Source organism: Phytophthora infestans, genomic scaffold (genome assembly GCF_000142945.1).
Source record: "Phytophthora infestans T30-4 supercont1.6 genomic scaffold, whole genome shotgun sequence".
Classification (NCBI taxonomy): Eukaryota; Oomycota; class Peronosporomycetes; order Peronosporales; family Peronosporaceae; genus Phytophthora; species Phytophthora infestans.
Genome location: NW_003303753.1, coordinates 3,181,853 through 3,295,020, shown reverse-complemented (window position 1 = coordinate 3,295,020; position 113,168 = coordinate 3,181,853). Strand labels below are relative to the sequence as shown.

Here is a 113,168-nt window from a genome sequence, read left to right as displayed (position 1 = left end):
GATTATGCCTGCCGTCAATACTCAAGAGGCAGCTTGTAGGGTATTGACTGGTAGCGCTAAGAGATTAGGTCGGTCCGGATAGGATAAAGTCTCGCTACGCGCGAAATAAAGCCCTGCAAACTCAGCGGGCCGGTACGTCGGATTGCCCGGGTGCCGTAATACTTCTAGCTGAGCACCGCTGCGCTTGGTGACCTGTAAAAGCGCTCGCGCACCGTCGTTCATCTTTTGGTGGAGGGCACAGGGTTGTGAACGAGCTCAGCCGAACCAAACTCGGTGGAGCCTCGGAAGTGCTCTGACTTGGTTAGTCGGAACGGAGAGGAAGAGAGCCACTCGTCTGTCCCGACTGGGCCGAACCGCGAGGGGGCCACTCCCTGCGCAAGATATACAAGCGCCGACCTAGCTCGGCGATTTGCTGTGGTTTGTGTAAGGAATCCACATCCGACGGTATTTGTGTGTTCTACTACACCAAAACTGGTGCCGCGACCCGGGAATAGGAAGGTGTGCTTGTTTTTGTAGGTGCCAGCTAAACAAGTTAAGAGGAAGAAAAGAGAAAAAGAAGAGTGAAGCCGGTCAAGGGATCAGCAATTCCGAGCGACGGAAGTCCAGCGACGGCTGGAGGATCGCGTCTCGCGGGGTCGGACCCGGCGGAACAACGACTCATCGCCATGACGATGGGGGTGGGACGAACCGTCCAGTTCGACGAGGATGGCCAAGACCAGGAGAGCGAGGACGGAGATGCAAGTGAAGGAGAGTGTGAAGAGAAGGCCGAGACCGCTGAGCTCGGAGAAACGAAGACTACCGCCGAGCTACTTGGTGAGGTGGAAGGGTTGACACTGCAGATAGGACGCATGCGAGCCCCACATCATGTCGAGAACAGCTTATCCGCCGAGCTCGGCGAAGGTGCGGACGATTAAAAAGATGATGAAGAACATGGTGTTTCTCAAGGGGACCGTCCGCTCCTTACTCCGAAAGCGACGAGGAACGCCAATACGCCGAGCGCCAATAAAGTATTGGTTCGACTTGGCGAAGAGATGAGAACGAGATCGGAATGGATGATGAAGTTCGCACCCGTGGAGATGGCGCAGGCGAAGTGGCCGATGTTGGGTCCCGAACTAACTCAACCGGTGCGTGCAGCCAGCATCAATCAGTTGGTGGAAGAAACTGTGTTGCTGCTATTGGCGATAGGCTATCGGTGCAACAGCCGACCAAACAACCTCATTCTGTCCGACTAGAGTCTAGCCCGCACTGGAGCTGAGCTCTGGCAACGGAAGAAGAAGTTGAGAGTGGCGTTTGGATTGGAGAAGGTCCCTGGTGGAACAGCGCCGGTCTACAGCCGAGTAGCCGAGTTCAATGCACTCGGCGAAGACCCAAGCATAATTCCTTTGCCGAAGTACCCGGAGACGAAGAGACGTGAAATGTTCCGTGCTACGCAAGGCACTCCATACTGCGAAGACTCCCACATGCTGACTCCGGTGAAGCTCAACCCGACTCAGCGAGCGCCGAGTCGTGGACAGCGGAATGCAGGTCGCTACCGTGAACAGTTCGACGCTGCAGACGAAGCTGAAGCTCACGAGGAGGATGAATAGGATGATAACCCGTTTGAACTGAAGGGGAACCGCAAAGAGACCGTGAAGGATTACATCCGACACATGAGCTTCGATGCGGCAGAAGAAGACTCGACTCAGTACCTAGAAGCTCGGACCTACGTTTCACTCGACGAAATCGCCGAGTTCGAAGGCAAACGCTACCGTTCTGACGCATCGCTCCAGTGGCTCAAGCGTTTTATCTACGAGATGAAGAGCGCAAGGATGCCCCAAAGCGCCTGGTACGAACCATTCTCGCTATGCTTGGGCGCGCGGCGAAAAGTTGGTATAGGCAACTGCCGAAGAAGACTCAGCGATGCTGGAAACTATTCAGCGAGGCGCTCCTGGATTATTATTGCTCACAGTTTGACCAATCCGCCCACACTCGCTACTACTCGGCGAGACGTAATGTGAACGAGCAAATCTGTGACTTCTTGATTCGACTCAATGGGTCGTGCCTATTTTCAGACTTTCTCGCTCATCAGGGATTTCAGCTGCTCATTTTGTAAAACCTACCGGTCTAATTTTTAAACCGAACATACTGGAACAGAGAGGTCGGCGAGACCTACTCTGTAACGAAGTACGTAGCCCTAAGTGTACCCTGGTTACATGAAGTGTGACACGTCATACTTCGGGATATTTGGTACAAAGTACCAAGGTCGTTCAAAGCCAACCATTGGTTGACGACATTGCATTTCTAAAGGTGAATTATAGTTTGTATTAAACCCAAGTTTTATCTATCTATATATATACTCAGATTACATTCTACCTTAATTAGGTCACTTCGCTCTCTTTTGAATAAAGAGGGGACCTGTGAACTGCCGTTCACTGAGGGTTTGTATACTCTCGGAAGCTAACTTCCTCTAGCGCAAAATGCTGTGTGACCCCGTCACGTTTGGTAGCACTCGTAGTCAATCCACGCCACCGCGGGTAGACTACCTGAACCTCTCCGAGCTTCGTTGCCATGGATAGGAGCGACGTCTCCCATCTGAACGACTCTCAGTTCGAGTCGGTTCGGAAGATGGCAGGCATCTTCGGGATGGAGGCCCTGCGGATCCTGGTGGTGTCAGCACCAACCGAGCAGCTCGAACGCGTCAATGCGTTTGACGCGTACGAGCAGGGCCTCATCGCGCATGTGCGAGATAACCTGCAGGCTTCGGCGGCGGAAGCTAATCCGCCTCACCCGAAGCCAATACGGCTGAAGGTAAAGCCGTATGAAGGGAAGGAAGGCGAGAACCTTCACTTCTGGGTCCCGAGAAGTAGAGCTCGCGATGGACGCGGCTCTGATCTTGACCGAGCAACTTCGTGTTGCTTTTGCACTCTCCAACCTTAGCGGCCGTGCTAAGACTTGGGTGTACACACGGGGAGCAACACCCCTGGATGTTTCACATCCTGGGCTCAGCGGTGTGAACAGCTCCGAGCCGCGTTCCTCCCGGCGAACTACGAGTACCGCCAGCGATTGCGCTTCCTCTCGTGTAAACAAGGGAGGCGCGAACTGCACGAGTATGTGCAAGAGATACGGGAGCTCACGGCGTCCCTAGTGGGAAACCCACTCAACGAACACATCAAGATGACTGTGTTCATGGACGGCCTTCGAGTGAGCCCCGCACGCACTCAGCTGCTCCGGGTGCAGTCAAACACCCTTGAAGGGGCGATTCAAGTGGCTCTTCAAGAAGCGTACAGCCATCGCCAGGCGCGTACGCCGGCCTCAGCGTGGCCTGGGAGTTCCATGTCGACTCCCGGTCGAACGAGCCCCAACGGACCAGTTCCCATGGAACTCGGGTCCGCCGAACAGCGTGACATCCGCTGCTTCGGCTGCGGGAAGATGGGCCACTTCAAGCGCGATTGTCCCGCGGAAAGACTCCGCAGACGGTCTTTACCCAAGCCCGTCCTCGAAGGTCACTGGCAGAAGCCAGGATCCCGCGGACAGGGGAACGCCGGAAACCAGTAGGGGCGGGGCGCCTTACTGGGGAAGAACTAAGTCTTCGTGATGGGTGCGCGGGTGGCGCGTACCACGGGGACTTAGCCCCTGAGAGTCTTCGCACTCTCGAATCGGCGAAGAGCAGCGGCGGGTCGCTCGTAGTACACGGTAGTATTGTACGGGGATACAAATAATCCCTTTAGAATCTTGATCGATTCTGAGGCGTCGAAGAATTTCGCACGCAGCCAGACAGCTGCTCGTAATAGCAACAAGTTGTCCGATGCTTTGAGAGAAAGCAAGGGCAACGGGACGGTGTCAGTGCGACTGGCCGACGGGAAGATCGTCACTGTCCCCAATGTCCAAGTGGATCTGGCCGGCAAGTTTGAAGGGTTTGACAGCCTCGAACAGCTCACTGTTCTCGACATGGATCCATATGATATGATCCTGGGAATGCCCTGGCTTGAGAAGCACGAGCCCTGGATCGATTGGCGAGGCAAGGCAATCGGTGCCAGCCGCCCTGCGCAGTCCGACAGAGCATTGGTGAGTCATGTTCCCACCTCTGTCAGGACCCAGGGCGCCCGCAAGGGCTGCCAGGGTACCAAAGCATCCGGCAGATGCTTGGGAGTCGCCGACATTTATGACGACTCCGAGGATGTTTGGATGGTGGCAGCGCCCAGAAGAGGCGCTGGCCAAGTAGGTAAATTAGGTCCACAGGCGGGTAACTTAGTTCCGCATACGGCTGCAGCTGTCACGAACACATGAGAACAGCGTGTTCAGAGTGGGTAACAGAGTTCCATACACGGTCGCCCAGACCTTAACAGAAGAGGAAGGCGTCGAACCCGCTTCCTGTGTGGGTACCACAGTACCACACGAGGCCCCGAGTGCCTCGGACGTCGGCATCCCCAGACGTGGGTAGCAAAAATCCACGTCACGGTCGCCGTCGACAACGACGCCGCCGCCGCCTCAAGTCGGATCCGAACTTCGTTCAGATCGACGTCGCTTCAAGCGACTCGGAGTCCAGGGCCCGGTCTCCTCCGACGAGGCCGGTGGAAGAGTGTTATCACATCTTCGATGGCGAGACCGGTTTACCCGTCAAGGTATCTAGTGTCCACTTGGAACCGTTGCCTGAGGTGGCAGAGATACTGAGCCTCGAGGAAATGACGGTCGAGTCTTTCCTGGCCAACCTCAAGGCTGGAGAGATTGCTGAGATGGTGCTCATGAGACCTGAGACCACTCGGGAGGAGCTGAACTCCTCCTCTGTCTTGGATAAGAACATCCTGGAAGACCTTAACAAGCAGCGTCAGACGCGCTTGGGCTCTGAGGTCCTTAAGAACCCCAATGATCCGGTGTATCTATTGGTGACGGAGCATGACGACGTGGTGAACAAACACCCACCGACCCAACTCCCACCGGATCGAGGCGTACGGCATGAGATTGATCTCGTGCCTGGCACAATGTATTGTGTCACGAGGCAATGGCCTCTCCCGCGCAAACAGTGCGAGGTCATTGACGCCTTCTTCGCCGCGAAAGTGAAAGCGGCATGGTGCGGGAGTCGAAATCCCCGCACTCGACGCCGACCTTATGCGTTCGGAAGCCGGACGGAATATGGCGTCTAGCTCACGCTTATAACAAGCTGAACAGCGCAACGGTGCCGGCCCAAACACCGATCCCACGAAAGGATGTGTTGTTAAACAACATGGCCGGGAGCGTACTGTACAGTGCGCTGGATTTGGTAGACGGATACTACCAGATCCTGATGCGAGAAAGTGACATCCCGCTCACCGCGGTGAGCACTCCAAGCGGCATGCTTTGGGAGTGGCTCGTCATGCCACAGTGCCTGTCTAACGCCCCGGCGACGTTTAATCGCCTGGTGACGCAATTGTTCCGCCCTTTGCGTACCTTCGTACAGATGTACTTCGACGACATATTCGTCCATAGCCGTGCCGAGGGAGGCAAGACGGCCATGGAGGTGCATCTGGGGCACCTCCGTCGAGTGTTGGACGTAATGCGAGCGAACAAGCTCTCCGCCAACATCGACAGGTGCGTTTTTGCGTCACCAGAGATTAAAGTTCTCGGTTGCTTCGTAAGTAACGTGGGCGTTCGGGCTGACCCAGACAAGGTCAAGGCCATAGCAGCATGGCCGACGCCCCGATCCCAAAAGGATCTTCGAAAGTGGTTGGGCTTGACCAACTACCTTCACAAGTACAGCCCAGAGTACGCGGGTTTCGCTAAGCCCTTGTTGGGCCTCCTTCAGAAGGACGTCGACTGGCGCTGGGAGCAAGAGCACCAGGATGCTTTTGACAGCATCAAGCCCAGTCTCCAAGAGGTCCCTGTCCTGGCCCTGCCGGACGAGACAAAGTTGTTTAGCGACGTCTGCGATGCCTCCGATTACGCCATCGGGTGTGCATTGCTGCAGGCCGACACGGCTGGACATGAACGAGTCATCTCGTTTCAGTCCAGGCAGCCTAAACCCGCCGAGCGGAACTTCCCTGTCTACGACAAGGAGCTCCTGGCAATGAAATATGCCCTTGTGAAGTTTCGTGCTCACCTTCTGGGCTCCAGGCCCTTCGTGATCTACACAGACCACGCTCTCTTGAGGACGGCGACTAACTCGCCTCCCCTCTCCCAAAGGATGGCGAGGTGGCTGTCCTTTTTCGCGGAGTACAGCTTCCGCGTCGAATACAAGCCGGGCAAGCTCAACGTGCTTGCGGGCGCCTCTCTCGGCGTCCTGACTATAAGTTGGCCCACATCACACGGGTGACAACGGATCTATATGATCGGATACGCATGGCGTATCGGAACGATGAGGCTGTCGCGCCTATCGTCAAGTTCCTTAAGGCAGGAGCGAGCGCGAAGTCCGACTGGCTCTCGTCGCGACAGCGCTCACGGCTCTACCGATATGAGTTGAAGAATGGCCTCCTCTATTACCGGGTGGAGCCCAATGAACCTCCACGGGTAATCGTACCCAACGACGAGGATCTGAAGCTCGATATCCTCGCGGAGGCGCACGACGCGCCCTCCAGCGGCCACTTGGGCCGCGAGAAGACCTTTCTGTCGGTCTCTCAGGCCTTCTGGTGGACCCACATGTACAAGTGGGTCGCCCGATACATTAAGACATGTGAAACATGTCACCGGGTCAAACCCGCAGGGCACTCTTCGGCTCCACTACAGAGCCTGCCCGTACCAGCTGACTGTTGGAAGTCGATGAGTCTTGACTTCATCTTTGGGCTTCCCGCCGACGGACACGGCAACACCGGAACTTTGGTGTTCGTGTGTCGACTGAGCAAGATGGTACATCTTGCTCCGGTCGCCGTCACTGTTACGGGCGACAAACCGCAAGGTTTCTCGTCGATAGGGTGTTCCGCTGTCACGGTCTCCCGGAGACGATTGTCTCGCACCGAGACCCGTGGTTCGCGGCTGCGTTTTGGAAAACGCTGTTATATTTACTGGGATTTCGTCTGCAGATGTCCACTGCGGACCATCCACAGACAGATGGCCAGACAGAGCGCGTCAACCGAGTGCTTGAAGACATGTGTGCGCGGCAGCGCCACGTACGTGGTCGACGCAGTTTCCAGTTGTTGAGTTTGCGCTCAGCAACGCGGTGCACGCGTCCACGGGGCTCACGCCGTTCTACTTGAACGGTTTCCGTCACCCCAGCGTGCCTCTCACGCTTCGAGGAGACACTGACTCCTCAATTCTAAGTGGGAGAGAGGCTCGAAAAGCCCTTTCCTCCCAGGTCTCGGATGTGAGACCGGTTTCTCTGCGGAAACAAATGGAATCATTTATGGATACCAAGCTGAGCATTGTCAGCAGGGTCCGCGATGCCATGACAGCGGCCCAGGATAGACCAAAGGAAAACTTCGACAAACATGGAAGAGGAAACTTAAGTGTATTTAAAGTGGGGGGCTTAGTGTTACTAGACACGAGGAACCTACCTCTTGACACTGTCAGCTCTGTCGGCAGCAACAAGCTGAAGCACCGCTTCATCGGACCATTTGCAGTCCTGGCCAGACATGGTGCGTCGTACACCATCGACCTGCCAAAGTCAATGACGACGCACCCGACGTTCTATGTTGGACGTCTTCAGCGGTACTTTGAGCCGCAGGGGGTTGCTGACTCGCAGACCCACCTTGACCCAGCTCCTTGAAACGAGGGCAGGTCACAGACGTCGACGAGGGCGTCGGAGCAGGCACCCAAGCCTCGGTCGGAACGGCAAGGCTGCGGTCAAGACCGTACGCCGGAGGGGCCCCGTACGAATGGACCCCGGAGCCATACGCCGAGTACGCTGAGTACGCCGGGTACGCACCATACGCGTACGTCTAGGAGTGTGCCGAAGGCGGCTCCGGACGTGGCAACAGAGCCTCGATCCGTCGGATCATGCGCAAGGCCTCGTCCAGATCGGTCGAAGAGGCCCGTCGATCCACCCGCAAGATGCAGGATCGCGACCTCACGCTCCAACAGGTCCAGGCGGCCCGCAAGACGAGCGAGCTCGCCCTGATTCCCGGCCTGGGCGGCAGCATCACCGCCAGTCCCAAGGCCAAGTGCAATCTCAAGCACGAGAACACGCTGACGGAGGCGGTCAACCTCAGGGCCCTTTGTCGGACCCGCCGCCGGAGCACTCGGACGAGAGTGGCTTGCGGGAGGCGCCGAGTACTCGTACTCGTACGAGGGAACCACCGCCCCTGCTCGACCGGAATGGAGAAGTCCATTTCCACGTGGAGCGGATCCTCCAGGAGCAACGGCGTCGCGGTAAGCGACAGCTCCTCGTGAAGTGGAGGGGTAATGCCCACTTCGAGAGCTCGTGGGAGCAGATTGAACGGCTCCTGATGGACTGCCCGAAGGCTGTCGCAATCTGGGAGCAGAAGCGGCGGCAGCTTCATAAGTAGTCCGGGGCTTCTTGCCCGAACGGGGTACGGACGATGAATACACTCCGTTCCCTGTGCTCATCGTGAGCGCTGGAAGCCGCACGCTTCAGGGTGTCCCTTGGCAGCATGCGCTTGCTGACCCAGTGGGCAAACCGAACACGAAGATCACGCTGGTCTACGATGCGGGACAGCAGCAGATCTTCATGGAGTTAACTTAACTCCGTGGGTGAGTACTTAAGAGACTCCACCCATGCCCAGAACATGTCCTCACAAGAACTCCAGGTGGGACAGTTCTCGGGTATAACCCATGGGTATCATCAAAGAGGATCGAGACCACCTCGGGTCTCGGGCTTCTTACGACACGTCGTGAAGTCCTTAAGGGGGATGCGGTGTGGCGCGAGAAGCACACACCGAGCAGCCTCCAAGTTTTCAGCGAACAACTGTTCTTTCTGAACAAGGTCACGTTCGTAAATGCCCCTAGAAGTGTGACCGCCCACAAGGCCACGAGGAGCGACGAGAAGCTCTAAGAAGAGGTCATCCCCAGAGCTCTCCTCGGGAGGCCAATACTCTCTTGAGTTGATGGCAGCTCCCTGGCTGACGGGTGCCACCACCGAACCCCCACGCACACGCTGGGCAGCTTGGCAATCCTCCTGCTGCTGGTCGAGGTCATTCGTGACCTCCCGGGGTTCAGAGATAGCACCCTCCTCCCCTTCTTCTTCCTCCTCCTCCTCCTCTTCATCCGAGGAGTCGAAGATGCCCCGATGGGTGTGCCGAGTCTCCTTCTCCTCGCGGAGTGGAGACTTAGAGGCTGTATGCTTATTTGAGGGCTTGGCGCCTTCGGCTTTAGAGGCCTTAGCACGCGCAAGACCCGGCAAGCGGAAACGTTTGCGAGGATTCTCTTCCTCATCGCCACCAGCTTTGGGAGTGCCCTTAGCCTTGACGGTCGGACTCTAAGAGCGCACAGACGTCCTGGGACTGTGATCACCTTGATCACTTGCGAGCGACTGCACGCTGTCGTCCTTGTGCTAACTGGGCACTGGGCTGTGCTCTTCCACAGAGCCCGCAGGAGCATCGTGCGTGCTCTCGGACTCGGCTTCGTCCTCACTGCCAGAGTCGAGCTCACGTTCTACGAACCGAGGGTTCGGACGATTGTCTGGAGAGGCCAAGGGCGACGGACTGCGGCGCTTGCTGGTTCGCTTGCCCACAACCTTATCGCCCGATGAGCCGATCGCCTCGGAGGCCACCTGAGTAGCCTTCTTAAGTGCTGAGCCTTTGCCGTGAGGTTTAATGCTCTTGGCTTGCGCCTTCCCGGCAGCAGCCTTGGAGCGTGTCTTCGCACCGCTCTTTGCAGTGCCACGAGGCATGGTAAACGAACGAAGTGGAGACCTAGAAGAAGAGCGCACAAACTGCTGCTCGAGGCTCTAACGGTGAAGTGAGCCTCCGCCACGCTCCCGCGGCCAAGTCGATGGTTTTCGACTTTGATAATGAAGGTTTGTGACGAACACCTCTTCATTCTGATTGGTCGGTAAACCGAACCTAAGTGGGGGAGGATGTAACGGGGTACGTCGCCCTAAATGTACCCTGGTTACATGAAGTGTGACACGTCATACTTCGGTACAAAGAACCAAGGGTTGACGACATATAGGTGACTAAAAGTTTGTATTAAACCCAAGCTTTATCTATCTATAAATATACTCCGTTTACATTCTATCTCTTTTGAGCAAAGAGGGGACCTGTGAACTGCCGTTCACTTACTCAAAACCGGTCTTTTTATATAGATTTGATCAAATATCTCGAATTTGTGATGTCACTTAAGTGCAAATCTACGATTAATTGCTAGCTACGACTAATTAAGCGTGAACGGTGTAATGTGTTTGACATTAACGGATAGCGCTCGGCTCCAAGAAGAAAGGCAAGCGGTAGTGTAGGACGCAATTTGCTCATGATATTGTGGTCGTGTTTGACATTAACGGATAGCGCTCGGCTCCAAGAAGAAAGGCAAGCGGTAGTGTAGAACGCAATTTGCTCATGATATTGTGGTCGTGTCTGGGTTCGTTATTGCTAAACGAGGTGTGAAATTTACCTACGAACCCATGTAAACTGAGAATTGTCTTACAAGATGCGGTTTCCGAGCGCCGACGAGATGAGCATGAGCGCCATGTCGACCGTAATCTGAGCTCCATCGCCAGGTGCCAGCGTCGGGTTCACTTCGACCATGTCCAGACCCACCATCAAGTTGGTTTCCGCCACAGCTTCAGCGACGTAATGAGCCTCACGCCACGTAAGGCCACCACGTACACGTGTGCCTGTCGAGGGAGCCACCAGTGGGTCCACTGCGTCGATATCGTAGCTCATGTGCAAAGGCCGCTGCTTCTTGCCACAAAGATGGTCCAGCGCCATCTCCATCGTCTTGCCAATACCGTAGCGGTCCACTTCTTGCATAGAGAACGCCTTAATTCCCTTCTCATGGATGACGCGACGTTCGAACGAGTCGACGTCGCGCAGACCGACGTACACGAGCTGCTCCGGCTTCATCTTGGGGCCATTACTGAGCCACTCGAAGCCTGGAATCTTGGAGCTGTCCACCATACCGTCCATGAGGAAGGCGATTGGCATACCGTGCATGTTGCCAGACTCCGAGTCCGCCGGCGTGTTGATGTCCGCGTGGGCATCTACCCAGATAACGCCCGCGTCAGGGTGCACAGACAGCAATCCTGCAAGGGATCCAGCTCCAATAGTGTGGTCACCACCCAACACCAAACAGAACTTGCCCTCCCCTGCTTTTTGCTTGAAAGTCTCGTACAACTGCTTCGTGCCGTTGCCAACTATGACAATTAAAATGTCAGGACGTTTATCAACCCAAAATGTATCCATGCTACTCACCAGGAAAGCACTGCTTGGCTTTGCCGTAGCGTGAGTCGAGCGTCGGATCGTTAGAGGATGGCGCCACGAAGTTGAGGTTACCGTTCTCCTCTACAGACCAGCCCAAGTCTACCAAAGTCTTGTGTAATCCAGCCTCGCGCAATAGATCTGGACCGCCGTCCGTGCCCAGCAGTGGCTGGCCGTCTGTAAAATACCGATAGCAATTTGCTAATTAGTATTGCTTTTAGAGTGGTGCGTAGAAGCTGTAAACGTACACGTCATGGGGGCGCCGATAATTGACACAGTCTGCGGCAGGTTTAGCTTCGGGTTGCCGTGCGCCCCGGCGTGGAAATGCGGGCGCACTTGGTCCCATTGGCGGCTGGACGAGCTCGAGATGCCGCGCTGCTGCATGCAGCGCAGGAGCGACGTGGGAACGCGGCGCTGCATTGAATGGAAAGGAGTAGTCTTTTGACAGATCCGGAAGTGGATCAATAGTCGCACGTTTCGCCCTGCGAAACTCGATTGATGTGCTGAATGAGCGTTTGCGCACTTCAACCGCCACGCTTGACTTGAGTTCAGTATGCTGACCAGCGCTAAGCAAATGCCTCGCAAGTGGCAAACATGCAGGATTTCATGTATCTGTCACACATACACGAGTGCGTACGACGTACAGTACTGCACCCCGTTTTCGCGCCCTTGGACCTTTGATAAACTTCCAGATGTGATGATCCTGAATCCAAATGAACACTTGTTTGTCATCTAAAATCTAGTTTATTTGCAAATTCAATATGATCCACCCCCGCGAAAACGCGGTGCAGTACTGTATTAATATAACTGAGGATATGTGCTCGTCTACAGATCAGAGAGATAGGTGGCTGACTCACTCACTGCTCCGTCTCGGGTTTTAAACCGTTGGTTGGCTGCCAACTAGGCAAGGAAAGTTGACGTATCACGTTTGAAGTCCTCGACCTCCTTGCGGTCCACGCTCTTGTGCCTTTAGTATCTCAAGCCTCGAGCCAAGGGGATAAACTTTGCTGTAAGAAACATGTACATACTAAAACATGAGCCTGATGGACTCTATGCTGTATTGCACGTGTACCGAGCAACACGGTTCGAGGTCAGCTACGCATAGTACTGGACAGGTGTGTCCGCGTTCTAAGGTACATGTAATGAGGAAGGTCGATGCTGTTCTATCGCCCGAAGATTATTCGGTTGACTGCAGTACTGTAGAGCTGAAGGCGACGTACATATCCGATTGCACAAGTCGCAGATCTGTGTGGTCGCCGTACACAAACACAGAAGACCACCAGAAGAAAAGATGCCGTGGAACGCGAACAACAACCCGGCGGGCGAGATCCGCGCGCCCGCCATGGCAGCGGCGCTCCGTCTCAAGCAACAGCAACAAGGTGCCAAGGATGCGGCCGCGGCTTGGACGCGCTCACTATGTGTCGAGGAGCTGGACGAGCTGGACATTGCCCACGAGCAATTGACATCATTGCGTCATTGCGCTCTGGTGCATCCAGAAGACTTCCCCGCCGAGGCCACAGGGACCGACGGTGCAGCTCTACTTCATCCTAGACTACACGCCCAATTCGTAGTATCTGTACGGCCGCATGAGGCTATTCCTCGTGGCTCTATTGCCCTGTCACAACCGCAAATGATCAACCTGGAGTTGTGCAGGTTCCAAACGGAAAATTGGACGCTCTTTACGGAACGAATACCCATTGTCAATGCTGTGGCAATTGAAATTCGCCCAATGTTAGAGGCAAGTGACGACGAGGATAGTGATGAGGACGAAAAAATGGTTCTTGCACCTGTTCCGATTGTGACTGATGCCAAGGATTTTGCAGCAGCATTCGCCAAGTTTACATGGCAACGAGTACTAACCGAGCACGAACGCTTGGTGATGCCTTACAAAGATGGCCAGCTCTACTTTGTCCGCGTACTGGAAATCGATGCCGAAGACGAGGAAGAGACGGAGCTCACCATGCCGGACTCGTACCGCGGTCGTGTGGACGAAGACGCTCAAGTGTTCGTGTCGTCCGAAGGAGGTCAATCTCCAGCTTTCGAGCTGTTAAATGCCACGCCAATAAATGCTGCTGGTCTGGCGTCGATGCGCTCAGATGTCGTCACGGTACTCACGAACGACGAGGAGGAATTCCCCGTCAAGAAGAAACTGCTGTTCCCTTGCATCAAACTGTCGTCGGCTGTGCTATCAGGCAAGGGAGTGCATAAAGACGCATCCTCTACAATCGAAGTGGACGTGGACTGCTGCACCTTTGACCGTGTGCTGTTGTATCTTGAGCACGAAGCACGCAATGACGGCACTGAATTCAACTTCGATCCTTCAGTCACAGACAATCTGCTAGCTGCTGCTATCACGGTGGGATGTATCGGGTTACAGGAGGTCTGTCAACGGCGCTTTGGCGAGTTCGCGACACGTGTGCGTAACGAAGCGATTCGCTGGGCTGAAGTCGTTCGGCGTAATGAAGCGGGCGAGGTGTGGCTTGTCATGCAAGGCATGGTATTGGACATTACGCGGTGGATCCCAGAGCACCCTGGTGGCTCCGAGTTAATCGCTCAGGAGGCTATGAATGTGGACTCGACCGTCATGTTCGAGATCTACCACGCCAGTCGCCAGTCGTTCCGCTACCTCAAGCAGTTCTACATGGGAGAACTCTCCGAGTTTGACATTGCTGTGATGCCCAAGTCGAAAGAACAACCGTCTGAAGCTTTTATCCAGGAACTACAACAGTACACAACGTGGCGCATTAAACCGCAGGAACACACGTTCAAAAGTTTTTAGAAATGAAAAGAGTGTCCGGATTAGTTGTGAGCGTTGACTCCTACTGTTCTTGTTGGACACTGTGGAAGATGAAAAGCGTTTCGAGGTGTACACAACGCCTCCGACGTGTGTGTAGTGACTTGCTGTCCCACCGCGTAGTAACCATCCTGAACAGGTTGAGCTGAAGACGACCCAAGCGGACAGTACGCGTTGTCAGCACCGCATGCGTGTTGCTGAGGATCTGGGGACCCAGCGTCGCACCAGTAACCGGGAGAGCAAGGTGCACAGAACTTGCCATTTCGAGAGTATGACCCCGCCGGACACGGCGATTGCTGTGCTGCTATTGAGCCTCGTGGACAGACATATCCGTCCTGACATTCCCCGGAGCACGTTTTGGATGCAAGACCGAAAGTGGCTCCAAATGTGCCTTCAGGACAAAGATACTGGACCCCGCCGACGCAAAAGCTTCCCGGTGGACAAATGGTTTCGTCGCTTCGAAGTCCTGTTTGTGTTGCTACAGTGAAGTACCCGGAGTCGACAGCGGTTGGTACAGAAGAACCTTGGCGACAAAAGGAAGATCGTAGTGTGCATGGGTGCTGGCTAAAGTCTGCTGTGCCTGACGGACTGCAAGCATAGTCAGCTGACGATCATAGAAATCTGGTAACATTGATTTTTCCTTACCAGTAGAAGCCAGCAGGACATAGAGCAGTGCATGTAGCCGTCGACAAGCCATCAGTTGCGCCATAGGTTCCTGCTGGGCAAAGTCTTTTGACACCGCCACTGCAATACGAACCTTTTTCGCAGATATGTTGGTTTGATCTTGTTGTTTGGTTTCGAATGGCAAGCGAGTTCCCTTCAACGTACTGCAGTGCTAGCTGTTCGCCGGTGACGGATGTCCCAGTGTACGCTTTCCAAGTGGTATAGTAGCCAGGTGCAGCAGTAGTAGGCGCTGACGAACCTGTAGGGCAAAACTTCTCAACTGACCCACACTCTTGTGGCACTGTAGTCGCGAGCGCGCAGTAGTATCCTGCTGGACAGGGTGATGGAAGACACGATAGCACTTTATTGACTGTAGAGCATGTACTTGAGCACGCTGAGCTGATGAGACCTGGTGTCGCCCCATAAGTCCCTGAAGGACACGGCTCTGGAGTGATCGTCCCAATTGTACTGCAGTCAGCGAAAAAAATTAGCTTGTACTGATCAAAAGCGAGCCTTTGAACGTACCAGTAGTGACCAATTGGACAGAGGCCACTGCACTGAGCACTCGTTAGACCAATTTCGCCACCGTAGGTTCCAGGAGGACACGGGATTGGCACGACTGTAGCTTCCGGGCAGTAAGAGCCTTTGGGACATGAAGCTGAACATTCTGGCGTAGTGACTCTTGTTGACTCTCCAAACACACCGGCAGGGCAAGCTCTCCGGGTCCCGAGCACACAATAGTATCCTTTGTCGCAGCGTATTTGCTCTCCAGCACTCGAAGGCAAGTCAGACTGATCGGTAGGAAAAGTGACTGTGTAGTATCCTTCATCCACGGGATGCCGTTCTGCACTACCCGAGGGACAGTAAAAGGTAGAAGCACCGCAAAGCTTTTCTCGAGATGAAGTCGACCCTTTTGGGCAGAAAAACCCAGCGGTGCACAACCCAGAGCACGACGAGGAGGCGAGGCCCGGTACGGCACCAAACGTGCCTCCTGGACACGGTAAACACTTGGCTCCATCAAAATACGCTCCAGCATTGCAAGCGAGCGCTTCGGTTGTGGGAATCAAGGCAATGATGCAGCAGGATACTCGTAGTACCAAGTTTCCCATTGGGGCGAGTACGGTCAGATCCTAAACGGCCGTGCACTTGAAGAGACGCATTTTTCTATCACGATGGAGCAGGATGCTGCTTCACGAGCGCAGTCCTTGCAACTACTGAAAAGCAAGCTGCGAAGAAGACGGTCAAAGGTGAACCACTGCATATCCGCAACTTGCGAGGGCTTAACTTCAAACCAACAAGAGGAAGGAAACTACCCCACAGAACCAGAAATGGATGCAAGACAGATTGAGCAAAGTCACCATGCATTGCAAGTGAAGCGTTCATCCAGGGACTTGTTCAGTGGAAAGGTTCAAGACACGAAGATATCATGTCTTGATGATACTTCAACTACCCAGGCGAGTTGCAAGCAGGACGAGATTTCAGTGGTGGAACTGAGGCAGGAGTTTGCCGAGCTAAAGGGAAAAGCCGTGTTACCAATTGCGCACCAGCCTAACGAGCTTATGACATTGGCCGGCACCGCACCGGCACCGTTTCCGATGAAGTTGAAGAGCTACACCAAGATGGTCATTCAGTGGTCTTGTGACACATGCAAGCGCGAATGTATCCCCGTTCGCGAGGAAAGCCGATGTCTTTGGTATATATTAGAACTGCTTGATCTTTACTGGCAACTTCCTTATTTTGTTTATAACATACCCAGCGGACACCGATACAAGGAGCACCCGAGTAGTGTCAGCGACCCTCGAGTGAAATCCCCAAAAGGGTTCCGTGCTTTCGCCTGTACATCAGCCAGGTGTTCGTGCAGAGCTTTCTTCTATGTTGTGGCGGAAGGCGCCTGGATCCTACGATGCCGCTGCAAACATAGACACACGAATCACGACCCGGGAAGCAAACCATTTGTCTGCAAAAGGCCCAAGTGCGGCTGTCAAGGATTTGACAGGTGCGTACGTCGATGCAATTTTTTGCAAGCCGATTTTACAATTCGGGTTGTTGTTTATCTAAAAATCCGGTTGGGCCTATAGTCCGTGGGTTTGCAATTGCGACCATCCGTGGGGCGCGCACCGCCAGCATCTTGTCGAGAAGAAGTTTGACCCGCTGCAAATGTTGCAGGCTCAGCTCACGGCTCCGGAGCTCAACACGGTGCATCGGACAGACTTGCTGGCCTCTCCACTAAACTTGCGGCTGTGATCTACCTCAACTCCGCTGGCAACGCTTATCTACCCAGCTGACCCTACATTTGACATCTTAGCAAAGCTCTTTGAGTTGAACGCTGCGAAAATCCATCGGCTGTCAAGAGTTTGCGATGTTACACCTAAGCCGTAGTTTTATCCGCGAAAGCCTTTGCAAATTGGTACCGAGCCAAAACTTTCCGCTAAGATGTACGTACCTTCCAGGGTTACGGTCTGCGTGTGGGTTGCAGGTTTCATCACCGAAAGTCTTATCAGCGACCGTCGCGATCTTGCGGCTGCAAATTTATCTAGAACCATCGAAGGTGCTCGAACGAAAAGTCAGAAGTGTAGTCTTCTCCATTGCGCACGTCGTTCCATGGTCGAGTGAAACTGCACGGCCAGGCGCGCTCAGTGGCGTCGCGATGGCCTGTCACCATGACCTCAGGTTTGTGCCCCGCAGTAACATCGGAGACCGCTTCACTGCTCAATGCCAGCCAAGTTTATCGTTTCGCTAGAGCCGGTACTGTACGACTTTACAGCGTATTTTTTTGCGTTCAGTTGTGAAGGTAGGACCGTGTGACGATTGGCTAAAAAGAGGATTTGACGCCTAACGATTGGTAGATCATCAGATAAAGACTTCAAGGGGTGTGACACGAAATGTTCGGTCCACATTACGACGATGGATCCGCTGTGCTTGCCCATGCGAACGGAGACTCACAGCCGACGCCAATCCCCATTTTTCCAAACGGAGAAAGGATCCACGCAGTCGCACTGCTTGCAGTCGACTCGTACTAAAAAAAACCCAACAAGCAGAATCCTCCTTGGTGGTTAAATTTACCGTCAGCGGGGGTATCTATTACGAGAAACTTCGATCCATTTCTGATTATCGAAAAACTTGTCTCCGTCACCCACGTCGGAAGCCACCAAAAAAGCTCCAGCCCACTCGCCAACTCGACACTTTCTCGTGAAAGGAACTTGACCATGAGCTGGATCGACAAGTACGATGTAGCTGTGCCCTCCTACCAAGTCACCGATGGCAAGGTGCTCTTTGCTATCAAGCTTACCCAGAACAATGACCCTCAAGCGCCAGTCTCAACTTCGCATTCATCCAACGTCACATGCACAACGCTGCGCTCATACTCGCAGTTCCGTCGCATGTGGAAGACACTCCGTAAGCACGTGAACGAACACACGAGACGTCACCGCCACCTGACGCCCGGCTCGGCGCACAAATGCCGTTGCGCTGAAACGCGCTGCGAATTTGACGGACTGTACCCGGTACTGCAGTCGTTCCCGTTCCCGTCGCGCCGCTCGCTTCGCTCAAAGTTCACAGGACTGGACCATTCTGCAGTCAACGAACGCCGTAACGGTCTGGCAGCCGTTGTGGCGATTTTACACGAATTCTTCAGCAATTTTGCCAGTTCGGTACTACATGAAAAGCTACAGGACGACAAGTGCTTGGTGCTCAAGACGTATGTGAACTTCCTAGGTGTTACCGAACATTTCCAAGCCGACGCATCGGTCGCGTTACATCGTCCTCTGGTCTTGAACGCCTGGAGGCAACAATGTGCTGATCAGATGCTTCGTCAAGACGAGGAGGAAAACGACAGCGCTCTCGACGACAGCGATCATCTCGTCGCCCCTCGCGCAGCCGAACCTCGAATTGAAGAGGATCCCACGCTTTCTCTAAGCGACGCACTGGTGACACTTCCATTTTTGCAGGTGAAACCTGTGCGCGTTCACACCATGCATTCGTTCATGGAAGAGTTCTGTGAACATGTTCTGAGTCAGTTCGCAAGCGACATCGATGAACTGAACTCGCCCGACCTCTCCCCAACGCGTCGCTGGGAGATCTGTCTGTACGTGGCGTGCCGAATCGGCCACGCGTACGCCGTGCAGCTCATTCTGTTCAACTACGCGGATGCCAACACCGCCATGGCGGATGGCTCCTCTTGTCTGCATATTGCAGCTCGAATTGGTCGAACAGACGTTGTTGCACTCTTGCTGGACGAAGGTGCCGACGTCAGTAAAGCCAACGACGCCGGTGTCACTCCGCTGATCGCTGCGTGTCGCAATGGATGCGTCGACGTCGTGAAGCTTCTCCTTGACTCTGGCGCCAGGGTTTCGGTCTGTAGCAACCGTGGCACCTATCCTCTACACGCCGCTATAGTCTCTGAAAATATCGAGATCGTAGCGATGCTCGTCGAGCATGGCGCGAACGTGAATGTCATGACCGCTAGTGGCATCACCCCACTGCACTTTGCAGCAAAATTGGGCTCATTAGCCATCTCCGAGTACTTGCTACGGCACGATGCTGACCCGGAGAAACGCACCAAAAACGACAGTGATGCCATGATGATCGCTGAGGCTAATGGCCACGCAACTATCTGCGAGTTGTTCCAGCGGTTCTCGGGCATTGTCGCCAATGAGCATGTGGGATCGGACTACAAGCTCAATATCAGTGAGACCGGCAAGTCTCCAGACATGGTGCGCATGCTCTCACAGCATCGACTGTCACGTGCAGCCTAGAGGAAGACGCAAGTCCTCTTCTTAGGCGAAAAGGAACCTATCTATAAAAGCAGAGCCAGCCACGTTCGATCGAAGGGCGAGAGGCTTCCTATAGCTACGCGGAAAAATAGCCTCGCTCTACATAACTTATTATTCCTCCAGAAGTAGAGCCACGAGCAATTTCATTTTACTTGATTTTATCGTCTGAGTTTGGCAACATTTGGAAGTTGAAGTGGCAAATTGCGTCTGAAAATGCACAAGAGATCAGAGCAAAGACATTTCTCTCGGCTCCTCGAACTGTAAAGCAGTTTGTGGATCCAGAGAATAATGATCGTCCAAGCACAGAAGCCCCGTTCGTTAGACTTATAAACAAAAATTAATAGCCCGGAGGATTTCCACGTGCTTTTCGAGGTCGATGCCTATCAAAATGTCAAAGCAACCAGCCAATAATGCGATGACCCGGCCCGTTTATGGTATTTTTGGCGAATTCAACGTTCCCAGAGTCCAAGAAGCCTCGAGTCAATCACATCGACTGCTGACCATGGCGGACAGCGACAGCGACGATGAGCTCATGAGCCGCCTGACCAGCATGGGCATGGGCTTCGCGGTCAGCTCGGGCGAGGACTGCGCTTACTGCGCGACGTCCAATGCCTCGCTGTCCTGCAGCATCTGCAACAAAGCCTATTACTGCAACGAGGCAAGTGAAAAACAAAAACGAGAATAAGACTAAGACTTACATGAATGGTCACTAACTATGTATGGATGAGAGCAGACGTGCAAGAGGAGACACGCTCGTGCTCACCGCAACCTCTGCATAAAGATGAGGATGGAGAAAGAAGCGGCCGAGGAGGAGGAAGAGGACGAATCGGAAGAAGAAGACGACGAGAGCGACTCGGAGAGTGAAGATGTGGCCCACGCCCCGCTGTCAGTAGGTCGCAAAGCCAGTGGAGGCATCGCCGTCCCTGGACTTACACCCAATCAGATCAAAAAGCTGCTAGATTTGGCAACAAAGAGCGATTCCGCCAGCACGAGCTCGTCTATTGACAAACTGCAAAAGCAAATCTCGCAACTTATGGCAGACAAAAAGATTACCGTGACAAGAGAAAGAGGCTCTTCTGGCGCTAGTTTGAAGGAGATTAAGGCGCTGCAACAGAAACTCACGGAGCTGGAGACGAAGACACAGAGCGTGGCTTATGCGTCTCAGTCGGGAGGTATGATGACGGTGGCTAGTGTGTACACGCCGCTACTGGTGAAGGACGACCCGGATTTTAAAAAATATTTCAAACTGAAGGGCTTGGACATACCGATTGAGCAGATCAAGGCGAAGATGAAGACCGACGGCTTTAGTCCTGATCTACTGGACACGCCCGATGCCATATCGCCCAACGACTCGGGTGTACGCTGAACTATTATGTCTCGCAGTGTAAATTTTTGTGTAACATGGTGTTTATTGACTGCTATCAGCCGGAGAAGGGAGCCTACACCCCGATGACTGTGGCGGAAGACCCGGCGTTCACAAAATACTTCAAGTTGAAGAGTATGAACATGTCAAAGGACCACATCATGCTGAAAATGGAGGCTGACGGCGTGGATCCGACACTCCTGGACACTCCGAACAAAGTGTCACCGAACGACCCTGGTGTAAGTTGTTAGAGTGCTAGTAGAACGACCGCGTGAAGGTTCTCTGACAGCTTTCGTGTGTCTTGCTAGCCTCCGATGCAATTCTCGTCCGGGTATTCGTCCAATGGGATGGCACCGCTGTCTCCACTGCAAGGAAACGGGGGCTTTAGCTGGCCTTCAATGCCCGCTGCGGCCCCCGTTGTCCCGTACGACCCCCTTAAAGTTCGAGACGACCCGAAGTTTCAGAAATATTTCAAACTGCGACAAATGGGCATGGCTGACGAGCTGATCAAGCTCAAGATGAAGGGGGAAGAGGTGGATCCGGATCTTCTCGATCGTCCAGACGAGGTGTCGCCCAATGATCCAGGTGTAAGTTGTTCGGTGCTAGTAGCTGCAACAATACTATACTGACCGAGATTTTGTAGCCACCGGTTCAAGCCCCAGCCTCTCCTACTGGCCCAGTCTCAATGGAACAGCTCTTCAGCATTCTGATGCAGCATCAGCAGATCATCCAACAAGGTAAGCTGCCGTTCGTTTGGAGAGTATTATATGATCGTGTTCGTAATCTTGTGTGCTTCATGCAGTATCAAACGGAGGAACCATAAGCGGTGGCGCACGTGGTCGTGGCAGCAGCGGTGGAGTGGATGGGATGCCACTGCGCTCAGTCGAAGACCAAATGGCCCAAGAACTCGCCGCTGCAGAGAGTGCAATCGACGACATCTTCGGAGATGAATCCCAGCAACCAAAAGGACCTGGCGGTATGAGTATGATCGAACAGTTGGAGAAGAAGGCACGGAAGGAAAGCAACAAGAAGCTCGTGGAGAACCGAGAGGAAGTTAATCGCTTAATCTCCAAGCTCCTGACAACGACGCTGTCTACCGATGAAGACGCGATCTCTTTTTACAAGGCAATTGGTCCGAAACTCGAGGACTACGGTCTTTCTCTCGGAACGGACTCGGTTCAGACCTGGTCATCACGTCTTCTCATCAAGAACAAGGACACACGCGACTGGTATTTCTCCGAACAAGAGCGTCTGGATGCTGGAAAGGCGTATGGACGTCTTTGGGGGCTTTCCTTCTTGGAACGTGACGCCGGCCAGTTGATTGCCAAGCGTGTGCAGATCCTTAACGCCCCTGCTACCATGCGCGCGATTGCCAAAGGGAAACCGGAACTGATCGACAAGTTCACGCAGTTATTGAAAGACGCGGTGAAGCTCAAGCACAAAGTATTTAAGAGCGGCTCGTACGCAGCAGAAGTGCGTCAACTGCACACGCTCAACATCCCCGAGCGCTTTGAAGAGCGTGGCACGCAACTTATCGACTCTGCTGCGGTGTTAGCTGATGCTTCGATGGACTTGGCGGAGGAAGAGTTCAAGTCACTGGAGAATGCCACACGAGCCAAGAGGATCCGAGCGAGAGCTGTCGTGCATGTGGCCGAGAAGGCCGTGACATTAGTCGGGATCGTCAAGAAGATTGGCGCCAATGGAGTGAATGACGTGCGACTGCGAGAGGTGGAAGCAAACTTGGCGAAGATTAAGGAACTGTATCTATCAGGAGAGAAGGAAGAGGAAGAAGAAGACGACGTGCTGTAAGAGATGAAGCTGGCGCGTTATTATCTTCCAGAGTGGAAGAAAGACTTAAGCAAGCACAGAAAATGAATCTATTCTATCGGTCTCTTGCGCGTCTTTACTGTCGGACTTGACCGAAAAGCGAGCGGAAGAGCTCGGTGACGTCCATTTCGGCCCTGGGATAAGGCTCTGGGAACATGAAGTTTTCGAGTTTCGGGTGCACTGTGTAGCGCAGTTGGCGGCCCTTGCTGGCCTTGCGGTTGACGAGTTTCTTCTTCTTGCGATGAGTGCGTCTCACCAAGGCGTCCTGGCCAGCGCCACCTCCGCCGCTTTCGATGAATTCCTTGAGAAGTTGCTGGTAGAAGTCCGAGTCGTCGTACATGAGTTCGTCTAGCTGGTCTTCTGCTGCTTCGGACTCTGGTGCGTCTAACGGAGCGTGTGCCTTGCGCTTGACTCGTTGGGGATCCACGAGAACGGACTCGACTTGAGCCAGGATGTCTTGGTTCACAGCCTTAAACTTCTTGGCCTGGTTGGTCTTGCCTCCTGCTGCCAAGTCTGTCTTGCGGGTGTATGTGTTGAGGACGTCATTGTACTGAGGAAGCATCGCGCGGTTGCTGGTCGTGATCTCCTGCCACAAGTCGTCGCATGTGCGTTTACGCTTCTTCGTTGTGTCGGCAGCGTTTAGCTCAGGAACGTTGCATAGTTTCTCCTGCAAGGCAGATACAGCGTCGATGCTGTTGTAGAGCTCAGCTACCACCTGTTCCTTTGTCTTGGTCACCATCTCTTCATCTGTCGTCTCTCCGTCCGTCTCGTGAGCTGCTGCTTCCTTGGCTGTCGTTAGCAGTCTCTTAGTGTAGATTTGCACCTCCAGACAACGCTCCCAGATGAGTTTCTGGTTGCGCACGTGCTTGGCCTTCTCCACGACCTTCTCACTGTCCTGTGCACCCATTAGACGAGCCGAATCTTCCTTCTGGAAGCCGCGGATAAGCATCTCAGCGCTCTTATCCTCGTCATCACTTTCCTCTTCACTTTCTACTTCCTCTATCTCTTCTTCTTCCTCCGCCTCGTCATTGTCCGACGCACCGAACGACTCGGCGTCCGACCACTCGGCCATCGCGTCCTCGTCAGGCGATTCCATGCCTTCGCTCAGATCCTTGCGCTTTACCACTTTCCCTGCATATTCCTCGCTCTCCATCAAACCCGCATCCCAGTTCTTGACGCGCAACGCTGACGCCTGTTCGCGCTGCTTGCTACCTTTGCGCTCCGCCTGCAGTCGCTGCTTACGGGACGAGCGCAGACGCGTCGAGTCCTGCGTCTCGTTATCTGATTCAAATGCCGCATCTGAGTGAATTATGGCGCGCGTGCCATCGTCAAAGTCTTCGGCCTCATCGATGTTGAACACCATCAAGCCTCTCGAGCTTCCTCCGCCAGGCGATGGACAAAGTGACTTGTTATAGAGCAATAATTACTGTGATTGGAGGAAATTTGCTAATGATTTTAACGAATCATCAGGTGATATTTTCTTAACCAATGAAAAGCATAATATACCGTGTGATACACCTGATTATCATGGTAATGTGTCCGGCGAATCTGTCAAGATGGCACCATCGACGCCGAGGATGCCGTTGTCGTTGCTGGCTCTGTACTTCATACACGCCTTCTACATGACGTTCCCCATGACTGCGTACGGAGAATGGCTCTTCGATGTGCTCCATATGCCTCCAGCCACGACGACGCTCTATTACTCGGTCACTTTCTTCCCCTGGAACATCAAGCCGCTCTACGGTCTCTTGTCCGACAGTCTCCCGCTCTTCGGGTATCGCCGCAAGTCGTACATCATCATCTGCGAGGTCTGTGCAGCCACGTCGCTGGTACTTACTGCTGCCTACGTGCACTCTATCGCCGGCGCCTTCATCGTCAAACTGGTAGACGCCATCGCCGAGGCCTTTGCCCAGCTCATGCTCGGCATCTTATTGGTAGATCTCACAACGGGAGATGCCACAAGTAGGAGCAGCGCTCACGTGCAGTCACTGGCCAATGGAACGAAGAACGCTGCGTCGATTGCGGCCTTAGTACTGGGCGTCCCTGTGTACATGAACAAGAATATAAAGCCACAACAAGTCATCGGCTGGACCAGTTTACTGCCACTTACAGCAGGGGCAGTTTGTCTTCTTGGACTGAAAGAAACACCAGTTTATGAGTTTCTAACTAGTGAAGAAGAGCGCTCTATTGAAGTCGATAGGCTGATCCCAGCGTCTTCGTGGGCCAACACATTAACGTCCTGGTGGCTCCCGTTCAAGCATGATCTGCACCTCAAGATGGAGCTTATACGGCCTGTACTCCCTCCCATGCTCTTCTTCTTCCTGTGCAACGCACTGCCAAGCGATGGGACGATCTGGTACCAGTACACGTTCTCACTCCTTAAAGACGAGCACGAGTGCGTGCAGTACATGTCTATGGCAGGTATGATCGGTCGCTTCCTCTCGTGTCTATCGTACGCCAAGTGGTGCACCAACAAGAACGTTCGAAGCGTCTTCCTCCTCTCCACGTTGTGCTCCGTTGCCGCTGGCCTTCCGCGGTTGTTGCTAGCGCCTCCTGTTGTCGATCTCCCAGTCTCAGTGTGCACATTCAGCACGGTGGAGACGTTCCTCACGTCCTTCACCTCCGAGTTCGCATTACTGCAGCTGCTAGTCGTGGCCACGTATTACTGTCCAGCCAGCCCGGACGTCCAAGGACTCACGTACGCTTTGTTTCTTTCGTTCATGGACTTTGGTGGAGTTGTATCAGGAATACTTTCCTCCTTCTTAGTGTCGGCACTAGGCATTGTGCCTGATTCGACCACGAAGATTGTAGATTGGAGAAATCTCTGGCTGGTTGTGGCGATCGCTTCTGTCGGTCAACTTCTTGTCCTGGTCTTCCTTGGTGTGTTACCGGAGAAGGTCGACACTTCAGAAAGCACTAGCGCTGCAGGAGATCGGAGCAAACGTAAATCAATTTTGATGCTGCCGGACGAACCCGAGAAGCAGCCGCTGCTCTTGGAGCCAGAAGCCTATGCAGACGTGCGAGTTTGAGGATAGAGTTAGAAATGTCAACACCGTGAAAGCCGAAATTTAAACAGAGCATTTTGATGCTTTTCCTTGGCGCAATGACTGTAAGTAGTCTACTAAACACACAATATTTCCAAGGTGCAATTCCGATCTCGGAATGCGGGACGAGGTGCGATGAGAAGCTACCGACAGATAAAAGCTCAGGCTGAATTCGACAGGGTAACTAGCAGAGCAAGGCAAGCTTGGATTAGTAAGATACCTCACTCGTTGGCGTGGGTAGACTCACATTGGGGATTGACAGCATCATGGGTAGAAGCATCCAGCTTCCGGGAGGTGCACATGTACCAGCAGTTCCAGGCCGATATCACGTCGTCCCCCCGCCAGATCTGAATGAAGTGACGGATAAGAGGTTCTTTCTCGAGTACGACTTCCCGTTTGTTATTGTACGTGAGATAGCTTTGGAGAGTGGGTCGGGGGAGGAGGCATCGGATGTAGTTATCCAAACAAGCAACTGGAAAACCAAACACCCAAACGTTGGAGGTTTCTTCGTACTTGACCGCACCGGTTTTCAGTTTAATAACCCGAGTGCTAGTCATGAAGATGGCTGTCATTTTCAGCTCATTCCCAGCATTTCGTACGTTGATCGCAGAACTTGGTCAAGTCTATCCGATCAAGACAAGGACAAGGCATACCTGCCATGCATCCCAACGGTGGTTGTTGGACTGGTGACTCTAACAGAAGAGCTTAAGGATCTACAGACTAAGCTGTCCAAGTTTGTTACCTGCGGCACTCGTGAAGGACTTGTGGTCGACACCAGAGACAATCGAGTGTGGATCTTCAATCAAGGGGAAGAACCAACCTTCGAGGCCTTGGACACCGTTGTATTCGATATGTGGCCTGGTTTTGAGCTTGACTGCATCGCTATTCGTGATGCTCGAGTTCGTGCCGGTTTGCAATAGTTTGGCTCGGCTCCAGACTGGAGCCTCCAGTACCTCAGCGACTCGCTGAGCGAGTTTTTGAGCGACTATAATAATGTACCGGCATCTATGGTTCCGGACCAAGAAAGCACAACATTTTTTCGCAACTCTGGTTAAAGCTCAGGGGTTAAGGAAGAATGCTTTCTTCAAAACCTGATAAAGGTCATTCTCCTTACGTGCAGCAAAGTACAAAGTGATAATTTAACATGCAATGAGCACAACAGGACTGTACTTGAAGCTCTAACACCTTCTGTCATGCATGCAGTAAGCTTTCACCACGATGACACGATTATTGTTTTGATGCGCGATATATTGTGTTCCAATTTTCCGCAATTGACCTTAGGGAGTGCCGAACCTCTTAACACGAGTCGGTCAAGAGGGCAGACGAGCAGATGTCGACGCAAACGACACTTACTTCTTCTCCTTCTTGTCAGCCAGACGCTTGGCCTGCTTGCCAAGGATACGCTTGTCGGCGCGAGCCACACGCAGCTGAGTGAAGACGCTCTTCTCCTTCATCTCGGGCGTAATGACGGCCGTGGTCGACTTGATGCTCGAGCGGGTGATCGGGAGGATCGGGCCGGTGTGCTGCACAGCGTTCTTCACGTCCTCAGCGGGGGCATCGCCGTTCTTGGGCTTGTTGCTCTTGCGCGGGAACACCACAAGCTTAGCCTTGTAGGCCTTGAGGCGGTGCACGTTGGCCTGAAGCGACTCAACCGACTTGTTGGTGCGGCGGAAGTCGACGGCAATGCCGATGCTGATGGCCTGCTTGCGGTTAATGCCAGCCTCCTTCAGCTCCTCCAGGGTGAAACCCCTGCCAGCACGGACCTTCGAGCCGTACTTAATCGTGGGGCAGTGCACAGCGGGGCGCAGTAGACCAGCGGCCGGACGCGGGGCGATGGCAGCAGCCTTAGCCTTACGTCTGAGACGACGGGTCTTCTTCTTGGAAGCCTATGGACGTCAAATAAAATCGTGGCGATCAGTACACTTGCTATCTTTCCTGTATCCACCAGCCAGCCAGCAATTGAGCCAGCACACGGTCCTGCACGTCTCTCCATTGTAGATGCCCTTCTTGATGCCTAATGATCTAACTGCGTGTCGTTTCGTGTGGCTGAATGACCTGTATGTCTCCTCGAGCAGAATTGTTCACTTATGGAGAGACTGTAGACGGTGTGTCGCTTAACGCTGCTAGCTGGCTGTGGGTATTGCTCGCGGCTGTCTTACCTGGTCGAACCAAGTCTTGATTCGGGACTCCCAGTACTTGTGGAAGTGGCCGTTGGGGATGACGTTGTTGTGCTTCACCATCTTTTCAACTACAGGCACAACGAGGGGGAAGACAGGTGAGTGTTGTTCCTGCTTGGAGGCCCGTCATGAGCGCGCATTTACCTTCGCGCGAAGTTACTCAGAAAGTTGCGGGCAATTTGGAACTTGGAGCCCACCAACAGCTAGCGGGGTCACTGGCTGAAAGAATTGGTGGTTGCCGCTCTCCAGTCCTTAAATTGACTTGGACTCACTAAGTCCCTCGGCCACAACCAATCAGGTTGCGCAGGAAGGCACGTTTAGAAATGCATAGCTTAAAGATCTGATTAAGTACGATAGTAAAAAAAAATGTTTAGAAACAAATTCTATCCCAGGGGTACAGTTACAGTAGTCTCAAAGCTCCTAAGGTGGCGGCCGACCTGACGTAGGCTCGTGTACAGCAACTCCATAGTCGACGCTGCAATGTTCAGCTCCGGCAGTGCGTTTCATTCCCTATATTCTCCTCGTTCCTCCCTCTTGTGCCGCTATTGGCCACGTGGTTGCCAAGCTCTGAGCTGACACATCTTTTGCCATCATCCGTAGATCGAAGTGGCGGCTTCGGAAGCTTCGGGACGCAAGGTAGCAATCCATTTGGCCAAAATCAAGGTACGACTGGCTACGTATCTACTTCTGTTCTCTTTGGCGTGTGGGAGGACGTGCTCGTGCTGTGAATAACAGTGCAGGTGGACGAGCGGCTCTCGTGGAGGGCTTCACGTTCTCTCGTCTCTATAGCAGCCAGTGTTTGAGTCTTCCAGGTATTGATCGATGCCTTCGCATGTCCAGGACCGACGCCAGTGAATCCCTTCCAGCCCAATAGTAATGCTTCAGCCGTGAAGACGACGTTCGGACAGAGCTCCGGCTTCGGCAATCAACCTCCCCTCCCTCCGGGCGGCATGGCGGGCGCTTTAGGTGGCGGATTTGCAAACCAGCCACCTCTTCCGCCTGGAGGCTTAGCAGGGGCATCTTCAGTGTCATCAGGAGGATTTGGTGGAGCTTCAACTAGCGGGAATCCGTTCGGCCAGCAGAGCAGCAAGAAGACTCAGAACAGTTCCAGGACGACGTTCAGCTCGACGTCATTTGGACGTACCGGCGTGGCGTCTTCCAATGTATCAGCCGGTGCACACACGACGTTTGGAACAGCGTCGAATCCTGGCAAGAATCGAGGTTCAGGGCTCGGAGGAAGTGCTCCGAAGGCTGCATTCGGTGGAGGAAGCACAGCGTTCGGTGGGAGTGACAATGGCTTCAACAGTGGACCGATAGCTTTCGGTACATCTACGCAGGGGTTCTCACAAGAGGCTGACGGGTTTGGGTCTGGAAGTACTGGAGTACCGACACCATTATCATCGCCAGGTACTTCGTTTGGGAGTCAGGCGTCAGGAGTTCAAGTGCGCAAGAAACAGATCACCCCAAAGGCAGCTTCCTCTGCTCGTGCAGACAACCCATTCGCATCTACAGCCAGAAGTGGTGGGGCTTTGAGTGGGCCTACTGTCCAGACTACTTTTGGTGGATCGGGTGGGAATGGCTTTAAGACTTCCCCGTCATTTGGAAAGCCTTCTCCTCCTGGTAGCGCGGCTACGGCATTCGGTGGTGCTACCGATAAACGACGACAGACCGGTCCGAAATTTGGCTCGGATATTTCAGCTGGAGGCTTCGCGAACTCGGCCATGGAGGCGCGAATGAATGGAGCTAAGAAATCATTCGGGAAGGGCAAACGCGTTCCGGAACAGGATACGAATCCCTTCAATGGTCAGCAGTTGAAACCTAGGATCAGTCCTAAGTTCCCTCCTGATGGAGATGCGTTCGGGGAGGCTAAGGCGCCTAAGACAAGTCCAACACATGAAAGACAAGGGAAACATCGACAAGGGCGACAGAAGAAAAAAGTGCCGAGCACAAGTGATGACGAGACTTCGTTTGCAATCATGTCGTCTGCTACTGCTTCATCCCGAGACGAGAGCAGTAAAGCTGAACTGTCAGCTGCTAAAAACCTGGATGGACGTTGTGCTGACATGTGTAGTCCAGCAGAACGGGAGCTACATATCCGAGTCGATGAGTTGAGCGTCTTCGAGAAGTGCTTCCCTGATCGCCCAGGAACCGAGCGCGACATGATCATCAAGCGGTTCCAGCGTAGTTCAGCAGACCACAAGCTGGATATCGCCGAGGAGATCCGTCCTCCCGGTGTTCTGCGACGTACACAGCTGTATATCGAGCAGGCTATCATGGACCTGGATCAGTGTGGCTTGGATCCTCGTTTCCAGACGCCTCGAATCCCGGAGCCTATCGAGCTGTACAACTTCTGTTGGGACCGATTTCGAATGATCCGCAAAGATTTCGTGCTCCAGAATTATCGTGGCGCTGGCGGTCGAGTGCACCCCATTGCGCTTGACATTCACGAGCGTATCGCGCGCTATCACGTGCTCAGCGAACACGAACTCATCGAAGTCCAAAGCTTCGTGGCGCAACAGAACATGGAGCAGCTTGGCCAAACGCTCAAGTCGCTGAACGAACTGTACGACGAGAGCCACAAGGTCGGGGATCCAGCGTACTTGAGCCCGTTTGAAGCGGAGTGTCGCGCGTATTTCATCCTGTGTACGCTGGACAATGGTCGTGGTATGGATGTGTTGAAATATGTGAAGAACCTTTCGCGTCATATCCTGGAGAGTCCGCACATGAAGTTCGCGATGCGCGTGTTTGTCGCTCGTCATACAGGCGACTACTTTCAGTTTTTCTCGCTGCTACGTCAAGCGACGTATCTGCAGTCGTGTCTGCTCTTCCGGTACATCCCGAACGTGCGATCTTCCACTCTGCTCCGTATGAATCGAGCCTATCGCAGCCAGACATATCCTCTAGAAGACTTAGTAGAGTTGCTATGCTTCGACGACATTGAGCACGCCTACGCAGTGTGTGAAGAACATCAGCTGAAGATATCGGGCAGACCAGGTGCTGGTGATGACAGTTCCATTATGGTGAAGTTTGGCGGCGACTTTGAAACCGGTATGGATGTCTCGCTATGGCTGGTGGTTCGTCACATGGAGCTGACACTTGTATATTGGCTTTTGGTGCAGATGCCCAGCTACGACGGAGCAATACGCCGTTGAAGGTTCGCAGCTCCAAGATTTACGTTGGCATGAAGCAAGGGTATGCACTACTGATTTTTTTGCAGGTCGAGTTGTTGCTTACTTCTATCCCCTTGTGTGTGTATAGCAACTATCTACGGCGAGACATCTGTCGCGGCGTGACGGAATATGCTCGAGATGAGTATCCAGCTCTTAGCAAGTTGATTCAAGACGCTGAACGGGAGGAGCAGGCCAGATTGTACCCAGAGAGACCAGCGTATGAGGACGACTACTCTTACTTCGTTGATTATAACGACGGAGCGTCCATGACAGCTCCAGTGAGTACTCAAGCTCAACACCAAGCGGGAGTAAGCGATCAGAAAAGGCATGAGCTTAGTGCCATTGCTCAGAGAAAGATGGAGCTTGAGCAGAAGAAACAAGCGATGCTGGAGCGAATGCGAGAGCTGGAACGAGCGAAAGAGGAGAAGACTCGACGTGAGCATGCGGAGAAGGCTGTTGCTAGTCAGGCTGCTCAACTTGAAGACCAGAAGAAACAGGAAGCGATTGCCCGAGTTAAAGCGGAAAAAGAAGCGGCCGAAGCGAAGCAGCAGCAAGAAGCTCTGGAAGCGCAGTTACGAGAACAAAAGAAGCAGCGGGAGCTGGAAGAACAGCGCAGAGAGGCTGAAGCAGCAGCTCGTGAAGCAGAGCGACAACGACTTGCTGCTCTGCAACAAGCGGAGGCTCTGAGGATAAAGGCAGCGGAGGACGAACGACGTGGACAGGAGGCAAAGCGACAAGAAGAAATTCGTCGCAAAGCAGCAGAAGAGCGAGAACGACGTCGTCAGCAGGAGCTGGCAGAGGAGCAAGCACGTCAAGCGCGTGAAGCTGCACTGGAGGCGCAACGACAAGTTCAATTGGCAAAGGAACGAGCTGAACGGAAGAGAGTGCGTCGCATTGAGAAGCAGCGACTTGCTGTGCTGAAGCTGAGACTGCATCTGTGGAAGATATACGTGCAAGTGTCACGTGACGGTCCTGGGCCAGTGTCACTAGCGTCGAAGCTTCGACTTGATCAGCCTCATCAAAAGGCGAGAGACAGTATGCAGTGGCTTTTCCGAGGTGCTAATGGAGCATCAGCAATCGGCACGAAGCGAGTGAAGCAATTACCGATAGCTGATGAGCCCGTGACGCCGTCGAACGAAGAACTCTTGGCGCTGTGGCAGTCTGAAGACATGCTGGCACTGGCTGGAACTCCTCTTCGTAGACAGAACCTTGGAGTGCCGTCTATCGCGTGGAAATTGGTAATCGCAGATCTGCTGGATGGAGCGTCATCGTCATTTGGATTGTGGTGCGCAGTTCGAGCTGGAGCGCAGGATGTTTCTACACCTGAGCACGACTGTCAACGCAGCTACCAGTCAAGTACCGGTGTCGCTGTGTGCAGTCGGTATCTGGATTCAACGTTCGGTCAGCGGAATTCGCGGGAGATGCAGCAACACAAGCTCGCTGCTACGTCAGCCATCTTACTACCGGTCGATCTGAGTGTACTACAGCAAGCTGGGAAGAGCAGTGTCTGGGAGCAGCAACTTGGAGAGCTGCTGTCGTTACTGAACAGAGGGTGTCGCGTGTCTGTGCTGGCTGTGGGGTTCGCTTCAGCAGACATCATGACCACACGAGCAGAACTCTTCAATACGCTTGAGAGCTGTGTCGAACGAGTGCAGCGTCGATTCTCAACGCAGTTGGCTCACGTCGGTGTTGAGCTCGTCGATGCAGGGGCTCAACTTCCTGTACAGTTCGGCCGAATGCTGAAGAAGATCGCCGAGTTGTCGCCCCCTGTACGTCACCTCAAGAGCGTCGGCTTGAAGGAACTGCTAGAAGGGAGTGTCAAGGCGATGATGTACCGCTTTGAGTCGTCCATTGGCATCCAGAGTAACATCTGCGCTGTCTTCCCACGTGTGCGGCAAGATGTTTTATCGTCCGGTGTCATGGACCTCGTGTACCCGCCGCCAGAGCTTCAGTTCGCTGTTGTGGACCCCCCACGTGGTTGGAACTCGCAGGAGCGGCAACTTGAGATCCGGTCTGTGCTAACAGCGCTTGAAGCTACTCGCATCGTGGTCGAGACGTCCCCTGTGCATCGTGATCAAATCTGTGACGTGTACTTTAAGAAGGTGGAGGAGTTTATCGACCGACTGTTTGTAGCGTATCCGGCGGCCTCTGCGGTGTCGACGTACGAGCTGAAGAAGAGGATTTACTGTTTGTTACTTCCGATCCATGAAGGATTGAGTCAAGATAGCAAGACGGAACAGGTGACGCCACAAGAGGCAGACGTCTTATTGCCCTGGAGGAAGATCTTCGAGGAAATTTACGACACGTTCTTCGAGACGCTGAGCGACATGACAATCTACTATCCAGCGGACTGGCGAGGCTTCGGATCGAGTGTCTCGAGTCTTGTGGATGCTGTGCACACGTCAACTCCGAAGCAGCTGTTGGATTCTACTAAGCGCCACTGCACTGTTGTGAAGAAACCAGTGCAAGTATCGATGCAAAGTGTACGAAAGAGCTTTGGAGCACTGAGAGCGGGGGGCGAGTCGACGCAGAAGTACAAGGCGGTGGGCGAGATGAAGCGTCTTCGAGTCGAGATCCAGAAGGAGCGTGCTGCCACCTCACAGTTCCAACGCATGCTCCGCCAGGCGCTGAAGCGCTGGGAAGACTAGACATGGCATTGTACAGGCGAATACAATCGACTTGAGCCTTGTAAGACGATCAGGAGTTTATCTCATTGTAATGAAAGATGGAATGTAGTCAATACAGTAGGTTTATAAAATTTAAAGAGTAAAACGTTTCACAAAGGCATCAAAATTGTATTTGATCTAGTAGGTTACTATTTCCCACAGATTCCGTAAATAGACACCACTGTAGTTGGATGTGCAAGTTCAACTTTGTTGCTTAGAAGCTACACGCATGGGACTGACCGAGTTGCCGAGTGATCTACTGGCGGCGACGCTGCAGTTTGCAGACCATACGACGCTACTGCATCTCGAGACTGTGAGCCGCCACTTGCGAGACAGCATCGTCCAGCGTGGTGCGTCGTTCCGCCTCTTCAAAGTTATGCCCATTAAGCTGACCTAGTTTTCCTACTGAACACAGATTCCTGGCGAGTTCTAGCGCAGCGTGTGGCTCTGTATGCGATTGACTGCAGCGAACGAAGTTCTGCGGACTGGAAACGCTTGACGCTGCTGACGTATCACCCCGTGAGCGAGGAACTGTCGATGCTGCGACGAGTAAGAGGTACGAGAAACCTAAAAAATAATAATTCCATAGTGTATTTAATTCTTAACACGTGCATCTTTTGCAGAGTGTTCGTCCGTGGATCACTCGAATGAGTCAGCAGAAAACACGTTGACGAGGTCGAACTGTGGCGTTGGGGTGTCTGTGCTGTCCAATACGGTAGTGGTCGACGATCCTTTGGCCTTTGAGGCTATCGCCAAGAGACTCCAGCTGGACTGTGGCTGTGCTAGAGGACAACCGTGTTACTGGAGCAGGTCCGAGTGCAGACATAAGGATAAAGTGTCGGTGTGGAGAGGCTGACTGGTGTGTGGTATTGAATGTACAGTGCCTCGACGTGGGGGTACAAGACGACAGATTATCTGGACTACACGTTGTGGGAAAACTGCCTGGTGAACAGTGTGCAGCTGGTACCGTACCGGGTTTTCTGGTATCCTGGCAGCCCCACGTACTCGCCGAGACGAATATCCTTCGCTTTGTATGAGCTGGGAGAGGACGGAGAGATCGATACGTTGGTCTACGAGTCCATGACTTTCAGTGCTGTCAAAGATATGAAGGTACGCATCGCTGATGGTAACTTGCGGCGGATGAGATACTGACGGTAGGCTTTGGGTTTCATTTAGATGCAAAGCTTCGAGCTTCCGTTGCGGGTTTTTCTCTCACGAGGCGTCTTGCGATTGAATTTGTTCGACCGACAGGAAGATATCGGTCTCGATGTGGCTCAGTGGATGCAGGAGAATGACTTGCCTCCGTACTACACGTGCTTGAGTTATGTGGGTGTCACGGGACTTCTGGAGATTGGGACACAACAGGAGTAGGCTTGATGTCATTCCGAGACCCATACACTGTAGAAATGGACCCAAGATACTCTCTCGAGCTCCAGTTATTGAAGATAACTGGTTGCCGGTCGGCCAGTTATTCTTTGTTTTGAGTATGCAGAGAATCTTGTTGGAGGTCACAGAAGTCCTACAAAAGTCACTGCAAGGGCCAGAACAAGATTTTTCTTGCTTAACGAATAGTTGTGTGCTGTATTTTAACAATCTGCTGTCAGTTCTTCGTGTACTTGAGTCTTGGTTCGGTCTGCGTAAATGACACAGCAACATATTGGACACTAAGAACTATGCGCAGAAATATTACAAACCAGCACGAGCCCGAGCATCTCGGATAGCGATGCAGTCGAGCTCAAACCCAGTCCAAGTATCGAATACAACGGTGTCCAAGGCCTCGAAGGTTGGTTCTTCCCCTTGATTGAAGATCCACACTCGATTGTCTCTGGTGTCGACCACAAGTCCTTCACGAGTGCCGCAGGTGACAAACTTGGACACCTTGGTCTGTAGATCCTTAAGCGCTTCTGTAAGAGTCACCAGTCCAACAACCACCGTTGGGATGCATGGCAGGTATGCCTTGTCCTTGTCTTGATCGGATAGACTTGACCAAGTTCTGCGATCAACGTACGAAATGCTGGGAATGAGCTGAAAATGACAGCCATCTTCATGACTAGCACTCGGGTGATTAAACTGAAAACCGGTGCGGTCAAGTACGAAGAAACCTCCAACGTTTGGGTGTTTGGTTTTCCAGTTGCTTGTTTGGATAACTACATCCACTGCCTCCTCGTTCGACCCACTCTCCAAGGCTATCTCACGTACAATAACAAACGGGAAGTCGTACTCGAGAAAGAACCTCTTATCCGTCACTTCATTCAGATCTGGCGGGGGGACGACGTGATATCGGCCTGGAACTGCTGGTACATGTGCACCTCCCGGAAGCTGGATGCTTCTACCCATGATGCTGTCAATCCCCAATGTGAGTCTACCCACGCCAACGAGTGAGGTATCTCACTAATCCATGCTTACCTTGCTCTGCTGGTTACCCTGTCGAATTCAGCCTGAGCTTTTGGTTAGCCTCTCATCGCACCTCGTCCCGCATTCCGAAATCGGAATTGCATCTGGTAGACTACTTACAGTCATTGCGCCAAGGAAAAGCATCAAAAGCTGATCCTGATTTCTCAGTGATAGTCACCGTACGGTAGAACACCAGCCAAAACGGACCATTGTGTGTCGTTGATTTCTTTCGATCAATTTGGGGTTGTGCGCTTGAATCACGGACGATGGCCGCATAAGATTTTGGTATCTCCGCTAGTACTTGCAGACATCAATCGGTAGCAGGCGTGGCTAAATATGTTTTCAGGGGTTACTTTGTTATTGCATCAAGAAGTCGTTCGTAAAACGCCGGACGTAATGCAGTATGACCGCGGTAACAATGCACATGGTTACGAAGGTGTTTCTGCCATCGACAGTAAGACCAGCTCAAGGGGATTCGCTGCAATTATAAGTGAACCCCTTCAACGTTTCGACAAGCAGTCCCAGGTTGCCACCGCCATGGAGTTGGAGCACACCATCGGCTTTTCAGCGGTACCGAACGCTATCCACTACCACCCGTCGGGTCGAGACTACGTGTATCCTGCCGGTGGATCAGTATTGTTGACATCCTTCCAAGATGCGCATAGCCAACTCTTCCTTCGTGGCCATGGGGACAATGTATCGTGCATCGCGATGTCTCCTTCAGGAAGAATTCTAGCTTCGGGCGAACGTGGCAGACGAGCCGATATCCTCGTTTGGGATTACTCAGCTCGGAGACTTGCTTTCCGACTATCCGAGCACGACGCAGGTGTCGCTGCCCTGGCATTCTCGGATGACGAGCGACTACTGTGCTCTGTGGGGATACCAGAGGACGGACCACGGCTGTACGTCTGGGACGTCTTGACTGGTAACATCTGCGCCACGCACCAAAAGATTTCAAATATCGTCACTGCAGTGGCATTCGGAGGCATGGCACGCGACGTAAAGCGTCGAGATACAGCCAACTACCAGTTTGCAACTGTCGGACATCGATTACTGCAGCTTTGGGTCCTCAATCCAGTCACAGGAGAGCTCACGCAACACAAAATCGAGCAGACACTCGTTCGTGATTACACGTGTGTGCAGTTCTCTCCTGACCGCGAAGTTCTGGTGGCTGGCAGTTCTAGCGGCGATTTTTGCGTTGTCACAGTGAAAACTCGACAGCTAGTTAAGGTGATTCCAGCATGTTCCTGCGGTGTGAACTCCATTGTGTACTCTGACAGCGGTATCCTCGTGGGCGGTGGTGACGGGAGTGTTCTTCATTATGATCACCACTTCATTGATACTTGCCACGTCGCACTTGACAGTGGCGTCGTCGGGTTGACCCTCAACGCAGCACAGAACGAAGCTGTCGTTGGTACTCAAGCTGGTAGTATTTTCACTGTTCGGCTTGCATTCGGCACGTCACAACGCAGTCTGCAGGCCAGATTACTGTCCGAAAACCACTCGAACGCTGTCGTGCAGGTAGCGTACGCTCCCGATGTGTCCGACCGCTTCGCTACCATCTCTCGAGACTGCACCATTCGTATCTGGGATGCGTCGGACTACAACGTTGCTACCCGCTGCTTCGTCGGCGATGCTGGCGCTCCCTCATCCCTTCATTATTCGCTAGACGTGCTCATTTCAGGCTGGACGGACGGCTGTATTCGGTCTCATAGCAGTGATTCGGGTGAGTTCGCCTGGTCCATCGATAATGCGCACACTGGCGGGGTCACAGCACTTGTGTTAAGTCACAATCAGCGGTTCATCGTGTCTGCAGGAGTCGGAGGTGAGGTGCGCGTGTGGGATATTCGCAAACGTGACTTGGTCTCACACCTCAAGGAGCATTCGATGGCTGTCACGAGTCTGGCCTTGTATCGTGACGACCTGCACGTGATTTCTTGCAGTCGAGATCGTAGTTTGCTCTGCTGGGATCTGCGTAATGAGCGTAGAATTTCAAGCCACATCCAGCGTATGGGCGGGATCAACACCGTAGCGCTGTCGGCGGACCAGCGTCTAGTGTTGAGTGCTGGTCAGGAGAAACGCATATCATACTGGGATCTGCGCATCGACACACCAGTGACAGTGATCCAGAAAGCCCACAACGAAGAAGCCACGTGTATCGCTGTAGCACACAACCTCGAAGTGTTCGCTACTGGCGGCAACGATCGGCTGGTGAAACTCTGGGATTTTAACACCAACCAGTTGATTATGGACGGCGTTGGGCACTCAGGAAATGTTCGTGGTCTGGCCTTTAGTCCGGATGATCGGCAACTTGTCTCGGTCGGTGACGACGGCTGCGTATTCGTCTGGAACCTGTACACAGAGCAGTGACTATTACCTGATTCCATAGCCTCAACATGCTTTTCATATTTGCCATTTCTATTGAGTAACAAACACGACGTAGATAAGTCCTTGAGGGCATGACATGCTACGCTAACACCCTTTTTAACAAGGACAGTACCTCTAGTGCTGTTCGTGCTCCTTCAGGTACGTGTAGAGCAGCTGGACACCGAAACCCGTGGCACCCTTAGGGAAATACGACTTGGGAGAGCTGTAGTTCGACGGTCCAGCAATGTCGAGGTGTGCCCAGTCAATGCCCTCGTAGACGAACTGCTGCAAGAATGCTGCAGCGGTGGAGGCACCGCCATAGCGTCCACGACCAGTGCTACGAGAATCCGACTGCGAACCCTTGAGAGCGGCAGTGTGCTCAGGAAGAATCGGTAGACGCCAGCAGCGTTCGTGGCACTCTGTACCGGTCTCCTGTAGCTTCTTGGCCAGATCATCCGAGTTGGAGAATAGTCCAGCGCAGTGCTCACCCAGCGCAACCATACACGCACCAGTAAGCGTTGCCACATCGATGATCTTCTTGGGTTTGTACTCTTTCTGGACGTACGACATGGCGTCACCAAGCACCAGACGCCCTTCAGCATCCGTATTGTTGTTCTCTACTGTGATGCCCTTGTGCGACTTGACAATCGTCAGCGGCTTCACAGCTTTGGATCCGATCGCGTTCTCAGCCAGAGCTAGGGCGCAGACGATGTTCACCTTGAGACCCTGACGAGAAGCAGCGCGGACAGCTCCAAGTACAGCAGCAGAGCCACACATGTCCGTGTGCATGTCTTCGATAGCGCCGGTCGGCTTCAGGTTCAAGCCGCCAGTGTCGAACGTGATACCTTTGCCAACCAGTGCAACCTTCTCGTCCGAGTCCGGGTTGCCCTTGTACTCTAGTATAACTAGACGAGGAGGACACACACCTGCCTGACCAACACTCAGGAACATATTCATGCCTTCCTTCTCCAGATCTTCCTGTTGCAGCACGCGGACCGTCATATTGGGAAGTTCAGTCGACGCACGCGCCACCTCCTCCATGAACGCAGGGTCCACAATGTGCGAGCGTCCATTGCCTACGTAACAAATCATACCATAGTCAGTATCGAGTAACTACCCACACTCCATCGTCGTATGACCTTACCAAGGTTACGTGCAAAGATGGTTTCTTCGCCGACAGCCACCTGCTCCGCCACGTTCTACAGCGTAGCACCACCCGTAAGTCTTCTGAGATATTATAATACTCGACCGTCACTTATCACCTTTTGGAACTCAGCTGACGTATCCAGGTAGATCTGCTCCAGAGGTAGTCGTAGCTTGTTCTCTCCGTAGACGTCCTTGGAGTCCGTGAGGTACTGATCGAACTGGTAGTTGGACAGCATGGATGCCTGGGACAGCAGCTCCACGACACGCGCAGCGTCCAATGTACAGTCCTTGAGGTTGGGCACTTGCATCACGACGTCCTTGGCGCGCTTGGCCTTGAGTGCGCTCAACGCGCCGTGTGTGGCGTCACGCAGGACGTTGGGCGTCACCTTGTTGGCGTCTCCGAGACCCACAAGCAACACGCGTTGGTCTTTAAATGCGTCATTGTCCTCGCTTGGGTACAGATACAATTTCTCCTGTGGCTTGGCCTTGAAGTCCCGTAGCGCGGCGGCGGACACAGGGAATGGCAGCGAGCTCTGCAGGTCAGCAGTGGCCGAGCGAGACACAAACACCACGCGCGTTAAAGGAGAAGAGGAATCCATGGCTAACAAAGATAGTTGCCCCTGCACGCGTTGCTGCACCATGCGGTGCGCAGTCGAAGAAGAGAAGAAACGACGCAGCATCTTGAAGCACGAAATGTGGGGCAGTGGTTGCAAGTACGCTTGACAAAAACAATTATAAAATTCGGTAGTAAGTGTGAAATGTTTTTTACTAATTATTTTTCAAAAATAGTAGCGTTAAAGTACTATTTAAAGATCCCTAAAATTCTCTGCCCTGTACATGTACATGTACCTCCAAAATGCACCTGTTTATGGGTCAAAACAAACATACCGGTAATTGCCTTCAAATTCAAATTGGCAGTATGCTACTCAGACGAGCGGTTAAGGCTGGTGGTAGCCTTGGCGCCAACCTAGCGCGCAGCGTTAGCGCTGCCGTCCCTGATGTGCCTCGCCGCCGCGTCTGCGTGGTCGGCTCGGGCCCCGGGGGCTTCTACGCCACCAAGTACCTTCTGAAGGAACACGCCGGTGTGCGTGTGGACATGCTGGAGGCCTTGCCCACGCCGTTCGGCCTTGTTCGCTCAGGTGTGGCGCCAGACCATCCAGAGGTGAAGAGTGTGATGAGCGACTTTGAAAAGGTGGCGAATAATGAGCGGTTCCGGTTCCTGGGTAACGTGCGCGTGGGTGAGGACATATCTCTCGCCGAGCTGCAGCGGCATTACCACGCTGTAGTGTTGGCGTACGGTGCTGCAGGCGACCGTAAGCTGGGCGTCCCGGGCGAGTCTCTGCGCGGTGTCATGTCGTCACGTACCTTCGTGAACTGGTACAACGGACATCCTGCCTTCCGCGACTTAGAACTGGACCTGGCGCACGCAGAAACAGCGGTCGTCATCGGGCAGGGAAACGTGGCTGTTGATTGCGCACGCATCCTCTTAAAGAATGTGGACCAGCTAGCGAGCACGGACATTACTGCCCATGCGATGGAGGTGCTGCGCAACACTGGCATCAAGAGGGTTTTCCTTGTGGGGCGACGTGGCAGTGCCCAGGCAGCGTTCACTATGAAGGAGATCCGAGAGTTAACCAAGCTGGAAGGTGTCGCCTGCATTGTGGACCCTGAGGATATGAAGCGGAGTATGACGAACGCATCCGAGCAGGAGATCAAGGAGCAACGTGCCCGCAAGCGTATGAACGAATTGCTCATAAAGGCGGCGGACAACTTCGAAAGCGTTGGCGACGGCAAACGCATTGTGCAGATCAAGTTCTTGCGCTCACCGACGGAGATTCTTGCGGATGAGAAGGATCCAACTCGAGTGGGAGCTCTTCGTGTTGAAAAGACAAGGCTAGAGGGCGAAGCGAACCAGCAGCGTGCTGTTGGCACTGGAGAGTTTGAGGATATTCCGTGCGACCTCGTGCTGCGCAGCGTCGGCTACAAGTCCCTGCCTATTGAGACAGACGCTCCTTTCGACAACCATCGTCACGTGGTATCTAATGACCAGGGACGCGTTGTCACAACGTCTAGCAACGGCGAGAAGCGTCCAGTGGTTGGGTTGTACTGCACTGGGTGGGTGAAGCGCGGCCCCTCAGGTATCATTGGCACCAATATCGTAGACGCACGTGAAACGGTTAGCTGTATTGTTGAGGACCTCGCAGCGGGACATTTCCTTCATAGCGATAATAATGCTGATGAAGACTTGGGTGGACTGGAGGCTGTGACGCAGCTTGTTAAGAAGCGTAACCCGGACAAGCAGCTCGTTAGCTGGGCTGAGTACGAACGTCTCAACGCTGAGGAGAACCGCCGCGGCGAACTCGTCGGGAAGCCTCGCGAGAAGGTCACGTCAATAACTGAAATGCTGGAGATCGCGAAGAGTGTTAACTGATATCTGCAGTTAATTGCAGATTTAAAACTCCAAAGCGCAGAGTAGAAATTCACATTTCTATCAACTTTCTGAAACTGCAACAGAGGTGTTTCAAAGAGGAGTCTCCACTTACATCCCTTGACCCCAAACGAGCTGAATAAGTAACCGTTAAGTGCAGAACGTCGCGTAGTGGAACCTTTTGAGGGGACACCTGCGATGAACACAAGTGAAGCAGCGAGCTCCTGACCACAGAGGAGAGGATCCGAAAGAGCTTCACTACAGTAGAAGAAGGGAACCAATTCTCGCTGTCATCCCCCCACGATGAGTGATCAAATCTGCATCAAGGAGGGATGGCTTCAGAAACGCAGTCGACGAGGAAAACTCGTTGGTAACTGGCGTCGGCGCTACTTCCGCTTGACAAGCACCGAGTTGTCTTACTCCAAATCGCCACAAGACGCAGCTCCACGTCGTCGCTACCAACTGACACTGGACTCGAGTGTACTTGGCACGAATGACCAAGGTTACAGTAATTGTATCGCTTTCCAAGCGGCGCCAGGTCAGGCGAGTTTCTATATGCAGGCTGACACTGAAGGAGAAAAGGACGAATGGATCACAGCCATCTATAACGCTTACCGTCGCACCCCGGACGTAGCTCCACAACCCCCCGCTGCTGAGCTGCCTAAACCCGCAGCAGAGCCATCGCCAATGCCAAAGCCTCCACCACCACCTCCACGTCCTGCTCCGCCCTCCCGAATTTTTCTTAAACTGGTAGTGGAGGAGGCTCGGAAGCTTAAAGCTGCCGACATGAACGGGAAGAGTGATCCGTACTGTATTGTGAAGCTCATTGGTAAAGATGGAAAGCCCATCGACGTTGAGGAAAAACGCACAGACGTCATCTCCTCAACGCTCGAGCCAGTATGGAAAGCTTCCTTTGAGCTTGGTAGAGTTGTTGACATGAACACGGTCAAGCTCGTTCGATTCGTCTTGAAAGACCACGACACCTTCCAGCGACACGACAGCTTGGGGTCAGTCGACGTTCCTTTCTCGAGGTTCCGCATGTCACCAACTAGTCCAGCGCAATCCGAGCTGATCGATGAATGGTTTCGCGTAGAGCCACCGTCCTCCGTAGAGAAACCCGAAGCCTGGGGCGAATTACGTGTGCACATGAGCATTTCGGGGCCCAATCTGGTGGATTTCTTTCACAACGTAGAGCTGGACTTCGTACCGACGAGTCCGGTGGCCACAGCGAGCGACGAACACACTGACGACCGCTTAGAGGTGACGGTTCTAGCAGCTAGAAATCTCATCAGTGACTCGTCCGATCCGTACTATGAACTTACGTTGCTGGATGACCAGGGGAAGCCCATACCGGGTGAGTTTGCCACGACTGCCACTATGCATCGTACGCGGAACCCGGCGTGGACCAATGAACATCACGTGTTTGGCTTGATCTCTCACATTGAGACGGCAGCGAGCCTCAAAGTGCGCGTGCTTGACCATGACAAGACCCACCGGAACGATCCTCTTGGGTTTGTTCTCATCGGTCTTGACCAACTATCTGCTCATAAGTGGACGGAGTGGCACACACTACAGCCTGAGCAAGACATGCCAACAAGCGACAACTTTGGCGAGATCCAACTCAAGATCTGGCTCATCGGTGAGAGGCGTGGTGAACATGCGCGTCGACTGAAAATCGACCAGGAGCTTCACTTGAAAGCGCACAGTCAGTCCGTCGAACAGCTTGAGTATGAGAACGCCCAGATTGACATGTATGACGCGGCTTGTAAGCTGGATGGAGCGCGCATTCCGTGTGCTGTGGCTGACTACCAGGCCCGCGACCCGCGCTTCTATGGTATTAACGGGTGTATCCACTACCTAAACACTCAGATCCCACGAGCGTATCAAGAGAAAACGTCGAGTGAGGAAAGCTTTCAAGCACGTACGGGACTGGAAGGACAGGCATTACTCGAGGTGACGGTACTGCAGACATCTGAACTAAAGTCGAACCATAAGCAGACTGACAGTGCTGCTACTCCGTACGCGGTGATTGAGCTGGATCCATCCGTGTGTGTCGAGGAGTGCAAGCGTACAAGCGCTTTGTTGTCTCCCCAGAAGAGCAAACGAAGCGCAGGTAAAGCACGCAATACGATCTTCTCAAAGCGTACGCAAGCAGAAGTATCAACGCACCGAACTAAGCTGGCGAATAACGAAATCCGCTCGGATAATTCTGTGGAAACGAGCCCTGATAAGCCAGTTTTGAAGGTGGAGATTCTTACGGGGCATGCACTTAGTCCTGCCGATATGAATGGCTACAGCGACCCGTACTGCACGCTATACATCACGGATCGTAGCACTGGAAAGGCTATCAAAGCCGAGAAGAAGCGCACCGCTGTAATGTCGAAGACACTGAATCCTGTCTGGACGAACGAGAGCTTCATATTGGGCAACGTAAGTGAGAGCTCCATGTTGTTTGTGATAGAAACGTAGTTATCTAATGTATCTTTGTGCTGGGCAGACTGTTTCCCTCTCCGAGGCGAACTCGCTGTTAATTCATGTCAAGGACAACAATAAAGTGGGCAGAAGTACCCCGCTCGGACGTGTGGAGATTCCGTTGCTCGATTTGTGTCGCGAATCGGTGGATTCTACCTCATTTTCGTCGAAAGAATTGGTGAGGAGATACGAATTAAAGCCCGAGCCTTGGATGAAGGAGGATGCCAAGGAGTTAGGAGAACTGTGTATCAAAACGGAATTTGTTGCGAATGCAACGGCACTGGCAGGTTTGCTGCAGCGAATGTCAAACACGCCGATGGAGAGGTCGTTGGGCTCCTCAGAAGGTGAAGTCTTGGCGGAGTCGAGTCGAGAACTGGACGAGTTTGACGACGATAAGGTTGAGATTCTTCAACCTGGAGCTCCAATTAGAACCTCTAAGTCTAAGAAACCAGGCACTTGCAGCACAGCAACGTGGCCCAAGGAAAAGTTCTCTCTGTCGCTGTCGTATCCTGGGATCTTCAGTGATGCAAAGTATCCCGGTATTGATACTCAGCACCTTCACTTGCGTATCCACGAGGCGCAGAACCTTTTGATCTCCGCTACAGCTGGTGATCGTAGCAGCACTGCAAGCGAACTTGAAGCTGTTGAAGACTCAACGAAGAGCAGGACTCAGAACTCAACTCAGCGGCTACGGAACGCAGCGAATGTTTACTTCACCGTCGTCCCAGTTCGCCGAGACGGCACATTGGAAGAGGCCGAACGTATTCAAAGCTTAACTGTCTACAACGCCCATGATCCATCGTGGCCGATCCAGGACTTTGTCTTTGGGAAAGTCAAGGACATCGCCAATGTGTCGTACCTTTCTCTCCACATGTACGAGCGAGATGTGGAGAGCGACCAGCAATCGGTTGTAGCAAACCTGCTGACCGAGAAGGAAAAGAGACTGGACGTGTGTTTAAAGCGCTTCCAACTGCACAAGCTGTCGCCATCTAGAGAAGTGGAGGACGACGACTTGAAGCTTCTACAGTACGGACAACAAGTGCTAGCGTTTCGTGGTGGAGAAGAAGGTGGACGCTTTTATCCAGCACGTGTGCAGCGGTACATGCCGTTCCCTGAGGATCACTACGAAGTTCGCTTCGACGAAGAGATTGAGACGATTGACGAGCTTCGAAATCTCATTTCTCTGGATGTTAAGGGGGTTGTACAGGCGGAGCGACGTGACGGTAGACTGGATGTGGTGGTCGATAATGAGGTATCAGCTAGTACGAACGCGGTGAAGCGTAGCTCTCGGTATGTCGTGACGCCTAGTCAACTCGTCCCGGTGAATAGCTTGACGATGAATGTGGGAAAGTTGATGGCCAGACGCTTGGATATGATGAAAGAGGAGAACGACAAGTGGACCAGGATGCAGCACACGGTTTCAGGCATTGTTATTGACGTGTTGTCAGCGTCAGACGTGGTGGTGCCTATAGTCAAGGACAGCAACGTGCAGAAGATGAAACACCTTGGCAGGAATGACAACCTAGCTTGCCGTGTGACTCTGCTGGGCAAGCCGAGGCATAAGGAGCCCAATCTCTGTTACTTTAACGACCGTGGAGAGCTGTTCGCTAGCGAAACAATGTCGGAATCAACTTGGAACTGGGAGAAAGACAAGCAATTGGAGGCTACTATTGGAGTCCAGAATGATCCGAATGACCATGACGCAGCAGCGTCCGGCGTCGTCCTGTTCCAGAATCACCCGTTGGTGATTGGTAAAGTAGAGAAGATGCCGCCTACAGACCCGAAGGAACCAAAAGTAGACTACAAATACCAGTCTGTCGACCCAAATGAAGCCAAGATCGGGTGTCAAATCCTCGAGCACACGTCGAGTATTTTGATTCAAGTAAACGTTAAAGTTACGATGGAGAAACACGGTACTGTGGATAAAATGGGAAGCCAGAACAAGAGTGGTTCTCACTCTAACGATGCCGAGTTGAAGGATATCACGCTTGGGTTTGCGAGGATCGATCTTGCCATGTTGCGGAGTAAACAGCAAACTCTGCGCGTGCCCATCGTGCCTCCCAAGTCCGCAAATATCCCTTTCTACAAGTCTGTGGGTTTTCTATTCGTCCGCCTCACAACCTCGTCCGACGACTACAAACTGACACCAGCTAGCAGTAAGTCCAGCCACCAAGCCAAAGATGTGGAACAGCCTCGTTTGTTCGAGCTAAGCGCGTGGTACGAGAAGCAACTTCAGCTCGAAGCTCAGTCGTCCTCGATGTTTACTCGCGGAGTAACGTGGATCGAGCGTCGACAGCTTCTGCGCACTTCGCTGTCACCGACCGAAAACGCTCAGATCGATGCGTTGCACACCGTTCTCGTGGTCGTTATGAAGCGGATTGTTAGCATCTTGCGCGAACTCCAGCAGTTCGAGACGTTCGAGACTTTGTCTGTTGAAGAGATGAGCAAGTCTCGCTTACTGCACACTGTGAACGCTGATCCAGGCAGCGAGTTCTTGGGTCGAACGATGGATAAACTGTCGCATGAAGTGCGGAAGGAGATCGTGGTCGGACTTGAAAATGAGCTCCTGGACTTGGCTGCCGTACCCGGGCCTCGCACTTACCCTGCCTTAGATACATCTCGAGACGAGTGGATGCGTCTACGGACAGAGCGACAAAAACTTATTCGAGAGAATGGGACTTTCTTCATGCGAGAACAAACAAGTGCGCTGGTCGTCTCGGTTCCAAGGAGCTTTACTGGCGACGGCATCATCGCTTGGTTCCGTCGCCGACCTTCCGTTTTGTGGGACGACAAGTGGACAGTCTATTGCAAGGACGCGGCAGTTATATCCTCGTGTAAATTAGACTGGCGGAACGAGAGCTTAGAGTATGATCCGGATGCGCTCCAAGCGCCAATGGACGACGTGCATGCGTTGCAGTGGTTGAGTGCTCTATGTGCTGCTGGATACGTGGAGAATGTGACTCCAGAGCTTGGCTTTGGCAAACGAACCGTGCTACTGGAATGCCGAGATGATCGCTATTACCGCTTACGTGAAGTAGATATGTGGATGGAGAGCTCGTCACGGACGAACAGCTTGTTCCCTCTGGATCTCGTAAGAGAGATCGATTGCTACCGTGGTCAGTCGCAACCTTCTGAAGCTAACACGGAGACGGAGAAGTCGACTAAGCGTGACGAAACGTACGCGAATAAGCTCACGGAGTACTGTGACGGTTCTCTAGGAATGCACACCATGCTGTCCAGTGTGTTATTTGCTGTCAAGGATTGGAAGAACTCTCTCCTGCCTTCATTAGTTGAGCAAACCAGCGACCATCCTGTTGGAACAACCGCAAAGGACTCAGTTATCAGTCGTGAGGAACAAGGTTCCACTCAAGTTGTTGGGAGTATTCTATGGGATTGGAAGTATTGTCTCTTCGTACCGAGTCGCAAGCATTTGTACATTTACGAGAACGAGACGTCGACGTCTCCTGTGGCCTATATCGATGTGGCGAGTGCAGTCTGTAAAGCTGCGTACAACTTCTCGAATGACGCGAATGGCGGATGGATGGATCTCGTGAACCCCACGGTGTGTGTCAAGAAGCCCAACTCGAGCGACTTTGAGCCCGTAACTCGTGATGTACTCGACAAGATGACCAAAACCCGCCTCAACGGCGACAAAGTCATCGAAGTCAAGACCTCAAGTACGCAGAAGTGGGTTCAGGCGCTGGCTCGCTCAGGTGTCTGCGTGGAAATGCGACCAGGCCAAGAAGTACTCATGAAAAGACTTAATCCAATTATTCTGCAGCAAAAGTGCAACAAACACGCGACGGAGTTTGACCCGAATGACCTCGAGGGAAGCTTTCAGCGATTACTGAATCGGTTATTCGGTCATGACAAAGGGTTAACTCATCAAGACTATGAGAAAGAGCGTCGAGAACTCCGTACTCAAGTGCGAAGTGAGCTGAAGAAAGCAGGAGCGCAAGGAGACACGGTGATGGCATATTACGGCCGAGGTAAGATCCGGAAATCGAAGCCTGTGAACAGTGGGAACTTTAAGAACGACTCACTGTATTCGGGACGAATAATACGGATCCGTACCCCATTTACCGACGAAAAATACCCGTTCAAGACAGCGTACGACATGACCGACATTAACGAGGTACCAGCAGAACTTTCCAAGCTCTTAACGAAGTACAAGGTGACCGACAAGGCGTCGTGGTTGAGTCTATCGAAGGCGCAGCGTGACATGTTTCTGCTCTACGACGTCGAGTACACTCGCGCCAACGAACGGATTGTCGAGGAAGGGTTGATGCGAGGCCATATCCGCACAAGTGAGGGAGATCTGGATCCTCAAAAGGTGAGTGAAAGATGCTTCGATCTCAATATCTTGTTCAAGAATACAGATCTGGAGGATTGTGTCTCGCGCATGGTGAAGCACAGATATCGTCACAAACCACTGGGCGTTCTCAAGATCCATACAAAGATGCTCTCTCCTCACCGCCCAATCGACGCCTGGTATCCTCTAGCACCTGCTAGTGACATGCTTCAGAGGACAAATCTAGGTCAGGTTAGAGTGGAGCTTCAGCTGGTGCAGAAGCGAGAGATGACACGAAGCGCAAAGCTTCCTTCGATCCCAGAAGACGTAGAATCCACGTCGCTACGAGATACAAAGGCGACGCTCTCTCCGAGTAAAGAAGATAGTAAGAGCAAAGCTTTATTTGCTGTAGGTAGAGAACCTTCCGTTGTGAAGGTCTCGATCCTGGAAGGACGTAATCTTCCTGTGGCCGACATGCTCACAAGCGATCCGTTCGTGGAAATTTTCTTGTTGGACCAAGATTCGAAGGAGCGGGATACGAGTCTCAAGACGGACGTCAAGATGAAGTCGCTCAACCCGAAATGGGAGAATCAGGAGTTCTTGTTGGGGAAATCGGAGAGAACCAGGCTTAGTGATAAGAAGGGAATACTGCTGCGTGTGACGGACTACGATGCAGCGTCGGCGAATGATCCGATGGGTTGTGTCACTATTGAGTTCTTACGGACGGAGAACGGATACATCCGAGGTCTCGTACTCAAGCAGGCTGATGCTTACGGAAATGCAGACACACAAGAGCTCACGTTGGATGGTCAACATCGTGTTGAAGTAGACGCGATGCTGCTTCCAGTCTCGGGTAAGCAGAAGATAAAGAAGAAGCCTGCGCCTGATGGAGTGCTGGGGAAATTGCGCTTCATCGTGGAGATTATCCGGAACGACATCTCAGTGAATGTCACCGAGAACCGACACGAAGCAGCAATAGAAGCAGCAGTAACAACCAACTACTCGGCGGAGATTGCGATCAAGAAGGTGACCAAGAATACTGGAGCTCAGGAAGACTGGAGCAAGTACACGTGCAGCTTCCTACCGCATGGAGAAGGTGGATCTAAGATGAAATACGACTCTGCTTCTGAAGACCTAGGAGCTGTTAATTCATACCGACTCAGCGATCTTCTCAGCTCAACTGCGTCACTAGTGAGTTCAGATAAAGCGACGCTAGCGAGCTCCTCTTATTACGCAGAAGCATTCAAGATACTCGGCCGGACGTACGACTTGTCGAAAGTGAACTATTTCGACGTGCGTTTGGCTTCCGAGTCGACTGGTAGAGTTTTCGAGGGTCAACTTGGTAAGTCCGATGGGGCGACGGAATTCTCGTTGACAAACCCGAATCAGTGCGCGAGCTTCCGAGACGAAACCGTGGTCTTGACTGAGCGTGACGCGAAGGACACGGTGGCTCTGAAGTTTGACTTAAACTTGATTGGAATTCAGCGAGCAGATCGCATTCGAAGACTCGTGGCCGACACTTTCCGGTTGGTTGGACTCGCGTTTGACTCCCGAACGTTTAACCATAGCGGTGGACGGTACAACTTGGAGCAACTTAACAAGGACGTCGAGACTTTCCTGTGGGAACACTGCCAAGCGAACTTGATCCTGGGACGTAATGTTGCGGAGGAGTTGCTAGCTCAAGTGCGTGTCATGAGTCAAGCGCTCACACTTCACTGGAAAGCGACACCTCAACTGCTGGGCTACGTGCTCGAACTCGTCTTGTTGAGTGGAGAGAATGACCGTCTGTCGTATGCGAATGCAGTAGCCTTAGACGCTGTGCTTCATCGATGGTCCCGTGTCTTAATGCAAGTGACGGAGGCTAGAGACTATTTGACTGGCAATTGTCACGGCAAGAAGACACCGCAATTGATCGAAAAGCTCTTTACGGAGTGCGACTGGACTGGAGTTAACGTCCTGTCATTAAGTGGAGAGGATAACCAGACTGCAACCAACGCACTGAGGTGGATCAGTCCGTTCTGTGTTGACGATCGAGTGACTGTGAAGTTTCCTTTCTTTAAGCATGCTGGGGTTGTTGTAGACACCCAGTTACGTGGCGGACGCTTTGTGGCCGCCCGGATAGTCAAGGAGTGTGGAGGAGGGCTTTTTAACATCAAGATCTGTACCGTTCTTCCGGATAATGACGGCAAAGGTGACACACAAGAGCGTCTTGGCAAACTGAAAGAGTATGACAACACCAAGCACCCTGACGCGCCGTACTTGGTTGAATATTTGGACAGCTCAGAGCCGCACGAAGAGTGGAGAACGCACTTGTTAATGAGCGCAATTGTCTTGCAAGTCGAGGGAGAGTTGTTGAAGTCCGTGTTGATACCCGACGACTTCGTTTACATTAGTGGAGAGCACGTTATCCCCTCGGAAGCCTCGGACGATATCAAGACTGGCAGTTCCTCAGCAATCCTTACAGGTAAAACACGCTCTGGAAAGATCACACACTGCCATGGTGGTGCGCGATATGACGTCGCATTTACGGATGGACTAGTGCCCGTAGACGCCAAAATGGTGAACAGAAGTCGCTTGACTCCGATGTGCAATGACGTTATGTATGCCGGGAAAGTTACTGGCACTTACGCTTCAGCAGCAGCTTCAACTGACCCCCCCCCAGCAGTTAAGTACACTGTGTGCCTCGAGAATGGTGAAGCGGTCCACAACTTATCACGCACCCAAATACGAACACGCCACGGCGTCCTCGCGGCCGATACGGCATTTCTGGGCGCAGTTTATAGCTCGAAGCTGTCGACGCTGGGTACAAATTGTCATGTTCCCGATTCGGTACGGAGCATGGCCAAAACATTGGAAAATCTCTGGTGGGGTAGTGACAAAATCGTGAAAGTATACGCGCTTCTTCCTGGCGCAGTCAAGTCGCTCCAAGTTCGCAATGCGACGACCAACAAACTTGTGCCAACGACACTAATGGAGCGTAACGAAGACCAACCGCGTTTTGTTGGTCAGTACCACGGGTTCGTGAAAGGAGAGACTTTCGACAAGCAAGAAGCAGAGCAGCTAGAGTTGGTATACAGTGCTGTATGCAGACGTCGTATACACACTGGAGCCTCAAAGATGTTACCGAAATTCAGTAAGGAGAACTGCTTCTACTTGATCGTAGCGCCACCTCCACGCGTGCAAATTGTTGGACAAGTCCGGGTACGTTCCTCGCCGAATTCGGAGGCACTTTTCAAAGGTTTGGTCATGGCTACATTGGGAAATACGTCGGGCTCCGTTGTGACAGTCGTTCAGAGATTGCTGCGTGCGGAAGGCTGTAAATACCTACGATCGGGTTGCAAGGAATGTCGTGTGGTTATTGAACGTGTGAGAGTGGAGTTTGCTAAGAATTCCAGTCACAATGTGGTCCTCGATCCGACGCAGCCAAGTTCAAAGAATGTAGCCATTGATGCGAATTTGGCTGATGTGTCATGGCTAGATGCAAGCATTGACATCAAGTTCCAGCTGTCTGTACCGCACAATGACGAAGGGAACGTCAGTGAAGCTGTGTCTACTGCTTATGAGACAGCAACGGCCATTTCGACGCGACTACAGACTGTTAACACGCTCGCTGTGGACGTGAACATGCTGTCACCTGACTCGGTTGATCTGCGGAAGCTGTCGTGGTTCTTGACGACTTCCGAGGACAATGTCAAGTCCAGTATGGAACTGTCTCTTGATTTTACTAGTCCACCTGGAAGATCTGTGTTAACTCCCCAAGTTTCGCTCGAGTCTCTCGATGATATTCGAGTTAGTGTTCGAGATTTGGACGACAAGGTCCACGAACTGCACTTTAGAATTGACGACATCGTAGCCGAAGCTGGAGTTCGTAGACAACTTGCTCCGTTCCACAAAGCCATGGTCGTTTCTCCACCTTCGGAAACCTCATCGACGCGTTGCCGTTTGAGGTTTCTACCCAGCTCAACCAGTAAATCCAACGCTGCAAACGCTGACACGAACCAGAGAGCAGGTGACGTGGATGTCTACAGCGCAAGTATTCGATTTGACTCGCTCCATGTGAAGGTGTTTGAGGCGAGTAATATGAAATTTAAAGAGAAAATGGGAAGCGACGGACTCCAAGTGGAAGTGGTGCTTGTTTCCAGCGACTTTGACAAGCACATGACTGTCAGTGGCGGTAACAAGAGGCTCACTTCTTTCGGCTTGGAGGTCTCTTCATCGGGCGAGCTATTGCCGGATATCTATCCCAAGAACTCGAGTTTCACACTGGTGTATGATGCCACTCAAGTGGCGAAGCAAACGGTAGATGCGTCAGTGTCTTGGAGGGTAAAGAACGGCTCTTGTGACGTGGAATTTAAGTACCCGACGATGGATTTGGATCGTGTTTCGGAAGTGCGATTAACTGTGCGAGACAAGAAAAGCCGGACGCAGCTCGGAATAGTCACGATTCCGATGGAATCAATTAGTTTGTCTCGGTCCGTAGATGGCACTGAGAAGCTTAAGGACGAGCCGATATATAGCGATGGAGCTGACGGGAAGCGTGTAGTTGTCGGGACGCTATCGTTGAGTGTTGAGCGTATCCAAAAGTATAGTGTGAACGCTGAAGTGTATTGCAAAAATCTTGACCAACCCATGGACTTCTGGACTATCTGTCCAAAAGAACTACTCAAGTTGACGCTGGAAGAGCAGCAAAGTAAGCTCGCTCGAAGCTTTCTTGCAGCCGGAGCTCCTGTATCTGGTGAAGGGAAGGTGTTGCTAAGCACACCTGCTGATATGGAGCTTCAGCTGCAGAAGATTGTGAAGGTCCAGAGGTTTGTGGCAAGGACCAAACTGCAGTCTTCTACCTCTCGCTCTGTGACGCTTCTATCTTCTTCAAACGAGAGTCAGAGTTTTGACGATCTGAAGGCTCGAGCAATGGATACGCTGCAACTTACGCTGCAACAAACGAAGTCTCTTGTGAAGGATACAGCACACGAGCTGGGACTTGGTCACTACGTGACTGAGAGACGACTACCTTGGTCTTCTGAGACTCAAGTGGATGAAAAGGAGAGCAGAAAGCGCGATGATACAGTGGTAGTGGAAGCCAACGTGGCGACGTGCTCGAATCGGGTGCAGCAGACTGTTTTAAAGCTGCACGAAGTGCTGACCAAGCACTTCATCCCGAAGCTGGACGAGCTGTACGCTCTGGACGCAAATGACGACCATGTAGACGTGACGAAAGGCGAGCACTTGTTGTCCTTCTTTGAGAACGAGGTGGAAGAACTGGAACCTGAAGATCAAAAAGTCCGTCTGAAGCTGTATCAACGTCGTCGACTCACCAAGTTGGTCCAAGTACTTGACATGATCCTGAAGGCGTCAGTGCGTGTACAAGTGATGGACGAAGACCGTAACGAGGTGGATGGATATGTAGGCACGGCGTGTATCCCGCTGATGGATCTGCTTGACCAGCAGCCGCATGACGACGTCTACGAGCTTCTGTACTTACCCTCGGTTAGTGCACGTGGGTATAAACATACTGTTGATCCACGTGGAGCGAATGACAGGGGGAAGATACGCTTGCGTCTCCACTTGAAGGTGTCGGAGAGCTCGTTCTTTGAGCAAGCGATCGAGGTCTACAAGGTCTGGAAAATCAAGTATATCGCGCAACACGAAGCAGCACGCAGACGTATACACGACACTGTCGTGCCAGCGCAACGTCGACGCTGGACGACTATGAAAGGATACCTGGATGAGCTGACGTTACAAGCTTATGGCAGGCTACACTGGGAGCGTACACCGGTGCTGCTTAGTCTCGTTTGGGACATCTTTGTCTTGCAGGAGAGTGTTACTCCAAGCAAGAAATCGGATGTTGATGAAGCGGAATATACCCAAAGCGTGGCAAAAATGGCAGATACGTATCGCGGGGCAGTGATGCAAGTGCACACACGTTGGGTGAACCTGCAACCGAAGCTGGACGAGCTGTTGGTGATCCAGACTGCCACCCAGATCCACGCCCAGCGAACGCCAGACATTCTTGACGATATCGAGAAAGAGATTGACGGACTCGACGTAGGACTCAGCACGGCGTGGAAGCAGGTCAAGCAGAAATGGCAGACGTTGCTGGATGTCTTGGAGGAGCTCGTGAGGATGAATCAAGGCAAGCTCAACTTGGCTCGTGCGCCACAGCTACTAAGTACCGTCGAGCAACGTTGCAGTAAAGGACTCAACACGCGCCACGCAGACGCCGTCTCGCAGATTCAGTCTCGTTGGATGGCGATCACGCAGCCTAATGGACCTTTAAGTGAGCTTCGGTTGATGGAGAAGAAGGTTGTGCATTGGCGACGCACACACGAGCTATTGCTGCTACTTGATGAACAATGCGACGGCTTTGCAGACGTCGATGCCAGAGCGCTGGAAACGGTCCAAAAGCGATGGGAACAAGTGCAAGAATGGCTCCATGAGGTGGTGCAGATGCAGTCGCAACACTCGATTGATAGTGAACACACACCCTTTATCCTCGAGAAGATGCAGTTGTGGAGACCTGCGCGTAGAAAGAGACAAGAAGAACCGAACAGACGAGAGAGAGCAGCAGCATCTTCCATGATTTCAGACAGACAACGCGGATTGTCTCGACAGTATTTTGTGTCGTCTGACGTGGGCTTTAGGTCTCAAAGTGATACTGAAGACAGTGGACAATTGCAGGGCATAGCGGAATGGTATGCTATCGAAGAAGCCAGGTACGAACTGGAGCGGATTCCTTATCATCGTATCACGACGGATACCGACAAGAAGAACTGGTTACCGTTCTCACGTGATGGCAAAGACACACGTCTGCTGATAACTCAGGAAGAAATGATCTTCACGTCTGCGAACGTGCGTCTGGCACTGGAAGATCGTGGCGTCATTCCAAAAACGTCAACGGTTGATTTCAACGCTGCGTCGACGTCTAATGCCAATGCAAAGGACGATGCGTGGGTCAAGTCGTCTCTGTTGGATGCCACGTCCGGCTCTCAGTCGGTTGTGCTGCCCAAACATGTGGACGAAGAGATCAAAAGACTCGAAAAAGTTCTCGAAAGTCAGCGCGATAACAATCGACCGCTCACGTTACCGAACCCAGAACGTGTCGCGGAACTCTACCAAGCGATGGAAAGTCTCGGGAAAACGGATTTGCTCTGGAAAGTCAGTCACGCGGTGAGTAGAAACCATGAGCTCGCTGTGCCGGAAAACTACCAAATTTTGCTGCGAGAGATGACAATTCGCCAGATTTCTACGACTGAAGTTGAGAATCTGATGAAGTCGCTAGTATGTACATTGCAGAAGGAGGCGTTATTGGCCAAAGGTATCGCGATTCCGAGCATGGCGAGCCCCATGACAATTGCTCAGTTAATGGACGAACACGATATCAAGGTCACTGTACCACAGGATGTAAATTCTATCCAAACGCTACTTGAGGAGCGAGGAATGGACCGCAAGGGCGAGCCCGTCATGCTTCGTGGAGTTCGTATTGGTACTCAGACGTCCAATACCAAGGCTATCAACACTGGATTAGGTATTATTGACACACAGATCGAGGCTCTGCGTAGAATGCTGCTGTTCGAAGCGCTGCGTAAGCGGAACTCTCTGGTGCGCTCTTTTGCGGGAGAATCTCATGTGCTCGATGAAGAAAGCGAGCGAACAGAAGCCGACATGTTCGCTGCTGCAGTCGAGAACGCCGAAATCGATGTAAGTGGAGACTACCTGACACTTGTCGAGCGCTTCCAGCGACTGTTAGTGCATGAATCCTACACGAGACGACTAGCTGAGTACGCAGCTTTGGATCGTTGTATGCGAGCTCTTCTGGGCAAATCTAGGGACGAAGCTGTGACGAAGGAAGAGATTGCCATGGAACTACACAACGTCAATAAGCGCGTTATTGGCGCCAACTATCGACTGCCTCCCGAGGCTTTCACGAGAGAAGAACTGCTCCAAGCTGTCGCTACTGGAAGAATTCGTACGCCGAGCGATGAAATGTTGTCTCACTGTCCAAAAGGGGAAAATGCTAGCGCGATGGCACACTACGCGGCTATTAGCTATGCTGCTAACGTGTTCCAAGAAGTGACGAGTTTCCGCTCACGAATGGATCTGGCCAAGGGCCGACTGCAAGACACCTTCCCGTATGACGAATGCAGTAGTCTGGATGGTGTTCCTATCCCCAAGCAGCGAACGCGCCATACATTCAGCCAGTCGATCGCCGACTGGCTGCTTGGCTTTGACGCGTCAACTTTAAGTATCAAGCGGAAGCTCAGTGCAGCGCATCGCCAACGACTGGAGTGGGCGTCAGCAGCGTTCACGCTACGTAGCCGCTGGCTCCAACGTGGACTTGGGTGGTGCGATCATGAGTTTGGAGAAGGCGTGGGCGTCAAAGTCCTACTGGATCGTCTACTAGTGTTTGAGGCTGCGAACAAGATGGACATGGTGAAGACGGAAAAACTACTGCGAGAAGTTCGTGACAAGTGTTCGAGATTGAGAGAGCGCGAGCAAGAGGCGCAAACGAAACTGGAAGAACGATACCAGACGAACCTTACGTTGCTCGAGAAGCTCGTGACACATGCGGAACGGTGCATGAACAACCGCAAACTGCACTCAGAAGAGACGCCAGTGTTGCTACATAAGCTCGAGCAGGTGTGTGTGGTGCCCAAGGGACTGAACGACCGTCATCGTGAAGCGTATCACACGGTTGCCACGCATTGGCTGCCACATCAACAACATCTCGCGGAGCTTGTGAAGATGCATAGGGAAGGCACGTTCAGCATCACCCGAACGCCAGAGTTGCTAGGCAAAATGCAGTATCACACGGAAGGTAAGGCTGGCTCGGAGGAGTTGAGTGAAGACCAGGTGGCGGCTTGTGCGCAGCAGGTGGCTCCCGAGTTACAGGCGACGTTTGTGGACCGGAAGCTGAATGAAGTGCGGCTAGGACCGCGGAAAGAGTCGTCTAGTCTACGTTTGGATCTGGATACCGAAGACCATAGCGTCGATCAACCAGCGGACGATACAGCATGGAAAGAGCTATCCCCTTCCAAGCGAACGGTACAGCCTTTGTCACCAAATGAGAAGCAGACGAGCTGGAAGGTTGTGAGGAACGCAGTTGTAGTGAACGCGGCATTTTCAGCAGCATCCCCGAGCAAAGCCAAGCCAAAGGTGGAGATAGCTCCTAAGGTTGCAAGCCAACCGACTTCTCCACGCCGGAAACTCTCGTTAAGTGAGGAGCTGAAGGAGTTATTGCGATCGCCTACGCAATGGTTTACTAGCTCAGGACAGCACGAAAGGAGTATCCCACCCGAACTCTATTTCCCCTCACAACTTGTCTTGGATACAACCATCGATTCCCCAGGCAATCCCACAATATAGGAGATTGTTTTTAATGAATGAAAACTATATTTCTTTAATGAGTGTGGAGTTTTTCGTGTATTGTTTGGATAAAAGTCGGTAAGTGATAGTTTGTTAACGCTTTGTTTTTCACTGCTCTCTCTGAACACGCAGCTCGCGGTTGAGATAGTAACCTGACTTGTGTAGATACGTTGGTGGCAACTCGATAGGGCGATTTTGCTCCAACACCTGAACGATAGGATGTTAGAAATGGGTTATATGGTTGCAAAAAACTTTGAGGACTCGTACCCGGTTGGAGAAGACTTCAAATTCGTCCTCCGTCATAGGTCCGTACAGAAGACTCCATTTACCATCGACAAGCACGAAGTAGTAGCGTTCGTTCTCGCCGTGCTCGTACCAGCCTTCCTCGCCTTGTACGGTACCGGGACACGCGTTCAAAATACCACTCGAGCTCTTGCTACTGTGCTGTTTCTTGCTGCCTCCACCTAAGAATGATCGCATCTTCTCTCCGATTTGTCTGCCAAATCCTGCCTTGCTGTTCTTAAGAGCGCCGGAACTTGTGCGACCTTCATCGTCCTTCCGACTTGAAGACACGGTCGTTGTCCGTCCTTCTGACGAGCCTTCACTACGTTCAGTCTCCTCTTTCTTCCCTCTGTCTCTGTCTCGATCAAGTTCCTCTTTCTTGCTTGACAACGGAGTGACTTTCGCTTCCGTTGGCTTTTCGTCGGATCTCACATCCAGTTGACTCACTCCTTTCTCCACTTCTTGTAGAGCTGCTGTGGACTTCTTCTTCTCAGCTTTACGAGCTGAGCGAGAACCTTCTTCGGGTTCAGACTCGTCGCCACCTTTATCACGACGTTTTTTGCTACGTTTGGAACGTCGTTTGTGATCGCTATCGTCCTCATCTTCGTCCTCACTAGAGCTTCGTCGATGTCTGTGACGTCGACGACGACGTCTCCGTCTGAAGCTAGCATCCGAGGCGTCCGATGATGTTGCATCGGACTCGCTACCACTTGATCCACGTCGATGACGGCGTCGACGACCGTGTCGAGCACTACGTTTCCCGCTGTCACTGTCACTAGAGCCACTACTGCCTCCGTCTCGATGGCGTTTCTTCTTCGAGTGTTTGCTTCTAGTACGAGAGCGCTCCGTGTCCTCACCAGTTCGAGATCTCGCGGTTAAGGGCTCCTCACTAGCTGCACTTCTATGAGTTTCTTCACCTGCTTCGCGATCACGATGCTTTCGTTCCTTCTTCTTCCGCTTGCGTGGCGAGTCGGTGCCCTCATTGTCTCCACTAGTAATTTCTTTACGAGGTGAGCGTGCAGTAGAAGGAACTACTTCGTTCAGTTCATTACCTTCATTGGCTTCCCGTTTCTCCTTCCTACGCTTCTCCTTCTTCTGCTGTCTCTTACGTTGTTTCTCAGCTGCTCGCTGAGCTTCTTCACTTACTCCGTTGCTAGTTCCGTTTTCTACTTCAGTAAAAACGTCAAGAAATTCCAAGTAAGATGACGGTATGTAGCCTACTTCATCTCCTGCTTCACATTTGAGATACCCCGTACGCTTGGTGGAGAGAACCTTGACGACATCTCCGGTTTGTAGCGACAACTCTTCCTCTCCTGACGCGTTTCGGTCTCGTACGACACGAGCCATCACTCTATCCTCGCCACTCGTTGTCTTAGCAACGCTTGCACGTCCTGTATTAATAGTCGCTCGACTTGATGCTAGTGGCGACACGTGCGCTGTCCCGCTCCCTGACTCAGTGTTATCCACGTACGCCGTCGACGCACTACCACCGAGAGGCATATTTGAGTAGGAGTCGATGGAGTCATTCGTCAATCCTTTGACCTGACGCACCGCCTGCCTCGGCTTGGTGGTGAGTGCCGGCAACATGCTCGGGGTGCAGTGCTTGACACCTCTGAGCTGTTATCGAGCGTTTTCAGGTTGTAGCGTTGCTATTGAGAGAGCAAAGGCAAACCATACATTTTCGAGCAGTGAGCAGTTATCACCAACCAGCCGTCCCCACGAAAATAGTTACCCACTACATTTAGGCGTTGTCGACGCTGCCTGAAGAGAAGAGCTCATGATTATTTCCTTCTTACTCAACAAGTTAAAGCTGCAATGTGTGACGTGTGCAAAATGCCTCAATCCCCTCATTTTGGAAACATGTGACGTGTGAGAATTCCCTCAAATTACAAGTGGCCACTATGTCACAAACGATGACCGACATTTCGCTCTACGGCCCTGCGGCTGGCGAGGCTGCGTCATCTCCGTTATACCGAGCCTTGTGCGTGCGTTCTGGCAATGTGGTTGCGCTGGGGATGCAGAAGACCGCGTCCGTAAATTGCGCGGGTATGGCGCTTTTTCGGGTCTTCCAGGGCAACGTGGAAGTGTTGGGCTTTCGCCCACCTCTCGGCGTGTATTTCTCGTTGCATTCACCCAAATGGAATAATCTGCTGGTGATAGAGGGCCGACCTGGTAATGAAGAGACTCAGGCGCCTTTTGGACCTATGAATGTCAGTTTATTGCAAGGCATGGAGCCGAATCTGCATCCTGAGGCTGTGAACGAGGACCAAGAGATAGCGGCGGACAAACTGGCCATGCAACTTGTAGACGCCTTCCCCATCGTGCTGGTGCTTCGCGCCATTCCCTTGACATACGGGAATATCATGAGTTTCTATGAGAATACAAGACCAGAGAAGCCGTCGGCAGTTCTGCCTGGTTTTAAGATGATCGTCTCAAAACATAACCAGAACTTGCTGAGTGAGTTAACTGCAGGGTTCGACTACACAAGTGCTGCACCTCCAACTACTGACCCATCGCATTACGATTGGAAGTCGCCGGAGCGCGTACTGGCCGAGCTTGTCGTCGTGGACTCCTTCAAGACGCTGAATTTCACGGAGCCGTGGCAAGCGACAGTAGACAGACTGCAGGCCAGTCTGGTGGCACAGAACCCTCAGAAGATCGTCGTCTGCGGTGGCAAGGGCGTGGGGAAGTCCACGTTTTGTAGATATTTAGTGAACACATTGCTCTCGAAGTTCGACACCGTGGCATTTCTAGACACGGACTTGGGACAGAGCGAACTGACTCCGTCGGGTCTTGTAGCGCTTCATGCCCTGACGACTCCGCTGCTTGGACCGGGATTTGCGCACATGAAACACCCGATCCGTTCCTTCTTCTGCGGAAACACCAACCCCGGCAATGATCCATTGTACTACATGAAGGCAGTCAAGGGTTTACTACGTTTGTACGAAGGCAAATGGGGAAGACAAGCACAGGACAAGTCAATCGAAAGACAACGTGCGTGTGTTCCGCTGGTGATCAACACCGACGGGTGGATCAAGAGTATGGGCCACGACTTGCTCTGCCACGTCATCCAGGAAACGAACCCTGATCACGTCGTGCAGCTTGTGGCTGCGACGAAGAACAAACAGTTCGATGTGCCCACAGAAGGCCGATGGCGGATACACGCCGTCCCTCCTTGGGACCCTGTGGGCGTGACGCAACCGCCACGAAGCTCCAAGGAACTGCGCGTGTATCGTTCCCACTCGTACTTCCTCTCTCGTGTCCGATGTGACCTCCCGCGATCGCAACTACAGAATCTTCATGTCTTGTCCGAGAAGAATCGCGTAGACCGTGACATCTACCGCGCCTATGCGCAACTCACACCTTTCGCCGTGTCATTCGACCATGTGGATGTCGCGTTCGCTGGTTCCTCTGTAGCTCCAAGCCAACTCCTGTTCTCGCTTAATGCCAGCGTCGTCGGTCTCTGTGTCAACCCCGACTACAAACCAGTTGAACAGGACGAAGCCGAGTCACGAGAGGGCCCGCCACGTATCGTACTGCAGCCAGTTCATGCGCCGTGTCTTGGCGTCGGGATCATCCGCGCGGTGGATGCCCAGCAGCGTCAACTGTTCATTTTGAGTCCTCTACCTTTGTCCGTCTTGAAGCGCATCAACCTCTTAATACGCAGCAGCATGCCACTCGACAGCATCTTATTATCGGCTCAAGAACCGGCCCAAGCTCCGTACATTGTCACGGACGTCGTCGCATCGGACGGCACCGGGTCCGCTGTCATGCAGAGCCGTAACAATCTTAAACGTAAACGCGACGGCAAGTAATAGAACTTGAATAGAACGTTAGATTAATAACGAGTTAAGTTGCTGTTAATTCTAGCTGCTGATGACGCAGATCTCGTTGTGCTTGGCGTCTCGGTAGCGTGTTAGACACTCGTCCATGTCGGTGTCTGGTTCAGGCCACGTCTCCAGCGAGAGCACGACATCTCGTCTTCCTTCCAACCAGCGCAGTACGTTGCGCACCTGTCGCCACTCGAGCTTTGAAGTCCCCAGCAAGACGTCGTCACTTGGTCGCCAAAAGAGCGACCACACGGAAGAACCAGAGATCAGCAGTAGCCACGGCGGAAGTGCTACACACAACAGCAACGCGATGCGAATCATGGACACCCCAAGTGCAAAAAGATCGAGGCGACGGTTCATCCGTGTCGATTTGAATTAAGTAAAAGATCAACACATCGAGCCACCAGCGAGTTGTTTGTTACGTTCGAGCTACGTCCTACTCCCGGAAGGAAAAGTCTCTGTCGGCTGCCTCCGCGTGAGGTGTCGCGATGGCGCCCATGTGGTAGTCGCCGCACGAGACCCTGCAAAAATTGAAGACGAATTGGTTAGCTGACAGTTATAACGAATGCGTTAAGGAGTCACGTACGACGTGATGTTAACGCCAGCCAGAGCTTGAATCTTCACCGGTTGCAGCTGGTTCTTGCGGTCGCCGTGACCCAGACAGTTGGAGCTTCCCTTGCCGAACGTGAACACCTTGCCGTCGTCGGTCAAGCCCACAGTGTATTGCCGTCCGCAAGCCACCTGCGTCATCTTGTGCTCGTTCACGGCCGTCATCTCGTGCGGTTCAATCCAGATCTTGGCTCCCCACATGTACAGACGCCCGTCTTCAGTCACAGCAGCTGCATGGTCGTAACCAGCTGCGATCTGCTTCACCAAGAGGCCGTTGAACGCCTCAACTAGCACAGGAATCGACTCGATGTTGTACACGTCCATCGCCAGACCACCGCCAATACCCAATTGGTTCTCTACAGTATCACAACGACAAAGTAAGTATCAACATCGCTCCCACGTCCTCGTGAGCACCCCAACGTACGGCTGTTGCCTCCCCAACTGTACAGCTCGCCCTTGTCTGTCAGGGCGAAGGAAAAGTCCCGTCCCGCTGCAATCGACACGACGTTGTCCTTGGAAAAGAACTCGATGGGTTCGGGCACCTCGCACGTGTCAGACTCGCCGTTGCCCAGACGTCCGTACTCGCCATTACCCCAGGCCCAGATCTCGCCGTCCTTAGTAAGCGCGACGGTGTGGAACTCGCCACATTCGACTGTAGCAATGGGTACACCCTGATCCACCAGCGTCGTCAGTAGTCGTGGCGTGGGCTCGTCCTTGCCTCCAGCATGGCCAAGACCTCCAGCGCCCTTCATGGTGGACCCTCCCCAGCCCCACGAGTACATTTTGCCGTCCTCGTCCACTGCAGCCGTGAAATAATCGCCACAGGATACGTCCACGATCTTGATGCCCTTGAGAGCCTCCACTTCGCGTGGGAGCGTCTCCATCTCACTGCTCTCGCCGAGGCCCAACTTGCTGTACTCGTTGCTGCCCCATACGTAGAGTTTTCCTTCCTCATCAACTGCACATAGCAATACGTAAGGTCAGTATTATACTAGTAGTACTAATTGCATGATGGAAACGTACTGGCTGCACTGTGGCTGGCTCCGAACTCGACGTGCGTGATGGCTTTGCCCTCTAAAGCCTCTGTGAGCTTGGGCGTCAGCTCCTCGTACGCGCTGCGGATACCCGATTTGATCACAGACCCGTGCCCAAGCTGACCCAATGTTCCGTTGCCCCATGTGTACACTGCATTTTTTGCAAAAAATGGCAACGCGTTAGAAGAAGTTGCACATGATCATCTGAATAACTTGCGGTCGGGAGAGTTGATGGCCCACGCACCACTCGACTGCGTGGCGTAAGATGCAGTTCTTAATACGCTGCGAGTGGCAAGGAGCCTGGCAGCGGAAGCACGTCGCCCCGCCGCGCGGAGAGCGCCCAGCAAGACCTGCACCATGACGATCGCAATCTACAGATGCAATATGTGTGGCGACGACGCAGATCTACATCAAATATACATAATTCCTTTCTTTCTGTGTACCACACAATTTGGAGTCAAATGTGCACCACTCCATATTAGTACCTATCACCTACCGGTAACTCTTTTAATTTAATACTTCTTGTATTATAAATAATCCTATGGTTTTAATACAGGAGTATTTTCTCATTTTTTGTAGCAATTTCGGCGATCGGGTTGCATTCTCACTTTATAACAAAAACGGCTTCAACAGAGACAAGTGTATCTCCATGAAGAGTCTTCATTGAAGACACCACTCTCGTGGAATACCGTACTAACCTGTTTTCAGTCGCAATCCAGTGTCCAATTTGGACTCCAAATGACTGGAGGCCGCGTTCCAAATCGGCGTGTTTGTTCATTTGAGCAACAAATGCCCAATCCCTGTTCGGCATCCTGATGGCCAGTACGTCAACTTGACGGTCAAGTGAGCCAACTGAGTGGCGCACGAAGCTTGCACCCTTCAACGCAGTGCCGCGCGACAGTCGAAGATAATACTGGTGATTGGAAGCAGTGATTTTGTGTGAAGACGTTGCTCGTGAAGTCGCAGCAGCATTGGAATCCAAGGTACCGCCCAGTAGAGTTTCAAAGACGGTCAATCTTTAGATGGCTCGGTGTTGAGCCATCTCATTCATAATTTCACCACGTTTCGCTCGGACGCTGATAGTTCCGATGAGAATGACGAAGGTGATGATGATACTCGCCGTAATTGGTGCAACGCTCTTTGGCACACCGTGTGCGACGATCTACACAATCAGCAACAGATCGACATCGACGCCGGTACATGTAATCCCTTCTCGTCATGTGGTGGATAGCTCTATTTCCTTGGTTAGCTCTTCAAGCGACGGCAATATTGAGAATGCAACGACTGGCGCGCGACCATCCCACTACACGCACTCGTCCGATTCTAATGGCGGCGCATCTGAGCGCGATCCAGACGACTCTGAAGATAGCAACGATGATTCGTCCGACAGCAGCGACGATGACTCTTCAGACAGCGAAGAGACCACACCTATGCCAGCGCCTGCAGGACCACTAGCCGTAGTGAACGCAGCGTTTCAACTCGGCAGTGTGCTTAACGCAACGAGCACCATCGAACAGACGTACGTCAACTGGGTTGGTAACAATACTCAATATTATTCTTCTCGCGCGTGCTGGCGCAAGGCTCACATTGCAAAGACATGTCCTCTGGGGTTCGACAGCAAACTCGGAGTGTGTTGGACGCAGTGTCCGTATATGTATCCGGTTGAATGTGGCCTCGAGTGCATCCGGCAGGGTGATGGTTGCGGGATGGAAGTTTTCTACAAAGTTGCAGTCGTGGTGCAAAATGCGATCTCGCTATCCGCGTGGAGTCTTTACGGCGATATGACCAAATGGGCAAAGAATATTCAGGTCGCGGTCAAGTGCGTCAAGTATATGATCAGTCTCACCAAGTCTCTGGTCCGATACATTCGCTACATCAAAATTCACGACCCCGACACGTCTCAAGAAGAGCTTCTTGCGATCCTGTACCAGATCGACAATGTGGTGATCGACATTCCCGTGACGATTTCCTACTGTGTCGGCAGCAAAGTGTCTGACGATGTCAAGTTCGCGGACATGGTGCTCACGACTGCAGAGTACATATTGAAAGAAATCCTTTACAGCGGGGACATCATTCTGTCAAGCTGGAGCTCGTTCACAAAATTTATGAAGAAAATCGCGCTAGGAGAGTCGATCTCCGAGTTAAAAAAGACGGAAATTACGTCGCTCAAGTCTGCACTCAAGTCGAACACAACTTGTGGCTACGACTTGAAGCGTCTACTGGATCGTACGTGGATGACCGTGGCAGAGCTACGTTCACTTAATCCAGACATCTCCGAGGATGACATTCGAGTTATTATGAGTCAGTCGAACCTCATGCAGAACGATATTCCTATCGCGACGAACAACTGCATGAGCGAGTTATTGGAGCAATCGGACGAGGGTTCTGCATACGCCACCCGTGAAACTCTGCGAAAGACTTTTGTTGCCATTGTAGACGACTTGATCAGCGCCGGGACGAGCGACAATGGCACTTTTCTTAATTTTGGAGAATATGCGTTCAAGATTGCAGACAGAGCGATTTCGTTTTGGTCCATTTGGGATCCGTTTTACATTTCGTCTGTAATTGCCGAGTTCGTTCAACCCATTTGCGGTCCCACAGAGCTCATTGGAGAGATTGACGATGGTAATGTGAAGAAGGCACTAGGAATGTCGATTCTTCAGAAAGCCTTCAAGAACAGTGACGGCATGTGGACGAAAAATGGTGACGGCACTGTCACCATTGCGTTTAAGAGCGTTGATACGGAAGACGTGCGTGTTAATATCAAGTCTGGTGGTGACAAAGTTGCCGAAGTGCCGGTTCCAGCGGGTGAAACTGTAATTTGGAAGTCAAATGTGACGGTGCTGGGAGGGAAGACGCTGTATCTGGATCGGTGGCGTCCAGGTTTCCTGGGTCTCCCGGGTACCGGAGGTGGCTCGCTACTGTTGTGGATACCTCGATCAACTAATGGAGGCACTTTGGAACTTACGGCAATGTTAAACATTAGTTGAGATGCTACCTCGAAGTATCATACCGGTACATGTATTGCTCGAGCTTACACAAATATTTATATTAATTTAGAATTATGTTTTGCTCTAAATAAATGTGTTTTGTGAATTCCGGTCAAATTTGCCGATGCTGGCCTATTCTCCCCTTACAAAAAGCAAGCTATTAAAAATAGTACCCTGCCGGTTAAATATCGTACCTAAAGTGAGTGATAGTGAGCTCAAGTGTTTAAGCCGATCGGATCAATTTTTGACCCATCTTGAAAACTTCCAACTTTGCTGCACGTAACGTTAATAAACATGCGAAATATCGTATCCGGGGATTATGCCGAACAAATGATGTATTGCTGGCAGCAATTTGCTGCACAATGTCCAAGGCTGAATCTGGACTTTTACAAATCATCGACCGCAACAACGCTCAACCCGTTTGAGACATCTACGATCGCGGTCATCTTCTTCCTCGTCCTCGCTGTGCCGCACATATTTCAGTGCTGACTCACAAGAAAATGAATTTTTCGTGCTTCCTGAAGCAATAACTAAAGAGATTTTTTTGGACCAGCGATTCATCTCGAATCGAATTTAATAAATATATTAAAGCTCATGGGAGTGTGCTGTAGAGTGCATGCAGGCCTGTATGAGCTACCGTAGCGCTCCCAATAGGAAGTACATGTACTTCGAAGTATTCTGTAAGCTGGTTGATTTTCCAGCCATCGATGGCAGGCTATACAGTACTCTTTGTGCCAATCCTTGTTCGCATCTCGACGGCATCGACTCGAACAAGTCGACAGACACAACACCACGGAGTGTGGTGTCTCTTGCAGACAGGAGATTCTCCCCAACGAGCAAATGAATGGCGGGCGATTCGCACATGATATTTTGAGTCGATCAGATGGTTAAAAACACGGGAAAGTCTTGAGCCGTGTTCAACAATGAGCAGCGAGAAAGCCCCGTCTAAGAGGAAATACCAGAAACACCAGCATTTTTTTTGGTCAGCACCTCATAATCAGCAGGAGCACCGGTGCAAAACATGAACCGTATTCTTCCCATCAACTCCCGCTGCTTTTCAGCCACACACATAGACCTACCGTATGAGACAAAATAACGTATAATGTGTTGTGTAGACGACTGTACTATGCTCTGTCCCAAATTCTATTCTCACAACAAGACCGTCCAAGCGCCAGCTACTCGCGCGGTTCCAGAAGGCCTCAAGAGGACGTCCGAGACCGCAGAGCGAGTACCGACACGCCCGGAGGTGGCGATTGCTTGACCTCTAGTCCACGATCTTCTAGGCTATGATAGTGTGCGGTGTTCTGGTAATAAAATGGTGGATTTTATCAACGAGTTGTGCGATCTTGCGAAATGTGGAGATTATGGAAACAGCAGAGTTATGATTCCGCGCATTGTAGCCAAGATTTCTGCTTCCGCTGACCGCTACGTTGACGGTGGGCTCTCATGGAGCGACGCGGTTAGCAGCGAGGCGCCTGCGTTAGTCTTTCGAGGAGCCTGTAACGATGTGGCACGCTTCGCAAACAGGAACGACTTCCCGAAGCGCCTACCCACTTCAATTACTTACTGCGCGTGATGGATATGCGTGCCTATGTTCAGCGTCGTGTTGAGAGCCTATGGGAAAAGAAGATTCCAACCCCTTGCGATCAACTCATAGTCAATCTTCCTGGATACTACTCTAAGCTGGTATTTCCTGCCGATGAGGCCTACGTGTACCCTGTGGAGTCATGGCTTCAAAGCGGGAATCGAATCTCGCCTATTCACGCAGACCATGGTCGTGTAGTGTCGTATATACCTCCAAGCCTCACGCACACCTTCAAGATTTGGGTGTTCTTCAGAACGCCTAAGTGTGCAGAATTGTTTAGTTTTGAGAACGGAAACGACACTTTCAATCGCATGATCGACACAACCAAATCGTGCGTACTAGTGCAGCGCCCGGGTGATGTGGTTTATGTGAACGTGCTGGTATATCATTCTGTTCTACTTGGATTTATCCCCGGTACGCCGGATCACCTAAGGTGGGGGGCCATTTCTGGCAACGTGATTATCAGCGCTAAGGACAGATTGGCATCTTTTCGGTACGCTACTCGCGTTACCTCGGGCGCTCGGCGTGGCTCACGGAAAGCATGGGAGTCGACGTTGTCAGCGTATTGCGCCATGGAGAAAAGCGAATGAAAAATGAAAGAGTGTAAGGACGAGAAGGCGCGACAGATATACTTCGAGCGTGATCTCGCCCATTTTCTTTCCCAACTTCCTACGCCAGCTGCGACGAATTACGCGCGCAATGCAGCGACTACTCGGTCATTGAAAAGGCGCACGAAGAAGAGCATCACACTGGACAAAATGAAGAAAATGCGAGCAGCGAAGAGGACAAACGCTGACACGAGCGATTCGGTGGAGCAACAGTAAGAACATACTAGATAATCTAAATTTAGGTGTGATCTTTTCGTTTTTTATTGTTGGGAACTCGTTGAAGTGGTAAAGTATGCAACTTCAACGTCTTAATTTCTTGACGTGGCAGCCCCGTCAAAACATCCACAACCCCGCTGCATATAGATGTGCTATAATATATGTAAGTTTCTTGTCAGCTAAATATAAAGACACCTTCACGTAAGACGCTAGAGTCATCTTTACATTTCGTAACGTGTCCAATTAGTTCACTTCATGAATGTATTCACATAACTAGCAGCCCAAACAAGTATTGTTATCATTGATGTGATGGGTTTGCTGGATTACTTTGTAGGTATGTGGAAGCGGGTTTTGTAAAGAGCAAAATTGAAGAAAGAGTAAAAGAAGTCATTGCGTAGTTTGCGTTTAGCGTCAATATTATCACTTAAATTTTTATTTAGCTAGTAGCCCCGATAACGCATGATACGTTTAGCGTTCAGCAAAGGGTGCCTGTATTTGACGGAATGTTTGGCTGTATCATTAAAAGAGTGAAGTAGGTGAAAGCTGAGGTAGGCTCACGTGATGACCAGTCTTACGTAATAAAGACGCGGTAGTGACAATTGGTAAGTTATTCCACATCCCTGACTAAGCTAAACCATTAAAGATTATTGAGAGAACACGGGAGCTCGTATCGCTGCAATGACTAAATATCGTGAGCCGGTAGCACCCCGGAATTTCTGCGAGACATGGCATTTAAGAGCAACGCAAAAGGAAATTTCTGAACGAACTCAATAATGTAGGAAATTAAGTGAATACAAGTATGACATGATATAAGCATACGTAAACTGACTTGAGCACCGTCGAGATCTATGAAGCAAAGACGTTAGACATTTAAAATCTCCTTCAATCTAGATCCTACTCCATCTCTAGTGCCGCACCACTATTGCGTGGGCGCCCGCGGGAGCTCTGTCCCTTTTTGCGACCGGATATTCCTCGATTGACAAGTGTCTGACGTCCAGTGAGATCCATAGTTCCACGGCATTCCATCGCGTAGAGTGTGTGCACACAATAGCCGTGCTTCATCGAAAAGGGACAAGGGCACTTACCCGAATTCATGTCAATCAGCCACCCCTTCCAAGGCATACCAAGCGTTTCCATTGCAGCAGTCAGTTTGCTCAGCCGGGCTGTAACGGGTAAGTCCTCAACGTTGCGTCGGCGAATCTCATCCTGTACACGCGGGCACGGCTTGCTAATAACACGGACTGTATCCAAAGGCTCGGCCTCAGTCGTGGTAGCTAGCAAAAATGCGATACTGTTCCGAGACTGGTGGTGTAGCTCAAGCAAGCCCGCCCGCGACATCGCCCGAGCTCGACGAACCAACCGAGAATCTGGCTCCGGGGACACGGCAAATGGTCTTGCGGTGACAGCTTCACTTCGGCAAAGAGTAAGTAGCTGGGGCAGTAGGGCGCCGACCTTCAGCTTTCTGCGGAGCGTGACATCTCTCTTAATCGCTGCATTGTACGTCTCGCATGGATTGTTCGTTGTCGCAAAACCACTCGGTGTATGAAAACATTGCCAACGCCACACCCTCTCGTTTAGATAGACCTTTGAGAAATAGGAAGAAAATTTCGCCAGTTCCGGAGTTTTTGACCATCTCGCTTGAGCTTCTCCTAGCTTCGAGTTGTAGGCCGCCTCATCCGTCGAGAAATGGAGCTCATGAATGTATTTCATGACAGATGAGGCCGCAACAGACCCCAACGAGCGAGTTTTCTCGTATACCTTCTTTGGCACATGAAAGTAGCACATCAGATAAACAAATTCCCCCCCTTGCCCAAACACGTCGTTCACCGCGTTCCATTGGGCTGCGTCAGCATCTCCCATCACATAGCGTACCCGGAGAAATTTACCAACTATGGTTTGGTACATCTTATACACGAGCGCAAGCACCTCGGTGTAGTGTAGTTGCTGCTGTTGCGAGACAATAAATATTGCCAACAAATGAAACCGTCTTGCCCTGTCCGAGATCCCGACAACGATAACTGGATACCCGACCTGCGTGAGCTTGTAGGTCGTGTCCAAGTGAAAGATGAAAGACTCTGGATCACGGTCGGCACGGCGTAGGAGTTTCTTCGAGCTAACACCGACCACAAACGGATCAGCGTCACTGCCATTGCCAGTGATTGGCTTGCCGTCTGTATCACTGCGGCTTGTGAATGTGAACGGAGCTGCTTCATCTTCGTGTCCCGTAAACCCTGAGTCCTTGATTTTTCTGCGTACGGAGTCCAGAAGGTCACTTCCCCCAAGCCGTCCCGTAACATGGTGATGCGCAAAACGCTGCACAGTTGATAGAGAGGGCGCAGTCGCCTCGGTCAGGTTGAAACGCTGAAGAAGTGCATTATAGATGCGCTTGGGCTTCAGTGCCTGGGCTGCCCAGTCCTTCACCACCTCCTTCATTGGTGGGGTCAGCACCAGCTTGCGTGGCGAGCGTGCTGGAGTGGCATAAGTGTATGCCTCCTCGACCGTCACTAAGCCTTGCTCTTGACAGGACATGACCCGGGCTCGCCACAGACACTCTTGTGCCGACGTTACGTCAGCGCAAGCCTTGCACGCGCAAAACAGGCGCTGAATTCTCATGGGATGCGGGACAGGGGCCATGCATACGGAGCACGGGGCCAGCTCACTCTTCGCCACCCTAGTCTGCTTGAAACAATCCAGAAGGTTCGCTGCCTGGACGCATGGCATTGCTGAGGCGAGAAGCTGCCAGGGGTGTCGAATGGTCATTTTAAAATGAAGGAGCTGGAAGAATGAGCTTGATGCGGCTGGCTGGAAAATGATCTTGCCTTAACCCCCCCCCTCGCCGGGGAACTGCGCTCGTTGGACGATATTTCTGTGACGATCAGGCTGGGGATTGGGCAAAATTAGCGATTTAATTATGGTTGGTGCAGGACGTACTATTGCGGTGGTCAGTCTTAAAAGTTGGTGATGCTTGTGATATTACTGTGCTAGCCGTGCTTTAGCGGTGCCGATAGTATAGTTTTGGTGTTTTCGTGTTTTTATTGGTGTAAACAGTACGTCCTCTACGTCTAACCCAATTCCGCTGATCAGCCCGCGCGACTAAAGATTTGAGTCAAGCTACCCTGTAGGGGTTTCTATCGTCGCAACAAGCAGATGAATGATGTGCGCTGTTCGTAACAAGAGACGGTAAGTACACGCGTCAATCAACTGCTTCACTTTTCGTTTTGCCGCTATAGCAGGAAGCCAGGCATGAAACTCAGGATACTCGCTGCATTTATTGTTCGTACATCATGTGGAAATACAGTATCAGGCTCGCCGAAAGCATACGGAATCAACAGCATAACAGCGTCCTCATCAACACTCCACGCCGCTAGCTCTCGCACACCAAGTAGTTGGACAACGATTAACTCACCAGTAGCGACAGTGTCTCCCTTGAGGGCATTATTAAGCGGCGTTGGCGACGATTCTTTGGATTCGATGGACAGTGACGATAGCGACTCGAAAGACAGTGACGATTCGATGGGCAGCGATGAGGACTCATCTGATAGCGATGACGACAGTTCAGAGAGCGACGACGCAATGTCGGATACGTTGTCTAAAGCCATGAGCGCGGCTCTAAAATTTGGTGGAGTTCTTAATGCCACCAGCACGGTTGAGTCAACGTACGTCAACTGGGTAGGCACAGCGCTCGACACGTCAAAAACTACAGCGTGTTATCGTAAAGCTCACATCGCGAAGACGTGTCCGGTGGGATTCAACGCAAAGCTTGGAACATGCTGGGCGCAATGTCCGTACTCGTTCCCTGTGCAGTGTGGGATGGAGTGTACCCGACAGAATGACGACTGTGTGCTCGAAATCGTCACGAAGGTCTCAGCTTTGGCTCAGACGACTCTGTCTCTCATCACGTACGACGTCTTTGGCAAGCTTTCTAAGTTAGCTCTAGCTGTCCAAGTGGTTATTAAATGTGCCAAGTACACGATGGGTTTGATCAAGGCATTGGCGAGGTATATTCGAAACATCATGGTAACTGAACCACAGACACCTCAAGACAAGCTACTTGCGATGCTCTACCAGACAGACAACGTCGTCGTCAATATCCCCATCGCTGTGTCGTATTGCATCGGAAGATCCGCGTCTGACGAGATCAAGTTTGTCGACAGTGTACTCATGACCGCAGAGTATGTGTTGAAGGAAGTCGTGGCCAATGGAGCAGCTATGCTTTCCAGTTGGGAGAAATTCACCGGCTTCATGATGAACATGACGCAAACAGACTTGTTGGCTCCACTGGGCTCCAAGGACATCACGTCACTAAAGTCCGCAATGAAGTCCGATTCCACCTGCGGCTTTGACATGAAGCGTGTGTTGGATCGAACGTGGATGACGGTGGCGGAATATCGTAAGCGAAATCCAGAAATGTCCGAAGACGACATTCGTGTAGCGGTCAGCAAGTCAAATCTCGTTCTTAACGATATCCCGACAGCTACGAATAATTGTATGGGCGATCTGATCGCGGAATCGGACGAGGCCACGGCATTCGCCACTCGTGATAAACTTCGCAAGACGTTCGGAGGGATCGTAGATGATCTGATAAAATCGGGAACAAGCAATAACGGGTCATACCTTAAAGCCAAGGGGTACGCGTTTAACATAGCGGATAAAGCGTTCAGCTTCTGGGCCATTTGGGACCCGTGGTCTGCCACTGGAGCGATTTCCGAGTATTTTCAACCGATTTGTGGCCCAACAGAGTACATCGGCGAAGTCGATGATGGTGATGCGACGAAAGCTTTGGGCTTGTCAGCTGTTCAACGCGCTTTCAATAATTCTGAAGGTTTCTGGAAAAAAGCAGGCGACGGTAGTGTCGACGTTAAATTTGAAAGCGATGATACGGAGGATGTGACCGTGAATATCAGGTCTGGCGGCCATAAAATCGATGAAGTGGACGTCCCAGCGGGGAAGACTGTGACGTAGAGATCAAATGTGACGATGTTAGGAGGAAAAACCCTGTACCTCGATCGATGGCGTTCGGGATTTCTGGGTCTCCCGGGTACTGGTGGTGGATCGTTGCTGTTGTGGATTCCTTGATCGAGTCAGGGTGGGAATTTGCAGCTCACTGCAAAGCTGAATGTAAGTTAGCTGTTAGAGATGTCCGTGGTGTAACAATGTGTCGTAAGTGTAAATACTTTATTGGAGTCGACAATTTTTTTTTAATGAATACTTTAGCCTACCATGGCTCATGCTTGGATCCAGCATGATCGGATGAAACTTAAAACTAAAATGGATGGCATTTTTACCGTACATGTGTCATCGAATTACGCTTCAAACACGCAAAAAGGGTTGATTTACTGGACATCGATATGGGAAATCAATCCGAGCGGTCGATTTGGCTCGTCGTAGAGCTGAACGGCAAAGATACTACGACGACTTGTCGTAGGGATGCCGAATATTGCATTTTTATCTATTGCTAATCAAAGCAGAAATTAAATAATTGGGTTAGAGAACTGGCAAGACCAAAATAGATTATTGAGCTTCCTCAGCTCAGAAAATAGATTATTGGTGCAGCAATACTGGTACACAGCGAGGGCACAAGCTGATTGAGCACCGGTCAATAGATTATTGGTGCTTCAACGGAAGCAAAAATAAATAATTGGAATTCCTCTTCAGAAAGCCTCCAATAGATAATTGGTGCTTTCTTATTGCAATAATTGCAGTACCAATTTATTTTTTGGCACCCCTCTATAAAGAGCAAAGCAAGCCTTTCCGTAAAACAACACCGCATACTTTCTGCTCTTGATACTGTACATGTACCGGTATGTCGCTCACCCGTCTCCCTCGAATTCACACGATCAAGTTCCTTTTAATAGTATCCCTCTAATCCGTATTATTAATGAAAAATATTAGTCAGCGTTCATTTTGTGCTGATTCAGAATTAGTCATTAGACACTCGATTCTGTGTCAGTTATGATTAAAGTATTTGGATAATGTGACGCAAGACGCCTTGCTGTTGTTGATGTTGACGGTAGTGCTTTTTATTTGATATTTTAGCGACGATGACATGATGGCTTAACGTCATTTAGGCTCCAAGTTTATTAACGTTTCTTTATGAAGTATACTTAACCAACTATAAGTAACACCTCTCATGTTTTGTTGTTGTCTTGCCGCTCCATTTAAAATCGTATCCTACGCCCTTGTAGGTGACACGTCCGCCCGTTAAGTAGTATCGGATTTTGCTGTCTAAACAACTCTTTGAAAACATTAGTTTACAGCAGTAACACATATGGGTTCACCTAAAACTTTTTATTTTTATGGATCAAGCGACAGCGTTTATTAGCACAGCGTTGTTCTTACGGCCAGCTTCTGCTGTACATGTATTACTATTTGCCAGCTCAGTCAGTTACCTCACACTCATTTAATAATGAATATTTCTACAACAAAACAGTTGTAGTTATTATTTTAGTCAAACTTGCAGGAACTATTAGCAACATACTATTACGTATGTTATAGTATGGCCTCGAAAACACGCATTCCTACGTGTACGCTAAGCTTAGTAAGCGTCTTTAGGGGCTATTTCATCTGAGAATAAGTAGCTCTGTCTGTTTAGCACTCAAATGTTAAAAGCAACATGCATGATTAAAATAGTAAATATTAATACTTCGTAGTATTAAAACTATGCATATGTGCTCTGTGAACCACATGAATTTACTGATGTGAGCTACATAATTCAGTTTTAACCAATTTTAGCCGCCTTCGCTCCGCTCGACAGCCAATGATAAAGCTCAAAAACCTGAGCGTTTCGTGTGACGGACGGACAGACACCGTGCTAGCATTGATAGTTTAGGACTAGCCGGCCGCCGCCGCTACGCGGCGGAGCGGCATTCTTTGTTGGAGATGAGGTGGCCGCAAATTTAAGTGCTTCGTGGTGTCACGTGTTTTGTGAGCGTCGTTCACCCCAGTACGTCGTGGTTTCGTGTACTTAGCCACTTACCTTTCCATAGTCTCATGTGGCCCCGTCCAATATTGCGGTTTGGTACGTTTTGGTTATCCCGTAGTACAGGTTGGATGTATGTTCTTAAATGGTCTGCGATGTTCCGAGCTCCTCCTGGCTTCGTAGTTCCCTGCACACCCGTGCTTAGTGGTTATGGGCTCTCTCTCGCTTGGGTTCATGCTCATTAGTACGGTTTTTTCGTAGCTGCTAACTTTTCTCTGTTCTCAAACGTTTACGTGGGTTGCACCGGTTTCGTGGTATATAGTCTTCCGTGGGCGTTGGCCTCCCATCGCCAGTACTCTAGAGTAAGGGTACTATTCCGTGGATTGGTGCCTCCACGCAGTCGTGTTGTTCCGTCGCTTGTGCATCGTGATCTCCTGATGAAGTGTCATCGACCGCGGTATCACGCTATCATGGCTGGTCCGCCATCCGTGCAATCGTGTTTATATGTACTACTGTCCTCTGTGGCTCGGTAAGCTCAGGTTCTACACTGATATGGTGCTCCGTGACTCGGTGATTTCGCGTGGCTGCGTGTTCTTCGATGGTTTAGTGGCTAACCCACCGTCCATGCTGTCGTGTTATCTCTGGTGTCGGGGCTGGTCTGTCGTCTGTGTAATCGTTAGCTACCGTAGTGTCGCGCTCCGTGGATCGGTGAGCTCCTGTTCTGCCCGGGCATCGTGCTCCAAAGATTGATGATTTTTAATTTCCCGTGTTCGGCCTCCCACGGGCTCAGGTTTGGTCGGCTGACTGTGCTCCATGTTCTTCCGTGGTGTTGTTGGAGAATTGTTTCTGTGCACTCTCACCGTTACATGCTCTACCGTGGCTTCGAACGTGCGTGCTCTTTCGGAGTCCGTGCTTTTCAACTTGTTGGGGTGTCATTATTTCAATGGCCTCCCGTCATCCGTACGCTCCCGTCATGCTCTAGTCCTTCCAAATTTTAAAATTAGCGTGCTCGTCTGTAATTCGAGCATTTCAAATTCGCAAGGTGCTTCATTGATTTAGTCCTATTTCAACGTTCATGACATTCCGTTCTTCGTGTCGCCCCCTCTATCCCATCGTGTATTTAGCCTGTCTCGGTGCTCCTCCGTGTTTCGTGTTCTTAATTAATCACGTGCCTCCGCGCTAATTCAATCACAAACAGTGCTTACAGTGCATTGCATATACGCTACGTATCGTATTGGAAAAGTGCGCACGTTCTCTAGGGGTCGCACACTACGCTCATATACAAAGGAAAACGTTTAATTTTTCGCGGCGACGGAGTAGTGTGTGTGTGGGTAAAGGGAACTTACTATAGTAGCTTTTTAAAAGCTGTCAGTCGTTAATATTAATAAAAATTGTATATTTGTATATAACGAAAATTAATAGCTACATGTACTACTACAACAAAAGAATGCAAGCAAAAAAATGACAAACTAAAACAAAGTTCTATCAAAGCAATCTTGTAAGAAAAAAGAATAAAAACGTACTACGAATCTTAAAAAGATCATATTTGCTAGCTTTAAGTACTTAAATGACTATGTAAGATGAAATGTGCGTCACCAGGTCCTATAAATTCAATTACCAGCTCATAAGAGCATTTAATACGTGTGTGCACGTCGGCGAAGCCTGCCAATGCAAACTAATCCGAAGACAGGCAGCGGTTGAAAATGAGAACAAAATGAAATTTAAGCGGTGCTTTTAAGTACGATGTGTAGACCACATACAGTGTGTATACAACACAATGTCGATTTTAGCTTATGGAGGCCGACTTCGCTGCGCTCGGCAGCTTTTTAGCGAATCGAGGACATGTGCATCAATTGACATACTTGCTATGTTGTCACTGGTTAATACTCAATTTTATAAATATTACGGTTGGCTATAATTAGTCATGGTGCCACTTGGCAGATGTGCAGTGGTAGGTGCGAGATTAGGGGTGATCCTAAGTCTATGGTAGCGCCACTCAGTAATATTACGTGACGCTCGAGCAACTTACAGTGTTGATGTACAGTCTCAGTGCTGGTGGTCGTTTTTGTCGTGACCAGGACAGGTCCTCGTGCATAGGTCGCACGATTAATTAGGGTGAGCGGCGTACCTAAATTATATTTGTTTGGTGTGGATACAGTGCATATAGCCAAGCTGTGCAATGTGCTTTCAAATGTGTATCACAACGGGACTGACGTATCGACAGCCATGTCCTGTCCACAATCTCTTTTTTTACCTTTGGTATCAATCTTAACGAGAAGCCCGTTCACTTGTTACTAAAACCGGTACTAGCATTTAATGTAAAGACCCAACGACAGCATATGAGGGTGTGGTATTCTCAGATATTTAAGCTGAAATAATATATTACGAATATCCAAACTGACGATCTTGTCCCCGTATCTACCGCTCAAAATAAAACGTCTACAGCGTATTTCTTTGATCACATAGGCTAATAAATTACTTTGACATACGGTATGGGGTACTGGATTTTTGTACTAGTAGCTGAAATTACGGCAGTATAGGGAATAATTTATTTCAAAATGATGTTGAAAATCAATTTTTGGATTGCATGGTTTGCCCTGTCGAGAACTTTACTACGGCCAAGTCCTCTGCCAAGTTCACCAAGTGGGGTAGACGATTGGTAAATGTGATGGCTTGATAGATAGCGTTCTTCAATCTTCAGCAGACGACTACGATGGCAATGACGCTATTTTGGGAACTTCCGAGGATGCGCTCTCGAAACAGATATTCATTAAGTGGATACACGGCAGCTCCAGCCCCCACAAACGCTAACCTCAAGCGTGGTTGTGCTATTAACTCCACCAGAACCAGCTAGGCTGTTACGACACAGCTTGCAACCGAGAAGGTCACATCACGACTACTTGTCCTGTTGGATTCGATAGCGATCCCAAACCCCAAAACATGTTGGACATAATGTCCGTATTCATGCCCTGTCGAATGTGGTCTCGAGAGCTATCCGAAATCCCGACGGTATCACTTCCAGGTGGGAAAAAATCCACGGATTTTTATAAAATTATCATCTTTAGCGAGAGGACAATTTAAATTCTTTGAAGTTGCCGATGAAGTCACACTCCACGCGCCGGAATGGCGTGACGCGCGTGTTGACTCGTTCGTGGACGACAGTGGCGGAGTACCGTGGCCACAAGCCGAAAATGCTTGAAGACGACATTCGAGTGGCCGTCAGCAAGTCGAACCTCATGTTGAACGATATTCCAACCGCAAAGGACAATTGCATGGGTGAATTATGTTATTCCTTGTATATGAATCACATATAACTTTGTGCAAGCAATTTAATATCGTCATCACTTGGTCTCAACTCGTATCGAGTGCTGCAGTAAGGTCTAGACCCCTCTCGTCGACCAAGGAACCCACAACATCCCCAACGTGGATACATTTCGGGCCTTACACGTTACCTCCTTATTCTTAACGCGAACCTTATACGTTAAGGATTTTTATACTCGTGTTTTGTAACGGCTCCCACAAAGTTCAAGTCAACTGGGTACAAGGTGATATATCCAAGCTTCTTGTTGGAAGTGCATATATGAGTCGCGTAGAAAGGGCGTCCGTATTTAAAATTAGAGGAGATAGACACGCGTGTCATATTTCATATAAATAATGACAGGCGAATGCCTAACGCCGCTCAAACGGTTTTAGTTCAAGATTTGCCTGACAAGAATCACGCACACAGCCATGGCATTCCGCGCTCGCTGGTGTGAGCTGAAGAAACCAGAATGTACCTCGAAGAGACCAACTGGTCCCTCAGTCAACTTCACGTACCTAAATTTGGGAAGACCAAGAAGGACAAGCGCGGTGTCGACTATTTCTATGGCGAAAACGAGCTGATGCTCTATTTTGACGAGATCGATCGAGGTAGGACTAAAATATTGCTCTCCCACGCTTTACTTCGAATTGACACGTTTTGATGTCGTAGCGGAACTTAAAGCTGCTGCGGAAGCCAGCAAAGAAAGTGATTCGCCACAAAACCCAGCCCCAGCTGAAGGTATGTGAGGCGCCTTGTATATACACGTTATTCTTGACACTAATCGTGCATTTTTGGAATAGCTTGTAGCCCTACAACGCAGGTCATCGAACAACCACATGATACTCCAGTAACGCCACGGCGTGCAAGCCCGCGCCCGATGTTTGTGCCCGTTATAAATGGTGATGCAACTTGGGCAGTGTCTCCTCATTCCATGACCTTTGAAGAAACTGCTTCTGACGACGAGGAAGCTTTCGCAGGTGAGTGTACCTGACATGTATATACATGCCATCAGCTCTTCGTATTGAGTATGGCTCTACTATCTTGTAGGCCGGCGCAATCTCGACACCGCCTTTGACGAAACTGAAGATGACAGTGTCTTGTCAAAAGCCAGCGACGATCGACGTGATGACTTTGATATTTAAGGGAGCAGTCGTGTCAATGAGGCCGATGCACCACGTGTTGAAGGTGCTGATATGTTGTATCATGTACATACACGATAATGCTTGCCACTAACGTGTCTCTTGTGGATCAATGTCAACCAAATAAAGGAAGCCTCTCTTGAATTTGCAGCCCTTGAGTCAGATGCCTGAGTAGATGACGGAGAAGACGACAATACGTCTAAGCATGACCTGAGCGCTGTAGGCGTGGCGCCTTCTGTCCTTCCTGAGCGGAGATTTGATGATAGCTTCATATCGGCCCTTGGTAATTTGGCATATCTCTCGTCCGGAACAGTGTCGAATGATTTTTTGAAAGGGATGTCGGCAACGGGCTGGTCGAATGAAGTGACGCACACACCGTACAGTCACCGGATGTAGCCATACGAAACATGACCGGCAGGTTCAATGCAAGACGACTATTCGAATCTGTAGAGCGCCAATCGCTAAGGTTTTACGAGCTACCGCAACACCTTCTGAAGCTTTCTTTTTGCACAGCCTGAACAATGGGAATCAATTGCTGCTGAGGCGAATGAATACTTTGAAGACAAGCTTGACGAACTCAGGAATAGACAGCATGCAAAGCAAGTGGTGCGAGAGCGGAAACATCCCGAGTGTATAAGCAAGTCGCAAGAAAGGATCCGAGAAGACGTGCTGAAAGCACCGTCCATCGCCGCTAGAGATCTGTGTGTATTTTAGGTCTCTTGATCGCTCAATCAATAATCCAAAACAAGGAAAAGCTGGCAAACCACTGGAAAACGACCGATGAAGGGGCCATTCCCCGCGGTTGCTTTGGGCACTTCATGACTCGCGCTCTCTTCATGCATGTGTCGCGTAACCTTCAATTCAGCAGTAACATCGACAAGCATGCCTCCTCTGATCGTGCTTGCAAGTTACGGCCGGTAATAACAGCACTACAACGCGTTTTGCTGCTGGCTACACGGCCTCTGCCATCATAGCCTTCAATGAAGCAATGCTACCGTCGAGATCTACTTTCAACCGAATCCGTGTCTTCATGAAGAACAAGCCCCACTAAATCATTCATGATCTGCTACGCTGAGTCGGCATACTTCATCCGATAAGTATCCAGCGTGTCTTCGGATGCGCCCACTTTTGTTTTGACGGCTCAGTTATCGTATCGTGTATGGTCCGAGCTAACATGAGCGCAATGCTGTATGCAGTAGTTTCGAAGTCTACTGTGGTAAGAAGGAACGAGTTGCAGACATCAGCTCAACCGACGAGATGACAGGTGGACTGCAACCAGCGCAACGTTTTCGGGCTCGAAGCTCCGTCAGATGAAACGAGGTAACTCGCCATCATAGACAATTACTACTCGTCTGTGGCGCTGCCTATGGAGTTACTGATAATTGGATTCTATTTTATTGGTACCGTGCGCTCCGACCGACTAGAACTGGGTGCAGAGATATTCCCGAAGAAGGAAAAGGGTGGGAAGAGGCCTACTAAAATCCCCAAGAATCGACCTGCTAGCATTGAACGAGGGACGCTCATCACAGCAGATGCACTTCACGCTCCGAACATGATGTGTTTGCGTATCCATATTATGCTGAGCATGGGTGGCAGCATGAAAATGGACCGCGTTGTGCGTCGCGACAAGTTGACTGAAGAAAAGCAAGAATTGGTGTGCCCTCGAGTCATCAAAGACTATCAGACGTTCATGGGGGGACGACGGACATAATTAGCTAAGGCTACAAAGGTAAAGTGCTCGTATCGTGTCTATACAGCCTACCTTGATTTCTAATCGTGTATGTACTTCTTACCGATACTCGCTGCAGCTTTGCATCAAATACAAGAAGTACTACAGGTCTTGTTTATTTGGACTCATCGATCTTGCAATTATCAACCCATTTATTTTGCACAACGCTGCTCGTGCTGCTGCCAACCTTCCTAAGATGAACCACGTTTTTAAATAAGTTGCGCCTGGAGCTGTGTCAACTGCGTGAGGAGGACTGAGATAGTCTACGCAGCAGCGAATGTTATAAGCGACACCTTCTAAAAGTGCGGGTAATACTGTCCGACGGCAAATCGCGCATCGATCGCAGCTAAATGACGAGTGGTGCGCTGGTAACAACAACCAGGGGAGGAAGCGACGAACTCGCGCGTGCAAAGGTTGTTCGATACTCAAAGGCACTGATGGAGCTTGCGATGGTGACAGATCCGTGTACTGCAGTAAATGTAAGCTTCCGTCAAAGAAGCCTCTTGCATGGCGCGTTTTTCTCTGTGAGAAAGCACGACATATATTAAATGGGCAGGTGGTGAGTTGCTTTGACATTTTGCACAGTGCTTGGCGAAATGGGACTTTGGCGCCTGCATCAAGTGGTGCGAAAAAGCGAGCGACTTGCGCGCGTGCACCTGCGAAGAAACACTCGAGTGAGGAGGATGCTGGATAAGAAGCTTAGAGGAATGGTGAAGAGGAAGCAGAGGGCAGCGAGGAATCACGTGACAAATCCGGGGCCGGCTCCGGCCGTCCGAAGCGACCCCGTCTGCTGCTAAAGCTGTGATGACGGCTTGAGTAACTGATAGCGCCCGTCTATTTTGATTTAGAGGAACTATTACAGAATGTCACGCAATACATCCTTATTGCAGCTGCTGTAAGTACTAGCATTATGCACTCTCTCACTCGATTTTGCACTTTGACGCCATGACTCTACTACACACCAGGCTCGACTATATCGAGCGACCTACATGAGAGCAGTATAAACGTGTATCGTTGGTCGCTTCAACGATGTCCATACCCGATAGCGAATGATACCTCCTCCGGGGAGAGTACGTTCAGCTTGCGCTAATCCACTATACACGACTGCAAAATGTATAGACTTTTGTGTGGGAGCCCTTACCCCATACATACGTTAGATCAGATAGGGTTTAGGGAAATGAGGGGGGGGGCGGAAAATTTTTGAGCTCAAGGAGCTAGCCGTCTTGCTCCGCTAATTGCGAATCTAATTTTATACCAAGTGTGATAGCTGCGCCGACCATTGATCAGCATATTCTGGGTGCATTTTCGTAATCGATGCCCAATTTTTATAGCCAAAATCACCAATTTGAAGAAAAACAATAAAAAGCACGTTTCCCTCTCATGCTCCGATTGAACCAAGTCTATTAAAAACCCACTTCCATCGAGCTCTTTATATCTCTGAGTACATATGGTACTTTTTGTTCGCCGAGATTCTTATTGTTTGCTGAGATTCTCTCTTAAACTGAGAATCTCCGTCATCGCGTGGTGGTCTTTTGTTAAAGGTGAGGATATGGGCCCCGTGTTTTGACGGGGCGCCGTGTATCAGCAGTGGTCCATGTACAGGTACCGGTACCGGTAGCTGGAAAGCCGCACGTACTGGTTCAAAATAAATCGGATAAAATTTATTTAGCTTATTTAATGTTTTTTTTAAGTGGAGCTTTTTTGTTGTTGACCACAAATTTGCTCTTTCGTCCGACGTCACAAAAGCCGGACCAAATGAGATTTCAAAAAGATGACTACGCACGGCAACAGCAAGGGACTCGACGAGCTCGGCCATGAGGTGCTCTGGAGCTCCCGCGGACAGCAGGTCATGATGCAGTGGGAGAAGGAATACATGGAGCTATGCGTTGAAGGGCTCGCTATTCAGCCGACGGACCGTGTACTGGAAATCGGCTTCGGTTTGGCTTATTCGGCGACTCACATCCAACGGTTCCGACCCAAAAGCCACACCATCATCGAATGCGATGAGGAGACGCTGCAACGTGCTCGCCAGTTTGCAATAAGCCACAGTGGAGTTGAAATTGTAGCTGGGACGTGGCAGCAGCAGCTCCCGATGCTGAGCCAGTTTGACTGCGTTTTCTTCGACGATTACCCGCTTCCAGAGCTTGAATTTGGAGGCCCTGATAGAGTACTCGGTGGACAGCGGTGAGTTGACAGACTACAAGCATATGATGTAGGGATGATATGTGGCACTGAGGGGTCTGCTATTATATTGCTGGTAGGTCACGGTGGCACGATTTCTTGGATGTTGCTCTGAAGCACTGTACGACTGGTGCAAGGATCACAGGATATCTAGCACGAAAACTGGATTTGCAACGCTCCGGGTGTCAAGTTACAGTATCGAGAGTACAAGTTGATGTTCCTGGACATTGCAAATATTTTCCACACAAAACTGCGCTCGTACCGGTGATCACTGTAGTGGATCCGATTGCAGCTGCGAGCCTGGAACCTGCTGGAATAGATGCGCTATTGACAACACCGCGCTCGTCCGAGAAGTTTCAGCGTGCATTCGAGTGTGCAAGTAGCTCTGAGCGAGGACTTCATTCAGCAGGGTTTCTACGAGAGCGAGAACAGATAACTGAGGTTCGGAATTTCTTGTTGGCTCATGAGCTCGGTGCGCTTCCGTACGAGCAGCGAGACGATAATGATCGCACAGGTGAAAATGATCGGCCTTTAGATGAAAGCAATCCATCCGGAGAGAATGAAAATGAAGAAGGATCAATTCACTACAACGACGAGAAGTCGCGACGGGAATTTTTGCGCACACTGAGGGGAAAGGCTGTTGCTTCAAAAGCTAAAACAACGTTTGGATGATGACAATGCTGCAGATGAAACCTGGTTGGACATTTTACTTGCCGAGCAGAAGTTTTTCCTCGTCTAAAATAATAATGGCTGACACTCAAGCGCTAACCTACAGTTTTTTGAAAGCTTTTTTTTTTTAAGAAGAGAGAAATCTCTTCACCACTATGTGCAGACCTATATGCATAGTAATGAATAGCTTTGAGCAGGAGGGAAGGCGGCGGTCCAGAAATTGCTGTAAAGGCCAGCAGTCTAAGATTTCGTGAAGACTGATCGTTAAATGACCGCTCAGATTCGCTGTTTGTCCGATCAAACGCCGAATTGTAAACCACGATTGATGAGTTTTGAGACGGTCTAATTAAAACTGTACCGCCTCACCTGAGGGTGGCCAGCCCACAAAAACTACCAAGCAACCCAGATCCGATTTCGGCACCTTCGACCTCGAATCTGCAGTTTTGCAAATCCTCGCTACACAGGTTACACTTGTACGCCCCGACTGAGTCTCGAGCCCAGGCTCATTTATGGTCTGTAGCACCAATCCTTTTGATATCTCCACGTCATGAGATTTGGTGGCCTCAGATTCTCTAGCAGCATTAGCGCTAGCCAACTGAATCCCGAGCAAACCTCGTCCCATATTTTGCTACAAATTGAGATGGCATCTGGTCATGTTTAGGAGTGCATGTATTATAGTCAGGTTGACTGTCAACCTGTTGCCGACCGTGTTGGCCATCATCCTAATAATGACTGGCACAAGAGCGCCCATCGACGTCCGTCAGGTCCCTTGTTGTCGATCCGTTTGCGAACACAAGATTCGCCGTTGCGCCGGAACAGTAAGATTCGAATCTAATTTTGATACGGAACCAGTGTGATAATGTCGTTATGTCTGGGCGATGGCGTTCACAACCGACACGAATCTGGCGCAGTATTGAGACGGTCACCGCATGCCCTGCACAGCAAGAGCGCCTCGTCAAACGACTTGTAGTTTCGGCGGCTCGGTTAATCCCGTTAACGGCAATTCATTCTTCGTTTTGCGAAGCTAACAAGAATGACCAGGCTACTGCTGGTACTGACCCTCGCGCTTGCGTTGGTCTTTTGTGCACTTACGTGTGCGCAATCCTTCACATTTAGCAGAAATGTATCAGCAGTACCAACAGCAACAGTGACCACTGCCAACTTCACGGCGAACGAGAGCAGGACAATCTCCAACAGAGCAGAAATAACCTTCAGGTCAGCCTTCGATGATGATGAGGACAGCGACGATGAGTCCGAGGATAGCCTAGACGACAACTCCACCGACAGCGATTCTTCAGACAGCTATGACGACAGTGATTCCTCTCTAGCCACGTTCTCTTTTAGCAACGCCTTGAACGCCACCAGCACCATCAAGTCCACTTACAAGAACTGGGTAGGCTCCGCTCTTGGCACGGCAAAAGACACAGCATGCTATCGTGAGGCTCACATTGCCAAGACGTGTCCGCAAGGATTCGACGCCAAGCTTGGGACGTGCTGGGCGCAGTGTCCGTTTGCTTACCCCGTCGAGTGTGGCATGGAGTGCATCCGACAAAACGACGACTGCGCACTTGATATCATCAGCAAAGTCTCTTCCGTGGGTCAGGCGGCCTTTTCCCTAGCTGCGTATAACGTGTACGGACAGTTCAAGTTAATGGCAAAAGGCATGCAGATTGCATTCAAATGCGCCAAAGAGATGATGGGATTGGCGAAAGCGATGTCCAAGTACACGCGAGCCGTCGAAGTGTCAGACCCGCAGACTGCTCAAGACCAGTTGCTGACGATCTTGTACCAGACAGACAACGTAGTGTTCGACATTCCAATCACAATTATGTCGTGTCTGGGAATCAAAGTAGAAGATGCATTCAAGTTCTCGGACAGACTTGTGAACACGATTGAGCTTGTCGTGAAAGATGTTATTGCCAACGGAGCCCTTATTGTTTCCAGTTGGAGTGCATTCACAAATTTTATGAAGAATATCACGTTGGGCGAGACGATCGATTCGCTGGACAAGTCGGAGATTACGTCTTTGGAGTCGGCCCTGGAATCCGACTCAACCTGCGGATACGACATGAAGCGATTGCTTGATCGAACGTGGATGACCGTAGCAGAACTGCGTCGACAGAACCCGAGAATCTCCGAGGACGATATCCGTGTTGCTATGAGCAAGTCGAACCTCGTGCTGTACGATATTCCGACTGTGACGAACAACTGCATGCAGGAGCTACTTGACGAGTCCGACGAGGCCACAGCCTATACGACGCGGGACACTCTGCGCAAAGGATTTGGGGGTATTGTAGACGACTTGATCAGCTCAGGAACGAGTAGTAACGGCACACTTCTTACTGCGGGACAATACGCGTACAAGATCGCTGACAAGGCAGCAACGTTCTATGCTGTTTGGGACAAAACGAACATCGGTGGAGCGATCTCCGAGTTTTTCCAGACCATCTGTGGCCCTACAGAGTATGTCGGTGAAATTGATGATGGTAGTGCGAAAGACGCGCTGGGTCTAAAGACTGTCAAGGCGGCTTTCAATAACAGCGCTGGCAACTGGACGAAGAAGGGTGACGGCTCTGTCATCATTACGTTCAAGAGTGTCGACACAAAGGATGTGACTGTGAATATCAAGTCTGGAGGTAACAAGATCGATGAAGTGTCCGTCGCGGCGGGTAAAACTGTGACGTGGAGATCAAATGTGACGGTTTTGGGCGGCAAGACGTTGTTTTTTGACCGCTGGCGCCCGGGCTTCCTAGGTCTCCCTGGTACGGGCGGTGGCTCACTGCTACTGTGGGTGCCTCGATCAACACAAGGCGGCAATCTGCGGCTTACCGCAATGCTCAATGTGAGCTGAGTTTAGTTTTAGAGTTTAGAGGAGAGAGATTTCCATTATTGTTTAGTGTAGTGAGTACCTCTGGTGTGAAGAAATCGTTTAAGTTATGCTAAAAGTGAATAGATAATAAGTCCTACTATTTATGCAGCGAGTACATGTACATGCATGACCTGAAATGTGTACTTGTAAGGAGATCGAGAAAAATTCTCGATCTCCCGTTTTGGCTCATTTATGGGAGTTGAGCACTTTCTTCAACGAAGTAATATTTAAGTTGTCTTAAAAAAGTTAATGTCTTGCATTTTTAGATTTGTTTTACAGGTTTTTTTAAGAAACCTATAAAACAAATTTAAAAATGATGCAAAAGCCTAAACTTTAAAAAAGCATCGTCGATTTTTGCATTATTACAGTTTTTTTTTTTCAACTTTGACTCAACTTAAGAAATTGATAGGCGAGGCCTCCATAAGATTCAGAGTGGATGTAACGCAGTTCAAACGATATTTTCTTGACGTGATTTGAATTAAATAAACGGAATGATTCTCAACACCACTGCTGAGCTCACAAGGCGACACTCCAGCGATTGACTTATATCCCAACGTCTGCAAGCAGGGGCTTATGGATGAATATCATCATTTCTCCGACCATACTTGAATAACATATTAGTATTAATGGCCAATCAGAAAGGATAGCCCGTATTTGGACGAATCATACATCGACTGTGCCAATATTTTGACTAATCAAAGCACGGTAGGGTCAGTATAGGTCGATAAGAGGCAGCTCCGACATATCGGGTCGGAGGCCCCTCTTGTGTTATTGATATCGGCATACAAACCTCCACTCATTAGCATATTTTGCGAATAGCACGCGAGCTCCGACCCATCCGACGCAAGATGAGTCTGAGCGACCTCGCACCGACAAACACGAAGCGCGCACGGGATGGCGCGGCACGCATGTTCAAAGCGTTTCTTGAGGAAGAAGGGGTGACATGGGAGTACCTAGAGGTGTGCATGAAGCGCGACAACGCTCCCCGCGTTTTGGAGGCCGTGGTGGACAAGTTTGGAATGCATCTCGCTTTCAAGGAAGGACGGAAGGGCAGCCTGTTGGCACTCAGTCATGCAGTACTACCGACAGGCAAAGAGCTGGTTGCTCGATCAGTTCCCACAGCATCGAGAGGCTGTCGGCAAGGTTCTCCTGAAGAAGGGTCAAGTGCTGGAGCGCTATTGCATGAAGCGAGAGTCAGGCAATTTTGTGAAGAAGGCACCTGCATGCACGAAGAAAGCACTCAAGCAGATGATGGTGTACCTCTATTCAAATGGTGTAACAGCTTCGGACTACCAAGACGCGGCGCTGCTGTGCTTGCTCTGGTTTCTGTTTGGCCGAGCCTCTGACATCTCGCTACTCCGGAAGGTGAACTTATCCATCGGTTCGGGGGGGAATATTTTTCCTGAGGCTGATCCGTGTCAAGACGTCCGAAGAACAAGGTCTCTCTCTTTTTCCCGACGACGACTTCGCCACGTGTCCGCTGCTAGCTATCGCTGTGGCTCTTGCAACTCAATCGGCACCGGCGGCTGCGCTGCTAAACCACCTCCCTGAGCAACAAGTGGCGACCGAAGCTTCCCTAACTCCGGCAGCACCACTGATCGATCTGATCGATAACCCAGAAGCTGTCGCTCCACTCAACTCCACCACAGATGAGAACAAGCCGCTTGACGACACTACTGGAATCCACGGCTACGTGAATCGCGTCTTGACGAGAATAATGCCTGAAGCTGGTGTTGTCCAGCGCTTGACGTCACATTCGTTTAGACGCGGTGGCGCACAACATGCGAATAGTGTTGGCATGTGTGTGCAGTGGATCTTCGATAGAGGCGCGTGGAACATGACGGCAACCAACAAGGCCTTCGCATACGTCTTCAACACCCCAGCTGAAGATCACAAGGTGGCTCGTGTTTTGAGTAATCGAGGACCAGATGACTCCGTCGCTTTGCTGTCACTTGATGTATTCGACTCTCATACCCGGCAAAGTATTCGCTTGGTCTCTTCAGCTTTATTCACGTCTTCGTCCGGAATGGAATCAGAGCAGTACAACGTTAACGCGGCTGTACACGACACTCTCATGGCTTACCTTCTGCGGCACTATCCGTCACTGAAGACTCTATCGACGTCCGGTCTTGTAATTCAGAGCTTGGAAGCTTGTGTCGAGGATAAAGGCTTCGCTGTAAATCATCTGCTTGCTTGGTCGGCGTACCTCAGTAGCAACCCAAGTACTGCTGGGAGACTCTAAAAGCAAATTTGCACAAGACAACCCAGACGACATCACCCAGCATCCAGTATATTTTCAGCAAACAGCATTGATTGAGCAGTTAATCCAGGTCAACAAGAAGCTTGACGCTCGGTTGACTGTAATGGAAGCCATAATCGGAAACAAACACCCACGCGCGCCTACAAAACCAGAAGAAAGTGAGGACTCAAGCGAGAAGAAGTCTCCAGGAAAGCGACGCCGTACCTCTCCAGCTCTAAGCTTCAAGGATGTCTGGTTCGCGTGGTACACTCAAGAGCCGCGCATGTGGAGCTTGACGGATGCTGAAACCAAGCACACACGCTCAACAGGCAAGCAGGTCGTTGCGTTCTTGAAGCTGTTCCTTTACGATGGCTTTGTCTTGGACAAGCACTCTGCTCGCTACCGCGACGATGTTCTCGAAACAGGAAGCCTTGCTGAGAAGGCAATGCTGGCGTTCTTACAGCAGCACAACGTCACTGCCCGCGGAGCGCAAAACGTCCTGAAGTCCATGCGGAAACTACACAAAGCTGGCCAACTGAATGAGCACATTGGTAAGTACCTACAACGTCGAGCTCAAGGTCTCATCATGGATCCTGCTCCTCCGCATACTTGCAACACGATCGGGTTAGTGACCATGAAGTAATTAGTAAAAGCACCCACCTTTCTGGTCATGTCCAGTCATATTTTGCGAAGTTTTGCGCGCTGCACTCTCTGCTGTTCACTCTTCCTTTTGTTCTCAAACCTTGACACCTCAGCCTCGGATGCCTACCAAGAAGCCAACCAAGAGCGGCATTAGCTCTGCGAAAGAGTTCAAGACCCTGTGCATCGCTGTGGCCAAGTCTTGCAAGATCCGGGTTAGTGATGAAGCTATTCGTCACCTTCGACTTACCATGAACATTACCGTCGCCTCTACCAGCCTGCTTCCTGAAGCAATTCAAGCCGTCTTCACCTCGTTGGCTGAGCGCAAGATCCAGCGGGCAAAGCTTGTCGACATCCGCGAGTGGCTGGCTCTTCCTGCTGTCGACAACGACGAGGTGGACGGTGACGAAGATAGCGAAAGCGAGAAGATCCACTACGTCCGCAAGATCTTGAACTGGAAACGCGTTAAGGGCAAAACGTACTGCCTCGTCGAGTGGGAGTCAACTTGGGAGCCACGCGAGCACTTGAGCCAAAACATCGTCGCCGCGTTCGAGAAGGAGCGTCGCTTGCTTGTGCGCAAGAAGTTCTTTGAAGACGAGGCTGTGGAAGACAACACGCTCAACATCACGGAAGGATAAAACAAAACAAGATCTAGTGAGGCGCAAACGGCTTCGTATTACAAGTTTAGAAAGTGTTAATGAGTAGAGAGACTTGAACAACAATGTTAACCGCTGACAATAGAACACAAAGCTTAACCTCCTAACGGAACAGCAATGTTAACCTCCATCATCATAGCACACAGAGTTTAACGCAAGACGGCTACACAACACACACACTCGCACGCACACGCGCATACACACACAAACACGCAAGAACACACTCACTAATGGCTTGCGTCTGACGGCTGAAAAATCGTGAATGACAGAAAAATCTGTTTGTCGGCCACTCTTAACCACCAACTTGGTAGGAGGCCACGTGTCGGGGTAAATACGCGCAGGCGTAAAAACGGAATTTTTACTAATGCTCTTTTTAGTGGACCCCGATTTTGGGTGGCGCCCTCATTTCTCAAATTGCAGCCTGTAGTGCACAAGGCTCTGTAGCTTAAAATCATGCGTTTTTATTTTTTGCCTGTTTCTCTGCCCACAGACCGTTTCAGAGCCTGTGAGTGCGCCTATAAACGTGCCGTTTCGGCAATTTCTAGCATAGACAAATCTGCACATGGTCTCTAATTACCCTACCCACAATTACCTTTTAACTTCTTTTAAGTCCGATCTCGTCCCTCCTCTACCGTCGGAGCTCGTCGGAGGTCGGAGATTTTTTGGTATAGATGAATATGATTAGCTATCGGACCATACTTAATTTTTGTATGACCTCTGGGCACCTATAAATGGCCAATCACATCATTTTTACGCATTTCAACCAATGGCCGAAGCTTCACTCAACATTCTTGTCCATTAATTTCGCCTAGGGTTAGGTGAGTCCTCTAAGCCATTCGATCGGACGTATCGAGTCCGATCGCAGCTCAAAATATGTATATGTCAATGCAAATAGTAGGTCAGACACGTACCACTCCCATATTTGCACAGCATCGGACGGAAGCGATGGGCCTGGACGAGCTCCAGCCTGGCAACACTTTGAGGGCCAAGGCTACAGCGTTATCTGCCTTCAAGAAATTTCTGAAGGCAGAGGGCGTTGTAGAGGAGTACGTAAGAAAATGCATTGAGCGCGATGTCAGTGGAAGATGTTTTGTATCTGTAATGGATAAGTTTGGAATGCATCTTGCATTTAGTAAAGGCAAAAAGGGCAAACCTTTAGCTAGAAATACTGCCATGCAGTACTATCGGCAAGCCAAGCTTTGGCTGCTTGACCAGTTTCCCCAGCATCGTGCGTCTTTAGAGACCCGATTACTTAAAATAGGGAAAACGCTTGACAGCTTCTGTTTAAAGCGCGAGGGTGGTGGTTTCGTTACAAAGCACCTCCATGTACGAAGTCCGATTTAAAACAAATGCTTGTATATTTGTATACCAATGCTTCCTGTGATACTGACTACCAAGATGCTGCTCTGCTTTGTCTTCTTTGGTACCTCTTCGGCCGCGCGTCGGACTTGTCGATGCTGCGGACGCGGAACGTCAGCGTCGACGCGGGCGGCGTACTCTTCTTGCGTCTGATCAAGGTGAAGACGAGCGAGGAGCAGGGGCTCTCGCTTTTCCCGGACGAGGAGTTCCTCACGTGTCCGTTGCTGGCCTTGGCTCTTGCCTTGATTGTCCAGCGAGCGCCCTCGGATGACTTGGTCGGCAACCTTCCCCGCCAAGAAACCTTGACAACGGCCACGATCTCCGACAATGTATCGCTCGTCGAGCTCCTGAATGCCCCCGCCGCGCCATCGACACTCTCTGTCCCAGCCACCAAAGGATCGCCGTCGACGCCGACGGTGTACTCGCACGTCAACCGCGTCTTAGAGCGGATCGCCCCAGCTGCTGGCGTCACGAAGGCACTCCGTTCGCACTCGTTTCGCCGCGGGGGAGCTCAACACGCGAACGGCTCTGAGGGATTGACGGACCGCTGGATCTTCGACCGAGGTTCCTGGAACATGAGCACAACGAACAAGGGTTTCAACTACATCTTCAACACGAGCAAGGAGGATCACAAGGTAGCCAAAGTCCTCGCAGGATACGAACCGAAGACGAAGGTGAAACTCCAGGACCTCAGCAGCTTCGACTCCCAGAGACTTGAGCAGATCAAGCGCGTACAGGACGTGATGTTCATGTCCTGCAGCAACCTCGCAACCTCCAGCTTCAACGTCAACAAGCAGGTCGTGGACATCCTGACTCCGGCCGTCTTCCGATACTTCCCGCTGTTGAAGGAGCGGAGCCACAGCAGTCCAGTCGTCACGCGGGTCGAAGGTGCTGTGCGAAGCGGTGGAAGCACGCTGGCGGATCTTCTTGCTTGGTCTGCGCATCTCTCACTAGCAGCCGAACCCTGTAGCAACAAGCAAACTCCGTAGAACGACACTACCCACCAAGCACAGCAAACGAAGGAGCAGAAGATCATCGATCACCAAGCTTCTGTTATTAAGCACTTAATCGACATGTCGAAGCGGCAAGACGAGCGGATGGACGCTCTGGAGGCCAAGCTGAACAACGTTCCTGTCCTGACCAGTAAGCGCAGCAAGCCAAGTGAAAAAGAGGGAGAGCAAGAAGTCAGCACACCAAAGAAGAAGCAGCGCAGGAGTGGGGCAACTCACCTTCACGCCACTTGGTTTGCTTAGTATGCCCATGAGCCACGATGGCACGCGAGCGAGCCCAAGCGACAGCGCTCGAATGCGAAGCTGCTGGTTGCGTACATGAAGCTGTTCTTGGCCGACGGATTTGGGCTGGAATCAAGCGCTGTCAGCTACCGCGACGACGTCCTTGCCCTCGGTTTGCGCGCGGAGAAAGAAGCTCTCTCCTTCCTGGCTCAGCATAAGATCGCGTCGCGCGGGTCCAGCTCCGTCCTCAAGCATCTCCAGGCCCTGCACAAGGCTGGCGCACTCAATTGCCAAATAGAGCGCCACCAGCGTCTGCTCCATTCGGCAGCTGTCCAAGATCCTGCACCCGGCTACACACAAGACGTCGTTGAGTTAGTTGGTTAGATGCATCACTAGCACAGCAAACAATACACGTTAGTCAACCTTTGAACAACGCAAAACAACACGTATTATTTGTCAGACAATCAGAACAAAGAGGAGGGACAAACCGCACTGCTGCAGGGGAGGGGGGCACGAGCGCGGGCAGCAGCATGAGCAGCAGGCGCGGCACAAACACGGGGTCAGCAGCGTGGGCAACAGGCGCGGCACGAGAACGGCTGCAGCAGCGCGGGCAGCAGGCGCAGCACGGGTGCGGAACAACCTCCACCCCCAGCAGACGCGAGGAGCGATGAACCCAGCCGGAGTTGAACCGGTGTCCAGGACGGGTCCTGCGCTCTAACCCTAGAGCTTCTGGGTCCGATGAACGGGGGGGGGGGCGGAGGCTTGCCAGGTACGGAGTGAAAAAGACCGAATGAGCGAAGAAGGCTGTTGTCGGCACGACCCTTCAGCTTGTGGCCATCCACTGGCCACGTGTCTTTCCACCTTGTATGTGGCAGCATCTCATTGGTGGCTTATTAGCCGATAGCGGCAAGCATCAATGGCTGGCTGAAAAGCGAATGCTTTCAATAGTGGACCCCGCCGCTGGCTCATTGTTATATTTACCGGACCAAGAGCGCATGGCTCTCGGTCAATAATTGCATGTTTTCGTTTTTCTCGTTTTTCTCAGCCTACAGAGCCTGTGACTGGGCCTATCAACAGGGCCCTTTTCATCGTTTTTCAGGTTGCAAAGTATCCACACCTTCCCAACCTATCTCCCCTAATCACTTTAGTACGACACACCAATGTATCCATCCCATCATGTACCACTCGCTTGGTGCAGGTCCTACAGGTCCGAGGGTCCGATATTTTTTGGTATGGTAACCCAGTATCATTCGATATTTTTGATAGGAATAGTACTATTATTTGATTTTAAATATTAATAGTAGGTTTGTTTTTGAGCTCGCAATTTGGCTAAATATTAGCTCAGAGGTTTGAAAAATATTAGATTCAAGATGATATTTTTTAAATTCCCACTTAAGTACGTTTCTTACCTCTTGTCCGAGGGCTTACCAAAGAACTCTTTCGGTCGCTCTAAAGCAGCAGTAGTGATAGCAGGCTTTAAAACTGGAGTATTTTCCCTAGTATTTCACTGTGACACAGACTAAGCCGATCGAGATGGAGAACTGCAAACGGCTGCAGTTGCCCTGGGTCTTTGCAAAGCATTGGCAATTAGACCTTTATTGGCGATGGCTCAAATTAAGCCTCAATCACTACGTGATGGATCATTGTCAAGTCCAGTGGCAGCATAAACGACAAAGTGGAGGTTCGTGCTTGTGGGTGTGGGTGTGGGGCCTCCACTGGGGGGGGGTAAAAATCTGTATCTAGGTTTCCTGTGTCCACGGTTCAGGTGGAGGCTAACACAAAGCGGAAGTTTGCAGGGCCGCCTAACTGTAAAAAGATTTCAAGCTGTCGTTTGCCATGGTTCTGATAAATTAGGTACTTCAACGTGCTTGCATTCATTCCACGACGATTTCTATTGTGATGACATCCCTTTTCGAAATGATTTCAAGCCAATCTCGGTCTTTGAACCGGTATCATCCTTGCATTTCTTTCCTTAGAAACAGTGAGACATGGCGCGATGCACACAATCAATTCTCATGCCATCCGTCCTCTGGAAGTCACACGGTTTTTCCCTTCAAACAGGATTTCGCTCTGCTTGAAGAAGGAGATTGAACGAAATCATGCGACCCCTGCACGCGCTGCTGGTGAGTCTGGCGGCTGTGTCGGCCGTCACGAGCGCCGAGCGCAGCATTCGCGACCCGGAGGCGGCTGAGATGCCGTGCCACCACGACCAGGACGGAGAGAGCGAGGACATTACCATGGGCCTCATGGGCGTTCTGAACGAACAAATTCAGCGCTCGGGAGAGCTACTGCAGCGCTTCTTTAGCCTTGACGAGACTCAAGACGACGCCGTGCGCGTCATCGTGATTGAGGAGGAGGAAGACCCGGCGCTAGAGCGAAAACGTGCGTGTCTAAAGGCACTGGAGAGAATTCACGAGCAAGACGAACTGCAGGCCGAGACAGAGACGCTCTTAAAGCTCTTCCGCTCGGCTGTCGACATGGTATCGCTCCAGGTTTGGGGTGAAGCGTCATGCGACGATCTCGAGCGTGCGGACTTGGTGGAGCAGGTGCGGAATAAACAATTATTGTTTGCGAGGCTTCAATTATTGTTGAGGAGAAAAGGTACTAAATTATTGGTAATTGCTTATTGTAGTGCAACGTCGTCTTGAAGTCGGAAGATGTGGCGAGGAAGTTCCTGCAGGAGGGTAAGACGGACGAAGAAGTGTGCGACATCATTTCGGCCGTCTTGGACCTGGAAGGAACCGACAACTTGTCCTGCAAATTATGCCAAAGATTTGTGCAAATGATCGACCAGGCTCTGGCCCAGCAAGTGCAGCAGGTGCAGCAAGTCCGAGCCATTATCGGAGACCTGTGCGACGCCATGTCACCCGACTCCATGTGCCACACGTTCCTCAAGAACTACGACGCCATCGTGGACTGGCTCATCCACGGCACTGACCCTCTAGTGGTGTGCGCTCGGATCGCCATGTGTTTGTCGGACAGCAACAGCGACAGCCAAGTCTTAGACCTGCCATGGTCTCCTGAAGATCCTCAGACGGCTGAGTATGGCGCTCTGGTTACCGCTGACGTCACTGACAACGACCAGTCGTGTTTCTTCTGCAGCCACGTGGCCGGCGTCATTTACCAAGTCAATGAACTGATCCCTCAACAGCTTCCAATGTTTAAGTCTGTGTTAGGAGCGGTATGCGAGATGGCTTCACTGGAATCCAAGTGCAAGGAGGTGGAAACCAACTTTGACAGCATCATGGAGCTGGTCCAGCAAGGCCAACACCCTCAAGAGATCTGTGGGGACACTGGTTTCTGCGCTGTGAAGCCTGTGCGTGATACTTCACCGTTAAATGGGGACAAGACGTGTGTGTATTGCGACGTAGCCACCACTATCGTCGAGGTCATGTTGCAAGAATCTCCTGAGCAGATTGACCAGATCCGCGACTACGCTGACATGATTTGCGGCATGTTGGGAGACGACAGTCCATGCCACTTGTATGTGGACCAATTGGACACTGTGGTCGATTCTCTGAAGAAGGGTGTGCACCCTCGTGACATCTGCAAGGCGCTGAAGTACTGCATCACGGAACCCGTAAACAGTCTCGGTGAACTCGAGAACCCTCGTGTTGGTATGATGCGAAACGGCCCTCGTGGTATGCACCACCACGTGGGGATGGTGGGGCCTGGAGGTCGTCATGGGCGTCATAACCACGCAACGATGGCGGAAGATGACGAGCACTCGCCGCGTCCTCTTCACTGTCGTCATGGCAGTTGCTTCTTCTGTTCGCGTGTGGCTGTGGTGATCCATCACGTCAACCACACGTCGCCAGAGAAGTTGCCGATTGTGAAGAACATCCTGTCGAATGTATGCCAATTGGTGCCTGCAAAGCTCAAATGCGACGTTGTGGACAAGAATTTCGACAAAATTGTGGAAATGGAGAAGGAAGGCAAGCGTCCTCACGAGATCTGCAAGTCTCTCGGTGTCTGCAAGAAGGCGCAAGACGCGGAGGAAGACGAACCTTCCATCGCTGACGAGATGAAGGGCGTGGTGGTGGCGTCTCAGTGGCCTCCTGGAAATGCGACTCAGTGCACGTACTGCCAATTCGCTACCACAGTTGCCAAGATTGCGCTCCAACAGTACGGCACTGACATCCGTCAAGTCCGTGCATACGCTGACATGATCTGTGATATGCTGGGCGCCGAAAACCCGTGCCATGTGTACGTGAAGCAGTTCGACTTTGTCATTGATGCGATCACCAAGGGTATGAGTGCCAAGGCGATTTGTCTAGAGCTGAAGTTCTGCACGGCCGCGGCGCTACCGTCTCCCAGCAACGAGCTGTCGTTCTACGACCCGGTGCTGGTGCAATTGGTGCAGGATTCCATGACGCTGTCAGTTAATGGATGCTTCTTCTGCACGCAAGTGGCGTCTGTCATCGAGGTGGCTGTGGCTCAAGATCCAAGTAAGATCGAGGAGATTCGACAGATTGCCGACGTCGTTTGTGGAATGCTCCCGAGCGACAACCAGGTATGAGGAGTCTTTGGACGCGGGCTCTTATCTCCAATGGCTAATGTTTGTTTGTGATGTTGTAGTGTCACGCATTCGTGAAGCAACTCGACACGGTGGTTGACTCTCTCCAAAAGGGCGAGCAGCCGAAGGCTATTTGTCATGACCTGCAGTATTGTAAGGTGGACACCAACCCTGCTATGGCTAAGCTTACTGTCCCCGAAGTGATCGCTGTTCAGAATAACGAGGGAGGCAACACGTGCGCGTACTGCAGCGGTGTGGTTACTGTGCTTAAGTTTGCGCTCGCTCAGAAGCCGGAGCAAGTCAAGGAGATGCGTGAAGCTGCAGGCATCGTGTGTCATCTGCTTCCTGCTGACGACACGGTACGCAGGGCAATATTTGACTCTCTTTGATGGTTTAAACCTTACAGTTTTGAGTTGTGTGCTAGTGCCACGACGATCTCAAGATGTTTGATGAAGCTGTGACTGATCTACACGCCGGAAAAGAGCCTCAAGAAATCTGCCAGACGCTAAAGTTCTGCTCTGCCATGGAGAATTCCAACGAGTTGGTGTCGGGTCTGCTTGACTTCACTGGATCGGACTTCAAGCCTTCAAGATGCACGACTTGCCAACAAAACACACTTTTACTGGCCTCTTTGATCACGCGGCCGGACGGCTTAGCGACGTTCGAGCGTGGGATCAACTCGATTTGCCGATTGATCCCCGAGTCCAGCGAGGTAAAAGTGCAGCCTCTCTTGTCTTAAGAATAACATGAAGCTAACGACTTTTGTTTGAATTAAATGTAACAGTGCGAGCTGCTTATGAAACACCAAGACGCGATCATTGATTCGCTCAAGAAGAACGAAGATGTGGATACCATCTGCACGCGTATTGCTGAGTGTGAATCTGCGGCTGTGGCCGAAGTGCCGGAGCAGAAGTCCATGTCTGTGGGCTGTCTGTTCTGTGAGTACACTGCCGACCTCTTGGAGTACGCCAAGAACAATGACAAGGCCCTAAGGGAGGCCAAGATGACACTGGAGACCATGTGCACGGTGCTGCCTCCGCGTGCTCGTTGCGATGCGCTTTCTTCCAAGTTCGACGAGTTGGTGTCGCTCATGCGCGAAGGAAAAAGTCCAAGCCAAGCGTGCCACTCCATCGCTCTGTGCGACGCAGACTTTGTCTTCTCCGGCAGTCGTGGGGAAGATCCTATTGTGCAAGCCTTCGAGGAAGGTCGCAAGAGCATGGGCAACTTGATGGAGATCCAGTAACTGGAGAGAGTTGTTTCTTTCATACACGCGAAGGGGGCGCGCTTTGTTGTGTAAGTTGACGATCATCGCTCTTGCCCATTTTTTTCTTATCCCAAGTTAACAAACTGCAAAAAAATCTGATTAAAAAACGCATTATTCTTTAATGAAAAATCTGCAACTGATCTCGTGTAGAAATTTTTCGGTCGGTGTCCAAATAAAGTGTGGCAACAAATTTGCCAGACGCAAAGTGTTGAGCTTCGTGTTGAGCGGGGATGGGTACCCCAAGTCAACTTGAGCTCGTGATGTCGGCGCAATGTGTCTAGATATCGCAGTAATTGCAGTCGGGTTGTGCGTTGCAGTGACAGCAAGATACTTGTTTGCAAGTTCCACGCGCGAGAGTGCATCAATGCCTCCTATAGTCAGTAAGAGTATTAGTATTGATTGATCCACGTTCGGTACACTTGTTGCTGACGTACCGACGTTGACAAGAGTAGTGTGTTCTTTTAAATTGATCGTTAGCAGCTCAATCAATAGATCGACCAAGTCGAAGACGTAGAGGTACGAACGGAACTCGTCACTCCAGAGTTTCAGTGGTGTAGCAGTCTCGAGCTGGAATAATTGGTGGTGAAGCCATTCCATGAACTTCGGTGCACTTCTGTCGGGAAACAGCGGAGCTGTCGGTCCAACGACGTTGGCAATGCGAAGAATTAGAGCTTGCAAGTTTGTTGAGTTAGGGCGATTTTGCAGGAAATGATCAAAGCGCAGCTTGCCCACTCCATACACCGACAGGTCCGGCGATGAGACTGCATCGTCTTCTTTGTAGCTCGTTCCCTGGGGTTTAGTTCCTTCGTAGACAAAATCCGTCGACAAATGCACAAATCTAATGGGCCATGGCAGCTCGTCCAACAAGGCCACCAAACCTCGAGGCTGTAGACAAAGGATTCAGCGCAAAATGATTATAGGACGGACACAAACTCCAACATTCTTAACAAGTGTTTTGCTCCTCGTTGACTGCGCTTGCCCTCTCAGGTTCCTTCTGACAAACTGCAGGCGACGAAATCGCTGCGCAACATTAAAAAAAATCAGCAGCTATTGTCAATTTCTAGTTCCTACCTCAACATGATAACAATTTCTACCCGTGCAATTGATAACCACCGTCGGACGGAAGTCGTCGATGCATTTATTTAACGCTTCTAGATCCATCAAGTCTACTTGCCAGTAAACAGTCACAGTTTGCTTCGACTCGGAAAAGGAATCAGAGTTCGCCGTGATGAACCCTGCTGGGAGGGGTGCAAATGGCTGGCTGCGAGTAGTGCACGCCACAGCCTCAACCTCCTTCACTGTATCCTCATCCACCACTCGAAGTGTTGCGTACTGCTGCAAGCGCTGCAGTACGAACTGCGCCACGTAGCTCGTTCCACCGAGCACTAACACCCGCGTCTTCATTGTCAGATGCAATTTGCATCATGCAAATTGCATTTGATCCAGACTAATTTCTAGACTAATCCAGATTTCGTCACAAATCAGTTTTCAGCAACTGGGCAACAATTCGACGGAGAAATCAGGGCCTTTAAACTGTTTTTATTAATAATTCTTAGTAATTGACTGTTTCCAAATGAAACTTTTAAATGCAGAGATTCAAGAATTGCAATTTATGCACCATCGTGATAAAGGTTCCTCCGACTCCGTATTAACTGTAAAAACCAGATAGTTAGTCGAAAAAAAGGATTCTACTGTTAGGAAGGAAACTTGTAAAATCCAGATTATTTCAGATTTCGTCACTAACCATTTGAAGATGGCGGCTGTGCAGGGCTTCACGGAGATGGCGCACCAAGTGGGCGGCCACGCTACAGCCAAAACGAGTAATGATGTCTACCACGGCTTCTCTTATATATCGGCTAGCGCCGGTCTTAATCGTGCAATTATTACCGTGATTGGCAGGTCTGAAGGCCTACAATGGCCGCATCTTGAAACCTTTCCAGAGTAAGCAAAGGGGAGAACGTGAGCGCGAGTTCTACGAACGCGTGTTCGCGACTGAGAAGGATTCGCTCGAGTTTGCAGCATTAAGTAAGTTCCTGCCGAAGTACTACGGCACAGTAATCGTTCCCGAACCCGAGGACGGCCAGGAGACCAATGGTGTGCACCCGGGACGTAAGTAGATCTGTCGATTTCGAGTTGAAGACGACTATTAATGACTCAGCGATCATTGCTGTGCGCAGAGTATTTGATTCTGGAGGATCTAACGTGGGGAAGAAAGTGGCCTTGCATCATGGATGTCAAGATGGGGACCAGATCTTACGAAGACAATGCGACATCCGAGAAGATCGCGTACGAGAAATCCAAGTTCCTTTTGCAGGAGACGGTGGGGTTCCGTATCCAGGGCATCAAAGTATTTAACCCCAAGAAGAAGGGCTACGATGAGTTCGACAAGCATTTTGGTCGCGGTATCTCGTCGGTGGGTCAGCTCGCTCCAGCTTTCCGTAGCTATTTTCCAGCGGAGGATGCCAAGACCATAAAGTTGTTGGAGGCGGTGAGTTTACTGTGAATATTCGGCTATGACGCTCTCTTTTTCTTATTTGTTACTCTCTATTCTGTCGACTCAGTTCTTGCGTCGCCTTGGCCAGTTGAAGGCGTGGTTCGATGAGCAGCGAGGGACCGAGTTCATCGCCAGTTCCTTCCTCTTCCTCTACGACGGCGAGGAGTCACCCAACGACGACAAAACCGCGGCAGAGGACTTTGGAGCCGAAATCCGCCTCATCGACTTTGCCCACGTAACGAAACCAACTTCTCCTAAGCACGACGAAGGACTACGAACGGGTATTGCCACTTTGATCAGTTGTTTCCAGACCCTTCTAAACCAAGCACAAACCTAGAAAGATTGCTTCACAAATTACAAACGAACCCAGAGTCATCTGCGGGTCTGTTAAAAGTCGTCCAACAGCATGAAAATCTCTGTGTAAGACTGCACCATGCGCTACTTGTATCGATGGTTTCACATCTTCAGACAGAGACTTTCAGCATGGTCTAGTTGAAGCTGTAAAGTCGATGGAAAAAAACCGTTTCGAAAAAAAAGAAACGTATAATATAGAATTGCACACCAAGAGAGCTTGCCCCAGTAACGGCGTCCATTTAGGCTTCTTCGAGATCTCGACAGCAGCTTCATCCCATGCGTCCGCAGAGCACAGTCCAAGCGGAGAACCAGCGGGACGCGGCTGACTACAGGACGGAGTTGGAACATCTACTGCACGTCTACGAGCCCGGCAACGAGGCGTCCGCCGCGCAACTGCTGGAGACGTACGCGGGTATGGAACACGAGCTTATTGAGTGCTATCGACACTATTACGCCGGCAAAGGCAGCTTCCGCGTCGCCCTGGACGATAACCAGGACGTCACCGGCTCGCCGCGCGCTGGGCCGCTGCATCTGCCCACGTCCGCCATCGGTACCTATCTTCAGGCCAAACTGCAGTCGAGACGGGGCGGCGCTGCCCGCAACGCCAAGCTTGAAGATGTGCGCGGCCCCACCGCAGCCGAGAGTCCTAATAGAAGACACTTCGCAGCTGTCATGCCGCGACGACGAGCCATCAGCTTCACTGCTAGTTTGCGAAACGGAGACGAAGACGAGACTGGATTGCTTTCACGACGACAGACGTCAGCTCATAGGATATCCGCCCCGGACAATTATGAGAGCAGTGTAGGTGAACTAGCTCGATAAACTGTAACACGTTGATCTTTAATGCTTTCTCTGCGGCCTTTGGCGCTGCCCCGTCGAGGCACTTGACTCGCACCGAAAGTGTCTGGGCTTGTACAAGCAAGAGAAGGGCGAGTTGGTGCTGGTTGCCGACTTTTGCACAACAGGGGCAACCAAGATGTTGGTGGTGCCGCTGTACAAGGGCTGAGGCAACAATCACTCATAGACAACAAAAGGCAACTTCAAGAATTTCAAAAAAGCAAGCTCTCAACTTATTAATGCGGATACTGGTTTTGTGCGTCAATCCTTCCTTTTTTATGGCTTGATCAAAACTGGTTGGGAGGAAGGTTACGTTACCCAAGCCGACGGCATCAAACACGTTGCTGCGGCATTCCTCGAGGACGAGGAGCTCCGATCCATGGTGGGTTGTTTCTATCTCTATTACAGCAGCGCGGTCGGCTCACTACGTCGCTCGCTTGCACTCGGTCTCGTCAGCTTCGTCTCATAATTGTGCGACGTGCAAGGAAAGCAGACTCATTCGGCGACCGCACTTGGCACTGCTGGGCTTATAACATCTGCATCTGCTGTTGCTGTTGTTGTTGCTGTTGTTGCTGAATGTTGTGCATCTGATGCGGGGGGTACCCGTTAGCTGAGTAATACATCATGCTCTGCTGCTGTTGGGACGAAGGCTGGTCTCCAGATCCAGAAGCTTGCGGGGGCTGCGGACTGTAGTATCCACGGCCTGCTTGTTGACCGTAGGCCGCAGCGGCGGCGGCCGAGTCTGCAGGACTAAGATGGTGGTGGTACTGTGACGACTGGGCAGGGTACGGGTGGTGGTGGCCAGGCTGCTGTTGCTGTTGTTGTTCCTTGTTCACATCGAAATAGTCGACCCTTCCGTCCGGGTGATGTTGGGGCATCTCCGGCTTGGTGGCCCAGTGTTGCGAGTACGGGTTCTTCATCTGCTCGGGGGCAGTGCGCGAGGCGTAAGCCTGACGGTCCACCGCGGCTCCAGGCTTGTACATACTACCCGACACCGGAGGCAACGCACCGTTGTCCACAGGCACGTGGTAACGAGCAGCGGCCCCAGCCTGCAGACTGATCGGCTCATACGAACGCTGGTCGGCGTGAATCTGCAGGTACTGGCCATTAGCGGTAGGCTCGTAGCCCTTGTAGCGCATTTCCATCTCCACGCGCTGCTGCACGTACGCAGCGCGCTGTGGGTCGAGGTGCGCGTCGCGCAAATCCTTGACACCCATCGCGAACGTCGGCGTGGTAATCTGTCGCATATCCATCATGTGCTGCGGCAGCGAAGCAGCCGTAGCAAGCTGGTCCTTGGGGAGCTTGCCCTTGGCGGCGTTGGCGTGATACGAGCACTTGCCTTTCTTACGTGCTGGCTTGTTGCATGCAGGGTGGTCGCATCGTTTGCCGCCGCCGTGCTCGGCGCAGAAGCCTCCGCCACGGTCGTTCTTGGTGCAGTCAGGGTGCTGGCAGAAGCGACTTCCGCCGTGACCAGCGCAGAAGCCGCCGCGCTGAGCACCTTTGTTGCATCCTTCCTTCTCGCAGCGCTGGCCACCGCCATGAGCACGACAGAAGCCGCCACCCTGAGAACTTTTTGTGCATCCAGGGCTTTGGCAACGCAGGCCACCGCCGTGGGCCTTGCAAAGACCGTTGGACTGGGACGCCTTGGTACAGCCAGGCTGCGTGCAGCGCTTGCCACCGCCGTGGCGAATGCAGAGACCCTGGCCCTGACTGCTACGCTCGCAGCCGTCGACCATACAGCGGCGGCCACCGCCGTGCGCTTTGCATAGGCCCTTGGAGCGCACACGCTTGGTACAGCCGGGCATGGTGCAGAGGCGGTTTGATTTGAGAGACTCGTTGCGGGCTGGAGCGGCCCCGTTAGTCTTAGCCGCCGTTAAAGAGGACGAGGAGGCTGGCGTAGGTGCTGTGGACGTCTGGGTCTGGACCTTGGCGACGCTGGTGGGGGACGTACTAGCCGATGTGGCCTCGGTCTTGAGGCGCAGGTTGGACGAGTCCTTGTCCGAGGTGGGGACCGAGCTGGTCACGGGCTTGCCGGCTAAAGCCGTACCACTAACGGCAGCCATAGAGTTGTGCACGGCCTGGTCGTGAAGCGCGCGCTCCTGGGCGTACTGCTGGTAGGAAGCCGGGTCGTAATTGAAGGCCTGGGAGGCGTCGAGCGTGGCGGAGCTGGGATCTTGCGGCTGCATGGTGGACGAGGACTGGGTCGCCGAGGACGTGGACGTGGGGGCCATAAAACTAACTGCCCCTGCTCCAGCAGAAAAAATACTTGCAGACTCGGAGACGGGCACCGCGAGACGAAGACGAGCGAGGCGAGTGGAGTACCAACGGCCTGGTAGGAATGGTAATAAGCGCAGGACGACCACTCACTCCTGGCCGGGGGGCAGCCGCGCCGCGGCGGCTAGGGGAGCAGTTTGCGTCTGATTGTGTGTCGATACACCAAAAACGCTGGCTTTTCTCTTGAGACAGATATGGCGGTTCGCTTGACCGAAGGCAGAAATAGATCGTTGCAGGCTGCTAAGCGACCTCCCCAAAGATAGCTTCGGCGATCTCGCTCGTTGCCTACTTTGAATCAACCTAGCGAAGCCACTTCGTTCATCTGGCCGAGAAGTGGCCTTCCAATTACGGCCAACGACGCAAAGGCACGACAGTTTCAGATCCCTTTACGTGTCCCAGCCCATCCTCGACAAGAGAGCAGCGGGGCTCAACCAATCCGCGCGCAAATCGGACTTCTGCGGGCCCGGCGCTGATTGGCCGAATTCAAAAATTGGCCAAAATGCAGCAAACTGTATGTGAGCTCCGCGAGAACAGCAGCAACTCCTTCGCGATGTGAAAACCTTCTTTCTACTACATGTATTATTTCTAAGTTTGGACGTCCTGGCAGGACGTCCAAACTTGGTAGGACTCCTGCAGCTACGGTAAAGCTACATCTACTGTACAGCAGACTGCCGCTCAGTACGCCGTCGGCAGTACATGTATACATGTACCTGCAAGTGGATTTCTTACAGAGTTTGCAGTGTATACCGATATTGCAGTTCATGCTGTCGAAAGTGCATAATGGTCAATACTGTTTACAAGTACTTTTCGCGTGGACCTTCTCGCCTACTGCCGTGCCAATTCGACAAGGCCCAACCGGCGGCGGGCCATGGCCAGTCCTTTCGTTTAGCGTACCGGTACATGTGGACTTGAAATTTCATTCTCAAGTGGAGAGGTTGGCGACCGGCGGTCGCGCGCCCTGGGCTCGGCCTTACACTTCAGAAGTGCATGTGCGCCGACCTAGAGAAGAGCCAAAAGAGCGATGGCTTTACGAAACCGCGGCGGCGGGATTAACACCGTACACGAACGGGCCGCGTTTCATTAGTGCGAAGCGTGCGAGAGGCGGCGAGGAGTAAGCCCTGGTGGAGTTTTGCTGCCGCTATTGCATCCGCCTGGTGGCCGTGAGCGGATGTGGCTAAAACGCCGAAGTCCTTCGTGTCATCACCGCCTTACTATGAAGTAATATGAAGTAACGGGGCAACAACTGCACAAGACGGCAGTTCGTCTTGCTTGATCCTGTTCGAGATGAGGTGACTTCGTATCGGAGCCCGGCTCTTAGCGTATCGCAGAGCGCCTGGCCTATGCCAATGGCAACTGGTTTCACGGACGATTGCAAAGCAGGATCGATGTCATAAGCCCGACAATGCTGTGGACCACAGTATGCTACATTGTGGTGACGCCGCCAGCTCGTAGGATTCGCGCGCGGGATCCGCTGATCCGTACGTGCATTGCCGATGGCGGTCGCTGCCAGATAAAATTACATCGTAATGGTGCCATGCTTGACAAATGCCTTTTTGCTGGTTACAGTACATTTATAGCGCACCATTATCTTGGTGACGACGAGCTCCGAAATGCAAGAGAAGGGCTTGGCGTGCAGAAAGCACCGGGCGGGGCGGACTGACTCAGTCACTGTAACTGTACAGTTTACTTTAAAGTACATCTACCGGTATGAAGCTTCACCAAGAAGCTCATCATAAACATGAACTTCGTGTGCGGTAGGTTCTTTACGACTCGGCGTACTGATAGCATGTGTATCACTACTATAATTCGTGCCGCGGCCACCTTGCATGTGACTCCTTGCCGCTCAACCGACGTAGACCACCCCATCTTTGCGGCGGCGCTGCTGCTCTCAGGATCATTGCAGTAGTAAATGTAGCGCGTCCTGTACGTGCACAGCAATTTGACTCCCAGCAGCTTTTCTGCTGGAAGGTCATTTGGGTGGTCGCGCAAATGGGGAACTCGAAGAACCAAGGCCCACCTTATGTCCCATGCCGTTTCGGGCACCGCACCGCACGACCCGCGCCACGCCAGTGTTGCCCGATTTCGTTTGCTGCTCACTGTGAGCAGCTTCGCTTCATTTTCGAAGACTCTCCCTCCGCTGTGTAACTGTAGGCAGGGCTTCCGAAAATAGCCTGTCAAATTGACAATGCCAATAGCATTACCGGTACATAAATAATAAATAATTAATTTTTGGCCACAAAATCCTTTGAATGTCGTAACCTAAGAAAAGCAATGCAATAACAAATTAATTTCCTTAATTTGTTATTGCATTGCTTTTCTTAGGTACAGTAAAAAGTTATTTTACTAGCATTTCGAAAGCTCTGATTTTTGTCGAACACTCTGTCGATCTCCAACCTACCTCGCACTTCTCCTTTCTAGCACATTCCGACAAGCTGACACACCGATTTCCCTTTCAACAACATTTCGTGTAGCCGGGCCTCCCAGCCTAACCTACTCCAGCGGATGCCTACCAAAAATAGAGAAATCACCCAACATAGATGTAGCAGCTATGATAGGTCGTATCGCCGAATATGTCGACATATCTTAAAAATCGTCCGCCACAAATGTATTAACGGTCATACTCCGGTCGGCACAATGGTCTCGTGCTAGGTTGTCGCTAGCGCGACACGTGACAGTTAGTATGGGACAGAGGGGTAGCGAAATTTTACCAAGACCCCCCCTGCGCTGCGCGTGCGCAGTGCGCACGCGCGGTCAAGATGTCCGAGAGAGTCGACGGTGTGGCCCTTCTCCTCTGCGAGGCGTTCAAGACGCACAGCGAACTCGTGCGCGACGGTCGGCGCGACGTCTACCAGCTACTTATGCAGGAGGAGTGATGCATCGCCATGCGCACGCGCCATTATCTGTGACGGGGTCACACAGCACCTTGCGCTAGAGGAAGTTATCTTCCGAGAGTATACAAACTCTCAGTGAACGGCAGCTCACAGGTCTCCTCTTTATTTAAAGAGAGCGAAGTGACCTAAATAAGGTAGATTGTAAACTGAGTATATTTATAGGTAGGGTTAAGTTTGGGTTTAATACAAACTATAAGCTACCTATAGAAATGCAATGTCGTTTGACCAATGGTTGGCTTTGATCGACCTTGGTACCTTGTACCAAATATCCCGGAGTATGACGTGTCATACACCTGAAGTGTGAAGTGTCACACTTCATGTAATCAGGGTACACTTAGGGCTACGTACCCCGTTACACCCCCCCCCACTTAGGTTCGGTTTACCGACCAATCAGAATGAAGAGGTGTTCGTCACAAACTCTCATTCTCAAAGTCAAAAACCATCGACTTGGCCGCGCGAGCGCGGCGGAGGCTTACTTCACAGTTAGAGCCTCGAGCAGCAACCAGTGCGCTCTTCGTCTAGGTCTCCAATTCGACCGTTACCGTGCCTCGTGGCACTGCAAAGAGCGGTGCTAAGACACGCTCCAAGGCTGCTGCCGGTAAGGCGCAAGTCAAGAGCACTAAGCCTCACGGCAAAGGCTCGGCACTCAAGGAGGCTACTCAGGTGGCCTCCGAGGCGATCGGTTCCTCGGGTGACGCGGCTGTGGACAAGCGAGCAAGCAAGTGCCGCAGTCCGTCGCCCTCATCTTCAGACAATCGTCCGAACCCTCGGTTCGTGGAACGTGAGCTCAACTCGGGCAGTGAGGACGATGCCGAGTCCGAGAGCACGCACGATGCTCCTGCGGGCTCTGTGGGAGGGCACAGCCCAGTGCCCAGTGAGCACAAAGATGACAGCGTACAGTCGCTCGCTAGTGATCAAGGTGATCACAGTCCCAGAACGTCTGTGCGCTCCGAGAGTCCGGCCGTCAAGGCTAAGGGCGCTCCCAAAGCCGGTGGCGATGAGGAAGAGAATCCTCGCAAACGTCTCTCGCTTGCCGAGGGTCTTGCGCGTGCTAAGGTCTCTAAAGCCGAAGGCGCCAAGCCCTCTAAGAAGCGTACAGCCTCTAAGTCTTCACTCCGCGAGGAGAAGGAGACTCGACGCTCCTATCAGAGTACCCATCAGCCAGGGAGCTGCCATCAACTCAAGAGGGTATTGGCCTCCCGAGGAGAGCTCTGGGGGCCGACCTCTTCTTAGAGATTCTCGTCGCTCCTCGTGGCCTTGTGGGCGGCCACACTTCTAGGGGCATCTATGAACGAGCCCTTGTTCAGAAAGAACAGTTGTTCGTTGACATCTTGGAGGCTGCTCGGTGTGTGCTTCTCGCGCCACACCGCATTCCCCTTAAGGACTTCACAACTTATCGTAAGAAGCCCGAGACCCGGGGTGGTCTCTATCCTCTTTGGGGATACCCCTGGGTTATGCCCGAGAACTGTCCCACGTGGAGTTGTTGTGAGGACATGTTCTGGGCATGGGTGGGAACTCTTAACCCTTTCGCGAGGAGCACATATAAGCCCATTTTTTCTATACTATACAGGTCAAGACAATAAGAGCTAAAAGGGCGCAAAATTCGCCCTTTAAGGTATTGGTAAAGACGGGGATGGTGTGCAAATCAAGCTTGATGCAGTTTGATGTGGTGTATTTTGCCTTAAAAGGGCGAATTTTGCGCCCTTTAAGGTATTGGCTAATAAGTGAACACTCAGACAACTCGAGGTCGATTCTATTTTGATTGGTCAAAACAATTCGGTACAGCGTACCACCGCTGAAATAAAACGGCGAAACTTACGAAGATATTCGGCTACTGACCGTTTTCTGGATGATGACTTGTCGAAGGATGATGCCCACGCTGCTGCAGCTTCCGAAGTTCGCGCCATTATGTAGTGTTGTGGTGTTGACCGGCGAGATCATGCCGCTGGTTTCCCGCGATAACATGTAAGCCGCTATACGTTTGTGGGTGCTTTTGGGGATGCTGTTTCAAGCGTCACCTTTAGTTTTGAAGCTATAGGTGCTCAAGGTTCCGATTTGAGCGTGTAGAACACTAGGTTGCATATGTGTCCATTCCAGTATGGCCGGCGATGGTGTAACTACAACGCAGTGCAGTGATGTATAAATCTTATGCTTTGTATTTGAATGTGGCATTTTGTATACTAGAATTGCCGCGCAAACTTGGCGCCCAAATTATGGAGCTACCCCAAAAATTTATTGTTTCTTTGTTTGAATGTATACAGAAAACAAGTCGTGATGGAATATATGTATTTATGTACCCTTATACTCTCCACGAATAGGCGACGCGTATCAGCCGTCCATCGGTCCCCGCCCTCATTTGTAAATCAAGCAGAAAATGTCGGAAGTGCCGCGTGGCCAGAAGCGCAGGCATGAAGGCACGGATATGGCAAGGAAGCGGCGACGCGTGCGTACCGGTAGCGAGGAGGCACCTGATGAGACAGCGAGCAGCCTCGGGGGCGCTGCTGTATTCAACAGCGAGTGGCGAGCGTTGGCAAAGGCCGGGTGGACGTCCAAGCAGCCTTCTACCAAGTCTTTGGACACACGCTACAAATACATTCGGCCTGGAAGGCGACACGACGGCGAAGAGGGGACTGACTACCTACTTGGAGAAATGGCCGTCCTAAGGTACATTGCGAAGACGCGCCTCCTCGAAGTCGGTGCTGAAGAAGGTATTGAAGGCGGAGGCCGAACGGAGGGGTGCTGAAGACGCCGTGGACTAATTGTGTTTTGTTTTGCTTTTGATATAGGCACCAGCGCTGCCAACGACGATGAAAGAGGTGAGTGCGGCGATCTTGGAGCAGGTGCAGCTCCCGGTGAGGCGGCAGCGGTCGGCCGTGCCGCCGATATGGGTGCTGGTGTTCCGGCAGCCGGACCCGCCCGGTGCCGCGCGTGGAGCGAGAGGAGGGCGTGGAGCTTGGAGAGGGTGTGGCACCTCACAAAAAGTGTGGTGTAGCGGGATCAGCAAAATCTGCGAGATTGCCGGATCCAACTTACCAGCTGCGCCCAGACACCGACTAACGGAGGGGGTCCCCCGATGATCCGTGTTCTGCTGAACTTTCCTCACCTTGTGTACCCGTCGGTAGGGCGGGATCTGCTCTCTCGGTAACTTCCGAAGAGTTCAAGTGGTGAAGCTTGAGTGTCTTGGCGAGACGTGGAAATGGGGTGGAGCAGCAGTGGAAAATCTTCACTCTGCGTCCGTGGATGGTTCCGTATCCTAAGCGAATATTCGAGCTTATGGATTCGGGGCCTAGATCGTGGATCTGGCCGTAGGGTTGCCTTGCGGGTGTGTTCCCTTGCCTTTGTGTTTTCCTTTGCGTCGTACTTGCCGCCTCCTGTGACGGGATCTTGAGAGTTGAGAGCCTCTGGGGTATAACCGACCAAGTAGTAAATTCGGTTAACCTGTCGGATCTGCACAAGTAAAGGAAAAGCTCACTAGGTTGTAGGATCTGGCCAATGTATTATCCAGTTATCACTACCAACACTAGATTCGCAATTCCCAACCTTCTTCGAGCTCGTACGGCCAATGTAGTTCCGGTTCTTGAGGGCAGGAAGGCACTTGCGTGTTACTGTGCAAATTGAGGTCTGTATTGATACTTAAGCCTATACCTGCCTGGATCTCTACCTTCTATGTCTTTCCCTTGTTAAATCCCTTACCAGGCTCGGCTGCATGTCCCTTCTTCCCTTGACCCATCACCCCAGCTGTATTATCTTCAGATCCACCGGATCCATGGCGTAATCATTATGGTCACCCTATTATGGGTACACTCATCCGGATCCAGGTCGCTTGGATCCACTTCACTGTAAGTGTACACTCGTCGTGGATCTGAGCTCTCCAATCATCCAACATCATCTCGCAACCGTCTGTGATCTCCATTGTCCCACGAAAGTTCGAGATCCACTGCATCCATCATCCCTATACCCTGGGTTCAGGTCCCTCAAGGCGGGATCCTCCCTCCTTGGATCCGAACTCGGAAGCATGGGATCCGGGGTACCTCGCGGTGGATCTTGACTCCTCGTTAGCCGTGGCTACTAGATCCACCTTCAGAGGGCACCTACCATCCTTCCTTCATAGGATCCACACCCGATCCACTCTTGTATAGTATATCCCATATCCATCTTGGTGAATCCAGGTAAGGGTGGATCCGAGATAAGTCTTGGTGGATCTTGCCTTCTCGTACTTCGTTCATACCAGATCCATCGTCATTTCATACGGGGTGC

General features: G+C 51.5%; 29 protein-coding genes across 29 annotated transcripts; 19 read left to right on the top strand and 10 right to left on the bottom strand.

Moving 5' to 3' along the window:
• Positions 1-10,380: 10,380 nt before the first annotated feature.
• PITG_04851 (arginase) lies at positions 10,381-11,746 on the bottom strand (the record flags this gene model as incomplete). The annotated part of the gene is made up of 3 exons (XM_002905508.1): positions 10,381-11,194; positions 11,253-11,435; positions 11,507-11,746. The coding sequence occupies 3 exons, from the start codon at positions 11,676-11,678 to the stop codon at positions 10,482-10,484; spliced, it is 1,068 nt and encodes a 355-aa protein (XP_002905554.1).
• Positions 11,747-12,549: 803 nt separating this feature from the next.
• On the top strand, positions 12,550-14,037 carry PITG_04850 (uncharacterized protein; the record flags this gene model as incomplete). Its single annotated transcript, XM_002905507.1, has 1 exon — positions 12,550-14,037. One exon carries the CDS (start codon positions 12,550-12,552, stop codon positions 14,035-14,037), a length of 1,488 nt encoding a protein of 495 aa, XP_002905553.1.
• Positions 14,038-14,229: 192 nt separating this feature from the next.
• Positions 14,230-15,824, bottom strand: PITG_04849 (uncharacterized protein; the record flags this gene model as incomplete). The annotated part of the gene is made up of 4 exons (XM_002905506.1): positions 14,230-14,353; positions 14,407-14,640; positions 14,698-15,183; positions 15,241-15,824. The coding sequence occupies 4 exons, from the start codon at positions 15,822-15,824 to the stop codon at positions 14,230-14,232; spliced, it is 1,428 nt and encodes a 475-aa protein (XP_002905552.1).
• A 486-nt stretch (positions 15,825-16,310) lies between these two features.
• On the top strand, positions 16,311-16,959 carry PITG_04848 (uncharacterized protein; the record flags this gene model as incomplete). The annotated part of the gene is made up of 3 exons (XM_002905505.1): positions 16,311-16,408; positions 16,472-16,711; positions 16,794-16,959. The coding sequence occupies 3 exons, from the start codon at positions 16,311-16,313 to the stop codon at positions 16,957-16,959; spliced, it is 504 nt and encodes a 167-aa protein (XP_002905551.1).
• A 962-nt stretch (positions 16,960-17,921) lies between these two features.
• Positions 17,922-19,481, top strand: PITG_04847 (uncharacterized protein; the record flags this gene model as incomplete). Its single annotated transcript, XM_002905504.1, has 3 exons — positions 17,922-17,981; positions 18,087-18,575; positions 18,663-19,481. The coding sequence occupies 3 exons, from the start codon at positions 17,922-17,924 to the stop codon at positions 19,467-19,469; spliced, it is 1,356 nt and encodes a 451-aa protein (XP_002905550.1).
• A 508-nt stretch (positions 19,482-19,989) lies between these two features.
• PITG_04846 (uncharacterized protein) lies at positions 19,990-22,659 on the top strand (the record flags this gene model as incomplete). The annotated part of the gene is made up of 6 exons (XM_002905503.1): positions 19,990-20,149; positions 20,216-20,844; positions 20,913-21,089; positions 21,159-21,437; positions 21,494-21,587; positions 21,653-22,659. The coding sequence occupies 6 exons, from the start codon at positions 19,990-19,992 to the stop codon at positions 22,657-22,659; spliced, it is 2,346 nt and encodes a 781-aa protein (XP_002905549.1).
• A 94-nt stretch (positions 22,660-22,753) lies between these two features.
• PITG_04845 (uncharacterized protein) lies at positions 22,754-24,051 on the bottom strand (the record flags this gene model as incomplete). Its single annotated transcript, XM_002905502.1, has 1 exon — positions 22,754-24,051. The coding sequence occupies one exon, from the start codon at positions 24,038-24,040 to the stop codon at positions 22,754-22,756; it is 1,287 nt and encodes a 428-aa protein (XP_002905548.1).
• Positions 24,052-24,243: 192 nt separating this feature from the next.
• PITG_04844 (folate-Biopterin Transporter (FBT) family) lies at positions 24,244-25,761 on the top strand (the record flags this gene model as incomplete). The annotated part of the gene is made up of 1 exon (XM_002905501.1): positions 24,244-25,761. The coding sequence occupies one exon, from the start codon at positions 24,255-24,257 to the stop codon at positions 25,704-25,706; it is 1,452 nt and encodes a 483-aa protein (XP_002905547.1).
• A 1,186-nt stretch (positions 25,762-26,947) lies between these two features.
• PITG_04843 (60S ribosomal protein L13, putative) lies at positions 26,948-28,144 on the bottom strand (the record flags this gene model as incomplete). Its single annotated transcript, XM_002905500.1, has 3 exons — positions 26,948-27,607; positions 27,881-27,969; positions 28,043-28,144. 2 exons carry the CDS (start codon positions 27,959-27,961, stop codon positions 27,071-27,073), a joined length of 618 nt encoding a protein of 205 aa, XP_002905546.1.
• Positions 28,145-28,378: 234 nt separating this feature from the next.
• Positions 28,379-33,716, top strand: PITG_04842 (uncharacterized protein; the record flags this gene model as incomplete). The annotated part of the gene is made up of 7 exons (XM_002905499.1): positions 28,379-28,394; positions 28,499-28,561; positions 28,751-30,946; positions 31,018-31,090; positions 31,157-31,346; positions 31,389-32,159; positions 32,274-33,716. 7 exons carry the CDS (start codon positions 28,379-28,381, stop codon positions 33,714-33,716), a joined length of 4,752 nt encoding a protein of 1,583 aa, XP_002905545.1.
• Positions 33,717-33,958: 242 nt separating this feature from the next.
• PITG_04841 (uncharacterized protein) lies at positions 33,959-35,105 on the top strand (the record flags this gene model as incomplete). The annotated part of the gene is made up of 5 exons (XM_002905498.1): positions 33,959-34,084; positions 34,150-34,290; positions 34,358-34,544; positions 34,616-34,844; positions 34,911-35,105. 4 exons carry the CDS (start codon positions 34,272-34,274, stop codon positions 35,103-35,105), a joined length of 630 nt encoding a protein of 209 aa, XP_002905544.1.
• Positions 35,106-35,420: 315 nt separating this feature from the next.
• PITG_04840 (uncharacterized protein) lies at positions 35,421-36,213 on the bottom strand (the record flags this gene model as incomplete). Its single annotated transcript, XM_002905497.1, has 3 exons — positions 35,421-36,075; positions 36,127-36,158; positions 36,202-36,213. The coding sequence occupies 3 exons, from the start codon at positions 36,211-36,213 to the stop codon at positions 35,421-35,423; spliced, it is 699 nt and encodes a 232-aa protein (XP_002905543.1).
• Positions 36,214-36,524: 311 nt separating this feature from the next.
• On the top strand, positions 36,525-38,498 carry PITG_04839 (cleavage induced conserved hypothetical protein; the record flags this gene model as incomplete). Its single annotated transcript, XM_002905496.1, has 1 exon — positions 36,525-38,498. One exon carries the CDS (start codon positions 36,525-36,527, stop codon positions 38,496-38,498), a length of 1,974 nt encoding a protein of 657 aa, XP_002905542.1.
• Positions 38,499-38,630: 132 nt separating this feature from the next.
• Positions 38,631-40,321, bottom strand: PITG_04838 (cytosol aminopeptidase, putative; the record flags this gene model as incomplete). Its single annotated transcript, XM_002905495.1, has 3 exons — positions 38,631-39,571; positions 39,640-39,694; positions 39,758-40,321. 3 exons carry the CDS (start codon positions 40,319-40,321, stop codon positions 38,631-38,633), a joined length of 1,560 nt encoding a protein of 519 aa, XP_002905541.1.
• A 188-nt stretch (positions 40,322-40,509) lies between these two features.
• PITG_04837 (NADPH:adrenodoxin oxidoreductase, putative) lies at positions 40,510-42,072 on the top strand (the record flags this gene model as incomplete). Its single annotated transcript, XM_002905494.1, has 1 exon — positions 40,510-42,072. The coding sequence occupies one exon, from the start codon at positions 40,510-40,512 to the stop codon at positions 42,070-42,072; it is 1,563 nt and encodes a 520-aa protein (XP_002905540.1).
• Positions 42,073-42,372: 300 nt separating this feature from the next.
• On the top strand, positions 42,373-44,538 carry PITG_04836 (uncharacterized protein; the record flags this gene model as incomplete). The annotated part of the gene is made up of 2 exons (XM_002905493.1): positions 42,373-43,169; positions 43,221-44,538. The coding sequence occupies 2 exons, from the start codon at positions 42,373-42,375 to the stop codon at positions 44,536-44,538; spliced, it is 2,115 nt and encodes a 704-aa protein (XP_002905539.1).
• A 2,260-nt stretch (positions 44,539-46,798) lies between these two features.
• PITG_04835 (uncharacterized protein) lies at positions 46,799-52,356 on the top strand (the record flags this gene model as incomplete). Its single annotated transcript, XM_002905492.1, has 15 exons — positions 46,799-47,334; positions 47,467-47,661; positions 47,923-48,109; positions 48,167-49,105; positions 49,223-49,747; positions 49,898-49,975; positions 50,081-50,437; positions 50,504-50,785; positions 50,879-50,998; positions 51,074-51,129; positions 51,616-51,923; positions 51,971-52,009; positions 52,071-52,111; positions 52,228-52,237; positions 52,331-52,356. The coding sequence occupies 15 exons, from the start codon at positions 46,799-46,801 to the stop codon at positions 52,354-52,356; spliced, it is 3,699 nt and encodes a 1,232-aa protein (XP_002905538.1).
• Positions 52,357-53,461: 1,105 nt separating this feature from the next.
• On the top strand, positions 53,462-58,231 carry PITG_04834 (uncharacterized protein; the record flags this gene model as incomplete). The annotated part of the gene is made up of 5 exons (XM_002905491.1): positions 53,462-53,632; positions 53,711-54,306; positions 54,373-55,341; positions 55,474-55,825; positions 55,889-58,231. The coding sequence occupies 5 exons, from the start codon at positions 53,462-53,464 to the stop codon at positions 58,193-58,195; spliced, it is 4,395 nt and encodes a 1,464-aa protein (XP_002905537.1).
• A 72-nt stretch (positions 58,232-58,303) lies between these two features.
• On the bottom strand, positions 58,304-60,064 carry PITG_04833 (uncharacterized protein; the record flags this gene model as incomplete). Its single annotated transcript, XM_002905490.1, has 2 exons — positions 58,304-58,402; positions 58,463-60,064. The coding sequence occupies 2 exons, from the start codon at positions 60,062-60,064 to the stop codon at positions 58,304-58,306; spliced, it is 1,701 nt and encodes a 566-aa protein (XP_002905536.1).
• A 326-nt stretch (positions 60,065-60,390) lies between these two features.
• Positions 60,391-62,292, top strand: PITG_04832 (uncharacterized protein; the record flags this gene model as incomplete). The annotated part of the gene is made up of 2 exons (XM_002905489.1): positions 60,391-61,418; positions 61,467-62,292. The coding sequence occupies 2 exons, from the start codon at positions 60,391-60,393 to the stop codon at positions 62,290-62,292; spliced, it is 1,854 nt and encodes a 617-aa protein (XP_002905535.1).
• A 402-nt stretch (positions 62,293-62,694) lies between these two features.
• Positions 62,695-64,728, bottom strand: PITG_04831 (regulator of chromosome condensation (RCC1)-like protein; the record flags this gene model as incomplete). The annotated part of the gene is made up of 6 exons (XM_002905488.1): positions 62,695-62,828; positions 62,894-63,272; positions 63,341-63,874; positions 63,940-64,101; positions 64,195-64,321; positions 64,645-64,728. The coding sequence occupies 6 exons, from the start codon at positions 64,726-64,728 to the stop codon at positions 62,744-62,746; spliced, it is 1,371 nt and encodes a 456-aa protein (XP_002905534.1).
• A 652-nt stretch (positions 64,729-65,380) lies between these two features.
• Positions 65,381-66,940, top strand: PITG_04830 (uncharacterized protein; the record flags this gene model as incomplete). The annotated part of the gene is made up of 2 exons (XM_002905487.1): positions 65,381-65,482; positions 65,546-66,940. 2 exons carry the CDS (start codon positions 65,381-65,383, stop codon positions 66,938-66,940), a joined length of 1,497 nt encoding a protein of 498 aa, XP_002905533.1.
• Positions 66,941-72,980: 6,040 nt separating this feature from the next.
• On the top strand, positions 72,981-74,425 carry PITG_04828 (uncharacterized protein; the record flags this gene model as incomplete). The annotated part of the gene is made up of 3 exons (XM_002905486.1): positions 72,981-73,005; positions 73,068-74,242; positions 74,312-74,425. The coding sequence occupies 3 exons, from the start codon at positions 72,981-72,983 to the stop codon at positions 74,423-74,425; spliced, it is 1,314 nt and encodes a 437-aa protein (XP_002905532.1).
• An 11,895-nt stretch (positions 74,426-86,320) lies between these two features.
• On the top strand, positions 86,321-88,138 carry PITG_04827 (uncharacterized protein; the record flags this gene model as incomplete). Its single annotated transcript, XM_002905485.1, has 2 exons — positions 86,321-86,434; positions 86,540-88,138. 2 exons carry the CDS (start codon positions 86,321-86,323, stop codon positions 88,136-88,138), a joined length of 1,713 nt encoding a protein of 570 aa, XP_002905531.1.
• Positions 88,139-96,380: 8,242 nt separating this feature from the next.
• PITG_04824 (uncharacterized protein) lies at positions 96,381-100,201 on the top strand (the record flags this gene model as incomplete). Its single annotated transcript, XM_002905484.1, has 5 exons — positions 96,381-96,827; positions 96,914-98,794; positions 98,860-99,156; positions 99,222-99,509; positions 99,582-100,201. 5 exons carry the CDS (start codon positions 96,381-96,383, stop codon positions 100,038-100,040), a joined length of 3,372 nt encoding a protein of 1,123 aa, XP_002905530.1.
• On the bottom strand, positions 99,761-101,465 carry PITG_04823 (uncharacterized protein; the record flags this gene model as incomplete). The annotated part of the gene is made up of 5 exons (XM_002905483.1): positions 99,761-100,338; positions 100,393-100,432; positions 100,496-100,946; positions 101,032-101,081; positions 101,156-101,465. The coding sequence occupies 5 exons, from the start codon at positions 101,463-101,465 to the stop codon at positions 100,173-100,175; spliced, it is 1,017 nt and encodes a 338-aa protein (XP_002905529.1).
• Positions 101,466-101,770: 305 nt separating this feature from the next.
• On the top strand, positions 101,771-102,892 carry PITG_04822 (inositol polyphosphate multikinase, putative; the record flags this gene model as incomplete). Its single annotated transcript, XM_002905482.1, has 4 exons — positions 101,771-101,881; positions 101,961-102,170; positions 102,239-102,549; positions 102,623-102,892. 4 exons carry the CDS (start codon positions 101,815-101,817, stop codon positions 102,890-102,892), a joined length of 858 nt encoding a protein of 285 aa, XP_002905528.1.
• Positions 102,893-103,185: 293 nt separating this feature from the next.
• On the top strand, positions 103,186-103,731 carry PITG_04821 (uncharacterized protein; the record flags this gene model as incomplete). The annotated part of the gene is made up of 1 exon (XM_002905481.1): positions 103,186-103,731. One exon carries the CDS (start codon positions 103,186-103,188, stop codon positions 103,729-103,731), a length of 546 nt encoding a protein of 181 aa, XP_002905527.1.
• Positions 103,732-104,273: 542 nt separating this feature from the next.
• On the bottom strand, positions 104,274-106,075 carry PITG_04820 (uncharacterized protein; the record flags this gene model as incomplete). Its single annotated transcript, XM_002905480.1, has 1 exon — positions 104,274-106,075. The coding sequence occupies one exon, from the start codon at positions 105,975-105,977 to the stop codon at positions 104,274-104,276; it is 1,704 nt and encodes a 567-aa protein (XP_002905526.1).
• Between the last annotated feature and the right edge of the window lie 7,093 nt (positions 106,076-113,168).